Source organism: Plecotus auritus (genome assembly GCF_963455305.1).
Source record: "Plecotus auritus genome assembly, chromosome: 1".
In the NCBI taxonomy this organism is placed as follows: Eukaryota; Metazoa; Chordata; class Mammalia; order Chiroptera; family Vespertilionidae; genus Plecotus; species Plecotus auritus.
The window spans coordinates 223,819,472-223,963,650 of record NC_137770.1 but is presented as its reverse complement, the minus strand read 5'-3'; the positions used below and the strand labels follow the sequence as shown (position 1 = coordinate 223,963,650).

Genomic DNA, 144,179 nt, shown 5'->3' with positions numbered 1-144,179 from the left:
TTGGATCTTATAGAAATACTCATGGGGATCTTTGCAGAAGGGCCAGAAGTTCTACTTCAGCAAAGATAAGAATTTGGGGTCATTGGTGTTGATGTGTCTTCTTTGTAGCCACAGGCTGATGAGGATTGGCAGCATTTGGGTTACACACTGATGAGGATGGCTCTTAACAAGGTACCTCTATCCAAGAGTAGGATTTAGCAGGAACAGGTATTTTTAGGATGACTGTAAATATGAAAGAAGCCAATAGTTAGTTACGAAGCTCTTGGGAGGCAGCATAGCAAAGTAGGTATGCAAGCAGGCTCTATAACCAGACTGCCTTGGATTTCTGTCATTACTAGCTATGAAACCTTAACTTTTTGGTACCTTGGGTATCTTCTCTGTTACCTGAGAAGAAGAATAAAATTTAAATCACAGTCTATGAGCATTAACAAGTATAACTCAAGACAGCCTTAAAACAGTGACTAGCACATAGAGGCTTCAAGAAGGGTTAGCAATTTGTATTGTTACACACAAGGCTAGAATACTAAAAACAGCATCGTGGAGACTAATTCAACTTTTTTACACCAGGAGGAGGTTGAGGGGCCATGGATCTCTGAATGGCCTCAGGGCTAGTGAGTCTAGGAATGAAAAGAAGTAGTTCTTAATGGACTAGTAGAGCTAACCTGGTACAGCTTCTTTCAGCATCTTTCTCTGGTCTATTTGTTCCCAGGGCCAAAGGTGCAGTGGCCAGGAAGTCAAACATTTGAGGTCGTTAGGTTTAGAAAGTTCCCAGGCACAACTAACAATATAACTTCCTCCATGCGGAGAACAGAACTTACTAGTAATAATGTGGTGCTTTAACCCATCGCATGACATAAAATGAGAAATGCCTCTTCTCCTTTCAATTTTATATAAAAACTGTGTGAGAAATTTCCAATAACCTTATAATATCATGGTACTAGAATTTGTTTGTTCCAATCTGTCAGACCCATCAATCGTGTGTTTTTTTAAGGTTTCAGTTTTTTGTTTGTTTTTAATATATTTTTATTGATTTCAGAGAGGAAGGAAGAGAGAGAGAGAGAGAGAGAGAGAGAGAGAGAGAGAGAGAGAGAGAGAGAGAGAGAGAGAAACACATCAATGATGAGAGAGAATCATTGATCGGCTGCCTCCTGTATGCTCCCTGCTGGGGATCGAGCATGCAACCTGGGCATGTGTCCTGACCAGGAATCAAACCATGACCTCCTAGTTCATAGCTCGATGCTCAACCACTGAGCAACAATGGCCAAGTTTGAGTACAATTTTTCAAATGACTACTGGCCTAAGGAATTCATAAGGAAATAAAGTAGATGTAGACCCAATTTTATCCTGCTTTGGAAATTAGTTATGTTAGATTGAATGTGATAAAACAGATATTTTTGTAAGTCAAGAACAACCAAATATTGACAGTTTTACATGATTCAAGCTATACTCAGGAATCCTTCAATTCTGGGTTCTCGGTCTTCTCACCTGGCTTTAGCTTATTGTTGATCTTCCTGTCCAGCTTCTCAGAATTTACCTTCAAATTCCACTATCTGTCCTGAAGCCAGTTGAGTCCCCGCTAAGTTCCTTTAGTTAAACCAACATCCATTTCATACACATTCATTGAATAACTTCTCTGAACCAGGGATTGAGCAAATTGCTGCTGATAGAATGGCAGAGGGAAGTCTGTCCTAGCCTTTGAGTCTAGTGAGAAATGGAAACTTTAAAAGCATATATTATCAGTTTGGTGACAGAAATACATACAAAATGTTATAATCTAGTGTTAATCAAGGAGCATCAAGCTTGGGAAAAGAAGTAAGGAAGGTTTTAAAAAAACAGTTGACATTTGGATTATGCCTTGAAGAATATATAAGATTTGCTGAATGAACCAAGGTGGAAAGGTATTACAGGTGATCACTATACCAAATGCTAGAGCCTTGGGGGCCTGAATGAAGAATGAATGCTCTGGGAAAGGACCAATAACTTGATAGGGCTCAATGATAGGATGCAAGGAGGTGAGAGGAGATTGGTGTTAGATCTTAAAGGAGCATGGCATTTTCTTCCTTTATCATGTGGGTGAGCCACAGTAATTTTTCTAATCAAGGAAATAAGATGTTTTGAAATATAATTTTGCAAAATTTAGGAAAGTTTGTTTTTCTTTAATGATTTGTGAGACTAGAAGAGAAGAATCAAGCAAAATTAGTAGGATAGGTAAGCTTTAAAATGATCTTTGTTGTTTTTTTTCTACTGATAAAAGAAATACAGAGTCATTCTAAGCAACTCCAACATTATAGAAATATACAACATAGAAACCAAATGCTCCCTATGATCCACCCCCCCAAACCTAAACCACTGTTATATACCAAAATGCTGGTATAGATTCCTTTAGACTTTTATTTCAATGTATAACCCATCATATTAATATAATATTTTACCATACTAGTAAATATAGAGCTACCCCATTTTTTAATAGCTGTGAAATATTCTATTGCATTAATGTACTATAATGTATGGAATCAATGCTTATTTTGTGGACATTTGAGTTGCTTTCTAATTTTCATAATGATAAACAATGCTGCGATAAACACCTTTTTACATGAATCTTTGTAAACCTGTGTTGCTGTAGGTTACATTCTCAGAAAACCTTTAAGGAATTGACACAAGGAAATGATCATTTTTCATTTTAACGGATATTGCCAAATGGCCATCATAAAGGTTGTATCCACTTATATCCCAACAATGTATATGGACCGCAGTTTCTCTAAGGGAGGGTGGGAATTTATAGGCAGCCTGTTCTTATCAGAGAGATTTCAGAACCTTGAGACTCTTTATTCAACTCCCTGAATGTCTGGGGTTCACACATGGCTCTCTAGTTTCTAATAAATTAACATTAATAGCAGCTCGAAGATGTGCCAAAAAAAGTCCACATTTACGTCTATCCTTGGGCCATTCTAAGTATGCTTTCTTTTCCATGAGAGCTTTCAGCTTTGGATACCTAGTAGGAATGCAATAGAGTGGAGTGGGTTCCAGTAAGATAAGAATTACGGAATGAGAAGTTTCATGGAAGAGATTGTGGTGGGCAAAGTAGAGTTCATAATGGCACCACTCACTCTGGACAAAGTGGGGAGACAGAACAAAGATTGACTTATGGCTTTTCTCAATGCAGTTTTGAATATTTTCAGTAACTGTCTTGCCAGGGTCAAAGTTTCCCTCATGAAAGCAAATGAAGACAGAACCATCTTCTTTCTCTAGATTGGGGATCAATTCGTGCTTCACCCAGGCAGAAACACGCTCACTGTATGAAATAAACAAATGGAAGTGGACTTTTCTCTTGCGTTGTTGGGTTGTCTTCCTAACCATGAGCCATGTCTGTGTCCACTGACCTAGCATCCTGAGATACCAGGGCAGATCAAAGTGGTGGCAGCAGAAGGTCATGGCTATCCCCAGAACTAGTATGACAACCAAAATAGTGACAATCAACAGAACTGTGTTGCAGAATAATTCAGGAAGGCAAACATCCTTTAACTGAGTCCCCTTTAGATTCAAAGGGTTTTCACAGATGTATGAATCTGACCATCCTACCATCTTGCCCTTTAAATATTTTTCGAGCTGAATGAAATCTCTTAATTCACAAGTACACAGGAATGGATTTATTCCTGCATTTAGAGTCTTAACTTCCTGGCAGCTCCGAAAAAACTCCAGAGATGGGCTGAGAATTAAGTTCATTTCAATGTTTAGAACTGAGAGTTTTTTGAAATGACTGCACCCAGGAAGATCAGTTAGGAGGTTAAATGCAAGATTAAGCTCTTGCAAAGACTTCAGATGAATAATCTCTTTAGGGACAGTTTGAATTTTGTTATTTTGCAGGTCAAGTGTTTGAATACTTGTAGGCAAGCACCTGAAAACAGAATCAGCAAATTTATTGGATGACAGGTTCATGGTGATCAAGGTTTCTGGCCAAAAGCAATTTTTATTTTCATGTTGTAACAGATTTTGGCTTAGATCTATGAGCTACAAGGATGTGTTGTTAGCAAAGTAACTCACTAAGGACAGTGTCTCCAATTTATTACCCTTAAAACTGAGAGTTTTCAAATGAGGCAAATGGATAGGTTTTTTAAAAATAGTTCATCTGTTAAGATATTATTAGCAAAATTTAAATATTGGAATCTTGTGGGATAAGTAGGGAATAATATGTGTAGCATTTGTGCATCTGATATTGTCAGGTTTTCTTATATCCATTTTGTGTAAGCAAGTAGACACTCTCCTGTGGAATATAAAAATGGACATGATCCAGTTTTACAGTTCTCGTTACAGTATTTGAGTAGTCAAATGAATTGTGGTCAAGATAAATTGTACCTCCAAGACTCACATGCCGAATCTGGAAATATTCTACTGACGTATGCCAAACACATTGAAGATGAGGAGAAGTTCATCCCAGAGTAAATTAACTTTATTAAGTAACAGGATAGATGTCTCAGAATTCTCTGAAATAAGATTTTTTTTAGTTCCATAACTTGCAAACTGGTCTTTGCCACCTATATTTGTCATTTCTAATATTTTTGAAGTCTTGATTGCATCAAGCAAAAGAACCCAGAAATTTGTGTCCATTGGTAAAACTATGTAAATTTTTGTCATATTCAAGATGGGCAGGCTGCCTTCTTCATAATTAGAAAGAGTTTTCGATCCTAAAAAGACAGAATTTAGATACAAAATAAGGGATTTTCTGGAAATCTGATTTTTTTTTTTTTCGCCCCAGTCAAGCCTAGGATTTCCAGGTGAGACATGGTGCCATCTCCTCATGGATAGGCATCGTGTCAAAGTCATTGAAAGAAAGATCTAAATGTCTGACACCTGCCAGTGCATACCAAGTTACAGTCCTTAGTCTGCTGTAAGACAAATCTAAATAGTTTAACTCCTTGTTAAATTCAAAGGTCTTGATATCCAGCTCCTGGATTCTGTTATGGCACAGAATCAAAACTTTCAGTTTAGAGACAGAACGAAAATCCGAACTCTGGAGTTTGAAAAGGAGGTTGTAGGATAAATCCAGTGTGGTTGTGGTTGGAGTCAGGTCTGAAGGAACCTTTCTTAGAGACATGTTGGGGAGCAGTTGGTAGTCAATTCCCTTTCTTCTGAAAGGTTTGAAGTCCAGCCAGGCACTGACATGACAATACCACAGAATACATAAATACTTCTTATATGCTTCACTGTAATTTCAAGAATTTTATTATTGGTTCCCTCATATGAATGATGAAGATGAGTTCAAAATCCTAGAAAGACAGCAAGTAATGTTAAATGGTTATGTGGTTTGTTAAATCCTGTAGGATTTTTTAAATGCCAACATATGAGTATATTAACCAAGAGTTTGGAATAGGGTCCCAACATGTATATTGAATCTTTGAACTTGATCTCAGAGCTTGGCTCAAGGATTTCCAAGCCATTTACTGTGCCACATCTCCATCCCTGGGGCAAGTCAGGATCCCCAAAAGGGAGAAATAGGATAGTTGGCAGAAGTGCCTCTCTCTTAGTTCAGCTTAGGAACTTTATTGCCAGGACATACTTAACATCCTCTCTCATATTATCTTTGAATAGCCTAGAGGCTTTAAGAAAATTGAAAGTAATTTTTTATTTTGTTTTTAAAAATATTTTTATTGATTTCAGAGAGGAAGGAAGAGGGAGACAGAAATAGAAAGAAACATCAATGATGAGAGAGAATCATTGATTGGCTGCCTCCTGCATGCCCCGTATTGGGGATCAAGCCCACACCCAAGCATGTACCCTTGACCGGAATTGAACCCGGGACCCTTCAGTCCACAGTCCGATGCTCTGTCCACTGAGCCAAAGTGGCTAGGGCTCACTAGTATTTTTTTTTAATTTCTTTATTGATTAAGGTATCACATATTTGTCCTCATCCCCCCATTCCCATCCCAAACCCCTACCCTGAAAGTAATTTTTAAAAGACTATTTTTTAGAGCAGTTTAAGATTTACAGCAAAACTGAGGAGAAGGTACAGAGATTTTCCCCCCATGTCCCCCTACTCCAACACATGCAGAGCCTCCCCCACTGTCATCATCCTCTTCCAGAGTAATACATCTGTTAAAATTGATGGACCTACATTGACACATCACAATCACTTAAAGTCCATAGTTTACATTATGATGTACTCTTGGTTTTGTACAGTCTATGAGTTTGGGCAAATGTATTATCACATGCATCCATCATTATAGTATCATACGGAGTATTTTCACCCCCTAGAAATCCTCTGTGCTATGCCATTGTATCTACACACACACACACACACACACTCACACCTAGGCAACCACTGATGTTTTTATTGTCTCCATAGTTTTGTTGTTTCCAGAATATCATATAGTTGGAATCATACAGGATGTAGCTTTTTCAGATTGGCTTTTTTCACTTAGTTATATGCATTTAAGTTTCCTTCATGTCTTTTTTTTTTTTTTTAATGTTTTTGGGTGGGTTTTTTTGTTTTGTTTTTTAATATATTTTTATTGATTTCAGAGAGGAAGGAAGAGGGAGAGAGAGAGAGAAAGATCCATGGTGAGAGAGAATCATGGATCGGCTGCCTCCTGCAAGTCCCCCACTGGGGCTTGAGCCTACAACCCAGGCATGTGCCCTTGACTGGAATCGAACCTCGGATCTTTCAGTTCACAGGCTGATGCTCTATCCACTGAGCCAAACCGGCTAGGGCTCTCCATGTTTTTACATGGCTTGATAGCTCATTTCTTTTTAGTGCTGAATAGTATTCCATTGTCTGGATGTACCACAGTTTATTTATTCATTCACCTACTAAAGTACATCTTAATTGCTTCAAAGATTTGGCAATTATGAATAAAGTAATATTTTATCACCTAATACTGTGTTCCCCTTAGTTAATGTTATGAAGTTTCCTTAATTTTTATATTTGCAGACATAGAGAGTCCCTGGAGCTATCTGACTTTCAACAACACTTACCAATATACATGGAAGGTCCAAAGTATAGAAATAAACAGAATGGTTCCTGTCCTTATGCCTCTGTATGTCTTCAGGTTGTTGCAAAAGCAATCTGGATCACTACCAAACAACAATTACACTGATAAAAACATTTCCCATTTCTTAGTGGCTTTCTATGTGCCAGGATATACTGAATCCTTCATATATATCATCTCGCTTATTTATCACAAAACTCAATGAGGGAAGTATTATTTCTTGCATTTTACAGATAAGGAAGTCATGGATGTAGAATTCTGAGGATTTTGAGAAGAGTCAGGCTTCAAGTTGTTTGATTAGACACAGAACAGAAGTGGTTGGAGAACCAAGATTTTCACAGTATTCATTATTCAAGATATTTATTAGGTACCTACTCTGCCAGAAATTTCCAGGCACTGGGAATATAGCACTGAATAGACCAGATAGAATTTCTGTTCCTATAGAGCTTACATTTTAGAAAGGGGTAAGAAAAGAGAAACTATAAACAAAAATAATAAATTTATATTGGAGGTGGCGATAAGAACTAGAAAGAAAAATAACTTTAATATAAGGGGGAATAGAGTGACTGGGGAGTGATATTTTGTATAGGAGAGTCAAAAAGAGTCCCTCTGATATTGTGGCCTTCATGTGGAGACCAAAAATGAGTGAGGGAGCAGGACACTTGGTGTCTGGGGAAGAGTATCCTGGAGAGAGAGAATAGCAAGTACAAGTTCAAAGACCTGGTGTACAAGCATGCTTGGAAAATGTGAGGAGTGGCTAGGCTGGAGTTGGGGAAGTGGATTGAAGGGGATCTTGTAAGGACTCTGGATTTTCCTCTGATTGAAATAAGAAATCAGTGGAGGATTTAGGATAGAGGAGTCACTAGTTCTGATGTACATTTTAAAGAGTCCTCTGCCTGTCAGGTGGAAATAACTGAAAGAGTGCAAGTCTGGCAGGAAAGACCCCCTGGGACACTATCAAGTAATTGATGCAAGAAAGAAGGCAATGGGGGAGGTGGTGAGAAGTGGTTAGATTCTAATATTAAATTAGTAAACTCTTCACCTTTATGTCCTCCCACACCAGGACTCTATATCACCAAGGGAAGGTAATTAGCGGTGGTGTGAGTTTTCCTGCTTCAACTTACATCTGTCCAATACACCTTAACCCTCAATCCAACCTCAGACTAGTCACTCCCAGAGACAAGCAGGAAGAACACGGTATAGTGAGACTTCTCTGTACTGTTCATGTGGAACATAGTTCTGAAAAGTTGTGCATGCGTGCGTGCGGGTGTGCATGCGTGCATGTGTGTGAGAGAGAGAGAGAGAAAGAGAGAGAGAAAGAGAAAGAGAGAAAGAGAATGTGCGTGTGCTTGCATGCACCCATGCAGGTGTGGTGAGGGAACAAAACTGGCATAACTAAGACAACAGGACACCCTACTCCCACCTGGATTTTCCTTTCTCTAGAACCTACTCAACTTTGGGGTTTTTATAAGTTTGTTGGTGGTTGTTGAAGAAATTCTAGAAGACATATGGATATTTCCCTACGTAACTGAAACTAGCTTATTAAACTGTTTCATAGAAAATAGGAAACTGGACACAGAAGTGCTTGGCCATCTTGTGACACGACTGTAAAGAGAAAATGTTGACTGATATTCCTTGTCCAGTGTGTGCTCAGTGGAAAGGGGGCATGAAAGGCTCCAGGGATGGGATTGAAGAAATGGTTGCCAGGAACTGGCCTAGGGTTTTCACCTTTCTTTTTTTTTTTAATTTAATAAATCTTTATTGTTCAGATTATTATAATTGTTCCTCTTTTTTCCCCCATAGCTCCCCTCCAGCCAGTTCCCACCCCACCCTCTGCCCTTACCCCCCCCACCCACTGTCCTCATTCATAGGTGTACAATTTTTGTCCAGTCTCTTCCCACACCCCCACACCCCTTTCCCCCCAAGAATTGTCAGTCCACTCCCTTTCTATGCCCCTGACTCTATTATATTCACCAGTTTATTCTGTTCTTCAGATTTTTTTTATTCACTTGATTTTTAGATTCACTTGTTGATAGATATGTATTTGTTGTTCATATTTTTTATCTTTACCTTTTTCTTCTTCTTCCTCTTCTTAAAGAATACCTTTAAGCATTTCATATAATACTGGTTTGGTGGTGATGAACTCCTTTAGCTTTTTCTTATCTGTGAAGCTCTTTATCTGACCTTCAATTCTGAATGATAGCTTTGCTGGGGAAAGTAATCTTGGTTGTAGGTTCTTGCTATTCATCACTTTGAATATTTCTTGCCATTCCCATCTGGCCTGCATAGTTTCTGTTGAGAAATCAGCTGACAATCTATGGGTGCTCCCTTGTAGGTAACTAACTGTTTTTCTCTTGCTGCTTTTAATATTCTCTCTTTGTCTTTTGCTCTTGGCATTTTAATTATGATGTGTCTTGGTGTGGTCCTCTTTAGATTCCTTTTGTTTGGGATTCTGTGCGCTTCCTGGACTTGTAAGTCTATTTCTTTCACCAGGTGGGTGAAGTTTTCGGTCATTATTTCTTCAAATAGGTTTTCAGTATCTTGCTCTCTCTCTTCTGGCACCCCTATAATTTGGATGTTGGTACACTTGAAGTTGTCCCAGAGGCTCCTTACATATATTCATATTTTTTTATTCTTTTTTCTTTTTGCTTTTCCAGTTGAGTGTTTTTTGCTTCTTTGTATTTCATATCTTTGACTTGATTCTTGTGATTCTCTAGTCTGCTGTTAGATCTCTGTATACTATTTTTTTATTTCACTTAGTGTATGCTTAATTTCTAGTTGGTCCTTTTTCATATCCTCAAGGGTCTCGCTAAATTTATCTGCCTTTTCTAGAAAATTCTTGAAAAACCTTATAACCATGGTTTTGAACTCTATATCCAGTCATTTGCTTTCCTCCATTTCTTTCATTTGTTTTTTTTTGTTGTTGTTTTAAATAAATCTTTATTGTTCAGATTATTACAGGTGTTCCTCTTTTTTCCCCCCATAGCTTCCCTCCACCTGATTCCCCACCCCACCCCATGCCCTTACCTCCCACCACTGTCTTCATCCATAGGTGTAAGCTTTTTGTCCAATCTCTTCCCGCACCCCTCAAACCCCCTCCCCCCTGAGAATTTTCAGTCCACTCCCTTTCTATGTCCCTGATTCTATTATATTCACCAGTCCATTCTGTTCTTCAGATTTTTTATTCACTTGATTTTTAGATTCACTTGTTGGTAGGTATGTATTTGATGTCACTTTGTTGTTCATAATTTTTATCTTTACCTTTTTCTTCTTCTTCCTCTTCTTAAAGAACACCCTTCAGCATTTCATGTAATCCTGGTTTGGTGGTGATGAACTCCTTTAGCTTTTTCTTGTCTGTGAAGCTCTTTATCTGACCTTCAACTCTGAATGATAGCTTTGCTGGGTAGAGTATTCTTGGTTGTAGGTTCTTGCTGTTCATCACTTTGAATATTTCTTGCCACTCCCTTCTGGCCTGCATAGTTTCTGCCGAGAAATCAGCTGACAGTCGTATGGGTGGTCCCTTGTAGGTAACTAACCGTTTTTCTCTTGCTGCTTTCAAGATTCTCTCTTTGTCTTTTGCCCTTGGTATTTTAATTATGATGTGTCTTGGTGTGGTCCTCTTTGGATTCCTCTTGTATGGGGTTCTGTGTGCTTCCTGAACTTGTAAGTCTATTTCTTTCACCAGGTAGGGAAAGTTTTCTGTCATTATTTCTTCTAATAGGTTTTCAATATTTTGCTCTCTCTCTTCTTCTGGCACCCCAAAAATTCGGATATTGGTACGCTTAAAGTTGTCCCAGAGGCTCCTTACACTATCTTCATATTTTTGGATTTTTTCTTTTTGTTTTTCTGGTTGGGTGTTTTTTGTTTCCTCATATTTCAGATCTTTGGTTTGATTCTTGGGGTACGTTGATCTACAGTTGAGTTTCTGTATATTCTTTATTTCAGACAGTGTATGCTTAATTTCTGACTGGTCCTTTTCCATTTTTTTGGTATTCTCATTAAGATCCTTAAAGTCTCACTAGGTTCCTCAGTGGTTTTTAGAAGATTCTTGAGTAACCTTATAAATGTGGTTCTGAACTCTATGTCGTCCAGTAGTTTGCTTTCTTCCATTTCTCTCATTCGTGACATGTTTCTTGGTCTCCGCATTTTGCTGCTTCCTTGTGTTGATGGAGTGGCTTTGTGTGGTAGGTGACCTATAGGGGCCAGTAGCTCAGCCTCCCCAATCACTTGAGGTGGACGCTCTTGGTACACCCCTTTGTGGGCTGAGTGCAAAGTCTTGGTGTAGTTAAGCCTTGATTGCTGTTGGTACACTGGGAGGAATTGACCTCCAGGCCAATTGGCTGTGAGGACCCGCTGTGTCTATAATGGAAGAACTGCTGTGCTGGAGACACGCTTATGGTGCAGGACTTGTTTCATTGGGGCTTTGGTGCTCACTGAGTCTGCCTCTTGAATGTGTCACTTATGGATGTGAGGAGTTGAAATCTGGTGTCTCACTCTGACCACTAGGTACACTGGCTTCTGGATCTCCAATGGGGTGCAGGTCAGCTACTGTCTGAGGCCACCCAGCAGAAGCTACAGCGAGAACTACACTTTTCTCCTCTTTGCTTGGGGTTTGGAGGTTTTGGAGCTGTCTGACCCGGGCTGCAAGTTTGCTAGGTTAAGCTGCAATAGGGCAGACCATTCATATGCTAAAGACACTGCTTGGAGCTTGGGTGGGTTTGTAGGTTGTGCGGGGCGGGGTCTCAGGGCTTCACTAGGCTAGGGCGTGGCAAACAGCGATGGCTGCCAGAAGTCGGCTCTGCGTCTCTGACCGTGTCCCTGCGTCCTGCGCCCCAGCACAGTAAACAATTATTCCTGCGCGCAGCCCTGCAAGCAAGCCTCCCTCACTTTCCGACCCCACGGCAGACAGTCCAGCTTCTCCCCGTAGGAGTTTTGGTCCCCCGCGTCTCCCCAGAAACTGGAGTTCGGAGTAATCGGGAGCTTATCTCCCTTTGGGTTGAAAACAGCAGTGCTCCCGATTCGCGCATCTCCGTACCTCAGCTTTTCCGCACTTGTGCACCCCTCAATGCTGTTTGCTCTTTCCTTCTAGTTGTAGAACTTCCACTCAGCCAGCTTTCCCGTGGTTCTGGGTGATAGACGTTTTGTCTTTTAGTTGTAGTTTTGAAATTGTTGTGCGAGGCAGCAGTTTAGGTGTTTACCTATGCCGCCATCTTGGATCCTCCCATTTCTTTCATTTGTGATCTGTTTCTTTGTCTCCGCATTTTCGTTGCTTCCCTGAGTTGATAGAGTGGCTTTGTGTGCTAGGTGTCCTATAGGGCCCAGTGGCTCAGCCTCCCCAGTTACCTGAGGTGGACACTCTTGGTGCACCGCTTTGTGGGCTGTGTGCACAGTCTTATTGTAGTTAAGCCTTGATTGTTGTTGGTATCACTGGGTGGAATTGACCTCCAGGCCAATTGGCTGTGAGGATCAGCTGTGTCTACGCTGGGAGAACTTCTGTGCTGGAGACACCCTTATGGGAGGAGACTTACAAAAGCCTTTGTGCTCAGCTTGGATGGGGCGAAGTCTCAGGGTAGAGCAGACAGCATTGGTTTCCCGTCAGCCCTGCCCTAATAGGCCCCTGTGTCTCAGTGTCCCGCGGTAATCGCTGCAAGCACCTCTGAGAGAAAGCCGCCCTTGAGTTCCCCCCGCTGCAAGACAGTCCAGTTTCTCCCCAAATGAGTCTGGGTCCCCAGATTCTCGCTCAGAACTGGAGTTCAGTGCAGTCGGGAGCTTTTGTCTCCCTCCCGCTTGAGAAAGCCAGCCGCGTACTCAGTTGCCTGCCCTCTCTGCCCGTGCGCACGCCTCGGTACCTCTGCCTTCCACAGTTCCTCTGAGTCTCAGTGTGCTTTTCTCTTTCCTGACAGTCCAGTTTCACCCCGTATGAGTCTGGGTCCCCAGAGTCTCACCCGGAACTGGAGTTCAGTGCAGTCAGGAGCTTTTGTCTCCCTCCTGCTTGAGAAAGCCAGCTGTGCACTCAGTTGCCGTCCTCTCCACGCACGTGTCTCAGTACCTCTGCCTCCTGCAGCTCCTCTGAGTCTCAGTGTGTTTTTCTCTTTCCTTCTAGTTGTAGAATTTCCACTCAGCCAGCCTTCCTGTGGTTCTGGATGATGTCCGTTTTGTCTTTTAGTTGTAGTTTTGAAATTGTTGTGCAAGGCAGCAGGTTAGGTGTTTACCTATGCCGCCATCTTGGTTTTCTCCAGTTTTCACCTTTCCACTGAGATATTTCCTCTATTGTTATCTCTTCCAGTCCATCCCAGGTAGTCCTTGGTCATCTCCTTTCATGTGATATCTACTATAGCATCCAATGGTTAATATAAGAACAATTATGAAATAAAAAGAGAGCCTCGATGATACAAATTTATGACCGTGGTAATTTTCCAGATTTCAGGAATCCAGCAAAATACATTGCTTATCAGTACCATAATTTTAATCCATTATCCACATTTAAGATGACCTGAGTAACTTGTTTGTTAGGCTGTTACAAAGTTTAAGAGACTTTGCCTACATGCATTAAACAGCTATACATTCACAAGAATTAAAATAAAACTCAGAGAGTGCCCAGAACTCTAATTCATGGCTTAGTTTAGGTGGTCTGTGAGGGAGCTCTTCTGGGAATCAAATGCCCAGATGCTACTAATCATTCTCCACAGCAGCCACCTGGCCATCTTTGGTCACCTTGCACATCTGCAGAACCTCAGCAAGACCTTCATTGTACAAAACCCATCAGATGTGCCCAGACTTTTAGACATACAACGCAAATGCAGAACTTTCAACTGTAAGGGAGCAACAAATATGCTTTAAACAGCCAAAGAGCAGATGCCATTAACATGCACTACAGGAAAATTAAAGCTGGAGAAAACTCACCACAGTACCTGGGACCATCCACTCTAGGTAGAAGGGCCGACCAGGTTTAATCAGCAACCACTGAAAGGAAACTAAACCCCCAAGCATCTTCAAGAGAATTCCTCAGGCAATAGCCCCAAGGTCAGTCATTAATCATTAATCTTCAGATTAACATAGGCGAAGTAATAAATACTAAACCTCTGAATAAGGCTGCTTTTCTCCCATGTACATGAATTCAAATGACCTCTTCTTTAGGAAAGACCCATGCAAACCTCATTTCCTTTTCATGAATGTTACAACAAACCAAGCCAACAGTTCTTGCCTCCAGGCTGCAGGTGTGGATGAATCATTGACAGACCAGAACTGGCTCTAGGGGAGGCTGAATCAAGCTTTTCTGGGAAGCTTAAATTCCCTTGCCCTCTACTGCATGCTCCTGGCCTTACATGTTGCATGAACTCGTTAATCCTAGAACACTTTTTTAAAACTTTGCCGTAAAATACAGATACATAAAATTTACTATTTTAACCATTTTTACGTGTAGTGCCATCAAGTACATTCACATTGTTGTGCAACCATCACCACCATCCATTTCCAGATCTTTTTCATCATCCCAAACTGAAACTCCATACCCATTAAACAATAACTCCCTATTTCCCCTCCTCTCAGCCCCTGGTAAGCAATATTCTACTTTCTGTCTCTATAAATTTGACATCTCTAGTTACCTCATATAAACAGAATCATACAATATTTGTCCTTTTGTCACTGGCTTATTTCATTTAGGATAATGTTTTTAAGATTTCTCTATGTTGTAGCATGAAGAAAATCAGATTTTTCTTCCTTTTTAAGGCTACAAATATGCCATTGTCTGTATACACTTCATGTTGTTCATACATTCGCCATCAATGGACATTTGCAAGGTATTTAGCTTTTGGCTGTTGTGAATAATGCTGCTAGGAACATGGCGTATAAATATCTGCTTTCAAGTCTCTGCTTTCAGTTCCTTTGGGTATATACTTAGAGTGGAATTGCTGGGTCACATAGCAATTCTATGTTCAATTTTTTGCAGACCTGTCATGTTTCCCACAGCATCTTGGAGCACTTTTATGGTGACTTACTTTAAGGTTCCGATCAGTTATCCCACCCATCAAATGGTGTGGGATGACCAGCTGGTGCTGAGAAAGAATAAGAATGGTGGCTCATAATTTTAGAAGTGTGACTGGAAGGGGTTAGATAGAGGCCTTATCTCGAAATAAAGTGGTAAAATAAGCATGGAATTATTTATGTAGATTGTGGAGTACTGGTCAATTTTTTCAAATCAACATTTCTTGAGGTTTTATTTATACTTGACTTAAGATTTAGGTGTCACTGTTGGAAATGCTAGTGAAGATGAAAATTCCCAAAATGGATTTGTCCATGGGAGGAATGATCAATTTTTAAATGAATGATAAAATTGGTTCATATAAATGTGAAATTGGGGAGGTGGTGCATTGTTAAAGCAAGAATTTTTTACAATAATATTTTTAAGCAAAAATGTAATATGTGTATTTCTACACATATTTTAGGGGGGAATTATGCCATAAATAACCGTATGAAAATAATAAAAACAGTCTACTGCCCACCTAAACATATACGAACATCTCTCCATACACATGGAAACAGAAACCAGATGTGCACCCATTGGGAAAGTTGGAGAGGGGAATCCTAGCTTGTTGGAGGAACAAAGCTCTAAAATCTCTCTCATCTCAGAAATTCTCAAACGATTATGAACACTCACATTCAGTATTGCCCTCTGGAGGAAAAATAATCACTTGGGGTTTTTGATGTCCAAAAATATAATCTTCCTTTTCCCAGAGCCCAGCATGTTTAAACACTTTACACTGTCAGTGAATGGAAATGTTTTCTTTCCCTCTTTTTACATTTATTTACCAAAGCCAAGTTGAGCCAAGTTGGAAAGTAGTGTTCTGTGTTATCATCCTCACACCATAGCTTGCATTCACTTCCTAAGTATGGGGAATCTTACAAACAAGATATTGGCTAATCCTCACCACAGACTACACAGAAGTCATATTTGATTCCATCTGATAGTTGGAAATAAGAAACTTGTCGAAGGTCATCATCTAGCAAGAGACGGAGTTAGGATCAGAACCGAGTCTGTCTGGCTCCAAAGCCCACAATGGTTTCACCACGCCAGGTGCCCGAGAGCACATTTACTCTTCCCTCTGCCTTTAGTTGCCGTTTCTAAAATTTTAAATCCTTGTTTGTAATTAGCAATAAGCATAGCAAGCTCAGAACCATATGTGTTGGTAACTTAGAGATAGAATGTTTTTATTCCCTTCAAAAATATTTCCTTTCCCCCCTTTTGCTGTTCTTGTTTTTACTTTCTCACTTCTTACTCTGAGCTTTAGAGATATCTGCCATAATAATTCTCCCCCCCACACACACACACACACATACAGACATTCCCCCCACTTTCCACCCCTTATATCCTTTTACAATTTCAGAATTCTGCCGGCCACATGTCTTCCTTCATATAAATTGCAATGAACACAGAGCCTTGGGTTACTTCCAGTGGGTGAAGACTCATTTTAAAGGTCCTTCGGGAAGTAAGGAAGCAGCACAGCTGCACACTGCCAGTCCTCACAGAGCCCTGGAACGATGTCGACCACAGTGGCCCTCTTGAATCCCCCAAATGGGCAAAGGCTAGTCTCTATTCTGGTTATGACTCAACTTCTCTTTGACTCTTCCTCTTTCTCAGTCTGCTTCTCTTTCCACTCTCAGGTTCTCTTTATTGTTGCCTTTGCTTCTATAGCCTTTTCTCAATGTCCCGGCTAATGGGCAGGCCAGAGGCTCACCTTGAGGGTATTTCCCCCAAGATAAGAAATCTGATTGGATCCCTATTCTCGCCATCCAAAATGAAGCCTCTCTACTGTGCTCAGGACCCGTGGACTACCTGACAGTGCTGGCCTATTTTATGTCTTACCTTTGATAGGGCCAAGTCCCTGATTCAGGCAGGTGGGAAGGTCAGAAGGAAGGGACTGAGGCTGCTTTCTCCCAAAACCGCTGCAGGCTAGTTCACGGTTTAATATGAAGCACGTGTTAATTGAGTAAAGCTCCTCTAGTTTAATTATAAATATCAGTAAGAGAAAACAGTAGCACAGGTTATTTTTTCTGAATTATTTTTCTGAAAAATAAATAAAAGGTAACAAAACTCTCTCATGGTTAGAAAATTCAAATAGTTTATCGTTCATTTACTGCAGTTGATGAGTATAAGGAGATGCAAAAATTTTAGTTTGGCAAATCATCCTAAATATGTAGTGAGAACCTAGTGAAAGACTGCAGAGATTTGGTGAATACATCATTGTCAAGGACCAGAGCAGCACCATCCAATAGAAAACAGAAATAATGCAAACCACATAGTAACTTTCAATGATCTAGTACTGTGGTCGGCAAACTGCGGCTCGCGAGCCACATGCGGCTCTTTGGCCCCTTGAGTGTGGCTCTTCCACAAAATACCACAGCCTGGGCGAGTCTATTTTGAAGAAGTGGCATTAGAAGAAGTTTAAGTTTAAAAAATTTGGCTTACAAAAGAAATTTCAGATTTGGTGCGTTGGCCGGGAAGGAGCGACCCCCCCTCAAGCGTCAGAACCGACCTTGGAGAAAAAAAAAAAACAGGAGGTTTTCATTAAAAGTCAAGACAAAGGACAACTGCGGCACCCCAGGAACAGCTGCGAGCCCCAGAACAACGCTCCCCAACTGGCGCAAGCACACGGGTTCAGAGGAGCTCTACACTCCACCACGGAAAGGTCAGATTTCGCCTGGGATAAGGTGAGGTCTCTGGTCCCGGAGGGAGAGAGGAACGCGCGTTTTGCGGGAGCTGGAGGACCAGGGAAGTCTGTGCCTAGAAAAATCCGTGGCTGTAGGGGCTGGCGTGATCTGTGATTGTGGAAAGGGGTCCTCAGAGCTGCTAAGAGAAGGGCACTCTAAAAAGCAACCCATTTTGATCTGAAGTGCAGGGACACCCTAAGAATTTCAGGCAGTCCAGACTTACGCGCAGCCCCTGCGTTCCCTGGGTGCCTGGGCTTACGCGGAGTCCCGGAGTTCGCACAACTGAGCTTTTTCCTCTTGAAATTCTTGCCTCTGATTACTAAGCCCAATACATAGGATCACCCAGTTGGGGACACCCTGGGAGACTGCAGGGGAAGGTTGTTTTTCTGGAACCTGGGGATCGGAGCTGGGCGTGACCATCAGAGAGTCAGCTCTGAGGCAGACCACTCCCACAGGCCAGTGGCGAGTGCGGGAAAGAAGGCTCTAACACTGCCTAGAGAGGCCATAGATAGACCCGGAAGTTAATCCAGAAACACTGCCACCCAGGGGCTGAATCACAAATTGACTCTTGTGTAATCAAAAATAAAGGAATACGAGAAATTAAGACACACCGCCTGCTTAAAATCAGGACTGGCTTACAACACCGAAGAGCAGTGGATCGCAGGGAACTGCAATACTGTCTGGACTGAGAAACAGGCGTGCCAAACAGAAAAACAGAGGAAGTGAATGACCTTCACTACTTCACATTTTATTTTTACCTTTTATTTTTTCATTTTTTTATTCTTTTTTATTTTCATTTTTTGCATCTTTTAATCAAGAAAACTTTTTTTCTCTTTTTTCATCACTTGATTTTACCTTTTTAATTATTACATTTTTATTTTCAATCCGTATTATTACTACTGCTATTTTATCTTTTTTTTTTTTTTTTTAAGTGTCATTTTATTTTCTCTTCATTTTATTTTGGGATTAGGGTTCTACATTCTATTTCTATCTTTCCTTTAGCATCGTTTTACTCTATCTCACCTCTACCTTTAGGCCATCACTCTCCTCCTAACCTCCCCCTTTTCAGTGTCCTGTTTATCTTACCCTTTTACTGCTTTAGATTCTCCCTATTCTTTCTGTTTACCCCTTGTTAAAATTTCACCCTACTTACATATCTAATCTCCAATCCCCTGCTCCAAGTCCACATACACCTCTCCCTTCACTGTCTGAGCTATCCATAAACTTGTCCTTCTCTCTGTCCTTTTGTTGTTGTTTGCTTGAATGTAGATTATATCCAATTTTTATGCTTTTTTGTGAGATTGTTTTGCTTATTCTTCTTTTGTTTATTTTTTTTGTTTGTTTTGTGCTTCAGCTTTCCCTTGCCTCACTCCATATTAGTTGGTGTTGTAGTTTGTACTAATCCCCAGGCACTTGTTGCTGGCATTTGATGGGACTAGTGATTGTTCTATTGGAGTTTTATCCCCAATATATATAGTCTGTTCCCCTATCTCTCTTAGTCACTTTCTTGTCTCTCTTACTTTTTTTTTTTTCTTTTTTTTCTTCTCTTTACTTTCCCTTTTCCCAATTTCATTTTCACACTCCTTTTTTCTTTCTTTCTTTCTTTCTTTCTTTTTTTCCTCTTCTTCTTTCTCTCCTATCACCTAATTTGCCTTTTTCTGGTGGTCACCTTTATTGGAGGTTATTAATATCGTGAATACATTCCTGTTCAGTGCCTTGTGAGTTGTACCTGGTAGTGCTGTATTTTGTGCCTTTAAATCAACCCAGGAGAGAGAGAACTACATAACCAGACACCCAGAGAAGAGAGACCATGGGGAGACAAAGAAGCAGCCCGCATATGAAAGAAAAGCAGGCATCACCAGAAAAGGAAGTAAACGAAATGGAGGCAAGCAACCTTCCAGAAAAAGAATTCAGAGAAATGGTCATAAGGTGGCTGAAAAGAATGGAAGACAAATTCGACAATATGAGCAAGAACCAAAAGGAAATGAAGAAGAACCAAGAAGAAATGAAAAATGACATCGCTGCTGTAAAGAACTCAATAGAAAGCATCAAGAGTAGACTAGAAGAAGCAGAGGACCGCATCAGTGAGCTAGAAGACAAGATGGAAAAAAATACCCAAGAAAAGCAACTTCTAGAAAAAAAAATTAAAAGGCAAGAGGAGAGTCTAAGGGAACTTTGGGACAACACGAAACAAAACAACATCCGCATAATAGGGGTTCCAGAAGGAAAGGAAGCTGAGCAAGGAATAGAAAACCTCTTTGAAGAAATAATGACAGAAAATTTCCCAGATATAGGGAAGAAAAAACACACACAAATCCAAGAAGCTCACAGAGTCCCAAGCAAAATGAATCCCAAAAGACCGACGCCAAGGCACATTATAATTAAATTGGCAAACAACAACGACAAAGTAAGAATCTTAAAAGCAGCAAGAGAGAGACAGAAAGTTACATACAAAGGAACCCCCATCAGACTAGCAACTGATTTCTCAACAGAAACTCATCAGGCCAGAAGGGAATGGAATGAAATATACAAAGTCATGCAAAGGAAGGGGCTGAATCCAAGAATACTGTACCCAGCAAGGCTGTCAATCAAAATTGAAGGTGAAATCAGGAGCTTCACAGACAAAAAAGGACTAAGGGAATTTATTACCACCAAACCAGCAATGCAAGAAATGCTAAAGGGTCTGCTGTAAAAAAAAAGAAATAGGAAGTGAAGAAGTAACACAGGGGTAAAGAATAGGAATGGCGACAAATAAGTACCTATCAATAATAACTTTAAATGTAAATGGATTAAATGCCCCAATCAAAAGACATAGGGTAACGGATTGGATAAGAAAACACGACCCATATATCTGCTGTCTACAAGAAACCCACCTCAGAAAAAAAGACGCACACAGACTGAGGGTGAAGGGATGGAAAAAGGTTTTCCAGGCAAATGGAACTGAAAAAAAAGCTGGGGTAGCAATACTTATTTCTGACAAATTAGATCTCAAACTGAAGGACATAACAAGAGATAAGGAAGGCCATTTCATAATACTAAAGGGAGCAATCCAACAAGAAGAAATAACTCTGGTAAACATATATGCACCCAATACAGGAGCACCCAAATACATAAAAAAACTCCTGGAGGATATCAAGGGAGAGATTGACAGCAATACAATCATAGTAGGAGACTTTAATACCCCACTATCACCATTGGACAAATCCTCTAAACAAAACATCAGCAAAGAAACATCAATCCTAAATGACTCACTAGACCAGATGGAATTAATTGACATCTTCAGAACATTTCACCTCAAAGCCACAGAATATACTTTCTTCTCAAGTGCACATGGGTCATTTTCAAAGATAGACCATATGTTGGGACACAGGCAAAGTCTCTTCAAATTCAAGAAGATAGAAATCATATCAAGCATCTTCTCAGACCACAGTGGCATAAAACTGGAAATCAACTACAATAAAAACAACCCAAAGAAATCAAACACATGGAGACTAAACAGCATGCTATTAAACCATGACTGGGTTACCAGAGAGATCAAAGAAGAAATAAAAAACATCATGACAACAAATGACAATGAAAACACTACAATCCAAAATCTATGGGACACAGCGAAAGCAGTCTTGAGAGGGAAGTTCATAGCTCTACAAGCCTACTGCAAAAAACAAGAAACAGGGGTAATAAATTACCTAACCCAACAACTCAAAGAGTTAGAAAAAGAGCAACAAGAAAAGCCCAGTGTAAGCAGAAGGAAGGAAATAATAAAGATCAGAGCACAGATAAACGACATAGAGACCAAAGAAACAATTCAAAAGATCAACAAGACCAAGAGCTGGTTCTTTGAAAGGATAAACAAGATTGATGAACCTCTAGCCAGGCTCACCAAGAAGCAAAGAGAGAGGACCCAAATAAACAAGATCAGAAATGAAAGAGGTGAAATAACAACAGATCCCGCTGAAATACAAAGGATTGTTAAAAAATACTACGAACAACTCTATTCCAACAAACTGGACAACCTGGAGGAAATGGACATATTCCTAGAAAAATATAACCTTCCAAAACTCAATCAGGAAGAATCTAAACAGCTCAACATGCCAGTAACTATGGAAGAAATTGAAGCAGTCATCAAAGAGCTTCCGGCAAACAAAAGCCCGGGGCCAGACGGCTTCACAGGAGAGTTCTACCAAACATTCAAGGAAGAACTAAAACCTATCCTCCTCAGACTATTCCAAAAAATTCAAGAGGAAGGAACACTTCCAAGCTCCTTCTATGAAGCCAGCATCACCCTAATACCAAAACCAGATAAAGACAACACAATGAAGGAGAATTACAGGCCAATATCCCTCATGAATGTAGATGCCAAAATCCTCAATAAAATTCTAGCAAATAGGATCCAGCAGTACATCAGAAAGATCATACACCATGACCAAGTAGGATTTATCCCAGGAATGCAAGGATGGTTCAATATCCGCAAATCAATAAATGTGATACATCACATAAACAAATTGAGAGATAAAAATCACATAGTCATATCAATTGATGCAGAAAAAGCATTTGACAAAATCCAACACCCTTTCTTGATAAAAACTCTCAACAAGGTGGGAATAGAAGGATCATACCTCAACATAATAAAAGCTATATATGATAAACCCACAGCTAACATCATACTCAATGGGCAAAAACTAAAACCATTTCCCCTAAGAACAGGAACAAGACAGGGATGCCCACTCTCACCACTCCTGTTTGACATAGTACTGGAAGTATTAGCCACTGCAATTAGACAAGAAGAAGAAATAAAAGGCATCCAAATTGGAAAAGAAGGAGTAAAGCTGTCCTTATTTGCAGATGACATGATATTGTACATAAAAAACCCGAAAGACTCCATCAAAAAACTAACAGACTTAATAAATGAATTCGGCAATGTAGCAGGATACAAAATTAACACCAAGAAATCTATGGCATTTCTATACACCAACAATGAACTTACAGAAAGAGAGACTAAAAAAGCAATCCCATTTTCCATCGCACCAAAAAAATTAAGATACTTAGGAATAAACCTAACCAAGGAGGTAAAAGACCTATATGCGGAAAACTACAGGACACTGAAAAAAGAGATAGAGGAAGATGTAAACAGATGGAAGAACATACCATGTTCATGGATTGGTAGAATCAACATCATTAAAATGTCCATACTACCCAAAGCAATCTATAGATTCAATGCACTCCCCATTAAAATACCAACGGCGTATTTCACAGACCTAGAAAGAACTCTCCAAAAATTCATCTGGAATAAAAAAAGACCCCGAATAGCCACAGCAATCCTGAGAAAGAAGAATAAAGTAGGAGGGATCTCAATACCAGATTTCAAGCTGTATTACAAAGCCACTGTCCTCAAAACAGCCTGGTACTGGCACAAGAACAGACATATAGATCAATGGAACAGAATAGAGAATCCAGATATCGACCCAAACCAATATGCGCATTTAATATTTGACAAAGGAGGCATGAGCATACAATGGAGTCAAGACAGTCTCTTTAATAAATGGTGTTGGGAAAATTGGACAGATACATGCAAAAAAATGAAACTAGATCACCAACTTACACCATACACAAAAATAAACTCAAAATGGGCACAGGACTTAAATATAAGACGGGAAACCATAAAAATACTAGAGGAATCCACAGGCAGCAAAATCTCAGACATATGCCAAAAGAACTTTTTCAGTGATACTGCCCCTAGGGCAATGGAAGCCAAACAGAAAATAAACAAATGGGACTACATCAAAATAAAAAGCTTTTGCACAGCAAAAGAAACCATCAACAAAACAACAAGAAAGACCACTGTATGGGAGAACATATTTGCAAATGGTATCACTGATAAAGGTTTAATTTCCAACATCTACAGGCAGCTTATACAACTTAATAAAAGGAAGATAAAGGATCCAATAAAAAAATGGGCAACGGACCTAAATAGAATCTTTTCGAAAGAAGACAGAAGGAAGGCCAAGAGACACATGAAAACATGCTCAAAGTCACTAATTATCCGAGAGATGCAAATCAAAACAACAATGCGATACCATCTCACACCTGTCAGAATGGCTGTCATCAACAAATCAACAAACGACAAGTGTTGGCGAGGATGCGGAGAAAAAGGAACCCTCGTGCACTGCTGGTGGGAATGCAGACTGGTGCAGCCACTGTGGAGAACAGTATGGAGTTTCCTCAAAAAACTGAAAATGGAACTCCCATTTGACCCAGTAATCCCACTCCTAGGAATATATCCTAAGAAACCAGAAACACCAATCAGAAAGGATATATGCACCCCTATGTTCATAGCAGCACAATTTACAATAGCTAAGATTTGGAAACAGCCTAGGTGCCCATCAGCAGATGACTGGATCAGAAAACTATGGTACATCTACACAATGGAATACTATGCTGCCGTAAAAAAGAAGGAATTACTACCATTTGTAGGCACTTGGATGGAATTAGAGAACATTATGCTAAGTGAAATAAGCCAGTCAATGAAAGAAAAATACCACATGATCCCACTCATTTGGGGATAATGAAAAACATTATAAACTGATGAACAAAAAAATAGTTACAGAGGCAGTAAAGCATCAAACAGACTGTCAAATTACAGTGGTAAGGTTAGGGAGAGGTGGGGGAAATAAGAGATCAACTGAAGGACTTATATGCATGTATATAAGAGTAAGCAACGGATACAAAACATTGGGGGGTGAGGGCATGTATGGGAGTGGGGTGGGGGTGGGGGGCAATGGTAAGATATGTACACATATAATACCTTAATAAAAATTTGAAAAAAAAAAAAAAAAAAAAAAGAAATTTCAATCGTTGTACTGTTGATATTTGGCTCTGTTGACTAATGAGTTTGCCGACCACTGATCTAGTATATTAAAACATACAAAAAACAACAACAGGTGAAATTAATTTTAATAATATACTATTTTATTTAATCTGCATAAAATCTTTATTTTACTTATGTGATCTGTATAAACTACATTAAATATTTACATGCATTCAATATACAAAACTATTAAGGTACTTACAATTCTTCTTTCATACTATGTCTTAGAAATCCTGTATGTGTTACAACACAGTTCAGACTAGCCACAGTTCAAGCACTCAGTAGCCACATATGGCTAATGGCTCTCATATTGGACAGATAGGGCTAGAGCCTTAAGTTAATAAATGACCATCCTACAATTAGCCAACAAACTGGAACTCTACTTCACCACAAAAATTCCCGCAGTGATGCCAAATATTAATATTTCTAATTTCTTACTTCTCCTGATTCCAGCTCCTGCTCCCTTTGCCAACTGACCCTGCTCCCTTTGTGAATGATCCTATTGTAGAGATCTATCAGGACCCGTGTCCTCAGAAATTACCCCAAAGGCTTTAGGGACAAGAAAGAAAAACAATGTATATATTAGAAGTGGATTTTGGGGGGAGAAGAGGGAGGATAAGCAATTAATAATTTTAAAAAAGATTAAAGAGGAAGAGAGAAAATGGAAAGTTTTGAAAAACAGAAAGGATAGCAGATCAAAAAGAGAAGGCAAAAATTAGGAGAAGAATGGGGAACAAGAAGATGGAGAAAATTAGGATGGAAGGCAAGGGGGAGGAAAGGAATGAAGACAAAAAGAAGGAAGAAAATAAAAATTTATAAACTAAACAGGGAGTAGCAAAGGAAAAAGAGTAGAGAAGGAAAGGGGAAAGTCTGGATTTCTCATCCAGGTGCCAATATCACTGTTATAACTTTATTAATGAAACTTTATTAACGAGTTGTTTGGTATTTATCTTAGACCAAGTTATAGAGACTCAAACCTGTAAGACACATTAGCATGAGGAATCTCTCTGGATTTCCTTGTTTGCCTCTAAACCACATGCCATTGTTTTGATTCAATAAGAGGATAATTAAATTAACTAATTTAATTCTAGTAGTTCTTTATATAAAAAAGGAAAAGAGAATTTTATCTGTGATATTTGCTATCAGCTACTTCCCAATTTATTGTTTCCCCATTTGCCATTTTGCTATGGCAAATCTTTGTTTCCTTGTTTTAACATATCACTGTTTCCATTTTTATGTAGTAAAATTTTGTCTTTTCTGATTTTATTTAATCTGAAACGCCCAGACTAGACTAAACTAGACTAACCATGATTAGCTGCTTAGCTCCAGTTCCACATTTGGTGGCATAAGATAATGAAGATAATAATAATAACAACAATAATAATAATGACATCATCATCATCATCATGATCATCATAGCTAGCATTTGTTTTTGCTTTGTGCCAGGCACTGTTCTATGCACATTACATATTAACTCATTTAATTCTCCTAACAACAGTATGAGACTGGGTGTGGGGAGGGTGTGTGCTCGCACCTCAATCTTAGGAAGAGGGGCTTCAACAGAACCACTTGGAAAGCTTGCCATGTGAACTCTGCAGTTTGGTAACTAGTCTTTAATGTATACATGGAAATCTAAAGATCTTGGCTAGCTACTCTAAGGGTGCATTTGCAAATAATGAAATTTAGGCTTAGAAAGTTTAAGTGACCAGTCCAAAATCACTCACAAATAAGTAAGGGAGCCAGAATTGAAACCCATATTCAGAATCAGAGACTGTTTACCCATTCTGCCATATTTCCTCCAGTTTACTTATGAAAACATTATTTTCATTACGAAAAATTTGTTCATACTTTGACCTGAATTCTTCGTCTCCCAACTTGGAAGTCCTTTGCAGAAGACTCCAATACAATTTCAACTTCCTCCCAGCCTTCTTAAAACCACTTCTGAGATCATAGATATATATGATTAATCTAACTTCTCTTCTTGAAATCTTGAATTCGATAGGGAAACTTTAATTGAGTTTATGCCTCCAATTAAAGATGTTTTTCAGATTTGCAAGATGTAATGAGTTGAACTCTGTCCCCCCAAATTCATTTGCTGAAGTCCTAAACCAGAACCTCAGAATGTGACCTTATTTGGAAATAAAATCACTGTGGATATTATTAGTTAAGATTAGGTCATTAGGGTGGGCCCTAACTCAATGATTGGTGTCTTTATAAAGAAAGGAAATTTGGAGAGAGGCAGGCATAGAGGGAAGATTATGTAAAGAGATACAGGGAAAACCCAGGCCAGGTGGCTCAGTTGGTTGGAGCATCTTCCTATACACCAAAAGGTTGCAGTTTCAATTTCCAGTCAGGGCACATACCTAGGCTGCAGGTTTGAGCCCCAGTCAGGGTGAGTATGGGAGGCAACCAACCAATGTTTCTCTCTCTCTCTCTCTCTCTCTCTCTCTCTCTCTCTCTCTCTGTCTCCCCCTTCCTCTCTCTTTCTCTAAAATCAATAAAAATACATCCTCTGGTGAGGATTAAAAAAAAGAGAAACACAGGGAAAGATAGCTCTCTATAAATTAAGAAGAAGAGGCCTTTAACTGTTCTTCCCTCCCACTCAGAAGCAACCAACCCTGCCATCACCTTGATATTGGACTTCTAGCCTCCAGAACTGTCAATAAATTTCTATTGTTTTGGCCACTTAGGTTGCAGAGCTTCAGTATATCAGCCCTAGCAAACACAAGTGGTGCTGAGCAACTGAAACTTGGTTATGCAATATTGAAGTTCAATACAGGACGCACAATCATCCTGGAAAAAAAAAACAAGAAAATCCAGTTCTGTTTGCAACTTCCATTACACAACAAGAGCTTTCATGCATTTTCAGCATATATTTCATGATTTTAATTTGGTTTCCACTATTATTTCTTATAAAAGTTTAAATGATCACTTTCTTACATCCCTAAGTTCTAACTCCAAACGTTGTATTTCAAGAGCCTTGACAAAATGATCTTAATCTAACTCTCCATGCTTATACCTCATTGTCACTTTTCATAAACTTCATGGTCAGTCAACTTGAGATACCAGTCTCAAAATAGGCCTGGGTATTCCTATCTTTTTTTTTTCTTCATCTCTCTACTTAGGATGACCTTTCTATTCTTCATCATACATTGAAAAATCCAAAATTAAAGTCTTCCATCAAGGCCCAGTGAAAAAAAACATTATTTCTATGATTTTCTTCACTCAGTCTAAATGGTCTCTGAACTTCAGTTGTATATTTTTGTTTTGTTGATTTTTATTTTAGTTATCTGGATACATATAATATCCTCTGATTGACTCTAAGTTTCTTAGGACAAGAAGCAACTAGTATATGTATGTGTTTTGGGTTTCTCTTCACGGAAGTGGAGACTGAGACAAGAGCTTTGTGTGAAGATAATTTGTTTGAAGATTTAATCTCAGGGCTTTAGAGTAAGGGAGCTAAGAAGAATGAAACAAGGAAGAAGAGAAAGCCAATCCAAAAGTGAGTTATTGATCTGGTTAATCCTATGAGTAAGTAAGGCTCAATTCTGTTGAGGACTCTTTGAGGAATGGTGTAGATTATGCCTCATTTTTTTTCTTTTATTATGGTGGACTTTTTAAAATATTGAAGTATAATTGACATATAACATTATATTAGTTTCATCTGTACAACATAATTATTTGATATATGTATATATTGTTAAATGATCACCACAATAAGTCTAGCTAAACTTCCATCACTGGATTATGCCTCATTTTATTTTTAACCCAAAAAATAAAAGAGAGGAATATTTAAATGGTCAAGGATCTCCTCAAGGGATATCCATGGCATGGCTAGGTTTGTGCATATACCAGAATGGTTGAACAAGCTTCTACAAACATCCTGTACAGTGGTCTTAGTGAAGCCACAGGACATGAAGTGAGAGGTATAGGGGGCAGTTATGACAGGGGGCTGTCAGGCTACACCTGCCCAGAGTTGGCTGCCAAAGTAAAAGGGTGGGCAGAATATTTGATGAGTAAGACAAATATCTGATAAAATAAAGCTGGGAATAAATATCTGAGAGAGCCCATTTCTTGCATTGCTCCAATCTGCCCATGCTCTATTTTAATAGTTCCCCAAAGGGAATGAGTATAGAAGCAGTACACACTGACTACATTTCTCCTCTGACCCAAAGAGCAAAGGTTCTCCTACATGCCAGATCAGACAACTAGAATCTCAGTAAGACCTCCAACCATGGAAAACCAGACTCAGAATTTCCATTTGACCTGAGATGCAACAAACTCTTGGCTTGGGTTCCCCCAGATGCAGACCCTAAGACAAGTATTCAACTACAGGTCATTTATTTCAGAGCTGATCCCAGGAAACACCCTTGGAGGAGTGAGATAAGAATAAAAAGTAACCAAATAAAGAATGCTTTACCAAGTTGTTTTCTATCATGGAAAATCAGAATTCTATGTCACTGGGGAACTCAGGGAGAGTGTAAAGCACACTCCCAGTTTTATCCCCCAAAATGGGTGAGAAAATTGTACTTACCTGCCAATTCTCCCTCTGACATTGATTAGGCATTGATTAAGGGCTGCTTCCAAGGACAATCTCCAGCATTTCTGAATTGCCCGTTTTCTGGGCCAAGTGTGTTCTCATGGCCAGCAAGAAAGCCCATCAGGCAAAGAGTCTCCAGCATTACCAATACGCAGCATTCAACACATAGAAGAAAACGCTAAGTGGAAATGAAAAATGCACCAACAGCTATACCAACCCAGCTACAGGTGTAAAAGGCATGGAGTTTTCTAACATTAACCTCAGCACACAGGAACATATATCATTGAAGTTCTTTAAACAGGCGCTTCTTTTGATTACATGATAAATTCAATGAATTCAGTTCTAGAAAAAAAACAAACACAAGTAAATCCCTTATATGTCAGAAATTGACTTTATATCAAAATTATATCATTTCATTCATTTTTATTACCATGAATAAATGGTGAACAGGGGCCTGAAAGTACACATTTTAATTTATTTTATAAATTCAAAATTATGTTTAGGTTTCTGTTGATGCAAAATAAAGGCATTGTTGGAACTTCCAAAAGCAGCAACAGTGAAAGGGGGAACATATTTAGATGTATGTGTGATCTATTTCTTTTGCTTGGTACACCAGCTTAATTCGAATGGATGCTCTTAGGTTCGCCCAAAAAAGTCCATGTTTGCTCTTCTCCTTTGGCCATTCCAAGTAAGTTCGCTGTGCCATGAGAGTTTTGAGTTTGTGATAGCTGCTAGGGATAGAATACATTGGAATGGATTCCAGCAAGATCAGAATTAAGTTATTGGATCCTTCATGAAAGAGATTGTGGTGGGCAAAGTAGAGTTCATAATGGCACCACTCACTCTGAACAAAGTTGGGAGACAAAACAAAGATGGACTTGTAACTTTTCTCAATACTGTTTATGATATTTTCCACAATGCTCTTGCCAGGAACAAAGTTTCTCTCATGGAGACAAATCCGTATATCTTCTTTTTCTAGGTTTGGTAGTAATTCATTCTTCACCCAGGCAGAATCGTGTCCACTATATGAAATAAAGGCATGGAACTGAAGAGTTCTTTGGGGTTCGTGTAAAGGTGTGTTCCTGGCCCTGTGCCGGGTCTGGGTCCACTGACACACCATCCTGAGATACCAGGGCAGGTCAAAATAGACACAGAGGACAGTCACAGTGACAGCCAACACCAGCCCAGTGACCCCAATGGTGACAATCAGCAGAGCTGTGTTGCGGGATAATGGAGACACATGAAAGTCCTTCAGTAGGGTCCCCTTAGAGCTTTCTGGATAGTCACACTTATAAGAGTCAGGCCAGCCCTCTACCACTTCACTGGAAGCTTGGCCTATACTTTGGATAAATTCTCTTAGCTCACATGTACATTGGAATGGATTGTTTCCTGCGTTGATGGACCTGATCTTCTGGCAGCTCTGGAAGAAATGAGCTGATGGGTTGGAAATTGAATTATAGTCAGTGATCAGTACAGAGAGGCTGCTGAAGGAATCACAGTCAGGAAGGTGGGCTAAAGAATTGGAAGCAACATTGAGTTCTTGCAAAGCTTCTAGACCGATGACATTTTCAGGGATACTTGTTATTCTATTACTGTGAAGGTCAAGAACTTGAGCCTGGGAGGTAAACATCTGAAAACAGAGTCAGTGAGTATATTTGAAGACATATTTAAACTTAATATACTTATAGTCCAAGAGCAATATTCTTCATTTTCATCATAGCTTAGAGAATTCTGGCTAATATCTAATTGTTGTAGAGACTTCATCTCCTTGGTCATATGAACTATATTTGCAAGTTTTTTTAATTGATTCATTTGTAAACTAAGTGTCTCCAACCTAGCCAAGGTTCCACAATTGTTAAAAACCATGTCTGTTAAGAGATTATTGGAAAAATCCAAATGCAGAAATGGGCTCATTTGGGATGGGCAAACCATGTGGACCATATGGGTACCAGACACTGTGAAATTCTGGATATTCATATTTGAAAAGATTTTATAGATGTAACTTTGTGGCAAACTAAACACGTTACTGACAACTTGGTGTATAGACAAGGCCTTCAGTGAGGTGTCAGAATAATCAAAATCTCTGACCTGAAGGCGACCTTGTAGTTTCACATTTGAAATTGAGAAATACTCTATTCTTGTATGCCAAAGCAACTGGAACATTGTAATGAAAGAATTCCATGTTGTTTCAATGTTGTTTAAAGTAAGATTTGATATCCTTGAATTATTTTCAAGTTTTGACAGAATACTTAGGAAATAAGAATATCCATTATCATCTAGCACACATTTGATATTAGACAGTTCCAGACTTACTGCAGTGCTGACTGACACATCCAAAACAAAGTGGGATTCCTTTCCTGCAGGGAAAACAATGTGCAGACTCTCTGTGTTAAGGTCTTGAAGGCTCTCAGGGTCTTCTTTTTCCCCACAAAGGTCTCCTAAGACTAGTAAAACCTTATGGATATGCAAATGAGCAATTGGCAGCACACTAGACTTTTGTAGCTGTGTGGCACTCAAACCCAGAAATTCTAGTTGAGACATGTTGCCAAACTCTTTGCAAATAGGCAGGGCATCAAATGCATTAAATGAGAGGTCTAAGTGCTTGAGGTTCACAGTACGGTGGCAAGAAATCTTCTCCAACTTGTTATGGGACAAATCCAAATACTCCAATTCCTGGTTAAATTTGAAAACGCTCATGTCAAGATACTGGATTCTATTATGAGAAAGTCTCAAGACCCTCAGCTTGGATAGTAATAGGATGTCAGAAACATGAAGCTCAGATATATCATTTTGTGATATATCTAAGATTGTTGTTTTCAGGGATAAGTCTTTGGGAACATGGGTGAGACCCCGCTTTGATCTGTCAACTAAAAATTCACTTTCCTCAGATAACTGGATTTTGATCTCAAGTATTAACATGAAGATTATGACAAAATGGAAGATGGTAGAATTAGTTTTAGTCATTTTGTAATACTAGATGTTCCTGAGGATAGTTGCTATTCTTCAGAGCATCTTGATACAGATACAGATCCTAGAAAAAAAAATCCACATTAAATGATTGCATTAAATTGGGCACAGTTGATATCAAACATTTTTTTACTAGAGACTCATAACATGTAGGCTACCTTTTTTGGAGTCATGTAACCTAAAACCAGGGAAATACACATATTGATTATCCTACCGCTATGGTGTAATGGCTTGAAAGGTGCCCCCTCCCGATAGATATGTCCACCTCCTAACCATGTCATAATCTCCAGAAACTATGAATGTTACCTTATTTGGGGCAGGGGATGGTCTTTGCAGGGATAATTAAGGATCTTGAGATCATACTAGAATATCCAGGTGGTCCTTAAATCCAATGACAAGTGTCCTCATAAGGGAAAGGCAGAGGGCTATTTGACAGGGACAGAAGACCTCCCTTTGATCTGTCAACTAAAAATTCACTTTCCTCGGATAACTGGATTTTGATCTCAAGTATTAACATGAAGATGATGACAAAATGGAAGATGGTAGACCCAGAGGACACAGAGGAGAAGGCCATATGAAGACAGAGGCAGAAGATAGAGTGAAATAGCCACAAGACAATAAATAACGATAGCTATCATAAGCTGGAAGAGGCCCTAGAGAGGGTACAGCCCTGCTGACACCTTGATTTTGGACTTCTGGTCTCCAGAACCATGAGAAAATTAATTTTTGTTGTTTTAAGCTACCAAATGGATGGTAATTTGTTACAGCAGCCACAGGAAACTAATACAGATGGTTTTAGATATTCACAAAGTCCTCTGACCCTAACCCTCCCAAGATCATTTAGAACTTGAGCTAGGTATACACAGCTGGTGTACTTACTACCTTTGCCATATATTTTCTGATGGCTTTAAGTGTTTTCTTCCCATGTGGTTGAATTCAGACCCCTTTTATATTACCTTTTTAAATTTACACATGGCTTGGTGCCTAACTTTGGTCTTACTCAAAAGGTAATTAGATCATAATAAACAGCCTTTCAGAAAAGCCATTTATTTATTCAATCATATTTATTGACAACCTATTGGCCATCTTTTAGGAACTGGAGATAAAGCAGTGAACAAAGTAAAATTCTAATTATCAAGGAGCTTATTATCTAGTGGGGAGACAGAAAATAAACAAATAAATGCTAAATGTAATTTCATGTAGTAATAAGTGCTATATAGAAAAATAAAACAGGGTAATTAATCAAGAATAATGGCAGGCATAAGAAGGAAGAACATTTTACTCTTTGTTGCAGCCATGGATGTCCCTGGAGAACATTATGCAAAGTGAAATAAGCCAGTCAGAGAAAGACAAGTACTATATGATTTTACTCATGTGTGGAATTGAATGAACAAACTGTACTACCAAGCAAAATTAAGACAGACACAGATAGAGAATAGGCAGACAGCTCTGGGGCATGACGGGGAGGGGTCGAGGAGCGGGGAGGAGAATGAGTAATCTATGGGAAGATCTGGGGGAAAGCATTTCTGGCAAAGAAGAAGGCAAGTGGAGAGGTCCTGAGATGGAAGTGAGACTGACTTGTCTGAGGTATGGTGAGGAGGTCAATGTTTAGCATGGAGTGAGCAGGATGAGAGGAGTCAGGGTCAAGGTTGCACAGTGTGTAGATCATTGCCAGGAGTTGGGGTTCTATTCTGAGAATGATGAGGGGGCAGTGAGCAGAGAAAGGTTTTGAGGATGGGAGAAGTTTCCTCCTCTTAAATTCATTCATCCAGTGTGTATTTATTCCTATGAAGTGTTTTTTCTAGGTTATGATTATTGCATTAGTTATCAACCCACTATAGCTCAGATTATTTTGTAACCACCATTCCAATGGCACACGAGACCAGAGGGAGTTGTGTTGGGATGAACCCCAGAGAGTAATACACTCCTCACCCACATTTTGAGCTGATGCTACATGGCTACACAGATCTTGCAAGGATCTTATTCAAAAACCTTAGACAAGGAAGTCATCAGTATCAACAAAGCACCAAATTCCTCTTCACATATCCTCTTATATCTCCCAGTGGGCACAGTTGACCCTCTGAATCCTTGTATTCTGCATTCATAGATTCAACCAATCACAGATCAAAATTTTCTTTAAAAATAATGTTATATTATTGCTGATATGTACTATATTCTTAGGTCTAAGATGGTTGCATCTCTACTGAACATGTACAGACTTACTTTCTTGTCATTATTCCCTCAACAATATAACAACTATTTACATAGCATTAATACTGTCTTAGGTATTAAAAGTAATCTAGAGATGATTTAAAGTATATGGGAGGATGTGCTTAGGTTATATGCAAATACTACACCATCCTATATAATAAAAGGCTAATATGCAAATTGTCCCCTTGACTGGGAGTGCAACCACCCGTGGACCCTCCCTCTGGCCGGCCCCACCTGTGGCCCCTTCCCCCAGCCAGCCCCACACCTGATCATCCCCCCCCAATTGGGGCAGGCCGGATGGACCCCACCCATGCACGAATTCATGCACTGGGCCTTTAGTTTTACTAGGAGATTTAAGCATCCAATGATTTTGGTACCATCCCCCTTGGGCACCAAAGGTTGTATCAAGTCCCAGATACAACCCTGCATTGCAAAAGTTCCCCAAATTAGACATGCAGATGTATCTGGTTTTGAAACATTGCTTGGACTTACCCTTTTGTAGAGATGCTCAATAATTGCGTGTTATCCTGATTTCTCCTAATATAGGAGAAGGCATGGTACCATCCCCTCCATCACTACTCATGGAGACTCTGTGCAAGGAGGGGACACACACATTAAAATGCATGTTAAAAGTAAACGTAGCATTTTTATGGTGTTGGTTATATTTGGCTGAAAGTCCCAGAAATTTCCCAATTCTTCCTCCCAGCTTCCTGAAAGAGCTACTCACATGAAAAAAAGTACTTAAATGAGCATCAAAATGATACTTGATATTGCCTGGGCCAGTGCCTAATATTTCAAAAACAGAACCATCTGGTAAAAGTAAGTCGAAGTAAAAGTGGTTTGGGTTTAAGGCTCAAGTGGGGTCCTTACTTATTCTTAAGCCTGAATTCAAGTCTGGGATCTTTATATCTTCTGGCCAACTCCATAATTCAAAGAAGCAGTGATCAGTATAGCCAGGCATGGTATACAAAAAGAGACTGGGGAGATAAAAGTCAGAGACAGAACCCCATGCATGGACAGGAGGGCTTAGTGCACAGTGGACGCACCACAAGCAAGACCAGAGGTGTCCTCATTTCATTAACAGCAGTAATCACCACAAAGATTTAAATTTATACAACTGTCTGTCCCCAAGCATTTAATGAGAGCATGGCTTCAGCTTTATATCTAGCAAAATTAATTGACTCAGCTATCTTCTATTTCCCCAACTTCCATTTTGCCTTCCCAATTATAATCACTAATTTGAAGCACTCAGTGAAACCATCTATATTTCTGTAATTAAAGAGTCAAAGTATTGTACATATGAGCAACTGAGTCTTAGGTACTTACAGGATCTTTCTATTTTATATACCAAACTTGCTAAATCAGTGAAAAATCATTATTTTTTAATCCAAGTCCTAATAACCAGCACTGAATCTCATATATATTAGAACCCCAAAACTATCTTACTACCAAATAAAACAGTTATTTGCTAAGTTGATTAGTAAAAGAATGCTTCAATTTGAAAGTATAAAAGGAAGATCTATCTATGTCAACTTACATGATTGTGGTAAGTTGAGCCTCCCACTATATGATATGATACAACAATACATTTGAATCGCCTTTGTTTGGAGACTTTGGGGGCATCAAATCAGGACGTTGACTTGTCTTAATAGATGATACCCCCACAATTCATCTAGCGGCCAGAGGTCGGCAAACTCATTAGCCAACAGAGCAGCAAACCGTGGCTCGGGAGCCGCAGTTTGCCGACCACTGAGCCCATTGAGTTCAGTTCGCAAATACTGAGTCCGTCTTCTCTGCACCAGACCAACGAGGCATTAACCACAGGTTAAAAGGGTCAGAACCAGTTCAAAAGCTCTTCTGCTTTGTTTCCTATGTGGTATTGTGAACTTTTGCTTTTTTCACTTTCAACTCTTTTGATCAAATTGGGTGAAGCCTGGGAAACATTTTTGAAACCTACCATTCCACCTGACTTGGAGCACCGCAGAACAGCTTCTGTTGTCTCAATAACTAGAAAAGAATAGCTTGTGGGAACAGCCCGGAGAAGAATCTAAAAGACACCTGCCCATAAAAAGTGTAAGGCAGCACTGCCTCCAGGAGTAACTTAGCTCTCTCCCATTTTCCTCAGCATTCTCATTGCAACAGGTGGGTGGAGAGGGATGGGAGAAAGAGCAAGGTCACCTGAAGTCAACAACTAGCAGCTCCGGAAGAAAATCATGAGAAAATGTGTGTGACCCAAACTCTCATCTTCCAACTCAAATATATCTTTGGCAAGCAAAACATGCTTGAGATGAGGTCTTATTCAAGAAAAAAGCAAACATATGCACATACAAAAACCCTTTCTCTGACTTAGGACAAATGCTAGTTCAAACCACAGTAAGTACATAACAGAAATAACGCACTTAGAAAAGCACCCAGGACTTCATCATTGAGCCTGAGATTTTTGTGTCCAATAACTGGTTATGTCATTATTTACTTTATGGAATTAAAAGAAAATGTATCACTTACCAAAGCAATCTGCCCATCTATCTCATTGACAGTCTGAAGAAAATTCATGTACTTCCTCAAATATTTATTTCACTGATCACCAGATTTAATGTTGGGGGCAGAGCTCTTTTGTGCCATCTATTGAATCCCACTGAAATTACATTACACAGTAAGTGTAAACCCATTTTCTCCTATTCACATGTGGAATATGGACTGGGTTAACTGATAGACCAGTATTAAAATAGAATCACATCTTTGTGGCTCTATTTCGTTACAATCAACTCGCTATTAAAATGAAGGAGGTGGTGTTAATAATCCACAGATCATTCTGGCTGAATCCAAAATGCTTATCTTTGTAGCCATGCAGGTGGGGGCAGGAGGGCCAGTCTGGGTGTATTTCAGATCCTTTGCTTTTTTTCTTGCCTTTTGATGGGTCCGCTATTAAAAAAGAGTGGAAAGAGGGAGGAGTCAAGGTCAAAGTTTTGCTTAAACTCACTCATAAAGGGAAAGAACATTCATGGGCTAATATAAAATGAGTGCTAATTGTGTCTTTTTTGACAAATTGGTTTTCAGAGAATCTAGTGCTCAAATTCTTTTCCATTGATATGTTCAAACTTTCTTCAAAAAGTGGTTTTTAAAAATTTCCATGTGAAAAACATGATATCTAACAATCTCTTTTCTCAAATAATGTTTAAAACACTTGCTTTGGGTGGTTGTCAGCACACTCAAGAATCCAATCTGATAGCCCCATACTTGTCTTTTAAAGTAAAAACAAAATAACAAAGCAAAAATGGGCAACTAAAGCTAAGAAATGTTAGCTGAATTTCTCTGAACTTGCCTTCATCCTAGTATTGCATGATATCCAGTCACAAACTGGACACAATTCTTTGCTGTAATCACCTTTTCTGCCACAGTGAGCAAGGCCAACTTTCCTAAACTAAGAACCTTGGGATTGGTCGATTTCATAGATGAAAGGTGATTATCTCCTTATTGTTTAGTTTTCATTTATTATAAATTTCTTGCATAGTTTTTCAAGTTTATTGGCAATTTGTATCCTTTAGTGAATTACCTGTTCACATCATTTGCCTATTTCTCTACCAGGGTTATGTTTTTACTGTTCAATCATATGTTCTCTTTTATGTCACTGACATGAACCCTCTGTCAAACTTTGTGTAAATATTTCCCATCATCTTCTTTTTCATTTCACGAACTTTTAAATGAATAAATGCATATATTTTGATATAAACAAGTAAATTGACTATTTTTTTTTTTTGCTAATACTAATATTTAGTTGTATGCTGGTAAACCAGGTTACAGAAGAGAAAGCCTGATTTGTAGCACATACCGATGTCGGCCATGTATATATTTTCACTGAAGCTGATTTCCAGCTATAACTGGCTTGCTTGCAAAATTCTTGAATATTTGACAACTGGCCCTCACAAATCTATACAAACCAGCTCCAGTAGACCACTGCTACATTGCTTTTAAGTTTAGAAAGTTCTTTACCATAACAAGGTCAAAGAAACATATGCATTTTTTCTTCCCAAACATAATTTTTTAGTTATTTTAATTTTTTATTATCCAAGCAATGTATTTGCTGAAGAAAAATCAGAAAATATAAAAATAAATTAGAAGAAAAAAATGTCAAATCAATGATAACCTCATCATATAGAGATGTCAATATCATTTTTGTAGCAACCGTACAGACTTCTCCATGTAGGCTAGGCTCTTTTCGCTTCCTGCCAAATTGCTGATCAGAGAGTTTGTACCAATTTACACACACACACACACACACACACACACACACACACAGCATTATACCATATATACTGTTTTGTAATCTGCTTTTCTTAATCTATAAAACCTCATAAATATCTTTTCATGTCAGTAAATATCCATCTACAACTTTTATTACTGGCTGAATAAATATTCCATTTTATTTATAAGACTAGAGGCCCGGTGCACAAAATTTGTGCACAGGGGAGGGGATGTGTGTGTCCCTCAGCCCAGCCTGCACCCTCTCCAATCTGGGACCCCTCAAGGGATGTCTGACTGCCCGTTTAGGCCCTATCCCACTGGCAGTCGGACATCCCTCTCACAATCCAGGACTGCTGGTTCCCAACTGCTCACCTGCCTGCCTGCCTGATTGCCCCCTAACCACTCCCATGCCAGCCTGATTGATGCCTAACTGCTCCCCTGCCAGCCTGGTTGACCCTAACTGCCCTCCCCTGCAGCCTGGTTGCCCCTACTGTCCTCCCGTGCTGGCCTGGTCACCCCCAACTGCCCTCCCCTGCTGACCTGATTGCCCACAACTGCCCTCCCCTGCTGGCCATCTTGTGGCAGTCATCTTGTGTCCATGTGGGGGTGGCCATCTTTGACCACATGGGAGTGGCTATTTTGTGTGTTGGAGTGATGGTCAATTTGCATATTACCTCTTTATTATATAGGATATTTTTTAAGCATTTTAATAAGTGCATTTAACCAGTCTTGTGTTGTTGGGTATTTAGGTTGTTCTCAATTTTTGTTATTATAATCACTGCAAAAAGCAACATGTCCATGTATTTCCTTAGAATGTGTGAAAAATTATTTCCTTAGGCTATGTTTAAAAAAGTGGACTTTGTGAACCAATAAACATAAATCCATACCATTATTCTCTGCCTTTTCTTCTGTTACTATATATCATATGTATATTTAAATTTTTATTTATTGATTTGAGAAAGAGAAAAAGGAAGAGAGAGAGAGAGAGAGAGAGAGAGAGAGAGAGAGAGAAACAGCAATTTGTTGTTCCACTTACTTATGCATTCATTGGTTGATTCTCATATGTGCCCTGACCAGGAATTGAACCTACAACCTTGGTGTATTGGAGGCTCTAACTAACTAAACTACCTGACCAGAGCTTATCATATATTTTTAATTTATATTATGTAAATTTAATTCAAATTTAGGATATATTTTTACGTTGCTCATCGGTCATGTAATTCGATAGCTTACTAACAAATTCCGGTTCCCTTTCCATCTGTTGGTTCTGATTACATAATAAGATATTGACTAGACCTTTTCTTATGACTTGGGTCCAAAACCGAGAACCAGGAAGTGTTATATACCTCATATTCTAAGACAGCTGCCAGCAATTGGGGCCAATCTCTTCCCTTAGGGCATTCTAAAAAGCAGTTGAACCAGACAGTGCCACCCCCACCAACACCTCACCCTCACATTTCTCAGCCACCTAAGAATGCTGGGGAGGGCAGTGGCAGTGTCAGCAGCTTTGGGATACCAGTGTTTGTGATGTAAGACTGTGCACTCTTCTGCCAAAGGGAGGGGTGGTGTCCCCTCCTTCCCAAACCAAGTTACAAGAGAATGCCAATAGAATCACTCACGGAGACTGGACAGGTAGAATAGACATCTCTATCCTTAAATGGATGCTTGTTTTGACACAGAAATGTGCAGGACACTCACTCCTGCTGAAAGTGATCTCTCTCTGAGCAGTCTTAGATAACATTACATGTGCCCCTGGAAGTTCAGTAAGTAAACTGAGAGACTGATAGAGTAACCCTTGCTCATAGGCATTTAAACACTGTGGTCTCATGAACCTTGGAAAAGTGGTATATCTCCACCTTTGGACCACGTACTCAGAGAAAGTACAAGAGAACTCCATTCATTCTTGTCACTCCATATCAAGGGGAATGGAGACCAAAAGAAAAGAGAAGCTATGAGAAACAGAGCCAACTGGTCAACCTGAACCCCTGAGTAACTTTGCAGAGTATAGACAGCTACCTATCCTAGACCTCCTGACTATATTTAACCTATCATTTTAAAAAGAAAGAAATTTCTGTTTTATTGAAGCCCATGTGTTTTGGGGTTTCCCTGTTCAGCAGCTTATCCTGTACCTTAACCAACACAATCATAAAAAATCATATCTTCCTTCCTACCTCTCATTCCTGTTCTCCACATCAGAAAGCTAGATCTGGGAGAGGGAGGAGCAGGGAGTGTGTATCTCAGGTTGACCGTACCCAACCCCACCCATATATACATCAAGATTGAGCTATAAGCCTAGCCTCTGATATGGGGAAAGACAAAGAGCTTTAGGTGGAGTTGGAGATTAAACATACTAAACTAGATTGCATGATTAATACCTCAAAAGAACTGGAGGGGAATGAAATCTATTCACGATATCATTAAGGTTATGATAAGAAGGGGAGAATTTCAGAATCCAATTGATGGAATGACTGGAGGAAAATAAAAACAACTTTATATGTCAACTTGTCTCTGTTGAGATTCCTCACAGATAACTATAATTAAAAACCCTCAGAAAGTATTTGTGGGTTTAGAAAGCCCTGCCTGCAATTTATTCCCATTCCTTTCTAATCAAATCAATCTCCAGAAATCTAGACAGAAATTGACTTCCCCTTTCCCAGTATTTTTTTTTGTCTTCACCTTCTCATTAAAACTCACACTCTCCCCCACTTATATCCCAGTCATCTGGTCACTGCCTCCCATTCTCTCACACCCATCATTCTATTCTCTTTGCCAATTTCTCCCTTTCTTGCTCTTCTGACTCTCCAAGCAACTTTTTTCATATTCTTCTCTCTCCCCGAGTTAGCATTTTTTTCCCCTGTTGCCACATACACCTGAGACAGCCATGCCAACCCAAGGGTAGGGGATTGAGTAACATGTCCTGAGTTCATGTCCAGAACTGCAAACTGTGACCTTATTTGAAAACTAGGGGCCTGGTGCATGAAATTCATGCACGGGTAGGGTCCCTAGGCCTGGCCAGTGATCAGGGCCAATCAGGGCCTTCCAGCTGCTGGCCAGGGCCTCCCTTTGTTCTGCACTGCCCCCTGTTGGTCATCTCATGTCATAGCGAGCGATCGGTCTCCTGGTCAAACTCCCATGGGGACAATTTGCATATTAGACCTTTATATAGATAGATAGGTTCTTTGCAAATATAATGACAACTAGAGGCCTGGTGCACAGATTGCAAGAGGGTGCAGGCCAGGCTGAGGGACCCTACTGGTGCATGATCAGGGGCAGGGAGGGACCGCGGGAGGGCTCCAGGGTGTGTCCGGCCTGTCTTGCTCAGTCCTAATTGGCCAAACCCAGCAGCAAACTAACCTACCAGTCAGAGCATCTGCCCCCTAGTGGTCAGTGCACATCATAGCGACTGGTTGAACAGTGGAACGAACGGTTGGACATTTAGCATATTATAGACTAGAGGCACAGTGCATGAACCTTGTGCATGGTGAAGAGGGGTGTCCCTCAGCCTGGCCTGTGCCCTCTCGCAATCCGGGACCCCTCGGGTAGAGTCCCTAGGCCTGGCTGGCGATCAGGGCTTTCTTCCCCCCAGCTGCCAACAGCTGGCCCTGCCCCTGCTGCTGCCACTGCTTGCCATCTGTGTGGCACTATCCCCCTCCCCCACCATCAGTCACCTCCTTCTGCGGGTAACAGGCATGGTGTGCGATCACTTGGCTGGCCTGGGCCTCCCTCTGCGGGATGATCACTGGCCAGCCACGCACACCCACCATAGTGTCGCTGGCCGGTGGCCTGGGCCTACAGGGTGATCGTGGGGTGATGGCAGGGCCCACCAACCAATCGCATTGCACCCACCTTGGCTGGCCTGGCACCAGTGTGTGTCATAGCATGGTCATCCAGAAGGTCGTCCAGACAGTCATTCTGCTGTTTAGTCGTTCTGTTGATTTGCATATTACCCTTTTATTATTATAGATAAGGATCAAGATATGATCATACTGGATTAAAGAGGACCATAAATCCGATGGGAGTGTCCTTAGAAGAGACAGAGAAAAAAGAAGATGCAGAGGCTCAGAGAAGGCCACATGAAGACACAGGCAGAGTGGAGTGATGCAGCTACAAGCCAAGCAATGCCAAGGATTGATGGCAACCACCAGAAACTGGGAGAAAGCCTCCATTTCTCCCTCAGAGCCTCCAGAAGGAACCAACCCTGTGGACCCCTTGATTTGGGGTTTCTGACATCCTGTGAGAGAACCAGTTGCTGGTGTTTTAAGCCATACAGTCTGTGGCAACTTGTTATGGAAGCTGTGAAAAACAAACACACACAGCAAAGCTACCGATTTGATGCTTTCTTTGCTCATGGTGTCCTATTACTTGCAACTGCACCTGAAAGGTTCGGAGTGGGCCGAGGGATGGTTGGCAAGATCAAAAGTGGTGAAGGAGAAGGAGGATTTGAGATCCTCTGGGGGTTTAGAGTGAAGGAGGAAAATCTGTGAGGGAGAGCAGCTGTTACAGAGAGAAGGTTGTGTCCTTGAGTGTAAACAAAGCCTGAATATACGGGATCTCAGACCACTTGCCCTGCCTGTGGCAGAATTGTCAAGGTCAGTTAGGATCTGGAAACCAAAAATGCCATTTTAATTTATACTGAGGCCAGACAGTATTGCAATCCTATTTAATGAAGAGGGAATATGCTAATTTACTGCCACGCCCTCACAAGATGGCGGCACCCACAGCCACAAGATGGCAGCACCCAGTCCCCTAAGCCCTGCCTCATCCAGCCTCAGTCCTCCAGTCCCCTCAGCCCCACAGGGGAAGGCAGTTGGGGGCGATCAGGCCAGCAGGAAAGGGCAGTTGGAGACAATCATGCTGGCAGGGGAGCAATTAGGCATCAATCAAGCCAGCAGGAGAGTGGTTAGGGGGCTATCAGGCTGGCAGGCAGAGTGGTTAGGGGCAATCAGGCGAGTGGTTAGGAGCCAGCAGTCTCGGATTATGAGAGGGATGTCCGACTGCCAGTTTCGGGCCTAAATGGGCAGTCGGATATCCTTCGAGGGGTCCCAGATTGGAGAGGGTGCAGGCTGGACTGAGGTACACCCCCCACCTCATGCACAAATTTCATGCACCAGGCCTCTAGTAAAAAAAAAAAAATTTACTTAGGGCAAGCATGTCAAACTTGTGTAAGTCCTGTGCGAGGGTGTGGTGTAGGGGAAAGGCCAATGGTGAGCTTCCCCATGGTGACAAGCTAGGGCTTAAGGTCTGTTATCCATGAGTTAAGACTGAGAAAGGCATCCCTGTCTTCTCCTAACGTTCACAAGAAACAGACGGAGCCCTACCTCTGTGACAGGCATTCCCGTCAGGAGAGTGGGCGAGGGAACCTGGTTCCCCTGGTGGACTTGTCCCAACCAGCGCTAGATTTTTGTGGGGCCAGCCATACAGTAACAGCCCGGAGCCTGTCTCCAAACCCAAACTTACAGGACAGTCCCAGACATGAGAAAACAGACTAAAGCCACTTACCTATGAAATTATGCCTCGTGTTGATAGAGGAGGATGCAAGAAGGAGAGGTCCACTATCCAGTTATGGGCACGACCCAGACCAGTCTGGAGGAAGGCTAGGGGGCCCCAAGTAAGTGTCACAAGTTCAGCAGAAGCGAGGCTGGGGGCTTTCACCAGACACAAGGGGAGCTCAGGAGCCAGACAATCACAGTCTCTCTGAATGCCAAGTGCCTGGTTGCTGGAACCCTGCAATGGCTCTTACCGGACCCCTCACTAGACCTTCCCGGGTGTTTGGCACTAAATGAAACTTCAGAGTGGGCCGGGGTTGCACACCTATGACATGAGGCCATAATGTATCAAAAGAGATTTTTATTCCAGGCACCTGGGTGCAGGTGGGCTGCGTACCACAAAATGGAGTCAGCCAAGACAGAAGGGAGAAACAGGTTTTCATTAACTTTTGCTGGCTGCAAGCCGCTCTGCTGACGTAAGGGTCTGGTCTGTCCTTGGTTCCTCCCAGTGCCAGATGGCTACTGGTTATCTGGGCCATGCGGTGCTCAAGGCTGCAAGCTTTCTGCAAGATATCTGCTAAGCACCGTACGTTTTCTCTGCCCCGTTTTATTCCTTTAACACTTTCAGCACCCACTGTGCCCACCCTTTGAAGGGCCTTCCCAGCCACAGGCCCAGGACCCTCACACTGCCCTGGGGTCGCCCAAAGTTCTTTCAGCAGGGTTCATCCTAGCAGCCCTCCCTAATCCTCTTTGCCATGTCCCATTCCTTCTAACCTGTCATCTTATTAAGGAACCTAATTTTTATTATCATCAAAGTGTTAATATCTGAAAATGTATTAATGCAAACTTTTTGAACTATGGCAGAGAATTGGGGGCATGTGAAGGCTCCACACTAACATGAATGAGGGGGGAATGCTCTATTTGTATGAGTTGGTGTTTTTTTTTTTTTTTTTAAGATAAAAATGAAAACTTCAAAGACATTTGATGCTTGTGGCCACTCGGAGCTATGTATTCATCCAACAAGTTTTTACTGAGTATCTACAATGCACTGTTGTCAGCACTGGGCATAAGCCGTAGACAAGGTATGGAAGGTTGTTGTTCTCTTGGAGCTTATATTTTAGTGGAGGAAAAACAGAAAACAAGTCAACCAGATAATTTCAGAGTGTGACGCCTGCTGTAAAGAAAACCAAGGGGAGCAATGTGACAGAGAGTGATTGGGAATCACAGGGAGGCCCCTCTGAGGAGGTGACATTTAAGCTGAGACACAAAGGTCAAGAACAAGTGAAGCATGCTTCCGAGAAAGACTGATCGCAGTGGCAAGAACCAGGAGCAGAGAGGCAGAGGTGGGAATCAATGTGGCGCATTCAGGGAACAGCCAAAGGCAATTGTGGTTGAAATGTGGTGGGCCAGGGGAGAGCGCCAGGAGATGCAGAGGGAAAGGAAGGCAGACCCAGACCTTGGCAGCAGATCATGATGAGGAGTTTGATTTTTGGTCTCACTAGAGGGGGAGGTCATTAGCAGGTTGTAAGTAGGGGAATGGCTTAATAGACTTTACACCGTAAAGGCAATCACTCCAATTGCTATTTGGAGGATGTGTGAGGCAGGAGTAAAAGCAAGGAGGCTGGTTGGGAGGTTGTTGCCCTCGCACAGGTGAGAGATATTGATGGCTTGGTCAGGATGGCAGATGCTCTGCTCCAGGCTGCAACATGAAACATGCTCTCTTTCCTCTCATGTACATAGTCAGAAATATTCAAAGGCTGTGCCACTGTCTGTGGGTTATAAATGTCTGCACTCGTGGGGGTGCAGATGAAGATGCTATATCAGCGGGATCCAAAAGTGGCGTGGTTTCAACAAGGTGGAAGTTTACTTTTCTCTCACGTGAGAGATGAGCAGCCCAGGACATGCTGAGAGGCTGACTTGAGCCAAACAAAATGGCAGGATGAGGGCATGTTGTCAACATGTGGCTTTCATCTCCAGGTACTAGACAACTCCTCCAATTCTTACCTCTTTTCCAGTGGAAAGACAGGACCCATCTTTCTTAGAGACATGAGCCCGAGTGGCACTTAGCTTCCAGCTACATCTCATTGACCAGAATTTAGTCACGTGTCCACGTCAAGCTGCAAGGGAGGCTTGGAAATGTCATCTCTAGCTGGGTTGCCCTGATAAAGCTCACACATTCTAGTATTAAATAAGGTAGAATACAGCCGAAGTGCCCATCAGTAGATGAATGGATAAAAAAGCAGTGGGACATTTACACTATGGAATACTATGCAGCTGTAAAAAAAGAGGGATCTTTTACCCTTTGGGACAGCATGGATGGACCTGGAAAATATTATGCTAAGTGAAAAAAATCCAGACTGAGAAAGACAAGTATCACATGGTATCACTTATTTGTGGAATCTAATAAACAAAATGAATTGACCAACACAATAAAACCCAGAGCATGGAGGCATGGAACAGACTGACATACCTCGATGTGGGGTTGGGGGCACGAGAAGAGATAAACCAAAGAACTTATATACTTCCATGCATAGCCTATGGACATGGGCAACAGGGTAGTAAGGGCTGGGAGGAGGGGAGGAAGCGGGGGATGGGAGATATCTGTAATACTATCAACAATAAAAATATATTTAATCAATAAAGGAAGAATGGATACTGGTGACAACTAAAAAATGTCTGTCATCATTTTTCAATTTATCTGCATAGTTATCTGTTATGGACTGAATTGTGTCATCTCCAAAATTTATATGTTGAAGCCCTAATCCCCTGGTTCCTTAGAATCTATATTAATAAAAGGGTAATATGCTAATTAGACTGGATAGACTGAACGTCTTCTGAACGTCCTTCTGGAAAAGCCACGGTGGCGGGGGCCAAGGCAGAGGCAGTTAGGGGGGATCAGGCTGGCAGGGGAGCAGTTAGGGGCATCAGGCAGGCAGGCAGATGTGGTTACAGATTATCAGACAGGCAGGCAGAAGCTGTTAGGGGCAATCATGCAGGCAGGGAAGCAGTTAGGGGTGATCAGGCAGGCAGAGGGGTTAGGGTAATATGCTAATTAGACCGGGCATCATTCCAGACATCCTTCCAGACAAAGCCGGGGCTGAAGTGAAGCCCAGTTCCCAGGTGCCTGGTGGTGGCAGCTGGAGCAAAGTAGCCCGGGTCCCAGGTTCCAGAAGGAAGCCAGTGTCGGCAGCTGGGGGAAGAAAGGCTTACTCTTGCACAAATTTTCATGCATCAGGCCTCTAGTATGACTCTATTTGGAAATAGAGACTTTAAAGAGGTAATTAAGGTTAAGTGAGGTCATAAGGGTAGAGCCCTTTCTGTTTAAAATGTCCCTTTTGTCAACTTTGAAGCATTCTCCAAAATTCTAAAGCACCAAAATGTCCTATGCCAGTGGTCGGCAAACTCATTAGTCAACAGAGCCAAATATCAACAGTACAACGATTGAAATTTCTTTTGAGAGCCAAATTTTTTAAACTTAAACTTCTTCTAACGCCACTTCTTCAAAATAGACTCTCCCAGGCCGTGGTATTTTGTGGAAGAGCCACACTCAAGGGGCCAAAGAGCCACATGTGGCTCGCGAGCCGCAGTTTGCTGACCACAGTCCATGCAATTAACAGTTACAAATAAATTTGGCTCTGAGTTTTTTTGGCAAGTAGGTAAATCCATGTCTTTAGCCTCAACAGCCTATGACTAAGGCTATAGTTCCCTTTATATAGTTCCCTTTATAAAGCTATAGTTCCCTTTGTGTACAAACTACTGCATATCTGTGTAGCTAGGTCAAAAATTTAACAAATGACTATTCAGATGTGATGAAAAAGGGTGCCTTTATTTTCCATAACTGGTATAATTTTTTTCAAGTTCTAAAGTTGAACAGGAAAACAAAGTTCACCCAGAAGCTAATGAGCACGCACAGGGCACCTCAAGATCCACTGCATACTGTTGTGAAGTTAACTCATTCCGTGCTGCCAGGAAGTTCTATAAACTCCTGATCACACACAATGCATTTGGCAGAGACCAGGAGAGGAAAGATCCTTGAATGACTGAACATTTACTCAAATGAGACTGTTTCGATTTGTAACACAATGGCTAAACCAGAGGAGACTGAGTTATCTGTCATCATAATCAGCAGGTTTGAGCACCATCTCAGCCCCCAGCCCATTCCCCAACTCAATTAAAACATGGCTGTTGTTAAGTCTTTCTTTTCTTTTTTAAAATATATTTTTATTGATTTCAGAGAGGAAGGGAGAGGGAGAGAGAAACATCAATGATGAGAGAATCATTGATCAGCTGCCTCCTACACACCCCCTACTGAAGATCATGTCTGCAACCCCGGCATGTGCCCTGACTGGGAATAGAACCGTGACCTCCTGGCTCATAGGTCGACGCTCAACCACTGAGCCACGTCAGCCGGGCGTGAAGTCTTTCTTGAACATGTAGAGATGATGCCAGCACCATCTATAACTTAATACCAGGGTGTTCATAGGACCCATGTTTACGATGGTTTCTTAAGTTAGGTTTCCTGGCCTATTTTTTGTTTGTTTGTTTTTAAGTTTTCACATCATTGTTTTCAGTGGTTAGTGTTAATTTCACATTAAAAGCAGCTCTAATGTTCGCCCAAAAAAGTCCATGTTTGCTCTTCTCCTTCGGCCATTCCAAATAAGTCCGTTGTGCCATGAGGGCCTTCAGCTTGTGATACTTGCTAGGAATGCTGTTCTGTGGAATGGGGTCCAGCAAGATCAGAATTAAGTTATCAGATCCTTTATGAAAGAGATTGTGGTGGGCAAAGTAGAGTTCATAATGGCACCACTCGCTCTGAACAAAGTTGGGAGACAAAACAAAGATGGACTTGTAACTTTTCTCAATACAGTTTATGATATTTTCCACAATGCTCTTGCCAGGAACAAAGTTTCTCTCATGGAGACAAATCCGTATATCTTCTTTTTCTAGGCAAGGGACCAGTTCATTCTTCACCCAGGCAGAATCATGTTCACTGTATGAAATAAAGGCATGGAACTGAAGAGTTCTTTGGAGTTCGTGTAAAGGTGTGTTCCTGGCCCTGTGCCGGGTCTGGGTCCACTGACACACCATCCTGAGATACCAGGGCAGGTCAAAATAGACACAGAGGACAGTCACAGTGACAGCCAACACCAGCCCAGTGACCCCAATGGTGACAATCAGCAGAGCTGTGTTGCAGGATAACGGAGACACATGAAAGTCCTTCAGTAGGGTTCCCTTAGAGCTTTCTGGATAGTCACACTTATAAGAGTCAGGCCAGCCCTCTACCACTTCACTGGAAGCTTGGCCTATACTTTGGATAAATTCTCTTAGCTCACATGTACACTGGAATGGATTGTTTCCTGCATTGATGGACCTGATCTTCTGGCAGCTCTGGAAGAAATGAGCTGATGGGTTGGAAATTGAATTATAATCAGTGATCAGTACAGAGAGGCTGCTGAAGGAATCACAGTCAGGAAGGTGGGCTAAAGAATTGGAAGCAACATTGAGTTCTTGCAAAGCTTCCAGACCGATGACATTTTCAGGGATACTTGTTATTCTATTACTGTGAAGGTCAAGAACCTTGAGCCTGGGAGGTAAACATCTGAAAACAGAGTCAGTGAGTATATTTGAAGACAAATTTAACACCTTTATACTCTCAGCCCAAGTGCAATTTCTGTCACGTCCATCATATTCCAAAGAATTCCCACTCACATCCAGCATTTCCAAAGATGGCATATCCTTAGTCATGAGACCTATTTTGAAAAGGTCTTTTAATTTATTCTTTTGTAAGATCAGTGTCTCCAATCTAACTAAAGTGGAGCATTCTTGGAAAATACTATCTGTGAAAACATTCTGGGTAAAGTTTAAAAACTTAAATGTGCTTGTTGCTTGAGGACAAAGCATGTGTATAAAAGGTGTATCGGATATGGTTAACATCATAATGTTCATTTCAGAAAACACAGTGTACATTACTGTCTGTGAAAAAAGAAAAACTCTGTTTATAACATGTTCAATTTTCAATGCTTTCAATGATGTTTCAGAATACGTAAAATCTTCTTTCCCAATCTTTTCAACTACTGTTAAGTTGTAAATATTGAGATATTCTACAGGTTTGGGCCAAAAGAATTGAAAAACTCTTACCAAACATTTCCAAGTTGTTTCCACATGGTTGAGGGTAATATTTAGTAAGTTTGGACCTCTAGTTAGTTCTGATAAAAATGTAATTAAAATGTGACAGTTCTCATCCTTCAGTTTAATATTACTCAGTTGTAAATACCCTAAATTATTAACTGATATCTTTGCTTGGACAGAGAAGAAATTGTTTGGGTGAAAAACGAGGTGAAGTGTTTTTGTATTCAGAATTTGAAGACTTTCTGTCTCATGTTCTTTCACATAATAACCTTCCAACTCCAGAAGGATGCCACTTAGATGCAAGTGAGCAATCGGTAGCAGATCTAATTGTTGTAAATGTTTAGCACTTAATCCCAAGAAATTCAGTTGAGTCAAGTTGCCAAATTCCTCACAGATGGGCAGGGCATCGAAGTCATTGAATGAGAGGTCTAAATGCTTGAGGCTGGTGATAGCATGGCAGGATATCTTCTGCAACTGATTGTGTGATAAATCCAAATATTCCAAATCCTGGTTGAACTTGAAAATACTAATATCAAGGTACTGGAGTCTATTATGGGAAAGCCTCAGAACTCTGAGCCCCGAAAGAAAGCTGATGTCGGAGAGGTGAAGCTCGGATATGTAGTTTTGAGACATATCTAAGACTATGGTTTTGGGTGGCAGGCCTTTTGGAACATGAGTAAGGCCTTTGTTTGACTTATTTACTGCAAATTCACTTTCAGCAGAGAACTGGATTATGGTTCCAACTATTAAGGTTATCATGCAAACAAAATGAAAGCTCCTGACCATGGCTTCTTTGTCCTTGGTCATGATGTTGAAGTGGCTATCCCCTGAAGGGCCTTCGCTGTTCTTCAGAGCATCTTGATATGCATCCAAATCCTAGAAATATAATATACATTAAGATATATAAAGAGTGGGTAATTGCTCTCCAACCTCTACTTACTAAACACAGTCATAATTATTTCTTTATTCACCATCAGAGTCATAATGCTGCCTGACTCCCACAGGGCATCCTCTGAGCGGCAAGGCAGCTGTGATGGCCACAGGGCAGCCTCCTGTGCTATGCTGGAGTGCCCACAATCATGCCTGCCTGGAACCACCTCCAGGTACAAGTTAGAGGTGCTCTTACCGGCTGGCGAAGGGCATTGAGATAGCACATATACTCCGCTCTTTCTGGTCACAGGAAATGTTTTAGTCACAGGACCTTATTTTTGACACAATTCCCATGAAAATGGACATGTGTTTTCCCAACTCACATTAGACCAGAAGCAACACATTCAGAGAGATGGGATTCAGCATTGATAATCTGAAAACATCAAATTCCTACAATTAACACACTGATAAAACAGGAAAATATAGATAAATATTAATAAGTAGTCAGAAGAAGTCAGAGGCATGTCAGGCTAATGCTATCCTATCTAATAAAAGAGTAATATGCAAATTGACCGTACATCTGCCACACCCACAAGCCACGCCCACCAGCCAATCAGGAGCGAGTATGCAAATTAACCCAACCAAGATGACTGCGGCCATGGAGAGAGCAGGAGGCTTGGGTTTCCCTGGCAGTGGAGGAAGCCAAGCTTTCCGCTTGCTCTGGCCTGCCTTGGCCTCCACTTAAGGCTACAAAGTTTCAATTATAGAAGATAAATAAATCCCAACAAAAATGGCAGCAACCACGAAGCTGTAGAGAACAGGAGGCTTGAGTTGCCCCCCGGCGATGGAGGAAGCCAAGCTCCCACAGCCCTGGCCTGCCTTGGCCTCCGCTCAAGGCTACAAAGTTTCAATTATAGAAGATAAATAAATCCCAGATCCCAGGGCCTCCACTTGGGTCGCCAGGGAGCGTGGCCAGCCTGCAAACCACCACAGGCCCCTCACCCAGGCCACCCCATGCCCCAAGGGAACCCCCACCCTGATCCGGGACACCCTTCAGGGCAAACCAGTCAGCCCCCACCCGTGCACCAGGCCTCTATCCTATCTAATCCTTTCTAATCCTATCTAATCAAAGAGTAATATGCAAATTGACCATACCTCCACTACACTCACAAGCCACACCCACCAGCCAATCAGGAGCGAGTATGCAAATTAACCCAAGATGGCTGTGGCCACAGAGAGAGCAGGAGGCTTGGGTTGCCCCCGGCAATGGAGGAAGCCAAGCTTTCCTCCTACCCTGGGGGGCCAAGGCCTCCACTCAAGGCTACAAAGTTTCAATTATAGAAGATAAATAAATCCCAACAAAAATGGCTGCGGCCACTGAGCGAGCAGGAGGCTTGGCTCTGCTCCAGGCTACAAAGTTTCAAATATAGAAGATAAATAAATCCCAGATACCAGGGCCTCCGCTTGGGTCGCTGGGGGGCGTGGCCAGCCTGCAAACAACCACAGGCCCCTCGCCCAGGTGCCCCATGCCCCAAGGGAACCCCCACCCTAATCCGGGACACCCTTCCGGGCAAACCAGCTGGCCCCCACCCATACACCAGGCCTCTATCCTATCTAATCCAAGGATAATATGCAAATTGACCATCACTCCAACACACAAGATGGCTGCCCCCATGTGGACACAAGATGGCCCCCACAAGATGGCCAGCAGGGGAGGGTAGTTGGGAGGGACCAGGTCTACAAGGCAGAGTAGTTGTGGGTGAACAAGCCAGTAGGGGAGGGCAGTTAGGGGTGACCAGGCCAGCAGAGGAGGGAAGTTGGGGGCGACCGGGCCTGCAGGGAAGGGCAGTTGGGGGGACCAGGCCTGCAGGGGAGGGCAGTTAGGGGTGACCAGGCCTGCAGGGGAGGGCAGTTAGGGGTGACCAGGCCTGCAGGGGAGGGCAGTTAGGGGAAACCAGGCTGGCAGGGGAGCAGTTAGGCATCAATCAGGCTGGCAGGGGAGTGGTTAGGGGGTGATCAGGCTGGCAGGCAGAAGTGGTTAGGGACAATCAGGAAGGCAGGCAGGCGAGTAGTTGGGAGTCAGCAGTCCTGGATTGTGAGAGGGATGTCCAACTGGACATTTAGGTAGGATCGGGCCTAAACAGGCAGTCGGACATCCTTCAAGGAGTCCCAGATTGGAGAGGGTGCAGGCTGGGCTGAGGGACACCCCCCCCCCCGGTGCACAAATTTCGTGCACTGAGCCTCTAGTTGTATATAAGAGATAACAATATAGACATTGAAGTTCATGACAATCACTAATTGAGATTACTTGGCTGAGGGGTGGAGGCAGGTGCACAAGACCACAGACCCCATATTTGTGACCAGAACAAATGGTTGGAACTTTGAGGCTCGCTGGACCTCATTCAGGATCTGATCTGCGCACACACACACACACACACACACACACACACCCCTAGGAGTCCCTAGGGAACAAGAGAAGGCAACATTTCTTAAGTAGGGCCTTGTGTAGCTGGAATAATTGGAGCAGATTTTGACTAGTTAGTTGTTCAGTTTCAATAACAAAGAGATCTGCTGTTCATCACCTGAGGGTATATTGGAAATAGTAAAATAGTTATGAGATGAGTAGGGTTTCAATTAATCATTCTTTGGAAGAGTAAATACTCTCCCAGGTTGGGGACATTTCATTACAAAATGGCTTTATTTTCTTTTAAATTGTTTTTATTATAAAATTATTTAAATATGTACCAGTACAAACATGAAGCAAATGTGTATAGAGTGCTTGGGCACTGTTGTAGGCATTGGTGACAGACTATATCCCTGACCTCTGGGAGTTTGTAATGTGGTGGAACTATAATTACAAGTGGACCAGGCTACTTCATTTCTTTCCTTTTCTATTTTTGACCAAATTATTTTTCCTAAATCCCTTTACCTTTTTTGCCGAATTCCCTAACCTGCCTCCCCTCTGGCATCCATCAGCCTGTTCTCTATTTCTACGAGTCTGTTTCAGTTTTGTTTGTTCATTTATTTTGTTCTTTAGATTTCACATATAAGTAAGATCATATGGTATTTGTCTTTCTCTGACTTATTTCACTTAGCAAAATACCTTCTAGGTCCATCCGTGCTGTTGCAAATGGTTAAGATTTCATTCTTTTTTTGTGCCCAAGTAGTGTATGTGTGTGTGTGTGTGTGTGTGTGTGTGTGTGTGTGTGTGTGTGACAGCTTTTTTATACACTTGTCTGTGATGGGCACTTGGCTATTATAAACAACACTGCAATAAACACAGGAGTGCATATATTTTTTTGAATTAGTGTTTTGGATTTCTTTGGACATACACTGGAGGTGGTGAAATTGCTTTATCATAAGGCAGTTCCATTTTTAATTTTTTCAGGAAACTCCATAACGCTTTCCATAGTGACTGCACCAGTCTGCATTCTCACCAATAGTGCACAAGGGTTCCCTTTTCTCCATATCCTCGACAGCACTTGTCATTTTTTGATTTATTGATGATAGCCATTCTGACAGGTGTGATGTGACACCTCATTGTGATTTTAATTTGCATTTTTCTGAGGATTAGTGACATTGAGCATCTTATCATATATCTGTTGGCCCTCTAGATGTCCTCTTTGAAGAAATGTCTATTCAGATCCTCTGCCCACAAAATGGCATTTTTTATTAAAAAAAGCATAATTATGCTTTAATTTTTAAAAAAAAAAATGGTATATATTGCTGAAACCGGTTTGGCTCAGTGGATAGAGCGTCGGCCTGCAGACTGAAGGGTCCCAGGTTTGATTCCGGTCAAGGGCATGTACCTTGGTTGCGGGCACATCCCCAGTGGGAGGTGTGCAGGAGGCAGCTGATCGATGTTTCTCTCTCATCGATGTTTCTAGCTCTTTATCCCTCTCCCATCCTCTCTGTAAAATATCAATAAAATATATTTTTAAAAAATTAAAAAAAATGGTATATGGTTAAAAGTCCCTCACCCCACTTCCCTTACAGCCTCTCCCAATTGACCACCAAAACACCCATGAAAACACAGAAACACTTGAAAACCCACCTTGCCACCTAAAACTAAGAAAGATGGAAAATTAATGGCAGGATTCAAAAGCATCTACATTCATGAAAAAGTAACTGAGGTGTATTAAGGAAAATCCAGTGTATTCAAGTTTTGTCTCAGGAAAACAGACTCTATGACAAAAGGTATGAACACATTTTGTCCCTTTGTGATTGTCTCTCATTCAAATACCAAGGATGAGTAACAACCAGGTAATTACCCAATGGTACTGATGTGAGTGGATCACAACACTGAGTTTTCCTTCTGCCAGACACTATCCTCCACCTCTTCATCACACAATGATGAACCCTCTTAGGTAAAAGCTGGGCAAGAGGTACTCGTACTACTTCTAGTCAACATAATATACTGGGAGTCCTAGCCAGAGTAATTAGGCAATAAAAAGAAACAAAGAACATCCAAATTGGGAAGAAGTCAAATTATCTCTGTTTGCAGATGATATGAACTTATATGTAGAGAATCCTAAAGACTCCACACACAAAAAAACAAACTAACTAATAAACAAATTCAGTCAAGTAGCAAGATACAAAACCAACCTACAAAATCAATTGTGTTTCTATACACTAACAACAAACTACCTGGAAAAGAAATAAGCAAAATAATTCAATTTACAATTTCATCAAAAGAACAAAATACCTCAGAATAAATTTCACCAGGAAGGTGGAAGACCTATACACTGAAAAGATAAGACATTGATGAAAGAAATTGAAGACACAAATAAATGAAAAGATATCCTGCATTCCTGGATCAGAAGAAACAATATTGTTAAAATGTCCATACTACCCAAAGCTATCTATATATTCAATGCAATAGCTATCAAAATTTCAATGATTGCCGGTGTGTTTCTCAGCATCTAGAAGGGTTCAGGAATCTGGAGAAGGGCTGCAAGTAAATTAATAAAGAGTCTGGACATGAAATATAAACTTGGAAGGCATTTTGGGGAGCCAGAGGAGACCTAGTTTCAGTAACCAAGTTCTCTGAATCTCTGGACCCCTAGCTTTTTATTAACACAAATTTCCCTAAAGCAAAGCAGCTATACCTATCAAAGGTAAGGTTTCCTATACAGTAGGCATTGTCAGGTTGGAGGAACTGCCTTCGGCTGTTCCAGTAACAGGCAATAATATACGCAGATTTTCAGGTTTGGGGAAATGCTTTCAGCTATTCCAGCAGGCAACAATATGATTCAGCCCTGCTAAATATAGAAGCCCATCAACCTTTTGAGGACTTCTTGCATTTATGACATACAAAATCAATTGTATTTCTATACACTAACAACAAACTACCTGGAAAAGAAATAAACAAAACAATTCCATTTACAATTTCATCAAAGGAATAAAATACCTCATAATAAGTTTCACCAGGAAGGTGAAAGACCTATACACTGAAAAGATAAGACATTGATGAAAAAAATTGAAGACACAAATAAATGGGAAGATATCCTGCATTCATGGATCAGAAGAAACAATATTGTTAAAATGTCCATACTACCCAAAGCTATCTATATATTCAATGCAATAGCTATCAAAATTTCAATGTTTCACAGAAATAGAAAAAAAATTTAAAAATTCATATGGGACCACAAAAGACCCCAAATAGCCAAGCAATTCTGAGACAGAACAAAGCTGAAGGCATCACACTTCCTGGTCTCAAACTATATTACAAAGCTATAGTAATCAACACAGTATAATGTTTACATAAAAACAGACACACAGACCAATGGAACAGGATTGAGAGCCCAGAAAGAAATCCAGGCACAAACTAATATTTGACAAGGGAGTAAAAAATACTTAGTGGGGAAATGGCAGTCTCTTCAATAAATGGTGTTGGAAAAACTGTATATGTACATGCAAAAGAATGACATTTGACCCCTATCTTATCCCACTCACAAAAAGTTACTCCAAATAAATTAAAAACTTAACTTTCAGGAACTAAAACAAAACAAAACAAAAAACTCCTAGAAGAAAACACAATGTTAGGTTCTTCTAGAATCTAGAAGAAAACCTGACATTGGTCTTGGCAATAATTTTTTGGATCTGGCAACAAAAAGGAAAATGTTTTAAGAAGTGGGGCTATATCAAACTAAAAGGCTTCTGCACAGCAAAAGAAACAGTCAACAACATGAAATGTCAACCCACACATTGGGAGAAAACATTTATGAACCAAAATATCTGATAAGGAGTTAATATCCAAAATATATAAGGAACTCATATAACCCAACAGCAAAAAAGTTAAAACAAAAACAAATAATTTGTTTTAAAAATGGGCAGGAGACCTAACTAGACTTTTCTTTTTTTTCAAAGAAAGCATACAAACTGCCTCCAATAAGTACATGAAAAGATGCTCAATATCACTAACCATCAAGGAAAATGCAAATTAAAACCGCAATGAGATATCACGTCACACCTGTGAGAAAGGCTGATCTCAAAAAAAACAAGAAATAACAAGTGGTGTCAAGGATGTGGAGAGAAGGGGCCCCTTGAGCACTCCTGGTGGGAATGTCCTAGTAAATTGGTGCAGCCACTATTGAAAACAGTAAAGAGTTTCCTGAAAAAAAAGAAATTAAAATTAGAACCACCATATGATCCAGCAATTCCACTTCTTCCTCTCTCTCCCTCTTCCTTTCTCTCTGAAATCAACTTAAAAAAAAATATTAAAAAGAAAACCACATTTTGAATTAGAATTATGAGAGTCAACGGTATGGTGTACACATGCTCCAGCCTCCTCCCCTTACCTAAATCCCCAAAATGATGAAAGAAAAACACACACACACACACACACGTAAAAGCAAGAAGGAAAGTTCTTAGGGAAGTGAAACCAAGAGGAACCTCTGAAATTCACAAGCGATTGGACTATGTTAGACAGAATAATAGCTTCACAGCGATGTTCACTTCCTAATTCCAGAACTTTCGAATAAGCTGTTACATGGAAAAAGGGAATTAGCATTACAGCTGGAATTAAGGTTGCTAATCAGCTGATCTTAAAATATCCTGGATTATTTGGCCGGGCCCAATGTAATCACAAGAATCCTTGCAAGTGGAAGAGGGAGGCAGAACGAAGAGCTCTCGTTTACTACTTACTGGCAGAAATGAAAAATTAGTACAACCTTTCTGAAAGGCAATTTGGTCACATATAATAAAATTTATTTAAAATATGCTTACCCTGCCCTGGCCAGTGTGGTTCAGTTGGTTGGAGCATCATCCCTTATACCAAAAGGCTGTGGGTTCGATTCCCAGTCAGGGCACATACCAAGGTGGTGGGTTGGATCCCTGCTCATGGTGCATACAGTAGACAATCAATCAGTGTTTCTCTCTTTTTCTCCCTTCCCCCTCTCTAAAAAAAATCAATGAACATGTCCTCAGATGAGGATTTAAAAAAGTATATATATGTGTGTGTGTGTGTGTGTGTGTGTGTGTGTGTGTGTGTATCCTATATAATAAAGAGGTAATATGCAAACTGACCCTCAGTCCATCATGCCGTCACAAGATGGCTGCACCCACAGTGGAGGCGGGGTTCCCATAACGAGTCTTAATGAGTGATCAGCAGGGACCTGAGGCTGTGTGGTGCTGGGCTGGGGAGGGGGACCAGAGGCTGCACCCCTGCCCAGTGGGGCTTGATGGGGGACCTCAGGCCACACCTTCTGCCCAGTGGGGCTTGGTGGGGGACCTCAGGCTGCGCCCCTCTGCCCAGTGGGGCTTGGTGGGGGACCTCAGGCCATGCCCCCCACCCTGGCACCGGGCCAGGAGACCGGAGGCCTCACCCCCCACCTGGCAGGGCTTGAAGGGGGACCTCAGGCCGTGACCCCCACCCTGGCACTGGGCCAGGGGACCTGAGGGTGAGCCAGGGGACCTGAGGCTGCACATCCCACCCAGAACCCGGCTGGGGGACCTGAGACTGTGCCCCCCGCCCATCAGGGCTCAATGGGGGTGGGCCAGCCGGGTCTGGATCTTGCCCAGTGGGAGTGGGGCCAGCCAGGTCTGGGTCTCACGTGATTTTGAGGTGCACATGGGTGGGTGGGAACTTGACTCTGGGTCCCACGGTGTGCCCTAGACTCTGACAGGAGGAAGATTTTCATATACATTTTACTAATTTTCTTTAATCTCTGACACTTCTATTATAGAGAAAGGGCAAATAGCAATATTAAAATATTTCCTCTAATTATTTCCCTTTTAATGTGTACGAATTTCATGCACCGGGCCACTAATACACACACACACACACACACACACACACACACACACACACACACTAGTGGCCTGGTGCACAAAATTTGTGCATGGGGGAGGAGTCCCCTCAGCCCAGCCTGCACCCTCTCCAATCTGGGACCCCTCGGGAAATGTCCAGAGATCAGGCCTAAACTGGCAGTCAGACATCCCTCTCACAATCCTGGACTGCTGGGTCCTAATCGCTCACCTGCCTGCCTGCCTGCTCACCCCTAACTGCCCCCCCCCCCCCGCTGCCAGCCTGATCGCCCCTCACTGCGCCCCGCTGCCGGCCAGGTCGCCCCCAACTTCCCCCTCCCTGCTGGCCTGGTCACCCTTTACTGCCCCCTGCCGGCCTGGTTGCCCCCAACTGCCCCCCTCTGCCAGCCTGGTCGCTCCTAACTGCACCCCCTGCCGGCCTGGTCACTCCACACAGCCTGCTTGTTCAGTCGTTTGGTCGTCCTTCACTACTCCCCCTGCCAGCCCAGTCATAGGCAGCCATCTTGTGAGGGCGTGAGGGCTAATTTACATATCACCTCTTTATTATATATATATATATATATATATATATATATATATATATATATATGTGTGTGTGTGTGTGTGTGTATGTATGTATATGTGTGTGTGTGTTCTTAGTTTAGCAATTCCAGTTATCAGAATTTTCTTCTAAAGGAATTATCAGAGATAGACATAAAAGTATTACTATGAGGATGCTCATGACAATGAAAAGTTGAAAAAATGATAGTGTCTCATGTAGAAAACAGTTTAATCCATTATGGCACACTCATAACATGAATAACATGCTGTCTCAAATATGGCACTTTTGAGAAAAAATAATGTCTACAATATAATGTTAGGTGAATATAAGAATACAAAATTGTATATGTGGTAGGACTCTAATTTTGCAAAACATGAGGAAAACCTGACATATACGTAAAGCCTAGGGGCAAAAAGAATGGGAAGAAATATATCAAATGCTAATAGTAGTTGTCTCTGGATTCCTGAATCCTAGATAAAGTTAATTTTCTTTCCTATGCTTTTGTATATTTCCAAAATTTCTAATTTTGAACATCTTTTATAAATCACAAAAGGTTTGTCTTAAAATACAGCTAATGTAAAAATAGTTTATATTTAAAGAAACATGCTTATATTATTTGTATAAAGAAAGAACTCCTTCCGCATGATGCTCGATAATTGACATTTATGAATGAGAACCTACCTAGAGATCCCTCTCTGGTGTCTGTGTTCAGGGGACTGAAACTTAGCCACCGTGTGAGAAAGTTTATCAGCTACCCTTAGAGCAAGCACCCTGCCCCCAAAAGGTAGTATTCCTTCAGGGGCCTTTATAACCTCAAGCAGTTCCCAGTGTATACACTTAACAAACCAGCCAGGAGCTTTTATATTTAAGAAAAAATAAAGGGGAGGAAAAGGGGAGATGAGAGCAGATGATTACAGAGTTCACTACTTTTTTTTTCCAGGAAGTAAAAAGAGGTAGGAGGAAAAATTGTTGTTGTTGTTTTTTTTCTTTTTCTTTAATGCATCGAATGAAAAGAGGGAGGAAAAAGACAGATGAAAGAAGCTCTATTTCAAGAAAAACACCGTAGTGGATAGGATCTATGAAAATGAAGACTACAAGAAAGGGGAGGTAAGAAAAACAATGAGGTAAGAGTGATTCCATAATCGAGTCAACAAGTGTGCAAGAGAAACATTGCTTTATTTGTCAAAGTTTAGGTGAGAGACGCAGAGAAAAGCCAGTCCTTGGTCAGTCCCTGCCACTTCCTTCATTTAATAACTGTTTATTCAGAGTGTACTATGTGCCAGGACTTTGCTGGGCGTTAGGTGCTGGGAAAAGAAAGATGACTAGCACTGGCATAATCCCTGCTTTCCAAATGCTTATAAATTAGTGACAGATACAAATAAGCAATTGTAGAATCATGTGACGGGACATAAAACACTCCGGCCTACTATAAAGATACATAGTAATAGGTGCCGTAGCAGTGGCATAAAGTACTATAAATGTTACTGAAAACAAGGAACTAGAGAAAGGTGAAAAGAGAAAATGTAGTAGACAAAAGCAGAAGAAATAAATATCATCCGTTAGTTTTTCCCTTAACTATGACTACACGTGCTATTTTTGTACCTTTGGGAGATAGACCTATCGTTACCTTTCTTGTCTATTTAAAAAGGACATTTGCAACATTAAAAAAAAACAACACACACTTAAAATCATCTTGCAAAAATGTCCAAGAAACGTTACCTATTCTAGACAATTGTTAGCATTTTCTTGCTTGTTTCAAGTAATTATGCCATAATTTGAAAAAGCTATAAAAGCCTGCTTACTTACCCAGATTTCTTTCTCAGAAGAAAACAACGTCTAAAGGCAGAAAAATGGAAGTCCTTAGTTTAAGTAAAGCAATACTGTACATACAGTATTGTGCCATCTGTTGGACCTTCCTGGAATTACTCTTACATGTGAATTTCCCTTTCAAGGGTCACTGTGCAAAGCACATGACTCAGCAGGCTTTTATGGGCTACAGACTAAAATAGTCACCAAAATTTTAATTCACTTGAGCAAGAAGTTATGACCATTTCAGTGCAAAGAAAACTGTTTTTAAAGTAATATTTATCTGTAAGAGCTGTAGCCTGAATATGAAATTGTCACCAGAGTGCAAAGTTATTGAACTTGGCCTGTTTTCTATTATCACTATACTTAACTTTTCCAAAGTAATTGCAACTACGGTTATCAAGCAGTTTTAGAGCACTATCTTAGCTGGATAAGATACTTTAAAATAAAATAAGCTTAAGTCCGAGATTTTTTTTTAAATCAATTTTCAAGAAAAGCTTAGTAGTTGATACAAAAATAGCCACACCTGAAGGAAACTGCATCCTGTTTCCCCAAATTACTGACCAATATTTAGTATTATTAGAGGCTTTAATTCTAGATCCTAGAATAATAAATAACACTGAGATCCTACAGGGCTAATTAAATAATCCATTTTCTAAAGGACATTTAGAATAATACTTTTTTCATTTTTAAATCCTTTTTATTTTTCAATTACAGTTGACATACAATAGTATATTAGTTTCAGGTGTACACTCCAGTGATTAGACATTACATAACTTACTAAGTGGTCATCCTGATAAATCTCACACCCACCTGACACCATACATAGTTATTAAAATCTTATTGACTATATTCCCTATGCTGTGCATTACATCCCCATGGCTATTCTGTAACAACCAATTTGCACTTCTTAATCCTCTCAACTTTTTCACTCACCCCTCCAAACCCCTTCCCATCTGGCAACCATCAAAATGTTCTCTATATCTATGAGTCTGTTTTTGTTCTGCTTGCTCACTTAGTTTTTTAGATTCAGTTGTTGATAGATAGTATTTATTGCCATTTTATTGTTCATATTTCTTCTTCTTTCTTCTTCTTCCCTCCTCCTCCTCCTCCTCCTCCTCCTCCTCCTCCTCCTCCTCCTCCTCTTCCTCCTCCTCCTCCTTCTTCTTCTTCCTCTTCTAGAATACCCTTAACATTGCATATAATACTGGTTTGGTGATGATGAACCTTTAGATTTTTTTTTTTTTTTTGTCTGCGAAGCTCTTTATTGGTCCTTCAATTCTAAATGATAGCTTTGCTGGGTAGAGTAATCTTGGTTGTAGGTCCTTGCTTTGCATCACTTTGTGGGGGGGGGGGGGTTGTTTGTTCAGTTTGTTTGTTTTTTAATCTTTATTGTTGAGAGTATTACAGATGTCCCTCTTTTATTCCCCCTTTGCTCTCCTCCACCCAGTTCCCGCCCCACCCCAAGCCTTTGCCACCCTATTGTCTGTGTTCATAGGTAATGGATACCTTATACAATAAAAGGGTAATATGCAAATTGACTAAATGGCAGAACGACCAGTCGCTATGATGCGCACTGACCACCAGGGGCAGACGCACAACACAGGAGCTGCCCCCTGGTGGTCAGTGTGCTCCCACAGGGGGAGCGCCGCTCAGCCACAAGATGGGCTGATGGCTGGCAAGTGCAGCAGCCCACCTCTGCAGCAGCGCTAAGGATGTCCAACTGTGGCGTAGGCCCATTCCCCGCAGGGATTGGGCTTAAGCTGTCAGTCGGACATCCCCCGAGGGCTCCCAGACTGTAAGAGGGCACAGGCCAGGCTGAGGGACCCCCCCCCCCCTTTCCCCCACTGAGTGCACGAATGTCATGCACAGGGCCTCTAGTATGCATATAAGATCTTTGGTTAATCTCTTCCTGCCCCCCTCCCATTTGTATGCTAAAGTCACTGGAAACAGCTTGGATGGGCTCAAAAGTTGGGTGGAGCAGAGTCTCAGGGACTCACCAGGGTGGGGCAAACAGTGTTAGCTAGGTTAATGGAATTTTAGATATGGCACCAGAGTGCCAGCTCTGTGAGGGGAGGTTTTATCAAAGAAAATAATGGCCTCTGCAAGCACATCTGTCTGGGAGAAAGCTGACCCCCAGCTCTCACCCTGGTGCTGGAACAATTCCGTTTTCCCCATATGTCTCTGGTGCTTTTCAAGCTGCTGACCCAGTGCTGGAGCTCAGAGGGAGTGAGTTCGAGTAAGTTTGTGCATGGGCCCTTTAAGAGGAACTTCCTGGGACTCCAGCAGTCTTCTGTTTCTCTCAGCCTCAACCCCCACTGGAACCCTGGGCTGGGGAGCCTGATGTGGGACCCCTCGCTCCTCAGGGGTGACTTCCGCAGCTAAGATATTTCTCCCAATTTTTATCCACCACACCTGGGTGTTGGACCAGCCCACTCTACATCTCCACCCCTCCTACCAGTCTCGAAGTGGCTTCTTCTTTAATTCCATAGTTGTAGGACTTCCATTCAGCCAGATTTCAGGTGATTCTGAATGATGGTTCTGTAGTTTAGTTGTAATTTTGATATGGTTGTGGGACAAGGTGAGTGCCTTGCTTACCTCTAGAATAATTTTAGAATGATATTGTCAAGTGAGCTCAAAAAAGAAGTCTGAGGGTTTTGGCTGGAAATAATTGATAAAATTTATTAAAGGGTCTTAGAGTTTAGAAAAACCCAGGAGTGTTCCAAAGAAGAAAGAAAAGTTCAAAGTTCTCAGGCTAGTGAAAACAAGAATAAAATCATTTCCTCACGCCTCAACATACATGATTTCAGTAATTTAGCAGCTTGATCATAGTGACTCCATTTTATTCCTTCACTATTTTTCAATATAAATGAGGGTTGATACAAAAAGAGGGTGTCTGGATTATCAGAGACTTCAGGCAGCCAGAATTCCCTATTCCTAACACTTTCCACTTACTTGAGGTTCTGTAAAGAACTGAACATATGAGTTAAATAACCATTCTATAATTAGCAATTCCAGCAATGAAGTGATGCTTGCTTTCTGTAACAATGAAGACTGGAATTCCAGTCTTCATTGTTACAGAAAGCAAGCATTACTTCATTGTTACAAAAAGCAAGTTAAGACCCTACAGTTTGTCCTATGACAAAGCTGAACATCTGGTAAGAATCACTTCTGCTTTCAGGAGGAAGGAAAGACCAGCTTCTTACCATTCATTCTTACTCATCAAACATAAGAGGAAGTCTTCTCAGGCCTGAGGAGGGTCAGTAAGTAGATGGCCAGCAAAAGAAGACAGTGAAAGAGCAGTGGCTGTCTGTGACACAGGGAAGCCAGATTTGGAAAAAGGCAGAGGGGAGAGGGGCCAACTGTGGCTTTGAGGAAAATTCAAGCAACATTGGACTAATGTCTTTATGAACATATAAACACATGCGCACGCGCGCGCGTGCACACACACACACACACACACCACTGCAGATATGGTCACATCTCACAGTGACTTTAACAAATGCTCGTTAGGGCGTTGCATAGTAATGCTAGTTTGAGGGAACAAGGAGACTATTCTTGTTGCAGCTGTTATAATCCTGAGAAATATCTTTAAGAAGATGACAAAAACAGGTAATGTGGAAGAGAGCATTGCCAACAATCAGACGGTACTGGGCTGACCATGTTCCCAATGACAAGTACTAGCTGTGTGGCCCTGGCTGGGCAAGTTGCTTAACCTCACAGAGAAACCTTTTATGCATCCACAAAATGTGAGTACTTGTGATTTATAGGGGAGATAATGAATATAAAGTGGCTGCAACAGTGACTGATACAGAAGAGAAGTCATTATACAAATGATTTCTATGCAGCTTTACCTTTTACATGCTGTGGTGGAAAGTCTTCAGGAAATACTATTAAGAAAAATAAAGTACAGAACAGTATGGAGAGTGTGACAGCATTTCTATAAAATCTTGTCTGTAAGACATTTGCATAGGCCCGTGGTCGGCAAACCGCGGCTCGCGAGCCACATGCGGCTCTTTGGCCCCTTGAGTGTGGCTCTTCCACAAAATACCACGGACTGGGCGAGTCTATTTTGAAGAAGTGGCGTTAGAAGAAGTTTAAGTTTAAAAAATTTGGCTCTCAAAAGAAATTTCAAACGTTGTACTGTTGATATTTGGCTCTGTTGACTAATGAGTTTGCCAACACTGGATAGCTGATCTTAACTCGACCCTCATAAAGGTGCTATGAGATAAGAACCATCATTATCTCTACTTAAGGTGGTAGTGGGGAAGCATTTAGTTAACTGTCCAAGGTTGCACCACTGGCCAGTGGTGAGTCTGAGGCTTGAACCCAGATGCAATCTATTTCCTGGGTCTGTATGCTTCAGCATTACACCATGGTGCCTTATAAGACACCACATGTTCTTATAAGACTCACTCAGAAGAAAAATACAGAGAGAGAGAGAGCACCAGGCCATTCTGAAAACAGAGGCAGACATTGGAGTTTTGCAACCACAAGTAAAAAAATGCCTAGAACCCCCAGAATCTAGTGGCCCTGCCAACACCTTGGTTTGGGACTTCTGGCCTCCAGAACTATAAGAGACAGTGTCCACAAATTACATGGATAACTTAGATATTAAATGTTGATATTAAAACCAAAATTTTCTGCTGCATTAAAAAAAAAGACAAGTCACAGTTTGGGAAAGATATTTGTAACACATATAGCTATAAAGGATTAATATACAAAATATATGAAGAATTTCTACAAATCAATAAGAAAATGACTAGCCAGCCCAATGGGAGGATTAACAAAGAATATAAACAGATGGGTAACAGAAAAGGAAATGGAAATAGCTCAAACGTACGCTAAGGAAAACATCCTCATTAGGGTGTGGGAACTACAAATTAAGACAACCAGGAAACACCATTGTACACCCCTGAGATGGACAAAAAATTAAAATATCCAATAATATCAGATGTGGATCAGAATGTGAGGAAACAGCTGTCAAACATGACTAGAGATTCCCGCTTAAGTTGCGTGGGATGGGGCCAGGCATCCGAATTATTTGAAAAGCTCTTCAGGTGATTTCACTCCCAACACAGTGAGCACTCTGAGGCCTAAACTCTGTCCTGAACACACTGCCCTCTAGTGGTCCCTATTTTTTCAACAGCATCCTTCACACCTCATGGCCTGGAGGTGAGACAGGTATCCTCAGTTCTCAGCTACTACTTCCAGATCACTGTTCCTTCCTCCAACCTTGAAACCTACCCTTCCTGATTGCAGTCCTCCCCAGAGCCTCATCACTCCCTCAGTCTTATTTTACACTGCTCACTGTCTAAGTCCAACATCACCCCAGCCATAATTCTAGTGACTTCAATAGCTATGTAGAAAGTCCTTCATTCCCAGGGCTTCTTAGTTCTTTGATAGTTTCTTTCCTAATGACTTTTTCCTGCAACCTACTTCAGTCATGCTTTCCCCTATTATAACCTAGATATCATTATTACCAATGGCTGTACCCTCTCCATAATCTCAATTGCCAGCCTCCCACTTTCCAGCTACCACCTCCAACTCTTTCCCTCTGGTGCCAACAATTCCCTAGCCCCACTGCACTGAAAGATTATGACCCATCCTTTCAACCATTCCTCTGCATTCACCACAGCTACCTTATTCTTCTCACCTCAACCCAGGTTAAATCCAACTTACCACTGGACTACATTGAGCCTGAACAGCTAAATGTAGTTAGAGAGAATACACACCCATGATGACTGTCACACTTAAAATTCATGACTGGGTCCCAACCTCAAGAGGGAGCAGCAATATTACTTGTTCTACTCCCCTTCCCTAGCCAATTGACTCTCCCAGGCTCCTATTTTACACCTCTTCCTCTCTCTTACACTGTTAACATCTTCTTCCCTTTCTCACTCTCAGCTGATGATGCTTCAATTTTTACAAAGAAAATAGCTGCAACCAGAAGAGCATTTCCATATGTGTGTTACATGCCATTCAGTCGGCTCTGACTCCAACTCTACAGCAATACTATGACTGAGGGGTGTCCACAGTGTCCTGTCCTCAACAGCCCTGCTCAGCTCCTGTAGACTCATGCCTATGGCTTCTTTCATGGAGTCACTCCATCTCCTATTTGGTCTTCTATTTTCCCCTGCATTATTGTCTGGGCAGTAAGATGTGCCCGAAGTAGGACAGCTTCAGTTTTTTCACTTTTGCCTCCAGTGATGTTTCAGGCTTAATTTGCTCTAGGATCCACTTGTTCATCTTCCTGGCAGTCCAAGGTATCTGTAGAGCTCTCATCTAACACCATCTTTCAAACAAACTCGTTTTCTCCCTATCAGCCTTCTTCACCGTCCAACTTTTGCTTCATACATAGTAATTGGGAATGTAAGGGTGTGGGTGATCTTAGCCACATCCTCCCCGCAAAACTCTATTAGCCTATCTGAACCTGTTCTACCTGTACTCCTGAATAAACTCTCTGTGTCAAGAGCCAATTCCTTCCCATCTGAGCACTCCTGCTCATCTACTCAAGCAAAGCACTCTTGCTATTAGCCTGTCTACTGCATCACCATCTGTCTCTTCCAATGTATAATTCCAATTAGCCTATAAAGCTATGATTTCCCCATATTTAAAAATACATTCCTTCCTTTGAACCTACAACATCTTCCTCTTTGATTCTCTTTATACCAGAACTCCTTGAAAGAGTTGTTTTACTCACTGTCTCTAAATATTTTCTTCCCATTCTCTCAAACCCTCTCCAATTAAGTTTCCTTCTCCATCATTCCAAAGAAATGGTTCTTTTCAAGGTCAATAATGATCTCCACATTGCCAAGTCCAAGGGTCATTTCTCAATTTTCCTCTTAGCTGTACTATCAGCAGCATTTAACACAGTTAAAAGATTATGAAAAGTTTTCTACTTGACTACTGGTACCCTATACTCTCCTCTACTTCCACACACCTCCTTCCTAATTTTCCTGCAAAATCTCTGGTATTTCTTCCCAATGTCCTTCTCAGTCCTCAGTATCTCTCTGACATGAAACACCCAAGATGGTCCCTGACCACATTTGCTCTTACTCATCATTCTGTAGACCCTGTAGACTCTATATCCTGCTTTATTCCACCACTGGATAGGGCCCTTCTCCCCTTCAATAGACTAAGTTCTCGGAGCACAGGACTTTGCATTGCTCCTTCGTGTATTCTCAGCACGTAGAGTAGGTCTAGGCACATAATACATGCGCAAAAAAAGTTTTGTTGGATGACTAGTAGAACCACACTGGAGGACAATTTCACAATATTAGTGAAGGTGACTTGGCTATTCCATGTCCAGTCTGGGATACAAGAAACATAGACAAAGATGGCCGGCCATTGCAACACTATATGTAATAGTGAAGCATGAAACACACTAAATGTCCATTGATTGGGGAATGGATAAATTGTGGCATAGTCACACAATGGACTATTTCTATAAAGACTTAGAAATAATGGACTAGAGCTACATCTATGAACATGAACAGTTATCAAAAATATAATATCCTATATAATAAAAGCCTAATATGCTAAGTGTCCGGTCACCCAGTTGGCAGTTCAACCAATCAAAGTGTAATATGCTAATGATATGTTAAGGCCGCTCAACCGCTCGCTATGACATGCACTGACCACCAGGGGGCAGATAGTCGACTGGTCGACCAATCGCTATGACATGCACTGACCACCAGGGGGAAGACGCTCCGACCAGCAGGTAAGCTTGCTGCTGGGGTCTCGCCATTGGGACTGAGCAAGACCTGCCAGATACTCCCTGGAGCCCTCCCGCAGTCCCTCTCTAGCTGGCCAACCTCCGCGTCCCTCCCTGGCCCCAATCGTGCACCGGTAGAGTCCCTTGGCCTGGCCTGCACCCTCTTGCAATCCAGAACCCCTCAGGGGATGTTGGAGAGGCAGTTTCAGCCTGATCCCGCAGGCCAGGTTGAGGGACCCCACTGGTGCACAAATTTGTGCACCAAGCCTCTAGTCCTATATAATAAAAGCCTAATATGCAAATTGTCCCCTCAACCAGGAGTTTGACTAGGAGCTTGACCACTCACTATGACATGTGCTGACCACCAGTGGGCAGTGTGGAACATGGTGGGTGTTGGCAATGTGGTGCTGGCAGCAGGCGGCAGTGGAGGTGCTGCCGGCCCCAATGGGCCCCGATGAGAGCGGGACTGCAGCAGGATGGTGGAGCAGGTGAGCGGGTGGTGCCAGGCCAAGTCAGGTGCGAGTGGGCCGATCACCCTGCCGATCACCCTGCGGATGGCAACCATTGGCCACAGCGGGGGGTGGGGCCGCCGCCCATCTCCCAGGCACTGAGGGAGCCAGGCTGGGGACCCGGCCCCGACCAATAGCCCCATAGACAGCAACCAGCGGCCACAAGCAGGCCCTGATCTCCTGATCCTGAGCTGGGACGGGGAACTGGGGGTGGGTGGCGGCAACCGACTTCTTGCGGCATCCGGCTGGGGCGGTGAGGGGAGGCAGGCGGGGGAGGGTGCGACCTCTCCCCAGCTACCTGGGGGCTGGGGTGACAGGGACGGAGGTGCGGTGAGAATGCAGGGTGTCTGCGGAGCTTGCTCTCACTTCTCCTGCTACCCTCCCCCAGGACGCCAGGATGCCAGGATGCCAGGGGTTGTGCACCGGGGAAGCCCCATGCTCAGGTGCCTGGTGCCAGAGAGGAGCCTGCCCTGCACTCGTGCAGCTTCTTCCAGATGAGCCAGGCCGTAGCTGCAGGACCACAGGGGCTGGTCGGGCCCCCTGTCGGTTCTCGCAGGAGCCGGTCTGCAAGGCCAGACAGGAGAGAGCATGCTGCCCACCCGGCTTTCATGGGCACCGCTGGGCAGCCCAGAGGCCCACGCTGCACCCTGGCCTGCAGCATCCAGCCGTGCTCACCGCATCTCCGCATGGGGACTTGGGAACCATGACTCAGGCAGAGGGGGGCATGTGGGGGTCTGGGGGCCCAGGTGCTGCCCAGGGCCCAGAGGTCAGCTGGGACCTGCCCTTCCATGCCAGATGCTTGTGCTTCAATTGCCAGCCAGGCCTAGGGACCGCACCTGTGCATGAATTTCCTGCACCGGGCCTCTAGTTTAGTAAAAAAATGTATAGGATGTTATTTATGATTTTTTAAACATTGAAAAGCAATTCTATCTAGTGTTTATGAGAGAGGACATGTGCAGTAAAATATAGAACTATGGGTAAGAAGGATATACAACAACCTCAGGACAGTAGTTACCCTCCAAGGAATGTGGAAAATGAAACATATCTGTAACTTTTTCTCTTTTAAAGCAAAAACATTGCTAAATCTAAGCATTATAATATTATAATACTCCCTACTTTTATACACAAATAAGTATTTGTCATATTATTCTCTACTTTTCTATATGTATTTAAAATACTCCAGAATATTTTAAGTGAATAAAAAATGGTCAAGTTGCAGAAAAATGAAAGTTTTGAAATACAACCTGGTGGGCTTGAAAGCAACAACATTTGCATAAAAGGGCATAATTTGCAGTCGGCAACAAAACTTGTTAGGATTGCTTGGTAAATATTCTTTTGTTGGAAAGGCATGGTTTGGGCAAAGGAGAAAAGGAAACCAGCTCTATTAAAGGGAATATGTCGTAGCAATATCTTTACAGACACAGATCCTAGGGCAAGAGAGACGAAGGAGAAAATAAACAAATGGGACTATATCAAAATAAAAAGCTTCTGCACAGCAAGAGAAACCATCAACAAAACAACAAGAAAGCCCACTGCATGGGAGAACATATTTGCCAATGTGATAAGGGTTTAATCTCCAACATCTACAGGGAACTTATACAACTTAACAAAAGGAAGATAAACAACCCAATCAAAAAATGAGCAACGGACCTAAATAGAAACATGCTCAAAGTCACTAATCATCCGAGAGATGCAAATCAAAACAACAAAGAGGTACCACCTCACACCAGTCAGAATGGCTATCATCAACAAATTAACAAATGACAAGTGTTGGCGAGGATGCAGAGAAAAAGGAACCCTCCTTCACTGCTGGTGGGAATGCAAACTGGTGCAGCCACTGTGGAAAAAAGTATGGCATTTCCTCAAAAATTTAAAAATGGAACTCCCATTTAACCAGTGATCCCACTTCTAGGAATATATCCCAAGAAAACAGAAACACCAATCAGAAAGGATATATGCACCCCTATATTCATAGCAGCACAATTTACAATAGCTAAGATTTGGAAATAGCCTAAATGCCCATCCACAGATGAGTGGATTAGAAAGCTATGGTACATCTACACAATGGAATACTACGCTGCTATAAAAAAGAAGGAATTCTTACCATTTGCAGCAGCATGGATGGATCTGGAGAGCATTATGCTAATAAGCCAGGCAGTGAAAGAAAAATACCACATGATCTCACTCATTTATGGATAATAAAGAACATTATAACCTGATGAACAAAAAGATAGATACAGAGGCAGAGAAGCATTGAACAGACTGTCAAATTATAGCGGGAAGGCTGGGGAGTGTTGCGGGGGGCGGGGGAGAATAAGAGCTCAACCGAAGGACTTGTATGCATGCATATAAACATAACCAATGGACACAAGACACTGGGGGGGAGGGGGAGGGCATGTGCTGGGTGTGGGAGGGGGAGACCCGGGGAAGGTCAATGGGAAAAAAAAAGGAGACATATGTACTACTATTTGTAATATTTTAAACAATAAAAAAATAATAAAATAAAGAAAACAAACAAACAAGCAAACAAAAAGGGAATGTCTGATTGGGCCATTGCCACAGCAGAGAGGGGCAGGTGCGGCAAAGGCTCAGGCTGTCCCACAGGCAGGGATGTCTGTGTGTATGGGACACCAAAGGACGCCTGTCACACCTGAAACACAATTTGCTAACACTCTCAATTGCAGAGCTCAGGAAGAATCACTGTTTTTAAAAACTATTATTTTCCTGACATATAAAATATACATCCATATAAATATACATGCACGCTCCTGAGCTTCCCCTGCCCTCCACTGAATATTTGGCTACGGCCTTCTTTTCATGTCAGCGAATTGGATGTACAGACATAGTTTTTAACGGCTACTACAGTGTTATCCCTGACTGACATTTCTGTGGTTCACTTCTCTAACCCTTTATCGTGGGGCAGGCTGGTTCCGGTTTCCCCTGGCATCAACAACTACAGTGAACATAACTGCTATTTGACTGTTTCCTTAGGACACATTCACAGACATGGAACTCCCGGCCCAAAGCTAATTCACTTGAATTTTGATCCACATTTCCAAATTGACTTTCTAGAAAGTGCTTCTGTTTGTTCAGCCCATTGGTTTTAAATCAGATTACACTCGCACAAACGGGGTAAGAGAAAACTGTTCCACGCGCCTTCGGCAAATCGCAAACTCTTGCTGAACTTGAGGGGCCCCTTCCCGGCATAACTGTCTGCAGGCCTTTCAGGGCACTTTTGAAAGAAGGAAGGGACCCGGCGCCCCTCCGGCTCTCCCGCGGGGACAGAGCTGGAAAAGCAAAGTTTCCCAAGCAGGTGGGCAGCGCAGCGCAGCGCAGCGCAGCGCAGCGCAGCGGGGACCCCCCCCCCCCCCCCCGCTCCCAGCCGGGGGCGGGGCGCGCCCTGACGCCCCCTGCGCTCCGGGGCTGAGGCGGGGCACACGGGGCGGGGCCAGCCCTGGGCGGGCCGCGGGGAGGGGCGGGGCAGCCGGGCCGTGTCCCCCTCCGGCCCGCCCTCCGGCCGCGTCCCCGCCAGCCCTGCCGACGTGGCGGGGCGGGACAGCCGGGCGCTCCCGCGCGCACTCGGCCGCCAGAGCGGTAAGAGCCCCCGGTGCCCTTCCCTGTCCCCTTCCCCGGGCGGAGACAGCGGGTGGGGGGGACACCGCGCCGTCGCTCCCAGTCCTGACTCCCGAATCCCGCACGCTGCGTTAGTGAGAAACCTTCGGCGGGGACAGGCCACCGGGCGCGGGACCAGGAGGATCCGGGCTGGAGGGTGAAGTCCAAGGAGGCGCGGGTGGGGCGGCCGAGGGCCCTGCGTGGGTGCGGGCGTGTGAGTGTGTGTGTGTGAGTGTGTGTCGCTCGGGTCCACGCTCATGCACACACCCACACGCCCGCGCTCCGGCTCTGCACCCTCGGCTGCCGGGGACCTCCGCGGAGCCTGCCGCGAGCTATGATGCATCCAGTCCCAGCAGCAAGCAAGTCTGAGAAAGTTTCCCCAAGGTCCCAGGTCGGAGGCCCAGACGGGCTGCAGGGTCTAGGCAGCTAGGGGCGCAGAGGGAGCGGTCCCTGGCAAGGCAGGGGACTCCTTCTTGGGGTTTGCCTGCCCTTGGACTTGGAAAACCGAGTGCAGGCCCTGACTTCCCACCAGAGCTCATCATTCCTCCCCCTGCAGACAGACGCATGTCCTGCCTTCCACCCCAGCCAACATCCTAACTGACACCACCTGGACTCACAGCCCTTGGGTTGAGTCCGACCCCCTAGCCCAGCCGCACCCACCCACTCTTTCTCGCCTTCTCCCTGGAATGTGGTATTTCCTCTCAAATCAGGCACCTGAACTTCATTGCCTTTTCCTAGAGTAGGAAGACATCTCTATGGGCTGTGAGGGCTCTGACGATGCCCTACCCATCCCATCAGTTACCAACCTAAGCATCTTGAGGGATACAAACAGGTGGCTTTTAAAATCCATCTCTTGAACTCCAGAACACCGCAGACAACCCGAGGACCCTGAGGGTGAGAACGGCTTTCTCCTTGCTGCCCTCTTTTCTTCCTGGTGGCCCCTTTCCCACCTCATTTATATCCACCCGTACTCTCTCCTTCCTTTCCTCCATCAAAATCTGAGCTCAGGAAAGAATGATACACTCTTTACATTGTGAGCTTTAAGCAAAGGCATGAACCTTTCAGGGTGGAATTTGAGGTGCAAGTGAGCCAGTGCAGAAGGAATTTGAGGGTGGGAGGGGGCCTTCCTGAATCTCAGCGATTCAGTCCATATAAGTAGTCATTTATTTATAAGACCGGCTTAAGTCAAGCATTGTCTCTCTTACATCAATACCAGACAATATATGTAACTTCGGTAAATATTTGAGGATAATAAACCAAGCGAGGTACTTGTTGGTCACAGCCCCAGAGGAGACAATTGACATAGAAACAAATACTCCATTAAGTGCAATAGAAGCAGCACATAAAAGTATTGCAGAAATATAGAAGAGGCAGCAATTTAATTCTTCGGAAGGAGCAGGGCACATTAAGGAAAATTTCGGAGTAAAAAGTGATATTAGGCATTGAGAAACAAACAGGAGTTGGAGGCAGGGCCTCCTGGGCAGAGGAGCCAGCATAAGCAAAGGCAAAGAGGTGGGACGAGCCGTCTGGGCTCCTTTGATGGAAAGTCTGGTGAGGCAGGGGTCAGGGTGTGTTGAGAGCTGCAGGAGGCAGAAGGAGAGATTGGAGCTGGGTTATGAGGGGCCACTGATGCTGTGCAAAGGTGCTTCTAAGCAAGAAAACAAATAGTTCCCTTCTATGTTTCAGAAAAATACCTGGCAGACACATGGGGCCAGGCATGTGTCCTTGCCCATAGGAACTCTTACAAACTGATTAGGAACCTCTCGTCCAGAGTTGTTGTTCCTGGGTCTTTGCTGACCTGCACTTTTTAAAATGGTGATACCAAATTCTTGTTTTGCCAAATGAAGCCATTAAAAAGAAATCCATCCTCTGCATCACTGTTTCATAAAAATGAAAGACAGTTCAATCCCAAGGAAAGCTAAATTTGGAAAATGAAGGCAGTCCTTTACATTTAATAAATTCAGATTGATGAAAAACTGGCTACCTTGTCCTCGTTTTTCTCTGTCATCAGTCTGGTGTTTGAGAACAAAGTATTCGGATCGTTTTGTCCAGCCTTACTTTCAGAGGAGGAAGTGAGGAAGCCCAACAGGAGTGAGTGAGTGAGTGAGCGATGCCCACAAAGGGACAGAGGGACCAGAGCACAGCTCTTTCCACCTCAAGATCCCATCCCTCCCACGCTCCCTAGTCCTCCATGTGGCCTCTTGGCCCGGCCACACAGATGTCCATCCTGACCATGTAGATTCATTTCTGATGCTGGACATTTGCATATACTCTTATCCCATCATGCCTAAAACGATATCAAAGACATTTTGAAGGTCCCCCCTTGCACAAGGTCAGTCTAGTTCACCTTTCCCTTAATTGAGATGCTGTTTTACATCATCATTTAAGTAGTTCGCATTAGCTGAATTCATTTCCAGGACCTTCACTGACCAGGAATAAAATATAAACGCATTATTCATTTTCTGAAGGATAGTAATCACGTCTTCTCTTTTAAGGTTATTTTTGGAACTATGATGCTGCTTCCCCAATACATAGCATCGTTCTGGGAGCATATTAGGTAATGATTGCATTTACTCATGAAAAAAACTAACTTATTCCTAGCCCACAAAGACTTCTTTATATGCCCCCTTCCTCTCCTTGGAGTTACTGAAGAAGCCTCCTTGTTTCTGCGGGTTGAGTCTCCCCAGCATCAAAGCCACAGACTTAGCTGCCGTGATCAATGTTCCTAACCATAAATCAGGAGAGATTCTGAAGTCGGACTGCCTATGGGCATCCAGGCAGGGATGAGGCTGTCCCGGGAAACAGGGTGTGCATCATGGCTGTGGTCCGGGTGGAAGCCATCAGTAACTGCTCAGAAACAGCTGTGTATTCAGAACACACAATTTCTGATGATTTCAGACAAAAGGACAAAGTCTAAAAAATGATTGCATCTCTCCTGTCATAATAACACCCAGAGTAGATAAAGGTCTACCAAAACAAACAAAAAAGATCTCTCTTGTGTTGGTTTTGGTTTAGGGGGAGATGTAGACCTGTAAGAGGTAGAAGTAAAGAGATTAGAGATGTGTACAATTGGAAGTTAAAGTAGGGCTGGATAATATAGTGCCCATTTTTACTATATAAACTGATGTAAAAATATAGTCCTTCTGAAATTTATAAGTTGTCCGTAAATATTTTTAATAGTATCAGTTCAAATACTCCTCTTCTGGCTTTGTGTTGCTGGTTGAATGCAGAGCAGGTGCAGAGAAGAGAGATTTTGTTGCAGCAATTTTTCTAGAATTGAGGTGAGCTGACCTAAGGCAATTTGGCCATTAGAGATGAGTGAGGGCTGTAGGTTTCCTCCTGGGTAAACCTCCTTACCGAGTGATATTGCCACAAAGTTCTCAGAGTTCTGCCGCCCACTCGCACAGATACTACCCACTCGGTTCAGTTATACAGCTTGTTCCTGGAGCTTGATGATGTCCTAGCTCTGTCCTTCTGGGCCTCTGGGAGGACTCAGGTAACCTCTTCAGCTTCAGGTTTCATGTTCTCCCAAAATCAGCTAGAAGAACTAGAAAAATTCTACTCCACAGGGCAACAAGCTGCTGTGCTCAGTGCAGTTGTGTGCCCTGATAATGGAAGGGCAGAAAGAACCTGTCCATTACTTCTTGCCAGTCACCTATCTTAAGCCCCATTGCCATTTCATCAGTGAAAATGATTTCTAATATTCCTTATGCTAATGAGCATACCCTGGAGTACCAATTCGAGAGGGTGAAAGTTGAATCCTCTCAAGAGGTGAACTCTCAGTTACAGATATTGAAATGCTAACTAAAGACCTCTGGCGAGCATATTCCTGAATACGGGGCTTCAGATGTTAACCCACCACTGCCAGGGTGTAAATGACAATAACTCGCACACCTGGCATCTGGTATGTGCTGAAGTATTTTAGCATTATGAATGATATCATAAAACGTTTAGGGTAGAGCACACACGACAGTGTTCATAATGCTTTTTATTTGCCCACGAATATTTATCACAGCCAGGTTTATGTTCCTGCTTATAGAAAAGTGAAATAGTTTGGAGCTTCTTAATAATCCAGGTTAATGATAAGGATTTTCAAATTATCTTACAAAGAAAATAGACAGTGTCTGTGACCAGCTATTGATGAACCAAAACTAGGAATAAAAGTGATGTCTTAGCATCTTTTACTCATAGACCCATTCTCCTTATGGTCCTGCCCCTAGGACCCAGATGAGGATAGGATAAATTCGGGTGGAGAACTCTTTAGGCCACGGCAGTCAAGCAGTGTCCTAGGCCAGTGGTCGGCAAACTCATTAGTCAACAGAGCCAAATATCAACAGTACAACCATTGAAGTTTCTTTTGAGAGCCAAATTTTTTAAACTTAAACTTATTCTGTTGCCACTTCTTCAAAATAGACTCGCCCAGGCCGTGGTATTTTGTGGAAGAGCCACACTCAAGGGGCCAAAGAGCCGCATGTGGCTCGTGAGCCGCAGTTTGCCGACCACTGTCCTAGCCCATAAGTCAGCAAACATTGTCTGTAAAGGGCCAGATAATAAATATTTTAGGCTTTGCGACTTTGTGGGCCATATGATCTCTGTTGCAACCATTCAACTCTGAGAAGCCATAGGCAGTATATAAACATATGAGCATGTCTGTGTCCCAATAAAACTTTATTTACCAAAACAAAAGTAGGGCGAGATTTAGCCAGCAGGCTATGGTTTGCCAACTTCCATCCTAAGCCAATCCTGACAGCATTTTCCCAAAGATCTTACTAGTTTCCAAATGACAGTGGCTTTTCAAGTAGCCTCCCTCAATCCCCCCACCCTATGAACCACAGTAACTACCCTTTTCTGTACAGCGGCCTTGCATCATTCTTTACTGTTTCAACTAGGAATTGATCGTACTTATTGACAGACCATCTCCAACCTTGATTATCCTTGGTAATTGGGGACATCTGGGTGTCATTAAATGAAACACAAAAGTTAAGAGTAAGATCTAGTGTTAATGATAAGACAACAAGTTTCCTTTTGGCCAGGAAGAGATGTCCAACTGGCCATTAGAGCTACTTATCCAGGGGTAGAATTTCATATATATATATATATATATATATATATATATATATATATATATATATAAAAAATGTTCTTAGTAATTAAGATGTAATTTATATACCATAAAATTCACATACTATAAAATTCACTATTTATATATATATTATTGATTTCAGAGAGTAAGGCAGAGGGAGATAGAAACAACAATGGTGAGAATCATTGATCGGCTGCCTCCTGCATGCCCCCTCCTGGGGATCAAGCCCACAACCCAGGCATGTGCCCTTGACCAGAATTGAACCTGGAACCCTTCAGTCCTCAGGCTGACGTTCTATCCACTGAGCCAGATCAACTAGGGCACAGAATTCACTCGTTTAAAGTGTATGCAGTTCAGTGGTTTTTAGGATATTCACACAGTTGTACAGCCATTACCACTATCTAATTGTAAAACATGTTCATCACCCAAGAAAGAAATCTGTACCCATTAGCAGCCACTCCTCATTCCCTCTCCCTTCAGCCTCTGGAAAACACTAATTTACTTTCTGTCTCCGTGGACTGGAGGTAGATATTTGAGATTCACGACATGGAAGTGGTGTAATAAACCGAAAGGAATGTGCTTCACCAAGGGGGAGAATGTAGCAGGAAAAGGAAATAGCCAGACTACTGCTCTCTGAGGGGATATGAGGGTTGGGGAAATGAGTTCTAAGTTTACAGTACACTACCTGGTGGCCAGTATGTTAACTAGCATCCCACATACCATGGTTTTAGCAGCAACCTGAGATTTGACCAATTGGTAAACACCATGGTCAACAAAAATACCCATTGATTTGCTTGAGACTTGGCTTCTTGTGTAGTGAGAACACTGTCTTCATTTTATCAAAAAAAATTTTTGAACTAGTTTTCTAGATCTGTGCTATCCAATAAGGTAGCCACTAGCCCTATAGGCCTATGTAGAATTAAAATTTTAATTATTTAAAATGTATTAAATAAAATTAACATTTTTAATATGGCAGTAACCAGATTTCACATGCTCAGTAGCCACATGTGGCTATTAGCTACCACACTGGCTGGTGCAGATATAAAACAGTTTCATCATCAGAGAAAGTTCTGTTGAACAGCGAGGTTCTACATGATATCTACATGATAATGAGTTTTCTGCTTCCCAGGTTGTTTTGTAATGGCTACATTCCTCTTTGGCTTAATACACCACTTCTTTGCTTCCCATTTTATCCTCATGCATCCCTGTTTAAATTATTGTTCAAACAGAGCGCAGGCCTTCACCGGCTGGTACCTAACAAAGCATACTTATGTGTATGTGTGTCTCTTTCTCAATGTGAACCTCTGATGACATGGCAGAGCTAAATGTCAAGTATTTTTTAATAAGCTCTTAGGTATTTTCTATGCTAATTCTCATTGCGACAAATATAATTAACCAAGTCTTACTACATAAATAATTTCACAGATTCAAATAATACTTCTAGTTACCCTATGCATATCGGTGCAAAGCAAGCAAGAGATCCAGGAAAGGTTAAAGATAGCACTGTAGGTTTTATTAGTTTCCTATTGCTGCTGGAACAAATTACAACAACCTCCTGGCTTATAACAACACAAATGTATTCTCTTACAGTTCTGGAGGTCAGAAGTCTAAAATGAGTTCCACTGGGCTAATGTCAAAGTGTTGGTAGGGCTGGTTTCTTAGAGTCTCTCAGAGGAGAATGGTTCCCTCGACCTTTTCAGCTTCTAGTAGTCACCTGTATTCCTTGGCTTATGGCCCCCTCCTTTGTCTTCAAAGTGCATCACTCCAAACTCTTCTTCTGTCATCACACCCCCTTTTCCTCTTGGTAGTCAGATCTCCCTCTGCCTCTCTCTAATAAGGACACTTAGGATTTCATTTAGGACCCACCCAGATAATCCAAGATAATGTCCCCATTTTAAGATCCTTAATTTGATCACATTTGCAAAGTCCCTTTTTGCCATATAAGATAATATTCACAGATTCCAGGAATTAGGATATCTTTGGAATATTTATTCAGTCCACCCCAAGGTTACATAAAGTTTATTATTGATTTACCCCAGCAGACTTAATTTAATCATTCAGGGCTTTGAATTAAAGTTCAACAATTCAGATTAAAACAGAAAGTTTTTGTTTGAAATTATGTTGGCAGATAATAAGATGTCTGATGATGCTGGTGACACCGTAGCCCCTGGAGACAAAGCAGAAATTACCGAGATGCCCAATAGTGATTCTTTACCCAAAGATGCAGAGGTGCACTGTGAGTCAGCTATGATTTCAAATGAGCCAACGCTGGCTGACCCCAGAGGAGATGCGCATGAAAATGCAGCCTTTCAGGGTGAGGAGATTGCTGACACTGCGCACACTGACCAGCCCGAAGACACCAGTGCCATGGATCCGCCCCTCAATGGAGAAGTGACCGAGGAGGTGCTTGCCGAATGCATTGATGCCGTCAGCCTCGAGGCAGAACTTGGACCTGAAATACCCCTGAAAGAACAGAATAATCCGGTAGGAGTGGTTCATTCGGTTTAGTTCAACCCAAGTTCTTACTGATACCTACCATGGGCACAGATTTGTGCCAAGCTCTGTGGGTAGGGGTTGGGGTTCAGAATATACTATGATATCACCTCATGAGCATAGCTGGTCATTATAATATTTGCACTTTGATAATTGTGTTAATAATAATAACAGCCACTAATAATTGGGTGTCCTGTGTGCTGGGCACTTTGCTAGCCACTTTATATGTTATGTAATTTACTCCATACAAAAGTTGTTTGTGGCTCTAAGCTAGATAGTATTAACCTCAATTTATAGACAAGGCAACCAGGCATAGAGATTTTAAACAACCCAGTAAGATACTAAGCTACACAGTAGTAAAATGGAAAATATTGTAATATTGAACATAACAAGTCCAAATTATTAAGGAGCCTGACTTCACCCTAAACGAGTCAATGTTTCCTTAATATAACTTAAAATTTAATGCACATTTACAAATCCACTATGGCGATCTTAGACATTCAGACCACTATTTTATCATCATGCACCTTCCCACCTTCCAGGGGGCCAGAGGCAGGCATGTTCCCTGCCCCTTTCCTTCAGCACCTGCACCTGTCTCTTTGTGGGGAAAAGATAGACCACTGTCTCCCATTTGCTACCTTGTGACACATCAACATAAACATGGATCTGGATTTTGTTGGTATCTTCACCTCCATCCGTGTGGGGACCGGCGGGGGTGGAAGGCACCCAGCATGAAAGGAGGAGGCGGGCTGCTCCCCCCCCAATCCTCCCTTCCAGAGTGATGGTACAGGATGGGGGCATGGGGGTCTTCCCTCAGCCACGCCCCAGCCCTGCTCATCCTTGCACTGTCACTCAGATCATCTCCTCAAAGGGACTCTGCTGCATGCCCCGTGGGAGGGGAACTAAACAGGGAGCCAGGGGGCCTGGGCTTTCCTCCTCCAACCTATCATCAAGTCTGTTAGTTTGGGCAAGACACCTAATTTCTCTGCGCCTCACTTTCCCCCTCTATAAAATGAAAAGTTTGCACATGAAGATATCCTTCTGACTGATGTTTTATGATTCTTTTATTCAAAATCCATTTCCTTTTTGATTTCTTTTTATTTTGATTTTTTTTATTTTATTTATTTATTTATTTTATTTTTTTATTTTTTAAATAAATCTTTATTCAGATTATTACAATTGTTTCTCCTTTTTCCCCCCATAGCTCCCCTCCACCCGGTTCCCACCCCACCTTCTGCCCTTACCTCACCCCCACTGTCCTCATCCATGGGTGTATGATTTTTGTCCAGTCTCTTCCTGAACTCCCCATACCCCTTTCCCCCTGAAAATTATCAGTCCACTCCCTTTCTATGCCCCTGATTCTATTATATTCACCAGATTATTCTGTTCCTCAGGTTTTTAATTCACTTGATTTTTAGGTTCACTTGTTGATAGATTTGTATTTGTTGTTCATAATTTTTATCTTTACATTTTTCTTCTTTTTCCTCTTCTTTAAGAATACCTTTCAGCATTTCATATAATACTGGTTTGGTGGTGATGAACTCCTTTAGCTTTTTCTTATCTGTGAAGCTCTTTATCTGACCTTCAATTCTGAATGATAGCTTTGCTGGGTAGAGTAATCTTGGTTGTAGGTTCTTGCTATTCATCACTTTGAATATTTCTTGCCACTCCTGTCTGGCCTGCATAGTTTCTGTTGAGAAATCAGCTGACAATCGTATGGGTGCTCCCTTGTAGGTAATTAACTGTTTTTCTCTTGCTGCTTTTAAGATTATCTCTTTGTCTTTTGCTCTTGGCATTTTAATTATGATGTGTCTTGGTGTGGTCCTCTTTGGATTCCTTTTGTTTGGGGTTCTGTGCGCTTCCTGGACTTGTAAGTCTATTTCTTTCACCAGGTGGGGGAAGTTTTCGGTCATTATTTCTTCAAATAGGTTTTCAGTATCTTGCTCTCTCTCTTCTTCTGGCACCCCCATAATTCTGATGTTGGTACGCTTGAAGTTGTCCCAGAGTTTTCTTACACTATCTTCAACTTTTTGGATTTTTTTTTTGCTTTTTGCTTTTTCGGTTGAGTGTTTTTTGCTTCTTTGTATTTCAATTCTTTGACTTGATTCTTGTGTTCCTCTAGTCTGCTGTTGGGTCTCTGTATAATCTTTTTTATTTCAGTCAGTGTATGTTTAATTTCTAGTTGGTCCTTTTTCATATCTTCGAGGGTCTCGTTATATTTATCAGCCTTTTCTAGGATATTCTTGAAAAGCCTTATAACCGTGGTTTTGAATTCTATATCCAGTCATTTGTTTTCCTCCATTTCTTTCGTTTGGGATCTGTTTCTTTGACGCCGCATTTTCACTGCTTCCCTGAGTTGGTAGGGTAGATTTGTGTGCTAGGTTTCCAATATGGCCCAGTGGGTCGGCCTCCCCAGTTAACCTGAGGTGGACACTCTTGGTGCACCCCTTTGTGGACTGTGTGTACAGCCTTGTTGTAGTTAAGTCTTGATTGTCGTTGGTATCACTGGGAGGAATTGACCTCCAGGCCAGTTGGCTGTAAGGATCAGCTGTGTCTACGCTGGGAGAAGTTTGGTGCTGGAGACAGCCTTATAGGATTAGACTTGCCAAATTGCAATAGCCTCTGTGCTCAGCTTGGATGGGGTGGAGTCTCAGGGCGGAGCAGACAGTCTCGGCTTCCAGTCAGCCTTGCGCTTGCGCGCGTGCGCGCCTGCAGACCTCTGCCTTCCCCGGCTCCCAAGTCTCTGCCCGAGAGTCCAGATTCCCCCTTGTAAGAGCGCGGGTCCCCAGGGGCTCACCTGGAACTGGGGTTCAGTGCAGTCAGAATTGGGGTTCAGTGCAGTCAGGAGCTTCGGACTCCCTTCTGCTAGGGAAAGCCTGTGGCAACCTCCGCAGCCTTTGTGCACACTGGCGCGCACGCCTCCAGAACCCTGCCTGCCGGGGCTCCACCGGGTCTCCCCCGGGTCTCCAAGTCTCCGGGTGCCTTTCTCTCTACCTGACAGTCCAGACTCCACCTGTATGAGCCTGGGTCCACGGGGTTTCGCCCGGGACTGCGGTTCAGTGCAGTCAGAACTGGGGTTCAGTGTGGTCGGGGGCTTCCTTCCCCCTTCCGCCAGAGAAAGTCAGCCAGGCTCTCAGCCACCCTTCCTCTCTGCGTGCACAAAGACCCTTTGCCGTACCTCCAATTCTCTGTGAGCTTTTCTCTTTCCTTCTAGTTGTAGAATTTTCACTCGGCCAGCTTTCCTGTGGTTCTGGATGGTGTCCGTTCTGTCTTTTAGTTGTAGTTTTGAAATTGTTGTGCAAGGCAGCAGTTTAGGTGCTTACCTATGCCGCCATCTTGGTTTCTCTGATTTTTTTCGATTTTTCAATTACAGTTTACATTCAGTATTATTTTTTATTGCTTTCAGGTGTACAGGGTAGTGGTTAAACAATCATACACTTTACAAAGTGCTCCTCCCCCCACCCAACCCCCCAATATTCTCAGTACCCACCTGGCACCCAACATAGTTATTACAATATTATTGACTATATTGTCTAGACCGTACCTTACATCCCCGTGACTGTTCTGGAGCTACCAATCTACTTCTCAACCCCTTCACCTTTTTTACCCTTTTTTAGTTCAAAGGCTAAAATCAGCTTCTGAGTTTCCTTAGAACTGTTCTAAGATGAGACGGGCTCTCTCAGAGAGGAGGGTGTTTTCCAAGACTGGAGATGTTTAAACAAAACCAAACAATTATTTTGCAAAGATGTCAGCTGGGAGTTGGATCAGATATGGTCAACAGAAATGCACACTTTTGTTTCTGAGTTCAGAGAGTTCTCAGACCCTTTGAAGCCACCTGGGCCCCATAGGGCTTAAGAACGCACAGACTAGAGATTCTCAACCCTAGCTGAACATTTCAACCCATGGGGGAGCTTTAAAAAATACTCATGCCAGGGTCTGTGCTAGTCTTGGTTCTTCAGAGAAACAGAACCAGCAGGATACATATTTATATCTCCTCTACCTATAAATACCTATCTACCTGACTCTGGAATGCCCCCCCGCCCCCGCTATCTTTCTATTGTGGGGAGCATTGGTTCCTAATTTTTATCATAAGTGCTACTGTTAATAAATACCTTTGTTGATTAAGAAAAATATATCTTAGCCACAACATCCTGAGATGACTTAAACTACATAAGTCCTACCTATTCAAAATATATGTTCCTGATGCCTAGGTTATAGATTCAGTTTCTGACTTCTAATAATTATACGATTGTTAATAAAGGTAGCACAATAAAAAGTCAATATGCTCCTATACATCTGCCTTCTTAAATTTTTTGAGCAAATTGAATGGATCCTGCTTTTGACAGCACTTTATAAATCTCCTTGATGCTGCAAGAATGAGCCAGTAGGCAGGTAGATACCTCCCCTCTCCATCTGCACAACACTGTTAGTTTTCAAGGACTTGGCTAAAAGTGAGCATTTCCTCATAATGAACTATCACAAACGTATTTGGATGGAAGTGCAAATATTGGCCACAGAGTTGGGACCGTGGCTCTGGATGTATACGTGGCATCGCCCTCAGGAGCTCAGGTAGAACCAAGGTGTGGGAGGCACACCTGTGGGTATGTTTGTTCTGAAAAAGGCAGAAAGCTGATAGGGCTGGTTGGAAAAGGGTATCACTTTCACCCGGGTCATGTTTAAACTCTTCTAGGTAGTTGCAAACGTAGTCTTTTTTAAAGGATTACCAGAAAAGAGCATTCTACTCTCTCTTTTGGTATCCTATTCTCTTAAGTTAATATTAGAAGTCAGTTTTGTGCCTCGTCTTCAAGCATTGTTCATTTGTTTTATTTTATTTGCTCTTGGTTGGACACTTATGAGAAGTCCTCTCACAGCGATGAAAACTGGTTTTTTTGTTTTGTTTTTTGTGGGTGTTTTTTCTTGCTTTATTTTTATTTTTTTACTTAACTCCATTTATTTTATTTTATTTTATTTTATTTTATTTCTTGATTAAGGTATTACATATGTGTCCTTATGCCCCCATTACCCCCCCCACGCCCCCTCATGCCCTCACCCCCCTGGTGTCTGTGTCCATTGGTTAGACCCATAGGCATGCATACAAGTCCTTTGGTTGATCTCTCCCCCTTACCCCCACCCTCCCCTACCTTCCCTCTGAGGTTTGACCGTCTGATTGATGCTTCTCCGTCTCTGGATCTGTTTTTGTTCATCAGTTTATGTTGTTCATTATATACCATAAGTGAGGGGGAAAAAAGACTGCTTTTCTGATCCACAAGAGGATGAACTCTACAAAAAATCTTAAATCATAAATTCATTTACAAGTTGACTGTTTGGATCGTGAACACAGGCCCCCCAGGGATGGCAGGTCCTATAGAAAAACAGCCAAATTCAAAAGCCTATTTGATCCCAGGTATAGCTGAGCCTAAAAGCATCTCATCTCCCTATTTTAAAAACTTCTGTGGAAAAATGTCTGCTTAAAAAAAAAAACAAAACACCTGGTAGAATAGCCTTTGAGACAGTATTATAAACCAATATTTTCTAGGACACACTGCATTTTGTAATGATGTGCTTAAATGTGTATATCTTTCTCTAAGTGGCTTGTATCTGCAGTTACTTTGGGTATGAGGTCCCTTAAAATTCTTAGCATCATTAGCTTCACCTTTGCCTGAGTCAGCAGGGTAGCCATAACTCAGCAGGGAGGGTGGTGTGACCAGGAGGGGCTAGAAAAGAGGAAGAAGCCAGTGGTTCCGCCAGCGGCTCAGCTGGCACCTCTGCTTTGAAGGGTCACACCATTCACAGTTTATGTCTCATAGAAGCTATCTCATCTTTGGTGCTCCTTCTCTTCCTCATCCATTCTTATGTACAGAGTGGAAGCCATTGAGTTGGAGCTTCCTGCAGGAATGCACTCTACAGCATCCATGAGACATGTTGGATTAGATTCTCCAAGGCCTCTGTCAGTCCCATGACACCATGTATTATGCCCAGGAATCTGAGTGGTGAGACTATCTTCAGGATGTCTGCAGTCTAGCTGGGGAAGGCAGTGTGGTATAAAGCAATTACAGCAATTCCTATAGTACTAGATAGGACAGGCACGAGGATAAGCATGAGATGGAACACTTAAATCAGTCTTAAGGAGTCAGGAAAGTTTTAGCCTCAGTTCAGAGATGGTTGTCTTCAGTGCTAATCAGGAGTGACATTTATTCCTAGAGATCTTGTAGGACCTTATTGTATATATACTAGTCCATCGCCCCCAAAAGATACTATCTATATCAAATGTCCCTAAATTCTTAACACCAAGAAATGTGACCCACAGTAAAGAATGCCATCCCTACTATTCAACACCAATACATAAGGCTAATTATGAAGGTAAAGAATCCAGAAAGTACTCTCCAGGGAAAACATAGGCTACTACCAGATAATTCTTTCCCTAGAAAAGGAAAAGCAGAATGTTTAAGTCAGAAAATTGCTGTTGAAGGAGACAAAGAAGAGAGAACATAGACCAAGACATGCTGATAACAGATTTTTGCCTCTTCAATGAGTAGAGTTTTCTCCAAATTCTGTTTTAGTATTTCCCCTTTTAAGCCTGATCTACATGATGACACTCGGATGCTGGTGCCATTTAGCCATATAGGGCAGTGCTTCCTAAATCTGGTGGTGTAATGGAATCACCTGGAAAGTTTGTTTAAAATTCAAATTCCTGGGCTCTACCCTGAGAGATTCTTATTCAACAGATCACAATGGAAGCCAAGACTCTATTTTTAATAAGTTCCCCCAGATGATACTCTTGCAGTCTGTGGACCAGTATTTGGGACACAGAAAGAGGTAGTTGGGGGATGGGGTGAGATTGAGAAGAAGGGGAGTTCAGTATTGAACATGCTATGGGACATCTAAGTGAAGAGATTTTGTAAGCAGTTGGAGTCCAGGAGAGAGAGAGAGAGTCTGGAAGCCATGAGTACTTGGATACTATTTAAGGAATTGGAGTGGAGGAGATTTACCAGCTGTTATTAAAAAAGAAGAATAGAGACCAAGGACTTGGTCCAGGAAGGCTCCTATTTCTAATACAATTTTGTCATGCACGTTCTTAGATTCTTTTTGATAGGTTGTGATAGACAACAAAGAAGTTGAGATGTTGAGAATTACCTCTTCTCTACAATCTCGCCATCACATTCAATAAGTGAAATCAAATCTCAAATCACATTGTACCACACTGACATTTTTAAATTAAACATCAATGAACAAGAAAGTTAAAAACAGTTGATAAAAACTGTTTCTTTTGTAGGCTTGAGAACATCCTTTTGTTCTGTCCTTTTAGGTGCTCTGACCACCAGCCTGAGTGATAGGTTCACTCAAGGCAAATGCCTAGAATTCTAGAGGCAGGTTTTTCCCCCTTATCGTTGACATCAATAAGCCAGAATTCCCCAGAGTTCAGAGCTGGATGGAAAACCATTGAACATAGGGCAACCTCCTTTCTTATACCCTGTTCCTGTAAAGGTAGGAAGAAGCTTTAAAATAATTTAATCATCTACAAACCTCATATGCTTTTATTGATTTTTTTAAACATATTTTATTGATTTTTTACAGAGAGGAAGGGAGAAGGATAGAGAGTTAGAAACATTGATGAGAGAGAAACACCAATCAGCTGACTCCTGCACACCTCCTTCTGTGGATGTGCCCGCAACCAAGGTACATGCCCTTGACCGGAATCGAACCTGGGACCTTTCAGTCTGCAGGTCGATGCTGTATCCACTGAGCCAAACCGGTTAGGGCTCAAATGCTTTTAATTTCACCTTCTAGAACTCCTTTCAGATATTCAGAATGCTAGTTAACAGTCCACCGTGTTTACCAGTTAAAACCCGTTTCTGCACCTCAGTATGCTAATTAGCAAATCATCAAATGATAATAGAGATTCAAATAATAGAACACACTGGTGTAAGCCAGTGTGTTTTTGTGCATAAAAAGGACTACACAGACTTTAAATTTGGGTTAAGTAATTAGTGTTCAATTTATTACTGTCACAAATTCAAAATTTCAGTTCTCCCTAGGCTTTATATTCATCTCACACATTTTTATTTAGAAATCTAGCAAAATGTGGAATCAATTACAAGAGGCTTTTGATTAATGCTTGGTTCTTTTTACCAACTTAAACACGTTTAAATATTTTAAAACAGCATCTATACATTTAATATGTTCTATTTCCTTTTTAAGTACTTCATTTATCTACTTAAACAAAACCTTGCTGAGTGCCTAAGAATGGTTACAAATATATTAAATTAAGTTCATAGAGTGGACCTAAAGACCTCTTAGATATTATAATAATATGCATAATTTTAGAAAGATTTCAACTTAAAATCAAAAGTCTGATAATTCAATTATTCATTTTAATTGGTTTTCAAAAATTGATGATCTAATCGGTCAAATTCCCTTAAACCTTAGTAGTACAGAAAAGACCAAATATGTACAAAAAATATTAATAGCCTGACTGATGCTTTCAACCTTTCTATATTTAATTTTAAGTCTTCCCCGAGTTAGATGATCCATACTCACCAAGGAAGAAAATTACCTGGAAATAACTGAAGCCATTTTCCAGCCAATATTTTGACAGAGCTATAGGCATCCAGAGCAATTCCCATGCTCCCAAATGTCACACCGAGTCCCCTTTTAGAGAAGCTATGTCATGAGTTACAAAACCTAAAAAGGGTAGCTCTCAATCATTCACATCCTTAGACACATGTTATACACAGTATCTGATTCTTGATCTACTCAAGGAAATAGGACAACCAGGTTATCTTTGATCTTAAGACAGGTTCATTTATTTTCTAGTTAAACTAGAGGCCCGTTGCATGAAGAGATTCGTGCAATAGACCTTCCTTCCCTTGGCTTCCAGCCCTGGTTTTCCTCCGGCACCGGGGACCCAGGCCTTCGCTCCGGCTGGAGTCTGCCTTCTTCGTCTTTGCTGCAGGCTCCAGCCAGAGTCTGCTGTCTTTGCTGCAGACTCCGGCTGGAGTCTGCCATCTTTGTCTTCACTGCTTTGCTGCAGACTCGGGTGGAGTCTGCTGTCTTCATCTTCCCTGCAGACTCCAGCTGGAGTCTGCCATCTTGGTCTTCACTGCAGACTCTGGAGTCTGCAGTCTGGAGTCTGCAGTCTTCGCTGTGCTGGAGTGCTGCTCCTGTAGATCCCTTCGCCCCCACCCCCACCCCCCGCCCTCCCTCTCATAGCAGGCATCCTGCCCCAGCCACTCTGCACCTGGAGCAGCTGGGCGGCCACCATCTTTGTTCTTCTAATTTGCATATTCCCTCCTGATTGGCTGGTGGGTGTAGTGGAGTGATGGTCAATTTGCATGTTTCTCTTTTATTAGTGTAGATATTAAAGACCTATAAATTCTATAGAATCTAAAATTTGTACATTTTTCTGTCTCATGATACCATTGAACTTTTTAGCCTAAAGTAAATAAATGTATTTTCTATTGTAAGATCTTTAAATAAGATACCGGAGATATACATGTCTTCTCTTTAAAGACCTTTGAACTTAATGGAATCTTGAATTCTTTCCTATCCTTAGGACTACACAATGGTTATAGACATTTAAATGATCTCCAGTTGAGTTTTGATATTCCTCTTGATCAAGCCAAATCTGAGTTGTAAGAGATGAGGTCATTCTTCTGTGATTGTATGGGGAGGGAGGAGGAAATTCAGAGAATTTCCATCAAATGACTTCTGAGTTCTCTGTAAAATAGGACATGAAGTTGTCTGATAAAGGAGGTGGGGGTTACATGGCAAGAAGGTGAGGAAAAAAAGGTTTAAAATAACTATATTTGATAATGGAAGACCTGAGTAGGTCCAGTCTGTCTACTTCATAGTCTCAAAAGTTTGTGACATTAAAGCCATTTAAAGTGGAGACAATACTCATGGTGAGATAGAGTTATAATTCATGCTGAACATTTAGTTTATATGTTTTTTGTATTAAATGTGCACAGTTTGTCATTTGAGTATTTGCCACTGATAAATATTCTTCGCAGCTGATTAGGAGGTCATATCTCAATGTCAAAGAAGCTTTATTAAGAAATCAATTGAAGTTGTCACTTATTATACTGCAAAAAGTTCCAAATTTATTTCACACTTATTTCCATTTGCTAGTCAATTACCAGCTGTCAGAACATATTAAGTATTGTAAATTTGAGTCAGAAGCTGTCACCCTTAAGTGTACTAACTCTCCTTAATCACATAGGTAATGATTTTTTCCATAAAAGAATGATATTAATCACCAGCTTACATCTGTCTTCATGAAGGTATAAAATTGCCATTGGCTTCCCTTGCCAGAGTGAAGTAAATCAATGTAGACTCCAAAAATGAAAGCTCACAGTCATGAATCATGAGTATTTCCATTCATGTTAACAGGCTTTTCATTGTTTCCAACAGAAAAAATGTCAGCCAACTTTAAAAGCTTTTTACTTCTTAGTGTTAAAAATGTAGTTTCTTGTTATTGTTATTATTAATTATTATTATTATTACTAGTTAACATTTATGAAGTATTTCTTAAGTGCCAGGAACTTAAAGTGCTCACAGCTTTATATGAATTATTTCTTTTAATCTCTACAATAAACCTCAGAGGCCATTGGTTCTTATACGTAAGGTGCTTATACTGCTACACCTTGTGTTCTGTAATGAAGTAAACAATGGCTTAAAGGACTTGAGTAACTTGTTGCCCAAAATGGCACAGCCTATAGTCAAACCCAAGCAATTTAATTTTATAACCTTTTCTCTTGACCAGCAGTGTACACTGGTGGATGGTATTTGCTATTTATAGGTGAACCAGTTAGGAATGCATTTGGGTGCAAGTAACTAAAATCCAACGTATAGTTGCTTATAAAATAGCAATTTGGGTGTGTTTTTTCTCACTTGACAGAAAGAATGGAGATAGGCAGCTACTCACAATGGGTTAGTAGCTCAGCAGTGGCAGCACCAGTGTCTGGAATTCCCTGGCCTTTCCCTGTGGCAGCAAAAATAGCTGCTTCTGTTTCAAGCATTATGTCTACATTCAGGGCAGGATAAAGAGAGAGGGAAAGAGCTGGCACTGGTCATAACTTTATAATTCATTATGAAAACAAAGCATTCTCAGTTATAGTTCATGAATTTAAAACTGTTTCACATGTTTACTCTTTTTTTAAAAAAAAATATGTTTGGCCCGTCTGGCATAGCTCAGTGATTGGGCATCAACCTATGAACCAGGAGGTCACGGTTCAATTCCCAGTCAGGGCACATGCCTAGTTTGCAGGCTTGATCCCCAGTGTGGGGCATGCAGGAGGCAGCCGATCAATGATTCTCTTTCATCATTGATGTTTCTATCTCTCTCCCTCTCCCTTCCACTCTGAAATAAATAAAAACATGTTTTAAAAAAAGATGTTTGTACTGATTTTAGAGAGAGAGGGGAAGGGAAAGAGAGAGAAAGAGAGAGAAAGAGTGAGAGAGAAAGAGAGAACATTGATGAGAGATCGGCTGCCTCCTGCATGCCCCCTACTGGGGATTGAGCCCACAATCCGGGCATGTGCCCTGACTGGGAATCAAACTAGAGACATCTCAGTGCCTGGGACAATGCTCAACCAACTGAGCCACACCATCAGGCCACACGTCCACTCTTATCTGAAAGAGTGGCAGGCAGCAGGGAAAAGGGAGTTGGAGATGACTAATGGACCAGCCTTTGGTCAAAAGTTATAGAATTTACAAACTTTGAAGGAATTTTTCACTTCTTACTTAACTACTTTCTTTATTTTTGGAGTGAAAGAACTGTGATTCTCCAAGTCCTAATATGTTCTTGCCTCATTTTTTAGAATGTATCCTATATAATAAGAGGCTAATATGCAAATTGTCCCCTTGACCAGGAGTTCAGCCAGGAGTTGGAACAGGGAGCAGGGCCAGCCAACTGCCCAAGGCCCCTCCCCCTGGCTGCCCGGCCCAATCGGCTCCAATCAGGGTGGGCCAGCCAGACCCCACCTGTGCACAAATTTGTGCACTGAGCCTCTAGTTCCTAGATAATAAGAGAAAGCCATGGTTTCACTAATTGGATCAGAATGCATTGGTTGCAAGTATTGCACAGATGAATTTTAGTTATTAATCAACAAATAAACGTATTGAGCACTCATTATATACCATGCACTCTTCTTGGCTCTGGGGATACATCAGTGGAGAGGAGGAGAAAAGAGAAATACACACACACACACACACACACACATCATGCAGGAATCTCATGGAACCCAAAGATAGGAATGCAGCAGAACCTCGAAGAGGAAGAGGAACCAGGGCTGAGAAGGTATCAGGAATTTGAATAGATCCTCTGAATATATCTCCTTCACTCTGCTCACTCTGCTCTCTCTTAATTCTTAGTCTGCATGGTGGATAGAATATGGTCACCCTACATTCCCTGAGTTTTCATCTTCTATTCAAGCAACCAGAGTCTCTCAGTCCTAATTCAAACACCTAAGCAAAAGGATTTGAATCTACTGAGCCCATGGACAGATATGGTTACAGGGGTCATTTTGAGTGGATTGGACACTTTGAAAGGTGTCTACCTTAAAAGGCTACCTGTTGCTGCTACCATTTCCATGCTCATTGATGCTTTTCTAGACACTTTGCCTATCACCTATGGCAAAGCTCCTAGAGATTTGAAAATTCACTCTACCTTGAAGAGCACAGTTCTTCAGTTCTCTACAAATTGCATGAATCAAAGTTGTTTTGAACTTTTTCAAATCACTCTTGTGCCCTAATATATTAAGTCCTTTTCCCCCACAGCCCTCTCCAGATGATGGGAGATTTGAGTCTTGGTTAACATCAAACTCCCTTCTCACTTCATGCCAAACCCTCAGAAGCCAACATCACTAGTAATCAATTTGGTTCCAAAGTACATATTGCAATGTGGGTTGGTATATTCTTTTATGGCCTTTATAAACTACAAGCCAGTGAGACATGGTTCTTGGTGATTTAAAAATCAAACAAAAACCTCCTCTTTGCTTCAAATCAATGCATGTTTTTGAATTACTGACCTCATGGCTAATCTGTTTTTCAACAGGCTGTGGATTCCCTTCCACAAGGAGGCCGATGGACAGGCTGGGGATCCTGGGGCAAATCTCTGCTCTCATCAGCATCTGCCACAGTAGGTAAGCATTATATCTTGCATTTGAATGGATAAAGTTCAGAAGCCTAAAAGTTTAGTCATACTATGTGCTGATACAGTTTAACATTAGCCTCTAAGATCATCATTTTTAGTGTTCTAAGTGCTTCATATATATTAATGCATTTATTCCCCAAAATAGACCTATAAAAAGATACTCTTATTTTCTCCATTTTAGAGAAAAGGAAGCTATATCACAGAGAGGCAAAGACCTTGTCCAAAGTGAGGAGTGGCTGGCTTGAGATATGAACAAAGGCGTATATTATTATTGACTCTTAAAATATAAGATTTGGGCTTTTAAAAATATATTGTTAAAGCTTTGTACTTATCATTCCACTTAAATATTTTAAAATGTACAACAAATGTACCTAAAAGGATCCACAAATGGTACTTTTGAGGTATCTATAAAAGGCACTTCAACAGCAGAGCACTGAAATACAAATAGAGATAATTATGCAGGTAGGAAGGATATATAATATATATTTAATATATCCCAAAGCTAATAGAGTTACTGTAATTGAGCATTGACCTTACTGTCAATAGAGTAACTGTAACTGAGCTTTTTGGCTGCCAGTATTTCTCACTGAATGATAAAATAAAACTTAGTTTACCTAGCCTTGGCCAAGTGACTCAGTTGGTTGGAGTATCGTCCCATGCACCAAAAGGATTCTAGACTGGGGTTTATATGGGAGGCAAGCAATTAATCGTTCTCTCTCTCCCTTCCTTTCTCTCTAAAATCAATAAAAATACATGTCCTTGGGTGCAGATTAATAAGAAAAAAAACTTATTTTAGCTAGATAAATTTATTATTTTTTATGGTATTACATTTTTGAAGAAGTTTCTTCTATTGGCCCTTTTTTGTTGTTATCCTCACCCCAGGATACCTTTTCCATTGATTTGTAGAGAGAGTGAAAGGATAGCATGGAGGGGGCAAAGAGAGAGAGCGGGAGAGAGAAACATTGATGTGAGAGAGATACATCCATCAGTTGCCTCCTGCTCACTCCCCAACCTGGTAGGGACAGAACCTGCAACCCAGGTATGTGCCCTTGACTGGGAATGACCAGAATTTAACCTGAGACCCTTTGGTGTGTGGGCCGATGCTCTAACCATTTAGAAACACTGGCCAGAGAACTATTGGCTCTTATGCAAGGAGAAAATATAATGGACAATGTCGTCATCAGTGCAGGTTTGTCAAAATATCCTTCGTGTGTCCTTTCCTTACATCCACTTTTCAAGAAAACTGAGGTATAACATCAACATGCCTGAGATAATGTAGCAAAGGCATTTCATCTCGAAGATAGAGAGTGAGGAGCAGGACAGGGGAAGTCACAAATAACACAGCTTTCATATAATTTAACTCGGGTGTCTCAAGGTATAGCTCACGGCCATGAGCATGTTGAGATGGACCGTGATTGGCCCAATCTGTTGTTACTTCTTAAACCAGGAGGGATAGGAAGGTCTGAAGGTCTTTTGTTCTGCTGCAATGGACCATGGTCACAAGCAATTTAAGGACCAGATATCTAATTTGATAAAATTTAGACTTCCTGGAAGAATGGATAGATTATCCCCCTAATTCCATGTCTGTCAAATATCATGAGAGCTCTGGCAGGAAGTAGCGTTTAAATAAATGTCGGCCTCTCTGGCGAGAGCTTGGAGAGCAGATTTTTCTCTATGCTAATTGAAGGGGACAGGTGTGCAGTGGGCACTATATATGGAGATGGAAAAAATTAGCCAAATTAAAGCAGAGAAACCTGTGTTGTCTGAACAGGACAGAATCTCTTCATGAGAGTGAGAATAAGCACCTGCAGGCAGCCTGCTTTCTGGGGAAAATGTTGGAGCTTTTAGTGGCTTACAAATGGATCTTGCCACTGGCAGCACTTAGGACTGACATGCTTTCTGAACCAAAACCTGCAAGTGTGGAGTCTAAAAGTTCTTGAAATTGGGATAAGTCATGGAAAAGTGAATAATATGGTCACAGAATTCTACAGCTGTCCTCATGATTTACGTCATTAACGGCGAAGTGTTCTGGGTTCTTCCAGTTATAATGGTGTCGAGAGCTGCCCTGGTTTTATAACAAATTCAGTGCTTTAGAAGGTTCTTTTTATAGACAAAGGATGTACTTTCATGTTAAATATAAGCTCCTTCCACGGTAAATGCAGAAACTTGTGCACACTTACAGGTGCACCTGCCAGTAACTGCTCTGCCCTAGTTGGTCTTTTTGCTCTTGTTCCTCATTGGTCAGCAGCTACACCTCATCCTTTGACTTTGGGCTTCTCTGGACCCTTACAAGGTTTTCCACCCACCAACTGACAGCTGACCTATTGAATTTACCACCTAGCATCTAAGGTATCCTGTTGTAATCTGACCTTTGCACATGTACAGCCTAATGCAGCCTTGGTCTCAGTGGACTGTGCTACAAGGTCTCTGGGTTCTAGGATAGCCAGAAGGTGATGTGATATAGCCAGAAGATGATGTATAGCCAGTAGATGATGTATAGCCAGTAGATGATGTGGTTTTACTGCTTAAAAAGCTCGGTGTTATTTCTGTGGCAAGTCTCACCTCACGCATCTTTTAACTTGAACAGAAGTCAATGTCTTTTATCTGTAGCCTGTGCTTGTGTTTGGTGTTGCTATTGAAGTTCCCCTGTGTCTAAGTTACCGTGAAGATGATAAAGACTGTATCTTGTTAATGTTGCAGACACTTAAAACTTCTGGTGTTTCTCGGCTGGCTCTGTGCGGTAACTGATCCAGAGAGTTAACTGCCCTTGAGCCAGCATGATCGCTGTGTCACCTTCCCTCTTCTGGTTGGTGGATGTACTGTGTCTCTGAGATTGTAGGACATTTGCACATTGGCCTATATAATATCAAAATGGTGTTCAGTATATCCTCTTGCATCCATTTCTATTGCTGTGTAACCAATTCCCATACATTTAGCGACTTTATTTTTTTTTAAAATAAATCTTTATTCAGATTATTACAATTGTTTCTCCTTTTTCCCCCATAGCTCCCCTCCACCCGGTTTCCACTCCACCTTCTGCCCTTACCTCCCCCGACTGTCCTCATCCATAGGTGTATGATTTTTGTCCAGTCTCTTCCTGAACGCCCCCATACCCCTTTCCCCCTGAGAATTATCAGTCCACTCCCTTTCTATGCCCCTGATTCTATTATATTCACCAGATTATTCTGTTCCTCAGGTTTTTAATTCACTTGATTTTTAGGTTCACTTGTTGATAGATATGTATTTGTTGTTCATAATTTTTATCTTTACATTTTTCTTCTTCCTCCTCTTCTTAAAGAATACCCTTCAGCATTTCATATAATACTGGTTTGGTGGTGATGAACTCCTTTAGCTTTTTCTTATCTGTGAAGCTCTTTATCTGACCTTCAATTCTGAATGATAGCTTTGCTGGGTAGAGTAATCTTGGTTGTAGGTTCTTGCTATTCATCACTTTGAAAATTTCTTGCCACTCCCGTCTTGCCTGCATAGTTTCTGTTGAGAAATCAGCTGACAATCGTATGGGTGCTCCCTTGTAGGTAATTAACTGTTTTTCTCTTGCTGCTTTTAAGATTCTCTCTTTGTCTTTTGCTCTTGGCATTTTAATTATGATGTGTCTTAGTGTGGTCCTCTTTGGATTCCTTTTGTTTGGGGTTCAGTGCGCTTCCTGAACTTGTAAGTCTATTTCTTTCACCAGGTGGGGGAAGTTTTCAGTCATTATTTCTTCAAATAGGTTTTCAGTATCTTGCTCTCTCTCTTCTTCTGGCACCCCTATAATTCTGATGTTGGTACACTTGAAGTTGTCCCAGAGTCTTCTTACACTATCTTCAACTTTTTGGATTTTTTTTGCTTTTTGCTTTTTCGGTTGAGTGTTTTTTGCTTCTTTGTATTTCAATTCTTTGACTTGATTCTTGTGTTCCTCTAGTCTGTTGTTGGGTCTCTGTATAATCTTTTTTATTTCAGTCAGTGTATGTTTAATTTCTAGTTGGTCCTTTTTCATATCTTCGAGGGTCTCGTTATATTTATCGGCCTTTTCTAGGATATTCTTGAAAAGCCTTATAACCGTGGTTTTGAATTCTATATCCAGTTGTTTGTTTTCCTCCATTTCTTTCGTTTGGGATCTGTTTCTTTGACGCCGCATTTTCACTGCTTCCCTGAGTTGGTAGGGTAGATTTGTGTGCTAGGTTTCCTATATGGCCCAGTGGGTCGGCCTCCCCAGTTAACCTGAGGTGGACACTCTTGGTGCACCCCTTTGTGGACTGTGTGTACAGCCTTGTTGTAGTTAAGTCTTGATTGTTGTTGGTATCACTGGGAGGAATTGACCTCCAGGCCAGTTGGCTGTAAGGATCAGCTGTGTCTACGCTGGGAGAAGTTTGGTGCTGGAGACAGCCTTATAGGATTAGACTTGCCAAATTGCAATAGCCTCTGTGCTCAGCTTGGATGGGGTGGAGTCTCAGGGCGGAGCAGACAGTCTTGGCTTCCAGTCAGCCTTGGCCTTGCACGCGCGTGCGCACCTTCAGACCTCTGCCTTCCCCGGCTCCCGAGTCTCTGCCCAGGAGTCCAGATCCCCCCCACAAGAGTGTGGGTCCCCAGGAGCTCGCCTGGAACTGGGGTTCAGTGCAGTCAGAACTGGGGCTCAGTGCAGTCAGGAGCTTCTGACTCCCTTCCACTAGGGAAAGCCTGTGGCAACCTGCGCAGCCTTTGTGCGCACTGGCATGCGCGCGCCTCCCGACCTTTGCCTTCCCCGGCTCCCGAGTCTCCGCCCGAGAGTCCAGATTCCCCCCGTAAGAGCGCGGGTCCCCAGGGGCTCGCCTGGAACTGGGGTTCAGTGCAGTCAGAACTGGGGTTCAGTGCAGTCAGGAGCTTCGGATTCCCTTCTGCTAGGGAAAGCCTGTGGCAACCTCCGCAGCCTTTGTGCGCACTGGCTCACGCACCTCCGGAACCCTGCCTGCCAGGGCTCTCCCGGGTCTCCCCCGGGTCTCCGAGTCTCCGGGTGCCTTTCTCTCTACCTGACAGTCCAGACTCCCCCTGCATGAGCCTGGGTCCACGGGGTTTCGCCCGGGACTGCGGTTCAGTGCAGTCAGAACTGGGGTTCAGTGTGGTCGGGGGCTTCTTTCCCCCTTCCGCCAGAGAAAGTCAGCCAGGCTCTCAGCCACCCTTCCTCTCTGCGCGCACAAAGACCCTTTGCCGTACCTCCAATTCTCTGTGAGCTTTTCTCTTTCCTTCTAGTTGTAGAATTTTCACTCAGCCAGCTTTCCTGTGGTTCTGGATGGTGTCCGTTCTATCTTTTAGTTGTAGTTTTGAAATTGTTGTGCGAGGCAGCAGTTTAGGTGCTTACCTATGCCGCCATCTTGGTTTCTTTTCCATTTAGCGACTTTAGAACAACATTGATTAGCTCACAGTTTCTGTGGGGCAGGACTTTAGGTGCAGGATAGCTAGGTCTGCTGCTCAGTGTCTTACCAGGCTGAAATCAAGGTGCCAGCCCACTGCATTCTCACCTGATGTTCAGGGTCATTTTCAAAGTTATATAGGGTGTTGACAGAACTTAGTTCCTTGCAGTTGTAGGACTGATACCCCCTTTTCTTGCTGGTTCTTAACCAGGGATCATTCTCAGTTCCTTGAGGCATCCCTCGGGTCCTTCTTCAAAGCCAGCAGAATAATCTCCTTCATACTTTTAAATCTCTCCCTTTAGGTGTCCTTTTAAAGATGCGCCTGATTAGTTCAGGCCCACTGACAATGATTTCTCTTTTGATTAACTCAAATGCAACTGATTAAGGACTTTAATTACATTTGAAAAATCCCTTCATTTTTTCCCTATAACATAACTAATCATGGGAGTGAAAGCCCATTATATTCACAATCCTGTTCACACTCTTAAGGTTGAGAGTTTTGGACGTGGGGGCGGGGGGGGGGGGTGCGCTGGAAGAAGGTGTTTATGTCACCAATTTTAGAAACTTAGTATCTTTTGATGGCTCTGGCTACATGATGGAATTTTGAAAAGTGTTTGAATCCTGGCATTTTTCTCTTGTTTGCACCAACAATGGTCAAAGGGCACATGAGGGAGACCAAAGAAATTCTGAAACATTGATGCTCGTCCTAAGAGTCCCTTTGGACAAATTGGAGCTATCTTGTGCATCACCACTGGTCATCACAACCCTAATGCATGCAAAAGCAATATAACTGAATACCACCCGTAAGTTGCTCCTAAGGCATATGTCAGATTTCTGGTCTGGATGTGCTATCTCTTTACATAGTCATAGTAGCTAAAATAATACCAGTATGTACTTCAAAACTGGATACGTATCTTTGTGGACCTGATAGGGAACTAAAGCAGGTATCGTAAGGGGAGGCTGAAGTCATGGGTTCCAGAGCTTGAAACAGAAAGTGGTGGTGGATGGGAGTTGAACTCCCAAAAGATAATTAAGGGATCACAAATGTCCCACAAATGGAGAGGTGTCCTGGCTGGGCTCACAGCCTGCAAAAGGGTTGGAATAGGGTCCAGCCATCAATGAACAGAGACTTTAAAAAGTTATGGGTAATGTCCTGGATTGTGTTCTATGTTGATCTGCTACCTTGGAATTGAAAAAGGCAAGCTAGGCATGCCTTGCATTATGTAGCGGTATAATAACCACCCAGGGCTCTGCAGCATTAATCGTTTATTATCATAAGACAAAGAAACTTATTGGAGAACAGAGCAGTCAGAGCAGTAGACAAGCTCTTAAAAGTTTATAAATTGCCTGTAGACAGTAAAGAAAGAAAATAACCATGTTTTCCATCGCAATTGATTTCAACTCAAAAGCCTCATGTTACCCCCAGGGTAATTCCAATTGCAGACCGGAGTGCAGAACACATAGTCTGTATGAAAACACAGAGCTGTCAATTCAGCACTGGAAACAGAAACCAATACTTCTTTTTCTTTTCAATCCTCACCTTAGAACATGCTTTTATTGATTTTAAAGAGAGAGGGGAAAGGAGAGGGAATGAGAGAGAGAAACATCGACGTGAGAAGGAAAGATCGATTGATTACCTCCCGCATATGCCCCGAGAGGGGATCGAACCCACAACTTGGGTATATGCCCTGACGGGGAATCGAACCTACGACCTTTCAGTGTATGGGACGATGCTCCAACTAATGGAGCCACCCAGCCAGGGTAAAACCAATACTTCTTACATTTGTTGAAAAGCTGATGTCACAGTAGTTAGAACTGTTTAAAGAGGGCAGGAGAGGAATTAGAAAAAGGAAACATTGAGAAGGTGGTTGTCTCTTGGAAAGAGCAATGTACCAGGAGTCAGAAGACCCAAGCCAGGCCCTGACTGCTACTAACTTGTGATCACAAAGGACTGTCACTAACTAGCTACACCATGCGTGCCAGCTCTCTGCAACTCAGCTTCCTTATTTGGAAAAGTGGGGGCGGGGGAATTTGACAAATTCTAAGATTCCTTTCAACTTCTGGAATATAATGATTCCATAGTCTGTAGCTATATATAGAAGGAGAAAGATGTTTGTAAGTACCGTGCTAAGTGGAAAAATACAGAAAATTGATTGACGTTTTGCTATTCTGTATTTTTCTAGTTTGTCTTTGCCCAACTACATTGATCCCAAAGTTAAAGGAAAACGAGAAAAAGCAACCTTCCCAATGTTTATATAAAATCAAGCATTTCTCAGCCAGCAATTATTTTGGGAAAGGCAGTAATTCTTGCCTTAGTTTCACCCACAGCTGCACTGTCATCACATTCTAAGAAGACCCAGGCCTTTGGACAAAGTCATAAAATGCAATAAAAATGGTTACTATTGAAGATCCAGGCAGAAACCAGAATGGAAAAGGAAAATGTAAAAAAAAAGAAATGATTTTGATGGTAATTTCAAAGTGATGTTGTGAGAACCAGATGTGATTGCCCACAAGCATCTTAGAGACCTGACTGGTTCCTAGATGATATTAAGAGCAATAGACCAATAATCAGAATGGAAGTCGACAATGCTGAAACCCATACAAATATGTATTCCAAAGTAAAAGCTCCATGGCAGAACAGAACAGTGTATTCCTAGATTCTACAGAAGGCCTAACTGTTTATTTAAAATTCTAGTTTTGACAGTTTTATGAGACTACAAGAAAACCTGAGGAGGGGGAAGTGCATCTGATCTGCATATTTACCTTTCAGAACTACCATTGCCCCCTTCCCCATCCTCTCCCAAGTTACACTTTTTTTTCCTTCTGCACATTTTAATGAATCCCTTCTCCCAGCACTGTCAGAAATAATGACAGCCTTTATTACAGAGAATGCCAAACTTGTCAGAATGATACTAAAATGAGAACCCTTAACTGTGTAAATCACTATTAATATCACATGAATTCATGTGACATTGCTGATGATATAAGAATTCTCAAGAATCACGATTTTAATCCATGGGTACTTTGTACTGGTCCCATATGCTCAAGGACCCTCAAGTAGGGCACCAGCTAACTCATTAGATTACTTAAATTTATTTTATTTTATTTTTTCTTTATTGATTACATATGTGTCCTTATCCCCCCATTGCTCTCGCACTCATGCCCTCACCCCCTGGTGTCTGTGTCCATTGGTTAGGCCCATATGTATGCATACAAGTCCTTTGGTTGATCTCTCCCCCTTACCCCCACCCTCCCCTACCTTCCCTCTGAGGTTTGACAGTCTGATCAATGCTTCTCTGTCTCTGGATCTGTTTTTGTTCATCAGTTTATGTCGTTCATTATATTCCACAAATGAGTGAGATCATGTGATATTTATCTTTCTCTGACTGGCTTCTTTCGCTTAGCATAATGCTCTCCAGTTCCATACATGCTGTTGCAAATGATAAGAATTCCTTCTTTTTTATAGCAGCGTAGTATTCCATTGTGTAGATGTACCGCCGTTTTTTAATCCACTCATCTGCTGATGGGCACTTAGGCTGTTTCCAAATCTTAGCTATGGTGAATTGTGCCGCTATGAACATAGGGGTGCATATATCCTTTCTGACTGGTCTTTCTGGTTTCTTGGGATATATTCCTAGAAGTGGGATTACAGGGTCAAATGGGAGTTCCATTTTTAGTTTTTTGAGGAAACTCCATACTGTTCTCCACAGTGGCTGCACCAGTCTGCATTCCCACCAGCAGTGCACGAGGGTTCCTTTTTCTCTGCATCCTCTCCAGCACTTGTTGTTTGTTGATTTGTTGATAATAGCTATTCTGACAGGTGTGAGATGGTACAGCATTGTTGTTTTGATTTGCATCTCTCGCATGATTAGTGACTTTGAGCATGTTTTCATATGTCTCTTGGCCTTCTTTATGTCCTCTTTTGAAAAGTATCTATTTAGGTCCATTGTCCACTTTTTGATTGGATTGTTTATCTTCCTTTTGTTAAGTTGTATGAGTTCCCTGTAAATGTTGGAGATAAACCCTTATCGGTGATAACATTGGCAAATATGTTCTCCCATGCAGTGGGCTTTCTTGTTGTTTTGTTGATGGTTTCTTTCGCTGTACAGAAGCTTTTTATTTTGGTATAGTCCCATTTGTTTATTCTCTCTTTAGTTTCCATTGCCCTAGGAGCTGTATTGGTGAAGATATTGCTTTGGCATATGTCTGAGATTTTGCTGCCTGTGGATTCCTCTAGTATTTTTATGGTTTCCTGTCTTATGTTTAAGTCCTTCATCCATTTTGAGTTTATTTTTGTGTATGATATAAGTTGGTGGTCTAGTTTCATTTTATTGCATGTATCTGTCCAATTTTCCCAACACCATTTATTGAAGAGACTGTCTTTACTCCATTGTATGTTCTTGCCTCCTTTGTCAAATATTAATTGGGCATAGTGGTTTGGGTCGGTTTCTGGGTTCTCTGTTCTATTCCATTGGTCTATATGTCTGTTCTTGTGCCAGTACCAGGCAGTTTTGAGAACATTGCCTTTTAATACAGCTTGATATCTGGTGTTGAGATCCCTCCTACTTTGTTCTTCTTTCTCAGGATTGCTGCAGCTATTCGGGGTCTTTTTTCATTCCAGATGAATTTTTGAAGAGTTCGTTCTAGGTCTGTGAAATATGCCATGGTATTTTAATGGGGAGTGCATTGAATCTATAGATTGCTTTGGGTTGTATGGACATTTTAATGATGTTGATTCTACCAATCCATGAACACGGTATGTTCTTCCCTCTGTTTACGTCTTCCTCTATCTCTTTTTTCAGTGTCCTGTAGTTTTCTGTAGGAGTACAGATCTTTTACCTCCTTAGTTAAGTTTATTCCTAGGTATCTTATTTGATTACTTAAATTTTTAATATAACATTTCCTCCCTTTTATTGCATTCATTCATTTATTTACTTTTCTTTTAAAAAATGAATATATAGAAAAGAAACCAAAGAAAGTAGGATTCATGCTTGAAATTTGTTCACAATCTTTTACAGTCTATGAATATGGTCCAGGGGTTAATGAATTTCTGTCTGATAATTAGGCAAACACTCTAAGTTTAGGTTCTTTCCACTTGAGTATAGGTGATAAATTAAACACTAGTCAATCGTTTAACATTTCTTTTTAAATTATACAGCACCCACAGCACTTACAGAGCATTCTTATCCTTGCAGTGCTGCAATATGTCAACGGGTGGAGGATATCCCATCTTCAGAACCATGGAATTTGGAGGGTTTTGATTTCTTTGAGGATACTTAGGGTTTGTGATGACATGTGAAGAAACTAATTTAGGAAATATACCCTATAGTATTATTCATATTTGTTGTTTTTCTCTGTTATTGGTAGAACCGATCAATGTCTGAGAATGAATCCCTCCCAGTCAAAAGGCAACCATGATTCCCTATTTTTACTTCCTTGTTTTGAGCACTAGATGTCACACTAAGTAAAGTTTTAGAAGTTATTCTTCAAAGTGGGGTGTGGTGTACAGTATAAAGCCTAGTTATGAAAGACCATAGCTTTATGTTTCTAGTAGAATGTAGTAAAGGTGTACTTTCACTAACAAAAGAATTCAGAAAAAAATAACTATTTATCAGAATATATTATTGTGCAGTATAATTACAACTCAATAAAACTGTGTGTGTGTGTGTGTGTGTGTGTGTGTGTATGTATGTAGTTGGAGTAGCAGCTATTGTTATATCTGTTAAACAGACACACCCCATTGAAATGCACATAAAAATGGTATTTCCTTCCAGAAACAAAGCTATTTTTCTAGAGACAGCCTATGCACACATATCTGTGATCATTTGTTTTCTGAGATGGCGAGAAGCTGTTCTTCTCTAGGAAGAGAATCAGATATGTTCCTAACCTGCAAAGGGTGGAAAAGGTGAAAGAGGAGATAATGACCATGAGGTTTAATAACCCCCTACTGGTCTCAGGGAACGAGGTGGAATCATCTTTCTTGCACGGCTTATGCAAAGAAGCTGTAACAGATGTGCCCCAGCCTTCTCAAACTCGTTCATTCCTTGATTGTAGCTCTCAGAAATCTAGGTAAGAAGCATAGATTCCTATCTGGATGTGCACGATTTCCTTTTTAACAATATGTATTTTTAAAAGATGGCAAGGAATATGGACTCAGTATGTAAATAAGTTAGATGGTTATGTTCTGTAACTTAAATGTGTTACTGAAACGCCAATAAGTTCCCGTTGAACTGCTTGGGATTCATTGGAAGCTAGAGAGAATTAATTCAAGTCTTGGTTTTGGCAGTTACAGTGCATCTTTTTTCCCCCCCCGACGTAACTCAATAATGAACTTGAACTGTATTTAATGATCTACACATGAATATAGACATATATTTCTGCATGTAATTAATGTTACAAACATCATAGATAATATTTCGGGGTTTTCTAGATCATGTATAATGATAGGTGATTCCCACTGGGTATAATTAGTCCTATGTCTGTTTGGTAAGTATCCGTGTCCTAATTATGTTCAGATAGCTCTGATGAAGTTACAACGGATACAATACTAATATTTGGGTTTGGGATTCATCCTTGTCTTTCTCTTAGTCAGTAGGTGGATAATTGGTCATTTTAACAGTGCCTTCTAAGACCAGGTAGTTCTTTTTGGCTCTAAGTCCTGGCATGACTTGGGATCTCCCCCCCGCCCCCCACCTCACCCCCGTATATTACTATTGCTGCTGCCTTGGATTTTAACCACCTGAGGTTGCCCTGATCCCAAGTGAAATCCTTCATTTCTCCCAGAGTGCTAGGGGGAGGTGAGTGCTGTGATGATGGCAGCTCTTGCTGTTTCTCCTTCAAGAACTAAATAGCCACTTAGGAGCGTCAGGAGATTTTTTTTGTTGGATTTGGGACTCTGAGAAAAGCTATAGCTCATCAGGAGGGCCTCTAATGAGAAACAAAGAATAAAATGTAGACAGGAATACAGGGTGTCCCCCCAAAAGTATATACATGTTATAAAGGCAGTGTTTATTAAAATATATTTCATTCTCACCATGTAATAGAATCTACAGCTATCAGCTGTTAAAGTCTGTATACATTATAAATATAGGGTATTTATATTTGTAATATAAATACCTTATATTTATCAAGCCAAGGGAGCATGTGTGTGTGTGTGTGTGTGTGTGTGCATATGTGTGTGTGTGTATGTGTGTGTGTGTTGGGGGTGGGGTGGGGCATGAGAAGGTCAGCTCTGTATTTACCCAGTAGTTACTGAATACCCACTGTGCTGGGTCCAGGAGAGAGAGGTTCTGTCCCTGCTCAGATAGAGTGAAGCCAGTGCCCTTCATCCTGGCTGACTGTTCTTATCGCTCCTGTTTTACTGTCAAGACAACTGTCAGAGCTGTCGGGTGCCCTTCCTGGTTTTCCCACGGACTTGCCTTTAGATTTTGACACATGGGCTCCGACCCTGCTCTCTCCATTCTAAAGGAATGACCAACACGTGGAAAGAGCGTGTTAAAGCTCAACTGATTTCAATTCACCAAATAACAATGGAGCACCTGCCACGGGCTGGGCCTGCAAGGAATCAAATACTATTCATAGGTAATCTCTTCAGTGTAAGATCCCAGGTTGCTAGTTAGACAGTGTGCAAAGCCACAGGGAATAATAAAGCATCTGGGAGCGCTTCACATCGGTCTCTCTTATCTGCTCCTCGCAATAACCCAACGAAGAAACTGAGTCACTGAGAGATTAGGAAACTTCTCCCAGGTCACCCCCCAGGCAGTGGTGAAGCTGAGCTGGAACTGGGACCCACATCTGAGCGATTGCCAAGTCTATGCTGTCCACCACCACCCCTGCTTACCACCACTCTGGGAGATGAGCTCTAGAATTTGAGGATTTCTGTTGTAGCCATGAACCATATCTTCATTTCCCAATAGGTCATGGATTGACGGCAGTCAAGGAAAAAGCAGGGGCCCTACGGATCCATAGTGTAAATTCTGGCTCTTCCGAAGGGGCCCAACCTGACACCGAAAATGGCGTCCCTCCAAGTGAGTGATGTATTGATCGGGGGGCTTCTTGGAGTTGGGCTGTATTACACTAGATGCACAAATAAGAAGATTTCAGATCAGTGAAATGAACTGTGAAACAACCTTTTCTCTCTTCAGCAGCAGATGCGGCCCCAGATCAGAGCCCTGAGGAAGGCCCACCCACCTCTCCTTCGTCGGGGTCCCGGGGCGTGCTGTCAGCCATCACCAATGTGGTTCAAAACACAGTAAGTCCTTAGCTGCTTCCTCTGTTTGCCCTGGAGTCTCCCGGCGCCTTCCTTTGATATCTCTATTTACCAGTGACCTAGATACATCAGAGCAAAAATGGCCTTGCTCACAACTTGGGATTACGGTTTTGTTATGCTTCCTCCTACAGAGTAGGCGTAAACCTTGGAACCAAAATAATAAGGGCAAAACGAAATGAATTTTATGTTTAAAAGAAAGGAGCTGTTTAAAAGGAACATTTCTCAGCCTGATGTCACTGTCCTCCAGCTGCTGCAAGGACAGCGTCTGGCTGCGGGGAGAGAGGGCTGGTTCTCAGAGCTGGGACAGCTGTTTTCCCTCAGCGCTCTGTGCCTCTTAACCTTCAATTTGAAATATCATACAGCCACTTAAATAAACATAAATTCTGGTAAAGAGTCAGGAACAACATCCCCAAGATGTTCCTAAAGTGCTTCCAGATAACTAAGACCCACATTCTTCCCCCATTCCCACCTCCCAATTTCCCTTCCTCCCACTCTCCCTTCCTCCAATAACTCAAAGTCCGTCCCCCCCGACTCACACCCCTGGCTGGGGGAAGGGAGCTGCCTACCTCTTAAAGAAACTTGTTATTGGCAACAAAACAGATGAATAATGAAAAAAGTGGGAGGTACCCCAACTGAGGTCACACTGTTCAGAACGCTGTGCAACTTAAAACGTATGAATTGTTTGTCAGTGGAATTTTCCATTTAATATTTTTGAACTGCCGTTGACGGCGGGTAACTGAAACCTTGCAAAGTGAAACTGCAGGTTGGGAGGTCACTATGTTCTCTTTTCCCAAGCTCCAGACACGCCCCACCAGGGCTGCCCTTATTCAAAGTCCCTACAACCTTCCTTCTCTCATTTTATTCTCTACTTTAGTAATCCCCCATAGAATGTTAGAAGAAAATAAATCAAATATACAGAAGTGTGAATGGCCAATATCCCAGTCCTCCCAAAGTATGTGTATTTTAAGATTTGTTTTATAGTGTGATTATTGATTTGCACCCAAATCTGGAAACAAGTCTCAATGTCCAGGATGAAAATGATGGATAAAGCATATTAACTCAGGGAAATAGAATATTGCTATTGAAGTGATAATTATGAAGATTGGGAAATGCATGCAGGTAATAATCTATATATATAAAAGGCTAAGCGACCATCACATCTGAAACAACCGAACGGACAACCAAACAGGCTGCGTGGGGTGACCAGGCTGGCAGGGGAGTTAGTGAGGTGTGACCAAACGACCAAGCAGCAGGCTGCATGGGGCAACCAGGCCCATGGGGGGGGGGCAGTTGGTGACAACCAAACCGGCAGGGGGGGACAGTGAGGGGTGACCAGGCAAGCAGAGGGGGGCACTGAGGGGCAACCATGCCAGCAGGGGTGGGGGGGACAGTTGGGGGCGACCAGGCCAGCAGGGGGGGCAGTTGGGGGCAACTACACCTTCAGGGGGGGCAGTTGGGCGTGACTAGGCCAGCAGGGGGTGCAATTAGGCGTGATCAGGCAGGCAGGCAGGTGAGCAGTTAGGAGCCAGTGGTCCCGGATTGTGAGAGGGATCCCGGATTGGAGAGGGTGCAGGCTGGGCTGAGGGGACCCACCGCCCTCATACACAAATTTTGTGCACCGGGCCTCTAGGATAATAATAAAATATAATGTATATAAATTCAGGTAAGGTGAGAAGAACACAGGTATATGCATATTGTAATTGCAGTTGTACAGTTGGAGGGTATGTGCAGAAGTTGCAAAGACTTTAAGCAGTTCTGTTTATATGAACAGTTTATGTGAGAAAGATGATTGTTTTCATCTTTTCTTTTTAAGGAAAACAGTGACTGACAAAGGGATTCACAAGAGGATAACTGTATAATAGAACAGTGTCTAAAGCCAGTAGTATATGGAAATCAGCCCGTCTTAGTTCATGAATATACTAATCATAGGCAGTTATTACTAGTTTCTAAAAGTGTGGAAGAGCCATCTGAAACAGCCTAAGGCTTCTACACTCCAGGGCCCTCGATTAAAGAATTCCCTAAACTGCCAAGAGCATCTGACATTTTAATAGATTGCTCCACATAACTCTGTTACTTGGCTTAAACTTTTTTCAAAGTAGCCATCGGGTCACCTATTAATTTTATGTCCTTGATACATATCTATTCATACACTCAGAGCTGGTCAAAGTAATCCCAAATATGTTTTGTTTTTTTCTAACCATCCTTTTAAATAACATTGCATGTCCTACAAATCATATGGCATATGCTATTCTAAGGGAAAGCAAATCAGATTAAGTGGATAATAAATCTCCTGATGAAAAAAATTATGACGTCATGTTGATATTAATATTTGAAGACAGAGCCCTCTGGGAGCTGCTGACTGCTGCGAAGCAGCAAAATGTAAAAATCTAATCTCATGCAATCCCCCCATCTGCAGGGTAAAAGCGTCTTAACAGGTGGGCTTGATGCTTTGGAGTTCATCGGTAAGAAAACCATGAATGTCCTCGCAGAAAGTGACCCAGGCTTTAAGCGGACCAAGACACTCATGGAAAGAACCGTTTCGTTATCTCAGGTGGGATTATGGTTTTTTGGAAGTTTTTCTTTCAGTCAATAAAACAAGAGGTAGTAGAGGCCTGGAACAGCGTGGAGCCATGAAGGTGGTCATGAGTGCTGATCCTAGCGAAGGCCTATGCACATTTCCTGAAGGGCTGAATGTGGGGTGTGAGATAGAGGGAGGAGGCAAGGATGGCTCCGAGGTGTTGGCCTGAGCAATTGGAAGGATGACGCTGCCACTAGCTGAGGGAAGTCTGCTAGGGTTTCCCTAACCCACAGTCAGTGACTGGAAATCAGAAGTGTTCACCCATGCACGACCTGCATGCCTCGTGGTTCTCTCCCAGTGGAACTCTCTGGGGAACATTCCTCGGATCTCATGCCAGAATCACTCCTTGCTTTTTAAACCCATCTCCTTTCCAGAGGGAAAATAGAACCAACATCCTGGGTAAAGCCAGGTTTTCTCTAGGCAACTTGAATTTCACTCTCCCTTCTTTGGAGTGAATTCAAATCACTCCAGGATGACGTTTTCCCATTACCTTCCATTTCAGCCCTTTCCTCTCTGTATCAAAGCACAAAGTCAGAGATGGAAGTTGTGTAGAGAAAGGAAGCAATTTCAATGTCAATTGGTTATTTTGTTTTGCCACCACCAACCCAGTGAGATCAGTGGGGAGGGGTGTGTGTGTTACCTGCCACCTTGATTGGCTCCGACTCCTGGTGACTGAGTGATGTCCACAATGTCCTGTCCTCCTGCTCAGCTCCTGTAGACTTAGGCCTATGGCTTCTTGCATGAAGTCAGTCCTTCTCCTGTTTGGTCTTCCTCTTTTCCTGCTGCTTTCTATTTTCCCAGCATGATTGACTTTTCCAAAATCCCCACCTTTTCATGAAGTGCCCAAAGGACAGCTTCAGTGTTGACATTTTTCCCTCCAGTGAGGTTTCAGGCTTAATTTGCTTTGGGACCCACTTGTTTATCTTCCTGCAGAGGGTCCATCCGTAGAGCTCTCCTCCAACTCCATATTTCAAATGAGTGATTTCTTTTTCCTATCAATCTTCTTCACTGGGTTTTATTGTGTTAAAAATTGCCAGTGGTTTGATGGGGTTGTTTCGAAAATGTTAAAATTCAGAGCTTGTACTTATTAAAGACAAACAGGAAGGAGAGTTCTGTCTGCGGCCCTGTGGGTTTTCAGCCAATAACATCAAGACCCAAAAGGAGGAAGTGGCTGATTGTTTCATTGACACATAATAAAAACAAAATCTATTCTCCCATGATCTTCCCTAACTGACCTTGTGGTGGCCAGTGTCTTTATGTGCTCTTCACAGATATTAAACAACCCTATAAACTTAATGCCCCAGTAAATTTGATGAGGAATTGAATAAATGAGGTATAAAAACAAAGAAAGCAAGTGCAGAAAACTGGGAGTGACTAGTGGTCTTGTGTTCCTTTCATTGTCCTTTTATTTAATCAACAGAAAACATAATGTGAGAAATATTATCAACGAGTAGAGGAACTCAGTTCACAGTCATACCTCTCATGAGCGATCTAAGAACTGCCAAGCTAACATTCTTATTTACATTCAGGATCTAGTAAGGAATATATTATTAATTTATAGTTTATTAATTTTGTGTGTTTTAATAACCACACATACACAAATTTTTAAATAATGTGACTCAGATAAAATCAGGTCAGTTAGTTTCTTCTTTGAAGTCTGCCTAAGTGCAGCCATCACAGTTAATCCTGTCACAGTAGATTAAACTTTTCTAGTGCACATACATTTGCTCATTATAAAAAATTTTGACATTGTAGAGAATTTAATCACACTCAGAAAACACTTCCGTGGAAACCACTGTTGAACTTCTGTTATGCTTCTTTCCAGTCCTATACCGGGGCACAGAATTTTTCCTTTGTTTTGTTGTGTACATAATGAACATGTAAAATTTGAAGTGGAATATTGTGTAAAAATTGTCAGTAGAATCCATCAAAACCATCAATTTTTTTTTTAGAAATTCCAAAGTGACTAAAACCTACTCTTACAAATACAGAGTCAGCCCTCATATCCCACTACTTCTTATGCAGGAAACGGGGCTTCCGGGCACACAGTGAGTTTACGAATATTGCGTATTTCTGCAGATGTTAAGGGAGGCCAAGGAGAAGGAGAAGCAGAGACTGGCGCAGCAGGTCACAGCCGAGAGGACTGCACACTACGGGATGCTGTTTGATGAGTACCAAGGTTTGTCACACCTGGAAGCTCTGGAAATTCTATCCAATGAAAGTGAAAGCAAGGTATGTCTGCACAGATCATTTTAACTGACATATTCATCAACGTGTTTTCTTAAATAGCAAAGAAACTGGAAAATCTGCCATTAAAGCACCTCCTTATTATTGTGCCGAGGTCACAAATACTGTACAGCCTATGACACCCCCCCCCCCATGCTCCATATTATTCCCTCTCTGTCCTGTGCCACGCTATTACTCCTCCCCATCCCTAAGAGGGCCAGCACAGTCAGAGTCATCACTAGGCAGACCTAATGGTGCAACAGGCTGCTCCGAAGCTTGGCTGTCAGGCTCCTGGCCCTGCACCTCTCTTTGCTGACATAGGACCCAGATCAAAGATGCCCTACGAAGCCCCGTCTTCATTCCCACCCAGTGAAAACAAAGCAGCTGATGTTGGTTCCAGACTGTGGAGTTTTAATATATTTAATTTTATGGGTTATATGTTTAATCACCCATTTGTTAGATTGCCTGGGCTACAACGGGCAGGATTATCTTATTGGTGGTTACAGTTCTATTTGGGAATGCTCCTGAGAAGCCACCCAGCAGCCCTGCATGTTCACATTCCCCCGCTGTGATCCCAAGGCTGTGATCCCAAGAAATAAAACATCGCCCTAGCCAGTTTGGCTCAGTGGCTAGAGTGCTGGTCAAGGGCATGTACCTTGGTTGCAGGCTTGACCCCCGGCCCTGGTTGAAGTGTGTGCAGGAAGCAACCAATCCATGTGTCTCTCTCACATCCATGTTTTTCTCTCTCTGCCTCTCCCACCCCCTTCCACTGTTTCTAAAAGTCAATGGAAAAATATCCTAGGGTAAGGATTAACAAAAACAAAACAAAACAAAAACCTGAAGAGCAAAAATCAGCAGGGTGTGGTGATTTCTTTTCTAAAGGATCTACATGGTGTGTATATGTGTTAGTTAGCAAACACTTATACTGGCACTTATATAGTCACCATTCTAAGCACTTAATTTTATTTTATTTATTTTTTATTAAATTTATTGGGTTGACATTGGTTAATAGGATCATATAGGTTTCAAGTGTACATTTCTATGATACGAGATCTGTATATTCTACTGTGTGCCCATCACCCAAAATCAAATCATCTTCCGTCAAAACCGTTAACTCATTTAATTATGGCTCTTTTGTGTGAATGTCAGGGTGCCTGTAGTCTAGGCTACTTTTCCAGTGGAGGCCATAGGACAGTGCCCTTTGGACCTCCCATGAGGGGCTCTGGGCTATGAGGAGCTGTGGGCCATTCACTGGGGAGAGGCAGGTGCTCAGACAGGAAGTTGAACTTGGAGGTGAGCCTCCGAATGGAGAAGAGGTTTTTGAATCTAGGCTTTATCATTTCATGTTTGGACTTTGAAGAGATTAAGACATTCTTCCTGCCTCGTCAGGGGAAGATGACATCTGCCACATAGCAGGCAACCAAGGACCAAACAAGATGGAAACACACACATCCCCCACTCCTCACCCACAAGATTATTGGTTACAAGTTACTGTCTGTGTTTATTTCCTTTTCAGTTACCCAGGAGTCATCAGTGACAGTCTTCTGGTAAACTGTTAACAGATAATTTTTTAAAAAAAGGCAAAATCATGAGATATCAAATGAACATGAATTAAATCATTTATTTATTTCATTAATTAAATGAAGGAACCAAACAACTATTATATTTTCAAAAGGGAAAGCCCAAGGAGCACAGATTTATACGGAGTAAAACAATTTTGAAATTTTGTGCAAATGGACACAAACCTGGTTTTTGCAGAGGAGGTGTCCCTCCACTGGGAAAAATTCACTCACATATCTGTAGTCAAGAATTATTTTTGTGCTTCAAACAGCTATCTACAGTGTAGAGAGTTATAAAATGACTCCCATAGAGCAGAATCCGATGATCTGGGAAGGGGGCGTTAGAGAATGAAGCACAGAGTTTTCCCTACAAAGCTGTTTGGGGTCAGACATTACGTGATCAGATATAACTCAGTAGCTGTATGGTTTGGGACCTGTCTTACCTCAGTCTCCTTATCTATGAAATGTGAATGGTAATGAAAACCTATTTCGTAGGGTTAGTAAAATAATTGAGATAATCCATGTGAAGTTAGTCACAGCATGCCTTATACATAATAAGCACTCAATAAATGTTAGCTGCCATTTTATTGTATACATATATGTGTATAGGTAATATATACTGTTGATGACATTTTATTTTTATATGAATTCTTATGTATTTGTTATTAATACTAAAAACATTACAGGGGAGCATGACCCCTTGGAGCTGTCCTGGTGGTAGCTGGAGAGATTTCACTCTGGCTGGTTCCACCGCAGGTCTCAGCCGTGAAACCGCCGCAGGTCCCAGGTCCCTAGGAAAGAGCCCCAAAGGACTGCTGTTGCTAGGAGGGAGGTGAGGTCCCTGGAGGGAGGCGTTTCTCTCTATTTGCACACTGCTCCCTCAAACTCAGCTTTCCTTCCCCAGTCTGGAGATTTTTGTAGTTTTCATAGTAAGGAATGTAGACATTTTTTTCCAATTAGCTTAGTGATGTTACTTACTGGGTGCTGTAATAAACAGTCCTAAAATGTTATGGGTCGAACCCATTAGGCGTTATCCTCCCTCCTGTAACAGTCCCCGATGGGGGTGCCTGATCAGCAGGCAGCTTTCCTGCACGTAGGGATCCAGGAGCCAGGCTCTGCCCATCTTGTGCCTCCACTAGACCCATCCTAATGCTCACAGGCCTCTGGCAAGAATACAGATGGAGACCTATGCTTGGGATGTCAGCTTGAACAACAACAACAACAAAAAATGCAGGATGACTAGTTAAATTTTAACTTTAGAAAAGCAATGAATACTTTTTTTTTTTTAAGCATAAATATGTCCCGTGCAATATTTGGGACATAACATTTATACTACAAAAATATTCGTTGTTTATCCAGAATTCAAACTTAACTGGCCTGTATTTTATCTGGCAACCCTACACATACCAAATGTTTAAGAGTAAAAGCACTTTCGGAAACAGACTGCTGAAGAAAATACATTCTACCATCCTACCCTTGACACATATACTGTCTAATAACCTGGAAGGCCAGGTTCCCATTTAGACTTCTCAGACTCCTCCAATTTCCACACCACCCTCCTGCCTGCTCTCCTCCCTTTATCTCCGGTTGTCTGCCACCTCAGAGAGCCTCACATGCACATGTAATGATGACTTAGTTCAAGTTCCAGCACACCCTGCGAACATCCACCTCTTTGTCAGCCCGTGGGCCCGAAGTGCACTCTCCAGTAGCCGGTCCCACTGTAAGGAGCACAGCCTGGGGAAGAGGTCCCTACAGGCCGTGGAAGGGAACGTGGGGAGTCCCCTGGGGGAGGGCGGTCCAGAAGGGGGAGTACGGGCTCTGGGCAGCCTATCCTTTTGCCCTGCGGACTCCCCTGTGTCCTATTCTAAAGTATTGGCTTTTACCATCACCTACTGCAGCCGTGGGCAAACTACGGCCCACGGGCCGGATCCGGCCCGTTCGACTGTTCTATCCGGCCCGTGGAGCAGAAAGAGTGGAGGGTTCTCTTGCTCTCCCCTCTGCTCCTTTACTTTGAATTTATATTAGTTCACACAAACACTCCATCCACGCTTTTGTTCCGGCCCTCTGGTCCAGTTTAAGAACCCATTGTGGCCCTCGAGTCAAAAAGTTTGCCCACCCCTGATCTAGTGTCTTCTCAATCCCATCAGCCTAAGAGCGGACACTCCCATTTTTTAAAAGCTTTGACCCAGAAATGGTTTCTGTCTCCTCTGCTAACATTCCATTGGCTAAACTGAGACAAGGCATAAGGAAATATAAGGACTTGTGAGCATTAGTATCTACCAGATTGGTTCTAGGATGGCAGTTGGCATGTGGTGTAATCTGTAAGTCTTAAGGAAAAACTAATAATTGTATTGCCATTATACTAAATATTCAACAGAAAGAGTAAACAAGAATCTTCAAAATGGTACCCCACGCCCCCTTTCGGGGAAAAGATTTTTAAGGCAGACTGTCCTTGTGTTCCGACAGCACTTAAGAACAGTGCCAGACACGCAGTCAGCATTCCACAAATATTTATTGAGGCATGCATAATCAATTATTTATTATTGATTTGAAATAAAGATTCAATGCACATTGCCTTGCATAACGGAATGAACTAGAAGGAAGCAAAAGAGATGCTGTAGTAGACAGATGCAGACAAATGAGTCCTTTGCTTAAAAGAACCTTTACCAGGCGTGCCCCAAGCAGAAAACCCCGCTGCAATCACTGCAGGAGGATGGCTCCCCTCCAGAGGCCATGGGAAAACCAAAATGTTCCACGTGTGTGTACATTTTCCCTAAGGGTTGTGCTCTCACTTATTCAATTACTTTATTTTTACTCATAGACAACTGCTGTTTAGAAAATATATCTGAAGCGTCGGAATTTGACGTGGGCACATCTAGGACCCTGAGACCTAAACATGAGTGTGTGAGCTGCAGGAAAGAGTTGGACGGAGGCGGGAGGCGGTCGGTCCGGGTGAAAAGGAGGGGTGGCGGCCTCGTGCAGCGTGCATTTGCTTTCACCTGCTGCACTCGGCTAATGGGTTTTGTGATGATGACTTCCCGCCGGGCTTCTGCTCAAAGCTTCGGCACTGGCTGCATTAGCAACGTTTAGGAAATTGGTGTTCTGGCATCCCGGTGCCCTCTCTAACTCCCTCACTTATCCTGATGTGCGAATCTACTACCATCATGAATATTAAAGCATATTCTAAAGGGCAGGGTGGTTCCTCTGCTGGCTCTCCCTCCAGAGCGAGGGTTGGCCCCGCAGAATGAAAAATTAAAAGCCTTGTACTGTACGGTCGTACTTCAAAGGGCGAGAACCATGCCGTTTGGCCAGCTTGGAAATGGAAATCAATGTTCAGACCCGCAGAGGATGACTGGCCATCTGTACAAATAATGTTTAAGTGTTTACAAAGGATCCGTTCAAAGAAGGGAGCTGGAGACAATGGGCAGGGAGAACAGCAGTTCAGGGAGGACACCAGACCTCACACACCCTCTCGCCTCCCCCAGGGGATGGGCAGCTCCCTCGCTGGTGCCCCTACTGACACTCCACTGGCACTGTCATGGTCTTATAGGGTATCGTGGGCTCCCTCTCCTAGACTACAAGATCTCTGAGAAGAAAATTGTGTTTTGTGCATTTTTGCAACTCCAGTACAATAACCCGTGTATAGATATCTGTATCTGTGTATACCTGGTACATAATATTTATTTATTTACATATGTATATATGTGGATATGTATATGTATATAAAATGTCTTGATCATCACTGTAAATACTTTTAACTTTCAAGTCAACCGTACAAGGCAGATGCTTTTAGTCCCCATTTGAAAGATACCAACCATTTGGAGCTGAGGCATAGAACGGTTAAATTGCCCAAGGTCACATAATTACGAAGAGAGGAGCTGATATTTGAATCTAGGGTTGACATCAAAGTGTGTTTGTAAGCACTGTCACCCAGGAGCGACTGTGTGCAGTGCCCTTCACGTTCGTCATCTCATTTACCACACATCAATCACAGTAGAAGTGTGGGTCTCACCTTAAAATTTTTAAAACTGAGGCCGAGGGAGCTTAAGTAATGGACCCAAAGTTGCACAGTTAATAGGCAGTTCATTCAACCCCTCCTTACCTCCCACGCCAGGACTCGCCTCGGTCCCGGGAGAACTGGGGACACCTGTACGTAAATGTTATTAAGGAGAAGAAAGGATGACAGTTATGCTGACCTATTTCTTTTTTCAGGTTCAGTCATTTTTAGCATCATTTGATGGAGAGAAGCTGGAACTCTTAAAAAATGACCTAATTTCCATTAAAGACATCTTTGCAGCCAAAGAGTTAGAGAATGAAGAGAATCAAGAAGAACAAGGTAACGGAAAATAACAAGTTAATAGCAGGACGGACTGTTGGTATAATCCTTATGACATTGCTATTAATAAGCACATCCATTGAGCAGGTAGAATTATTTAATCCAGTGCTCCTCCACCCACTTCCAAAACACTCCAAGGAGATGGCCCCATCTATCTATAATCCTCTCTTTGTGCTGGGCAGGAACTCCCGACTGAGGCATCTATTTCTCCAGCACAGTCCCTGGCACATCACAGGCCCACAATGAATGGGTGTGGTCAAGTGAACTAGGAGGGCAAAGCACTGAACCGGGCCTTGATGGCGAGAGTGTATGCTCCGATGTCTAATTTTTTATCTGCATGTAGAAGCAGTGGAATGTGATTGATATTGATGATGGGCTGGTATTTCAATGGATTTCTTTTCATAGTTTTCCTCTCCCTTTAATGTATACGTGTAGAAGTTAGGGTGTATTTGTAAGTGGCCTACAGTACAGCTAAAGGTACAGTTTATACAAAGGCCCGCCCTGGAGTGTTGTGTGTCAGGTTGTCAATCGCTGAACTGAGCCAGGTGCGCTCTCCCGACACTGGCATGACCCCAGGGACAGGAGGACCTGTTTTGTGAGAAGCAAGGCTTCCTTGAGAGAGGAGAAAATGCTCTCAGACGTAGACATGCTTAACGATTACTTTGTCCATTTGGGAGCAGAATACAGTAAAACATTTGCTGGGCTCATGGACAGGGATTTCTTACTGATGTCATCACCAAGCACTACAACCATAGCGTTCGCGTAGGTTATGCTAAAAAGGTCGAGCAATCATGGACAAGACAGGGCTGGCTTCTAGAACCGTCTGAAGGGTCCCATTGGACATACACACACCATTTACACGCTATATGGCCTCGAACAAGCTATGTAACCTTTCTGAAACTCAGTATCTCACCTGTAAAGTGGAGACAATGACACATATTTTCAAGGGCTATTGTGCGGATCAAATTAGATAATATATGTAAAGACATATATGACAGTGCCTGGCACACAGAACCGCTCAGAAATGCTAGCTGTGATTATTATTTAAAGTGCCGACACAATGCCAGGAAAATAACAAAGGTGCAATAAGTGTAGCTCTTATTTATGATTTCCCTGGGTGTCACCCACACGCGGAGTATGGTAATGTGCCTTCATTCCGTCAAGTCTCGGAAGTGCTTTGTGCCCAGGTGGGCCACGGCCCTTTAATCAGAGCTTGAACACCAGCGCTCCAACACCAGCGCTCCAACGCTTCAGCCTCGGTGCTCAGGGCAAAATCATTCTAAGCTTTTGCAAACTGTCATTTAAATACCATCTCCTGCATTAGCCCCACGAAGTGACCTGGTGTGCCTCCAGTTTAATGAGCTGCACGCTCATTGCATCAAAATAGAAGAATCAATTATACTAAAGCCTGGAAGGAGGCAATTGCAAAGAGACGGTTGGAGAATTATGTGTTTGAGCATTTGTGTGTTTCTCTAAAGTCACAAAGGGTGACGGCCTTGTCTTGGGGTTAACAATGAACAAGCGAAGACTCCAGTTAGCATTCTGGACTCAAGATGAACTTTTCCAGAGCAACAGTCACCATAAAAAGCCAGGCTATTTCTCTACCTGTTTTTTTTTTTTTATATATATATATATATATTTTAAAATATTTGTATTGGTTTCAGAGAGGAAGGGAGAGGTATAGGAACATCAATGATGAGAGAGAATCATCAATCCGCTGCCTCCTGCATGCCCTGCACTAGGGATCAAGCCCACCACCCAGGCATGTGCCCGGGAATCGAACATGAACTCCTGATTCATGGGTCGATGCTCAACCACTGAGCCGCTCCGTCCAGACTCTCTTCAGTTTCTTGATGCCTGAGGTAGACTTTGGTCCTATTAGGGGTTCATTCAGAAAGGATGAAAAAAAAGGGATCCCAAATTCCCTGTAATATCGAAGAAATATTGTTGCCAGTGCAAGTTAAGGCAGTTATTGCTTTCCCAACTAGTGCTATTTCTTGGAGAGGAAACTTGATTCAATATTGTTAAATAGAAAACGATGTGTCCCAGTCCCATGTAGAGCTTCAGTAAATTGAGATTTTTTTTAATATGACAAAAAATATTAAAGTTCTAAATAGCAAGCTTAAGAAATGTCTCTCCTTAAGTCATAGAACAATGTAATCTCCCATTTAGTATGTCCATTTTCCCAAAGGGCATCTCCAGGTTATCAAACCACTCTTAATTTTAATTAATTTAATATAGAAATGTCACTCGAACACTTGAAGAAGAACCGGGAGGGAAGAATAGCAGGGTTGTTATTAAATCAATCCCATTATGATAGAGTGTTACAACTTATCAGTGTCTGTGTGGGGGGGTGGGGGGTGGAGAGCAGACAATCCAAGAGCAAAACTGGAGAAGAAATTAGAACATTTTCATCAAATCCTTTCTTGGAACCACTTCCTAACACCTAAATAATTTATTTGCTAGTCTCCAGATACGCTGTCATTGTTAGATAAATTTAATATCAGGCTCCCTTGCACTTGACTAATGTTAGCTTATGATGTGCATGTTTGTTTTTCCAGCAGAGTATAATTTTATCGCACTGCCATAGATCTCTAATTTGGTTTACCGCTTTGTGAAGAGATTTTAAAAGCCTATTTTCTATTTTTATTGCCTTGGTGAAGGTCTTTTCACCATATATACAGACCAAGAGTTGCAGTAATAAGTATCCTTTGTTGCAACATTTTTTTATTATCTGTTTTTGTGCACTTCCATTTTCCCCTGTGATTTTTTTTCCTAACATAATTTGGCAGAAGCATTGGTGTATTTTCCTGTTTTACAGAATGATTGCACATTTAAAAGCTGGGCTGCACCAAGCACTTGTTTCCTACATTAGTGTTGATCACGCCTAAATATTTTTAATCTCCTTATGTTGTATCTTTGTAGCACATAACAATATAGTGACATAAAACTTCAGTGTTTATAAAACGCTTTTGCATCGGTTACATTATTTGGTCCTTGCAACCCTATGGTTTTATTATCCTAAATTTGCAGAGGGGGGTTTGGAAGCTGAGAAGCCCTTTGACTGGCCCCATGTCACAGACCCACCAGGTGCCGGAGCTGGGGTAGAACCCATACCTTCCAGTCTCGGTGCAGGGCTCCATCTGCCTGTCACACTGCCTCCCACAGAACGAGACGAACGGGCAGTTTGGGCATGAGACCTTGTTGTTGCTCAGCTGTGAACCTTTCCCTCTTAGTTTGCCCACCTAGAGAGGATGAGACCAAGACCTCTGCCCAGTGGAGAGGGAATCTCAGCTTTTAATGAAATATGTCTCTCTCCCTCCATGTTTTTTTCTCCCTCTCCTTTTCTCCCTTTCACCCACCCCCCAAACTCTCCTTTGTGCATGTGTAATGCCTTCTCATTCTTTTTTTTTTTTTTTAATCTTCACCAAAGGATATTTTTCTGTTGCTTTTTATGGATAGAATGGAAGTGGGAGAGGGGGTGAGAGAGAGAAAGAGAGAAACATGGATGTGAGAGAGATACATCAATTGATTGCCTCTTGCATGCACCCTGACCAGGGCCGAGGAATGAACCTGCAACCCAGGTACATGTCCTTGACAGGGAATCAAACCTGAGACCCTCTACCACTGAGCACACCAGCCAGGGCTGCCTTCTCATTATTGAAGGCTCAGATCAGACGTCGCCTCCTCCATGGAGACTGATTTGGCTTGCTCAGTGCTGTGGCTCTGTGGACGCGAAGAGGCTCTGGCTATTATCAGAGTTGCAATGCTAAGCATAATAGTACTCTAAGTCATAAATGCAGTGTTGGTGCAGGCCACTCGGGCCTGAGAAAGGCCATTCACTTGTTCATCAGTCATTCTTTCAGCAAATAGCTACTGACCACCTATAGCTGCAAATGAGACAGATAAGTCCCTCCCCACCCTCCCCACATGTTGCCTTCAGGCCAGCCTGGGGGCACCCCAGAGAGTGCTGTGAGACTCCAGCAGCCCCCACTGCCATGTCATAAGTGGGCGACACTCATCTTTGCTGGCAGCTGGAGGGCAGGCTGTGGGTGGGGGGAGCTGCCACATTCAAAAAGATGAAAAATAAATCATACTTCTTACTGGTGTCATTTTCTATTTCTAGGCTCGGAGGAAAAGGGAGAAGAATTTGCAAGGATGCTTACAGAGCTTCTCTTTGAATTACATGTTGCGGCCACGCCTGACAAACTCAATAAGGTCAGCACCATCTGTCTGAGTTTTTGTTTTTTAGAAGAAGGTCTCAGTTATAAAATTCCAGAGCTCCACCTGAAATGGAAAAACCCCACAGCCCATATAACACATGGGTGGAGGGAGGTCTGAGGTCAGAAATTAAGATTCAAGGCAGCTACATAATGAAATGCAATGGTAGAGAACACGCAAGACCTGTGTTTTAGATGCAGCATCAGTAGTAATTACCTTATGACCTTGAACAAGTCACTTCTCAAAATAGAATTTTATGTCGGAGCAGAGGTTACCTTCAGCATAGGGCAGAGAAGAGGGTTCCAGAATCACCAAGGGGCTTTTTCAAACGCCACCTCCCCTCCCCCACTAGAGTGGCAGGCCAGAATTAGGCAGAGAGAAGCACATCAGCCAGGGGACCCGGTGCCCCCTCCCACCTGGAATGCTGGTGCCACGTCCTGTCTAAGAATGTTCAAGCTGCAACAGTCTGGGTTCCCCTCCTGGTACCATAGCCGGTTTTGGAAGTTAGTACAAGGTCTTGCTGCGGAGTTTCTTAACAAGTACACTGATCATTAATTACTTAAAACCCTGTTGTTTTCCCTACTCTCTCCCTTTTTGTTTTCCCTTTCTTCTCTTTAGCACGCAGTGGTTGCCACAGGCCCTCGTTTATCCAGGAGGGTGAGGAAAGGGCAGAGTGAGGAAGTGAGGGGGAGAGATGAGTAATTTCTTTATCTCTGATAGAGGTCAGCGATTCTGGCAGGTCAGTGTTTTGAGCACAATGGGAAATTGCCTCATTCATCTCAGAGCAGCTCCTGCCACTGGCCGGAGAGTGTGCGGTGCCTCCAGGGCCTCTCGGATTAGTTACCTAGTCAGGTAAACCGGGGTCCCTGAAAGAGGACACACCAAGCATAGTGTTGTTGGGTTTTGTCTCCCCAAATCTTCTTACCATTAACTTGACATTCAACACGCTGACATATTAAACTTTGACATGTACGCTTTAAGATGAGAAGTAAGTTTAGCCTGAGCTCAGATACAACTTGCACTTAAGCAAACAGCTGAAAGCTCCCTTTCTTAATGCAGGGACTAACAGAGAGGGAAGGTGGTTGACGCTTGTTCAATTTAGCCATCATTTCTTAGGCACGCCTGTGCAATTCGGCTAGTCACAGCGCGAAGCCAGGTCTTTCCCACAGCCCTTCTCTCCTCCCCCGGAGGCCGGGAGACCTCACACAGCGAGAGCAGAGCCACCTTTCATCTCCCCAGCGCGATGCATTCTCAGGTTCATGAGACATAGCAGATGAGGGCATTTGCTTTAGCAATGACCATGGCTCAATGTCTAACCTATATATTTAAAAAGTACTGTGATTCTTTGATCGTTGGTCCCAAACAGTGAAAAATATACTATCACTCTTTCCAAGTGACCGTCATTTTTATTCTTATCTGAGTACCATTTTAGAGCGCTTTTTAAAACATCCTTCACCCTGTACAGGGCTCTCCATGCTTTCTTTCTATTCTGTCCCCTTTTCCTAGTTATAGTCACCCAAAAACAACAACAAAGTGTTTGTAAGGAGCGTAGGGAATTGCCCCATCATTGTTTAAATGTACAGAGAAGCAGCCTTGAAAGTTTAGGGCAAATTGATCCTAGTCTGGAGATTGGAGTTATCTTAGTCTCCTATTTGCACAATAAATGTCTCGCTTTGGCTGGGGCCTTCACAGGCCATGAAGAAAGCTCACGACTGGGTGGAAGACGATCAAACCGTGGTGCCGGTAGACGTGGCAGAAGAGACAGAGGAGAAAACTAAGGAAGAAAAGGAAGAGAAACCTGAAAACCCTGAAGAGGGCGAAAAGCAAGAAAGGAGAACTAAGACAGTTGAGGTAAATTTATTTTAGATCGTCTCCCTAAAGAGCAGTAATAACATGCTAATTGTATTACCGGCCTAATTTTAAGTGAGGAAAAGCCATTTCATTTTTATTATAGAAATATGAGTATTAGTATAATAAACACCAACATTTCTCAACTCCAAGATAATTCGTGACTTAGCATAGGTATTGTAGCTTTTCTCCATAGCTCTACAATTATAATAGAAAGGGGGGCGGGGGAGGGAATCTTTAAGGACATAGTTGATTTAGCTTGAGAATGGAATTCCATCTTGTATGCAAATCTGTAACCATAAAATGTCTTTATGCCCCATAACTAAAGAGGTAATTGAAGCTTTTTCAAAAAAAATTTTTATTGGCACAGTTTTTATTCTGTAGTTTAATAAATATATGTGTGTATAATTTATATCCTGCCTATGTTTAAAAATGCGTTCGTGATAACTTCATCTTATATTGGATTTGAATTTTAGAAAAAGTAATTTTTAAAATAAGATCACACTGAGAAAAACGTCCATTGAGGTCTATTCATTTAACTGCCCTTTTACAAGCCTTCTTGAGTGCCTGCCTCTAGAGTACCCAACACTGAAGGGACATAGCTGTGACTAAGACTTGCCACGTCCATGGGAACTGGACAGCACTTCCATTTTAGGGCAGATTTCCACTCAGAAAAGTCTAAGACATGCCCATTAATCTTTGGGTAAACTGTTTCTGTTCATGTATACATATATATTTTTAATATTGCAGTGTGTGTGTTTTTAAAGCATCTGCTCAGTTGTTAACTTTCTTACTTGCATTCCCTTATTTCAGGAAGTATACATGCTGTCCATCGAAAGTCTGGCAGAAGTCACAGCACGCTGTATCGAGCAGCTTCACAAAGTAGCAGAATTAATTCTTCATGGACAAGAAGAGGAGAAACCAGCTCAGGACCAAGCAAAAGTGCTGATAAAGTAAATGTTATTTTTAACTCTTATTTTTCCAATTTTATACACATGTGCCATTCAAATACACACACACACACACACACACACACACACACTAGGTACTAAAGATTCCTATTTCAAGTCAGCTAATTCCAGTTTTTATGGTCATCTTAAGGAATAAGGACTCTCTTAAGAAGTGAACCATGTCAGCAAGGATATAATAGTTAACTAGATGTTATTTATGAAGAGATTTAAGAGAAGACACCTTACATAATTCAGAGCTAAGTAAGAACTAGTATTTATTTTAATAGATCCAAGTCTTAGAAGTACCAACCTTTAAGGGTAATTACACAACATACCACACAGATATTGAGAGGACCCCTTAATGTGACTTCTCAGCAATCTTCATAAAAATATGCAAACACACCTCCGCTGTTCCTAGGGACTTATGCCAGCTCTTCGTATTCTGAATTCTGGCAATGGAAGTCACTAATGTAAGCCAGTTCACTGGACTGCATGCATGCATATATGTGCTGTTATATGTTATGTTCAATAAATAGAAGTTACTATCAGTTCATCTAGTGAAATAAAAATGTATGTATGTAACTCTGTATACAAGAAAATAATTGGTATGGAGTGTTAATTAATATAGTTGGTATGAAGTGGAAAAATAAGCTACTAACTTTTATGCACATGACTTTGTGTTGTGTTATAGAAAATTAGCACAAGTCCAAACACCACCTCATTATTATACAGACACAGAAGCCAAAATAAGAGCCTCCAAAAAATATATGGGTGCATATACACACATATATCACCTCACTCAATCACCTCGCTAGCTGACTAGTCTTTGCTTATTACTGCATTTGGCATTGTAGGTTGAGGAGCAAATTTTTAGTGGAAGGACCTTCCAAAAAGACAATATTAGTGGCATTTTCCCTCATTTGTAAAGATTTGTCATCTAGTCTAGATTTTCACATTTAAACACATGAAAATCAAAGATATAAGAACTGTATAATCCTGCCTTTCATATGCCTAGAAAAGAATATTACTCCAATGTGTGGAAGGAAGAGGAAAAGGCAAAATAGGAAAAGTTAACATTGATGAAAATACCTAAGGACTGTTTCATATTTGCTGCACTGACTTGGAAGAGGAGGGCTGACTCTGAGATGTCCCTGAGTATGGGTAGCAAAACCTTACTCTTAGCTTCCTTCTGATTCCCAGTCCTGATGGTCCCATCCTTAGCAAGCTGCACAGCAAAGGATAATCAGACCTCACATCTGTGTTTAATAAGTGCCTCTCCACCCACCTGCCCAGGAACATAGACAGAATGGCTCTGGGCCATCTCCTAGCTTTACTCCTGACCCTTTCTGAAGAGCAGTTTTGGGTGGAGGGAGGGATGAATGTTGCTCAATAAACCTGAATACAGAGCTTAGACAAGGACCCCTACTTCTCAAAACAAAGCTTACTTCCTTCTATTCAATGCACTAGATCTTTTCTGAGCTTTGAGTTATTGTTTTTTCTAATAGCATTTTAATCATGATTCATAAAAGTCACATATATTATTTTTTAAAAATCAGACAATACTGACATTGTTAGGTAATTAGACTGTTTTCCATTTGTCATCATCTGTAATGTTCTGACACATTCCTTTAGTGAAATATTTGTGCCCATTTCGTGTTATTTTCTTGGGGTAAAGTCTTAGAAGTGGAATGGCTGGAATAAACTTGGAATTTTGATGTAAGTCCAAAAAAATCTTCTACAGAATCATCTGAGACACCTGAGTTTGAATCCCAGCTCTGTCACTTGCTATTGCTTGTCCTAAGCAAGTTACTTAACCTTCTTAAACATCAGTTTCTTCATCTATAAAATGGGAATAATAATGTAACCAATCAGGTCACTATGAGAGTTAAATGAGATTATTTATACAAAAGTACTTAACTTAGTACTTCAATGAATGTTCATTATTATTTTTAAATGACCAAAGAGCTGGAGAAATTTGGTAAGAGTGTTAAATGACTCTGCATGTGGAGCCTGAGACTGGTGTTCTTCTGCATGTGGTTTTGATTCATATGGCCTGAATGAATTAGATGATTATTCTTAATTAGCATGCAAAGAAACCCAGGATTAGATTCAACAGTGCTTGTGAATCATGGAAGATTATTGAGAAAAACATTTCTACAGAGCATCTTCAAACTTGTGTGCCATTCTTTTAAGTGGAATATGGTATTAGTATCAGTAATTTTCTTGATGGTTAAATTATTTTACTTTATTAAAAAATCCTCAAACCACTTTTTTTAAAATTTCAGATTAACGACTGCAATGTGCAATGAAGTGGCCTCCTTATCAAAGAAGTTTACAAATTCCTTGACCACAGTTGGGGTAAGATTGTAATGCTGATTCTTTTTTCCCCTCTTTAAGGGAGAAGGTTCTCTGAGGGGCTCTGAGGAAGAGTGGAGGATTCAGGGCCTCCTGGGATGGCTCCACAAATAGAAGCTCTGCCGGGACGTTTACCAAAACTAGGCCAAGAGCACCTTCTCTAACAACAGGCAGCTCAGGGCCCACATCAGACTGAGGTTTCGCCCTGACACTGCCTCCTCGGATTTCTGTGATGTTGGGTGGGCTTTCAAACTGCTCTGAGCCTCATTTTCTTTTCTTTCCTTTTTTTAAAATATATTTTTATTGATTTCAGAGAGGGAGAGGGAGAGAGAGATAGAAACATCAATGATGAGAGAGAATCACTTATCGGCTACCTCCTGCATGCTCTCTACTGGGGATTGAGCCTGAAACCCAGGCATGTGCCTTTGACTGGAATCGAAACCGGGACCCTTCAGTTCACAGGCCAATGCTCTATCCACTGAGCCAAATCGGCTAGGGCTAAATGTATTTTTTTATGATTTTCTTAATGATACTTTCTCTTCTTTGTATATAATACATATAGAAAATATGTGTTCATTGACTGTTTATGTTATCGGTAAGGCTTCTTATCAACCATAGGCTATTACTAGTTAAGTTTGGGGGGCATCAAAAGTTATCCACAGATTTTCGACCGTGCAGGGTCTTGGTGCCCCTAACCCCAAGTTGTTCAAGAGTCAAGTGTACATACACAAATGTGTACAAATGATTGTGTGCACAGAATCAGGAACACACAGTTATTATTGGGGAGAAAGAAAAAGCTAAGTCTAACTAGAGCTCGCTGAAATGCCATCTCGCCACAAAATCCGCCTCATCTGATACTGTGATGAATCGTCTACATCAAGTCATTGTTTCTGTTCTCCAAAACAGCCATTATTCATAACTTGAAGTTAATGAGAGTATATTGCTCTCCAGACTCTATTAAAATTGCTTGCACATCTCATTGATTCTGAAAATCAATGTCATTTTGATTATATTTTAGAGATTTATTGATAATCAAGTAAACATGAAAGCAAATACCATAATGGGTTTTCTGGTTACTGACTAAAATGACTGGGCTTCTAAAGATTTTTTTTTTTTCACCAAGACTTCATTATGGTTTCCCAGTAGAGTAATGTCAATGAAAGGGGGCTGCTCTGGGAAGATGTATTTCATTTATATTCTTCTGTTTACCATAACGTATTCTGGGTACAGTCAGGAAAAGCAGTCTATTAAAATTGCCCCCTCTCTTTCCAGTCCCTTTAATTGTTTATTGCCCAAGAGTAGATTGAACATTTTAGACAGAGAAGACTGTTGATGGATAGACCAACAGTGGAGATAATGATGATGATGCTAACACTAGCACTCATTTTTTGAATACCTGCTTTATATCAGGCTCTGTATTCTGTGCCTTACAGAATATTGATGCTTTGCAAACCGGGATCTGCAGACCTGTTTGCAAGTTATAGTTAAGATTGTTTTAATTTTGCTGCTAATCTGGAAGACACACCCTATAACCAAATACCCAAGTTTTGCATTTAAAAGAAGAAAGAAAGGAAGGAAGACATTGAAAGATTTCAATTGAAAAGAACTGATCTTACGGGAAGAAAATTAGTACAATAAAAAATTTAATATGAAAAAAAAGGAAGGAAGGAAAGGGAAGGAAAAAGAAAAGAAAAGAAAGACTAATGACCAGGGTTTGGACTAAGGTAGGCAAGTAAGATTATCAACTCACTTGAAAATTTTCAGGGGACTCCCTCCAACAAAGACAAAGAAACAACTTCAATCATCTAGAAAAATATTTTAATGCAACATTTTTTAAAAAATAAAAATGAATACAAAACAATTTTAAGTAAAGACAGGCTCCAACCCTGCACTGCTACACCCAGCCTCACTCCCCTCACTAATCCCAGACCTGCCGCAAGTCTTCAACAGTTAACACAGGTCTGCGTTTCAGTTTCTAGCTGTGTGACCTTACACAAGTTACTCAACCGTCCTGATTGCCATTTCATCTCAAATTAGGATTGTCATGGCACCTACCTCGGATTTCTGCCAGAATTCAATGAGGTCATCCAGGGGAAGCGGCAAAGATTGTTACATTGTAAATCAGACGACGCCTTAATCAATAAGCCACATTTATTTGGAGTCCTTTTCATTTCGCTAGCGCTAGTGGGCCCAGAGGAAATCTTGCTTCTCAAATTCTGGGGCCCAATATGGTGGAAGTCTTTCCTATTTATATGTTTTTCAGCTCTTTGTTTTCTAAATTTGGAATGAGACTTCCGGACCTTCCGAGAGAAAGTCCTGTGTGCTGGGACAGGGCCATGAGACCATATCTCAAGGCCTGGCCTGGCGCCAGCATTGACAACTCTGTCTGGGGCATAGTTTATGGCCTCTCTGGAATGGGGAGTAGTCTTATTTTTCCCTATTATTTAAGCAAGCAAACGTTTACAGAAGCCAGAATAGCAGGGTTAAAATTGTAAACAGCAGTTTTTACCCAAGATGGAGGTTACTATGCTTCAAGATGAAGCCTGGTCTAAAGTAAGCTTTCCACTTCGCTCCTTCCTCTCTGAGAGATCCCGCAATGAAGCCGGTGTCTGACATTTAATGTGGCATGCCTGGCAGTATGAGCACCTAATCTGTCAATTTCATCCTTTTCATTCCACAGAGCGACAAGAAGGCCGAGGTCCTTAACCCCATGATCAATAGTGTATTGTTAGAGGTAAGTGGCCCCGGAGAGAAAGTGCTTCTGAATCAAAGCAAATGTTAGAGCTACATTTTCTTCCCCAGGCAGCAAGTGTTCCTGCAATTCTAAATCTTATCATCAACAGTCTTCTTTTGAGTACATTTGCGGAGCTCAGCCAGCTGTAAACCCGAGGGTGAAGCAGCAATACATAATTTTCAAGAATTCCTGATTATGAAGAGAAATGCAAAGCTTGCACGTTATTCCTGCTGCTGTTTCCTCTGGCTGAAGCAGCTTTCTGTGGCCCGGTTTGACATCAGATTTGACTCTGTGGTTACTGGCTGCAGGGAGGGATTCTTGCTCAATGGTGATTTTCGTAAAAATGGGCACTTCCCTTCATTCATAATAATCTTTGGTTTAGCTGGGTCTAAGCTCCAGACGGGCAAAATGGCACATAGACTATTTAGCCTCTGCCTGTTCAGTGACCCAGACGCGCCTTCCTCTGCAGCCACTCGCTCCGTGGCCTGTCCACTCACCAGGACACAGTAGCATGGACAGGAAGCTGCCCTGACACCTCTGTATCTTTGCCAGACACAGGGATGCACGAGAGGCTCGGGAACATTCTTGAGTCATAAGGTGCTGTGTTCTACCTGTGGTTGTTGGGGAGAACCTTCCCTTAGGGGCTACACACTAAGAAACAGACATAGCTGTAGACACAGGGCACCCCACTGAAGTCATGAGGTGCTACCAAGTTAAGTTTAAACATGGGCAATGCATATACTGTCATTTTTTTTTTGCAGTTGTCACTTGCAAATTTTGTAAATTATAGAACTTCAAATAAGGGAGGGCTACCTATATATTTATAGCAATATTTTTAGGAGTCATGCCTTACTATTCAGGAAAACTACCAAGGTACCAAAAAAGGTAACAATGTGGGGGCACCGAGTATTGTTGTATAAGACACAGCCACACATGGGATGGAATCAAGGGACAAGGGAGTGTAGTGGCAGGTTCTGGGGGTGGAGCGGGGGGAGGGGGAGAGACAGACACAGTTAAGAGGAAACCCAAGCAATCAGAGGCAGAATGTGGAAGAGAAAAATCTCCCCCCTGGCCACCCAGAGGGTATTAGCAGAGTAATTGACCATGTCAGTCATGGAGAATATGAGGTCAAATATTTATTCATTCTCCCAGTGGAAGTTTTCTCATGTTTTAGTCATCTGAAACTTTAAATGGCCTCTCCCTCTAATGCTGTATGTATGGCAGAGAACATGCCAGCACCATCAAACACCAAACCAAGTAGAAGGTACCAGCGTGCATGGGAGGATGCTAGCATTCAAAGTTTGCCACGAATAATGGCACAATATTTCCAGTTAGCTTGATGCAGACCATGCTTGTTTATTCATCTGCAAGTTAGGACAAACTGGATTCCCCTGCATACTGTGATTTTACATTATTTCAGGACAGTGGGGTTGATCTGGGAAGAGGATAGTTAAGACTGGACATAATGGGTCATGAATATACACATATTGATGTGCCCTCGAAATCTATGGAAATGGCTTTTCTCAGTTTGAGTGAATTCTTCTCTGTTAGTATAGATCATTAAGAGACGGATGCACTTCATCCCAAGGAATGTGTTTACATTTGCTTTAGGCACCAATGTTAAAAGAAAAATATGATAAAATATTACGGAGTTTGATGAGAGGGAACATTATCAAATTGGAAGGATTGTCAGGATTGAACTAAGAAAACAACCCTTCCTCCACATGTTTCTCCTCTCTCAGGGCTGCAACAGCACGACATACATCCAGGATGCCTTCCAGCTGCTGCTGCCCGTTCTGCAGGTTTCCCATATCCAGGCCAGCCATTCAGAAGCACAGCCATGACCTGGCCAGACTCCATCTACTTAAAGGAAGCAGCAGGCTCCTTGGCTTGGATGTATTTATCATTGAAGGTGATGTTTTCTATGCATCTGCCCATAGACACTGATTTGAGGACACTACAAGCAAGTTTGCACAGACAGTGTTAAGAATGCAAGTTTAAAGAGAATATCATGTTTTTTAATGTATATGGTTGTTCTTACAAATAAGAGTGTTTTCTTGATGTTAATTTAAACTTACTCAGCTTTGTATTGGTAATGTCCTTTCATCTGAAATTTATTCACAAATACTCATTGCCATTTTCCTAGTCAAGCATCCCATATTTAGAAATTCATGGGCAGACCCTAGACATTTTTTAACTCTTTAAACTTCCACCTTTAAATTTTCCATTCTTATAGTATTCGTTTGAATCAGTTCTTATGCTGAACTTAATTTTGTTACATAAATGTCATGGGCAAAGATAACACTACTTATATATTTACCTGTAATATTTAAAGGGAAACATAAGTATCTCTTTAGAGCCACTCATTCTTAAACAAGCATTTATTGAGCTCCTACTGTATGCTCACAATGAGGGAACATGATCTCACCCCAATAGAGATAGATTGAAAGAGGGTTTATAATCATTCTTAAACTGCTTTAAAACACTAATAAATTTTCTAAGCCTTAAAATATTTGACAGAACAAGGTAAATTCATAGTTTTTAAAATGTTCTACCCTCCAATTTATTGTATTTTTCCACCCTTTCTGCACTTTTTTTATCCCAAACTTTGTACATGGGGTGAAAATATATATGAAAAGGGGTACTATAGAGTATTTGCTTTAAAACTGACTTCTTATGACTATAAATACATGATAGCATAATTACAAAGCTTGGAAGTATTCAATTAGAAAGCTAAAGGGATTCCAGCACAGTAGACCCCGAGGACTGCATTTTTAAATCTCCTACAGTGGCGTCAGGCTGTTTTATGAATACACAGATCATGTTCACCAGTAGCAAATACTCTCATTGCTTCTAAGGGGCAAGAAACACTGATGTGTGGGTTGACTAACTGGTATATTGATCCACGAGAGACTGCACAGAAGACCCTTTAGCTGGGAGAGGCATCACCAATGGGCATTTCTTTTCCTAAACTCCATATGCTCATTCCGGGTGGGGGTGCTAGTAGAATGCTTCTATTTTAGACATCCTCACAGGCACTGTCACAAGCTGTCTTGCCCAGTGGTTCTCTCCAGGGCAGACAGAACCTATATTTTTGCAAGTGTGAAAAATCCTTCCTTTGCATCTGCTTGTATTCCCCTGATAGAGTAGACTGCCTTTATTCCATGCAGGCATTGCATTTGTCTATGTTGTGTATTTCATTTGTGTATCTGCTGAAACGGCCAAATAGAAAACATAAAAACAATTTATTTACAATCTGGAAAAGAAATTATTCCAGGCATCCATTAAAGATGGTGTTTTTTCCTACTTGTTTTTTGATTGGTTGAAATGTTTCTGTAATTAAATCTAGAAAACAATTAACTGATGAAAATGTGACATCGACCTCTTCAGAAATTTATACTTTTTATATAGAGAGCAGAGGAAAGGACTTAGATTTACAATTTCTTCACATCAGATTTTTTTAGCATCAGATAGATTTTATAGACACTAACTGGAACTGTAAAAGAAACAAATCATTTCAAAGAAGCTAGTCTTTAAGCCTAACTACACCCATTTGGTGTAAAACAAAATTTTAATCATGAACTAAAATAGAAATCTGTAAAAGAATGAGAGATAATTATTCTTTTTTTAAATTTTTTTATTGATTTGAGAGAGAGATATGGATTTCATTCCACTTATTTATGCATTCATTGGTTGATTCTTGTATGTACCCTCATGAGGGATTGAACCCACAACCTTAGTGTATCAAATGACACTCTAACACACTGAGCTACCCAGCCAGAGCTGAGAGATAATTATTCTTTTAAAAAGTGGGTGACATACCCTGGCTGGTGTGGCTCAATGGATTGGAGCATTCTCCCATGTGCTAAAGGGTTGTAGGTTCGATTCCTGATCAGGGTGCATACCTAGATTGTGCGGCCGATCCCTCGTCGGATGCACATGGATCAATGTTTATCTCTTCCTCTCTTTATCTCTCTCTCTGTTTTCCCCTCTCTCTAAAATCAATAAATGTATCATAGGGTGAGGATTTAAAACAACAACTGGGTGGCATAATTTACGTTGCATTTTCATGTATTTTAATGATAGAATATCAAATGTTGCCAGGTAAAGACATAAGCTGAGAGATGATTCCTGAGCCTAGCTTAATGGTCTGTGAATTACATTATTTAAGAGAGAATACTCACTTAATATATATCCACCTTCCAGGATTGCTCTCTTTCAATATGGTTTTTCACCATAACTTTTAAATAATTGCTTCTTAGCTTTGCTTTAAAAGCTGGCAAAGCACAGGATCCAGATGTGGGCAAAATGTCAGTCAGTGCCTGAATGAATGATTTAGCAGGCTTACTCTGGAAGTTTTCTATTTCTTCAATAATCCTTTATATAAACTGGGTTCATTTCACTCTGTGCAATTACCCTGAACAAACATGCCAGATTTTTCTTACATCAAGTGCAAAGTAAGTTCTAGCCTAAACAATGGATGTAGTTCCGTGCCTGTGACTTATCAAATGAAAAGCATCAAAAGCCAATTTCAAATTCAAAGCAAAATGCATCCAAGGAAAATCCCTTTGGGATATCCTATATAATAAAGAGATAATATGCAAATTATCTCTTCACACCCTCGCACAAGATAGCTGCCCCCATGTGGTCACAAGATGGCCGCCCCCATGTCATCACAAAATGGCTGCCACTAGATGGCCAGCAGAGGAGGGCAGTTGGGGGCAAACAGGTCAGCAGGGCAGGGCAGTTAGGGGTGACCAGGCCAGCAGGGGAGGGCAGTTGGGGTTGACCGGGCCTGCAGGGGAGGGCAGTTAGGGGCAACCAGGCTGGCAGGGGAGGGCAGTTGGGGGGGGGAACCAGGCCTGCAGGGGAGGGCAGTTAGGGGCAACCAGGCTGGCAGGGGAGGGCAGTTGGGGGGGACCAGGCCTGCAGGGGAGGGCAGTTGGGGGTGACCAGGCCAGCAGGAGAGGGCAGTTGGGGTGACCGGGACAGCAGGGGAGGGCAGTGGGGGCAATTGGGCCAGCAGGAAAGGGCAGTTGGGGGTGATCGGGCTGGCAGGGGAGCAGTTAGGCATCAATCAGGCTGGCAGGGGAGTGGTTAGGGGGTGATCAGGCTGGCAGGCAGGTGAGCGGTTGGGAGCCAGCAGTCCCCATTGTAAGAGGGATGTCCCAGATTGGAGAGGGTGCAGGCTGGGCTGAGGGACACCCTCCCCCCAGTGCACGAATATCGTGCACTGGGCCTCTAGTCTATATAATAAAAACCCAGTGGTTGTAACGCCGTAACGACCAAAAACCGGTCACCAGGAGGCTGTGTGCACAGTGAGACACGTGTGGGTGGGCGGGGACTTGACTCTGGGTCCCGTGGCATGCTGGCAGGACTCGGGGCGGGGGGGGGGGATCCCGGGTCTCATGTGATTTCCCATAGGTCTGGGTCTTGCGCGATTTCACGCGCTGAGTCACTAAAGGACAAAACTGAGTCCCAAATCTTAAAGCAGAGGCCCAATCTTAAATATTCTCTCCCCTGAACACAGACATCTCTCTTTTCTCTGGCCTCACACTGGGCTGCACATCAAGCTCATGGTTAAATGAGTGGGGCGACTGGCTTGAGGCAGTGGCAGGACTGGGCTGAGTTCCTTATACCAACAAGGAACCATGGACCTCAGGGGCAGAGCTCACAGGACGTGAAAGAAGCACCAGCTTTGGGCAGCCTAAAGCAAAGTGATAAGTATGGTGTACATGTCTGAATCCAGAAATGAGAGCATGTCTGTCTTTGTAGAAGTCAGCTGCCCCAGGTGCTCGCATGTCCACCTTCCACGCAGGCCAACCACACTCGCTTAAGTTAGGGACAAAAGCAGACAGATTCCAATCATAGTTATCCCAGAAATCAGAACATAATGTGCCTTCGGCAGGTAATTTAGTACAAATGTGAAATAAACATATTTCTTTTCTAAAAATATATATGTTTGCTAAAGCACATGACTTCAATCTGTATTTAATTTTATAAAAGCAATGATTCTTCAGGGTCAAGCTCATTTTTGCCCTTTGATCTTCCTCTCAAGCGTGCCCTATTTTTATATTCAGATCCAGCTTCCACTTGGTTTCTTAAATTCTCGTGTTTGTAAAGGCACATCAGAAGAGATCATATTGAAAATTCATCTTAGAACTGCAATTTTGCCCTGGTTTTGTAGTTGATTAGAATTCAACAAGCCGTAGGAGTAGATTCAAATAAAAGGAGGGGGAAATCCTGTGTTAACCATTAGTTTCATTTTTCTAGATATCTCATTACTTATTCAGGTTTATGTTCATTTTCTGTATGTTCACCTATAATAGATGCTCCATTCAGTATCTGCTATTAAACAAATATGAGGAAAGACACCATTCTGTTCTCCCCACCCCCCTCTTCTTAGGTCCTAAAAATAATCTGTTATTCTACCGTTTGAGCATTTTGCCTTCTACAGTGATTAAATTGTTATAGCCCAACAGTGATACCTGCATTGATTGTGTTTCTTATATCTCTGGTGTCTAGGGTCATCATTGACTGGGAATAGAGGCTGATTATGGAAGGTCAGGATTTTGTGTTTGGGATTTAAGCTACATTTACCTTTGTCTGGATCAAAGCGTGTTTTTCTCTGCATGAGCTGTCAGCCAAAAAGAAATAGGATTACGTCTGCCATGGTCACTGCTGGCTCACTTCACAGGCCTGTCTCTTATGAGTCTCAACAGAATTGTATACTACAAAAGAATAACATGTACATTTCTCATATGCCTTCACTGAAGATTTTAGAAGTTTAGGGCGATTCGGAGATGGTGTATCTCCCTGACCCGAGTTGCGAGTTGTAACACCAGGCTTCTAGAGCTGCCATTTGGAGGGAAAAACCAGGGTAGAAGCCAAGGCCAGATGGATGAAACCTTGGCAGAAAGCAAAGCTAAGCCTATGCCTTTGAGTCCCTGCCATGTTTATCCTTTTTCTCTCTCCGGATTTTTTTTTTTTTCTGACAGTCATTAAGTGCCTCTTTTCCGGGATCTGCTTTTAAAGTCCTGCCTCTCTTTTCCATATCACTTTCCTTTCTCTTTCTCTATAATTTATATTATCCTTTCTCCATTTATCTCACCAGAAAACAATCCATCCAAAAGACTTGAATAATAATAATTACTATGTATTGACCACGTGCTGGGCACTGTGCTGAATGTTTTATGTGCATTATCCCATTTAATTTCCATAATTACCCAACCGGGTAGATATTATTACATTTGCTACTGCATGAATGAGAACATTGAGATCCAGACAAATTATATAACTCATCTGATGTTACCCAACTAGTAAGACAGAACCAGGGCTTCAAACCCAGGTCAGTGTGACCTGACTAGCATTTTAAACCCTTATACAGAGCCTCCTAATGAAAGAAAAACGTAACATGTTAATTTTAGAGACATCCGAATACTTATAGGTTCAGCTCTCTTTGTGCCGTGAAGGTGGATTTATAGCTGAAAGATTTGGTCGTCAGCTTTGGTTGTTTCCATGAAACTAAGAACAAGCTGGGACTAAAGAGAACACAGAATGAAGCCAAGCGAGGTTATTGGGCCCCCGGGCTGTTCTCACCGCAGGCCTCTCTACCGCTTCACAGACATTTACATCCAGCAGCTCCCCGGTCATCATCAACACAGCATCCTGTCTCACAGGTGCCTCTGCTATTCCTAAACTGGCTTCATTTCCTCCTCCCACCCCCCTTCTCGCTGCCCGGGAAGCTCATTTGTAAATCACCGCCCATCCTGAAAATCCTTAACCCTCTACTCCCTGTCTGGAGCATGGGGTTTTTGAATGTTTTCCTTGCCTTGAAGATTACCAACTTGTCTCACAGTCTTTCCGCTGAATCTTCAGTGCCAGTGCCAGGTGCTGTGACACCCTGGGAAATGATTTAAAGGTGTACTGAATAATGCCTTCTTGTTCCTTAACTTGGTGCTATTCCCTGTTAAGCCCAAGAAATGATGATGGTGGTGATGGTGATAATGACGATGGTGGTGATGATGATGATTGATGATGATGATGGTGATGGGGGTGGTGGTATAGGTGGTGGACTTATTTATTGAGTACTCACTGTTAAATAAGAACCTTAACTTCCATGGCTGAAAGCCTTTGTAAAAGGAAGGGATTATTGGGCCATAACGGACCAGGTCCTAGGGCATGAAGTCTAACCCAGCAGCAGCAGCAGGAAGTGGAAGAGGCAACATGTCCTCCATCCTGGAGTCAATGGGCTTTTTTGTGCATCAAGTAGGAGGACAAACGATGTAAGTTGTTTTGAAAGTATTTACATTGACTACAGATAAGGGGCAGGATAAGGTAAAGCAGGAGCAGTTCTGGGATAGTTTGTAAACAGGAAAATTTGTCATTTCCATCTCACTGGAAGAGACACCCACTGGATAGTCTCTCTAATCTTCCTACTAAACCTGAACAGCTCTGGGGTACGTAATGACTGCAGAAGCAATTCCAGAAACTTGTGGAGGGAAGCACCACACAAATGAACAAGTTATTAGCTTGGTGCACATCATGTTTGCAAGAGGCCACTTACAATCTGCTCGTCTTGACAAATGTGGCACAAGGGGGTTTTAATACCTGCATTTGCAATTTCTGTCTCTCCCTCTCCAAATTTACGGCAAACTTGTAGACGCGAAAAATGTGTCAGGGTTGAATGACCTGAGGTCTTTGCTCTACTCCTACAGCTTCATTTCACTCAAAGAAGAGTAATGAATGGAAAATAAAAGTCTCAACAGATAATGAATCTGAGTCCTAATGACCTTCCTGAACTACAAAATGGATTTGTAACTTAATTGGCATTGCCCAAATCATGTGGTGCCTGTAGTGAGGTGTGAAAACATCTTGGCCATTTTGGGCCACAACTGTACATTTTAAGCATTTCCTCAATGACTCGTGAAGGGTCAGAAATACCTTTCTCTGGAAAGGTAAAACTCATCCATCAATGGTAATGGAAAAATCGTTTCCAATCTGCCCTGTATACTGTCTTGGTGGTGGTATGATTGATTATTAAAGAGGCTTGGTATATTCTGCAGCCCCTAGGACCATAGTTTCACCATCTATATAAGATATGGGTGTTACATGACAATGCCTGGTATTCTACGTCTCTTTCTTTTAAAACCACTTAGTCTCTGACAAGGAATGTAAAGACTCGCATTTACTCAAGAAAAGTTAGGTGTGAAATAACATGTTTGCTTACTGCACAGTACCCGGCCCATACTCAGCTGATCATCTCCATCTGGATTTCCTGCAAAGGCATCATTACCTAATGGGAATAATATACAGCAAACGGACTGAAATCAGTTGGCTTTTTATAAAAATGAAAGGCTCATTAATTTTTAAAGGCATTCAAATGTTGCCTTTTGGCTTCTTGAAGGTAGTCATATGGTTTTCCTTTCCAGAGCTAAAACTGAAACAAATCATGAGATAAAGTAAAAGAAGAGAATATCTATAGATTTTTATGAACCTATACTCTTCATTCTTTTGATCATCCATCTATCCATATATCCATCAAGTGAGTCCACAAACATTTATTGTAACTGTTGTGCATTCTCCTGAATAAAACAGGGCTCAGTTTGAAGTCCACTTTGCATGTCTCTCATCCAAAATTGTATAAATCGGTTTGAGCAAAGAAACCCACCATGTGTCCATGGTTTCTGCAGCCACCCACCTATATATGCTGATGACACGCAAATTTCTACCTGGAGTCCTGACATCTCTCCTGAATTCCAGCCATAGAATCAACTTTCTACTAGACACCTGTAGAAAGAGTTATTAGCTTGGTGCATATCATGTTTGCAAGAGACCATTTGCAATCTGCTCATCTTGACAAATGTGGCACAAGGGGGGTTTTAAACCTTCATTTGCAATTTCTGTCTCTCCCTCTCCAAATTTATGGCAAAATTGTAGATATGAAAAATGTGTCAGGGTTGATGTACATCAGTATTTGTGTGTCCCACTAAACTTAATCTGAACATCTCCAAATTAAATTTATCATCTTTCCCCCTCCTCCTACATTCTCTGTCTTAGTTGGATGCACAGTGTTATGCCGAGAACCAATTCCAGCATGTAATAATTACAAGAGTTTCACCAAAAGGTTGGTAAAGCTTGGGAGGCTCAACAAGGGTGAGCCACATATGTAGTTTACCTGTTGGAAACGGCTACAAAGCATTTCCCCCAAACCTGAGTAGGATGATTGTTAACTGCCAGACAGCTCAGGGCATTTTATTGCCTCCTATTGGCCAAACACCTGAACAGCTATAGGCTATTCCCCAATCTGACAATGTTTCTGTATACCCTTTGATACCGTACCCTTTGAAGTGTATATCTCCACCTTGCCTTGGGACAAATTGTACTAATAAAAGCAGGTTCCTTGGTCAAGGTGAGAGCCTTCTAGCTCCTTCAGCTGGAAGCTCCTCTGACCCCCAATGCCTTTCAAAAATATCTTTCGTCCACAGACTCCTTCTTAATCATGCGCAGCCCCTTTCTCCAGAATGCTGAACCCTTTGTAAGGCTGGGAAAAAGAGCCCCGGCAGTGATACTTCTGTCAGAAGCCTCCCTGTCACTCTAGGCCAGTGGTCGGCAAACGCATTAGTCAACAGAGCCAAATATCAACAGTACAACAATTGAAATTTCTTTTGAGAGCCAAATTTTTTAAACTTAAACTTCTTCTAACGCTACTTCTTCAAAATAGACTCGCCCAGGCCGGGGTATTTTGTGGAAGAGCCACACTCAAGGGGCCAAAGAGCTGCATGTGGCTCGCGAGCCGCAGTTTGCCGACCACGGCTCTAGGCTGTTACTTTTCTTCACCATCAACACCCACTCAGTTTCCAGGTCGTAGCAATGACCTCTTCTTTGTATCTTCCTCCATCCTATTGCCTCATTCTTATTTTATTTTCTTCTCTTTCTTCCTATGAACTAGTTTAATAGACACTGAAAGGTAGCTGAATATACCCCAATATTATATGACTGTAGGAGTTTAGGACATGGTTCACCCCCAAAATGTGCTACTTTGGTATATTAATTATTTTGATCTGTAGGCACTTGAAAAGCAGGAAAATACAGAGAGAGGCTTTCTCTGAACTCCCCTTATCTGTCTAAAGACAGATCCCCGGAAAGGAACTCAGTTGTCATTGATCTCCTGCCCAGGAGTTTCATCAACCAGGAAGATTCACTTTTATCACAGGAAAAGGAGACTAGGAATTGATGTCCCACCCAGACAGACTTTGGCACAAGTTATCATATGTCCCATCTGTTCTTCTAAGGGCCCATTTATTTTTCCTAAAAATAATTTACATTCCTCTAAGACACCTGTATCCCCATTCCTTTTTCTCTATGAAGATGGTATTTATGCCTGAATTCTAAGCCACCTCTTTGAGTTACTCATTTTTCCCTGGTTATCTCCCACAGGTTACATGTTAGTAAAGTTACATAGTTTTTCTCTTGTTAATATTTTATTACAGGGGTCTCCACGAAGAACTCAGGAGGGTAGATAATTCTTTTCCCTCCCCTACAATAACAACCTGGTATTGGCACAGTCTCGGGCCCCTTTTAATTACCCATAATGATAGCATCAGCACAGACTCTCTAAGAGTTCAAATCTGGCTATTCCTCTGATTAAAACCTTTGTTGGCTGGCCCCAGCATTTAGGAAAATACCCAAACAAGGTGCTTTACAGTCTGGTCCCAGCCTACCTTTTCAGGCACCTTTATCAACTTCTCGCATCAATTCAGGCACCTTCAGCAACTCCTCATCAACTCAAGGGTAAAACCCACAGAGGTCCTTGTGGGTTGTCCCTTGCACCGTGCTCCCTCTCACCTCTGTGTAGAGAGAATTTAACTTATGCAGCTGCCAGCATGCATTTATTGGAGCCCACAAAGGACCACTATGAATAGAAGGATTCAACAGTATTGATGATGTCATAGACCACAGCATTCCTAAAATCAGTACAGTAGGTCCTCAAATAACTTCTTGTTTTGACATTTTGTTATAACGTTGAAGAGATGCCATAGAACTAAACTCTTGTTAATATTAATTAGCCTATGGTAAAACTGGTTTCATTATACTCTGTTTGCTTAAAGTCTCAGAATCTAATAATGGTGTTAAGTGAGGACTTCCTATATAGCATCAGTAGCACAAATGAAATTGTGCTTTAATGGCATTCATCTTTGGGTGTTTTTAAAAATATGGCTATAATATAACCCCAAAAGAGGGATAAAATTCCATAAGTCCTTCAGTGTCTCAATCTTCTCTTACTGCAATGATTCAAAAAATGATATTTAGAGGATACTTGGGAAGAGAAAAATAAAGGATTTTCCTGGGAAGTGTGTTTATATTAAACACATAAATATAAATTCATATATATATGAATTTTCCAAACCTTTTAGTTTGTAACTGTGCATGGAACTCTCCAAAAGGGGGATTTAAGGCACCGCTTTTCTCCAAGTTAAACAAGGAAGCCTGGTTCTGAAGCCCCAATGAACAGCTACCTACACTGGTGTTCCTCTGCATGCAATCTGGCTTTCCTCTATTCCAATAACCTTCTGAGTAATAAATCATTCTTTCATTCGTTACTCTTTAATTGGTTAATCAGTTACACGTTCAAATTATATAGTGTGAAAAAATCACAATAGATCACAGTATTGTCCCTCTTCCCCTGTAGAACTCTGACATTCTCAAGCGTAACAAAGTTCATCTCTCACACATTAATTACTGCAATGTCCTTAAAATAGAGAATAGCATAGTTATTACTATTTGCAAAGAGAGCACACTTCTGTCTTCTGCATGTCAGGAGCCCACGTGTGTGTGTGTGTGTGTGTGTGTGTGTGTGTGTGTGTGTGTGTGTGTTGGAGGACACATAGATCTTAAATTAAGGTTCCCTTTTCTGTATGTGTTCCTTCCACCCTAGCCGACTTATCCTTTAAGACTCAGATTGTGTCAAGCTATCTGGAAAAAGTGAAAGCAGATAAAGAAGCTATAGAGATATTCCCCCTGATACTAATGAAGAGCTAATATGCTAATGGTCTGGACACTGTAATGGGTAATGACCAGGTCATTAGCATATTAGGTGGGGCGTTGCTCCGGAGATGGGGTGGAAGCAGGGAGGCACCTGGAGGAGGCAGGACCACCCCGTACTGGGGAGGGCAGGGGGGAGAGCCCATAGCACCGCCCTCACCAGTCCTTTACCACCCACCACACTCTGAGTACCCCGCAGCCCACCTGCCAGGGAAAGGAGAGCAGCGCAGCAGGCGGGAGGCTTTCACACTCTCCTCCGACACCATGATGGGACACAGCTGCCACGTTGCTCCGGAGACGGAGACGGGGCAGAAGTGGGGAGGTGCCCAGAGAAGGCACGACCAGCCCGAGGCGACTCGAGGGACTGAGGGTGGGGCTTGAAGTGGCCAGAGAAGGCCAGAGGGTTTGGGGGCTGGGCCAGGCACGCTGGAGCTCTGCATGGACAGGTTCAGGTGTCAAGGCAAGGCTGCAGGTGGATGGGCAGCACCGT

At 42.0% G+C, this 144,179-nt stretch overlaps 4 protein-coding genes across 10 annotated transcripts; 1 reads left to right on the top strand and 3 right to left on the bottom strand.

Moving 5' to 3' along the window:
* Positions 1-2,776: 2,776 nt before the first annotated feature.
* Positions 2,777-5,092, bottom strand: TLR10 (toll like receptor 10; the record flags this gene model as incomplete). Its single annotated transcript, XM_080688450.1, is given in 10 exon segments — positions 2,777-2,866; positions 2,869-4,008; positions 4,012-4,119; positions 4,122-4,226; positions 4,228-4,243; positions 4,245-4,407; positions 4,410-4,707; positions 4,709-4,744; positions 4,746-4,789; positions 4,792-5,092. Coding segments are annotated over 10 exon segments (2,301 nt in total).
* Positions 5,093-29,669: 24,577 nt separating this feature from the next.
* On the bottom strand, positions 29,670-32,059 carry TLR1 (toll like receptor 1; the record flags this gene model as incomplete). Its single annotated transcript, XM_080664423.1, is given in 2 exon segments — positions 29,670-30,703; positions 30,706-32,059. Coding segments are annotated over 2 exon segments (2,388 nt in total).
* Positions 32,060-48,211: 16,152 nt separating this feature from the next.
* TLR6 (toll like receptor 6) lies at positions 48,212-61,697 on the bottom strand. 2 transcript variants are annotated; one of them, XM_080666620.1, is made up of 3 exons: positions 61,616-61,676; positions 58,228-58,335; positions 48,212-51,006 (listed from the first exon to the last, which is right to left on the bottom strand). In XM_080666620.1, the coding sequence occupies exon 3, from the start codon at positions 50,935-50,937 to the stop codon at positions 48,547-48,549; it is 2,391 nt and encodes a 796-aa protein (XP_080522746.1). In that variant the 5' UTR covers positions 50,938-51,006; positions 58,228-58,335; positions 61,616-61,676; the 3' UTR covers positions 48,212-48,546. The 2 variants fall into 2 exon arrangements, with proteins under 2 accessions (XP_080522746.1, XP_080522747.1); XM_080666621.1 differs by lacking the exon at positions 58,228-58,335 and having other exon boundaries at positions 61,616-61,697.
* An 11,647-nt stretch (positions 61,698-73,344) lies between these two features.
* Positions 73,345-133,954, top strand: FAM114A1 (family with sequence similarity 114 member A1). Of its 6 annotated transcripts, none has more exons than XM_080656515.1 (15): positions 73,356-73,435; positions 80,665-81,020; positions 88,605-88,706; positions 94,084-94,171; positions 107,486-107,596; positions 107,717-107,820; positions 110,255-110,389; positions 112,496-112,648; positions 118,414-118,537; positions 122,664-122,755; positions 124,451-124,609; positions 125,420-125,559; positions 127,842-127,914; positions 130,592-130,645; positions 132,388-133,954. In XM_080656515.1, the coding sequence occupies exons 2-15, from the start codon at positions 80,673-80,675 to the stop codon at positions 132,487-132,489; spliced, it is 1,785 nt and encodes a 594-aa protein (XP_080512641.1). In that variant the 5' UTR covers positions 73,356-73,435; positions 80,665-80,672; the 3' UTR covers positions 132,490-133,954. The 6 variants fall into 6 exon arrangements, with proteins under 6 accessions (XP_080512644.1, XP_080512641.1, XP_080512640.1 ...); XM_080656514.1 differs by having other exon boundaries at positions 107,714-107,820; XM_080656518.1 differs by lacking the exon at positions 88,605-88,706 and having other exon boundaries at positions 73,345-73,435; positions 107,714-107,820.
* Positions 133,955-144,179: the final 10,225 nt, after the last annotated feature.

Excerpts from the sequence above, each read along its gene's own strand:
- TLR6 (XM_080666621.1), bottom strand. The coding sequence starts at position 50,937 with ATGACCAAGGACAAAGAAGCCATGGTCAGGAGCTTTCATTTTGTTTGC.
- FAM114A1 (XM_080656514.1), top strand. The coding sequence starts at position 80,673 with ATGTCTGATGATGCTGGTGACACCGTAGCCCCTGGAGACAAAGCAGAA. Across the intron at positions 122,756-124,450 it reads CGCCTGACAAACTCAATAAG|GCCATGAAGAAAGCTCACGA; the intron begins GTCAGCACCATC and ends GGGCCTTCACAG. Across the intron at positions 130,646-132,387 it reads TCAATAGTGTATTGTTAGAG|GGCTGCAACAGCACGACATA; the intron begins GTAAGTGGCCCC and ends CTCCTCTCTCAG.